This window comes from Chrysoperla carnea, chromosome 1, assembly GCF_905475395.1.
Source record: "Chrysoperla carnea chromosome 1, inChrCarn1.1, whole genome shotgun sequence".
NCBI classification, from domain to species: Eukaryota; Metazoa; Arthropoda; class Insecta; order Neuroptera; family Chrysopidae; genus Chrysoperla; species Chrysoperla carnea.
Genome location: NC_058337.1, coordinates 10,554,441 through 10,698,619, shown reverse-complemented (window position 1 = coordinate 10,698,619; position 144,179 = coordinate 10,554,441). Strand labels below are relative to the sequence as shown.

Sequence of the window (144,179 nt, the reverse complement as noted above, 5' to 3'; positions counted from 1 at the left end):
TCCCCTTATGACCATAAAAAATGTACATCCATTTAATTTTTTCTTATTTTTGTTGCCTAGACAGAAATGTATTCTCTACAATTATTACATCAACGAGTCAAAATCACAGCATGCGGATTATTTGAACTTGATTTTACTGTCCTGTATTCTGTAAGTATCACAACTTAACTCGCACTTGAAACATATCTACGAACACTCTCCATTATATTATCTTTTTCCTTAGAGCCTTCTCCAAACTGAACCGATTTTGAGGATTATCGCCTACTTTTTAAGTTGTACCGAGTACGGAACGCTAAACTCGCACTGGAGACATAGCCAAAAACACTCTCCATTAAATTACCTCTCAGGCAAATCAAAAAAAAGTTAAAATCGGTGCACTCGTTAGGCACTACGAAGCCACAAACATACAGACAAATGCACACTCAAACGACCACCCTTTTTCGGTTCGGGGGTTAAAAAGTTATGCAATAAGTAAGCAATGAGTCAGCAATTATCAACCAGCAAGTCTCTGGGTGAAAAATTGAAAAATCAGAGATGCAATATAATTACACTACGGATGCATACCAATTTAGATTGCCTGTTGCCATTTTGGAATTGCAAATTAGCAATGATATAGCTTTAGTACCTTATGTACATAGTATATCAATACGTTTTGCAAGCTCTGACGCTTTGCACGACGTCACACGAAATTTTCATTTTAAAGCAGGTAAAATTTGCAATAATAGCTAAAACCGGCTTTATAGGACTAATAGTTTCGGAGAGACAGCTTTTCAAAGTTTGTCTATTTTGTCAAATTAAACGATTTTTCGCAAAATTTCATCCTGTAAATTAGAGCAAAAGTATAAATGTTCCTTTTAAAATATTAAACAACTTTAGTTTGAAACATATTTTCCTAGACATCACTATTTACCCTTGAAGGCACAAATTAGGGCTAAATTTTGGTGTCCATTTTCTCCAAAACAATAAAAAATAGGGAGTAGAAAATTTGCAGGTAACTCCAACTAGTAATCTTGTGAAACATCATGGGAAAACGAACAAAATTCGGGGGAATTTTATTATAAGAATCATTTTTTATATCTCAAACTTTTGTTCTATCTCTAACGGTTTACTAAAGGAAATTTTGCGCAAAATCTTGTAACTTGACAAAATAGACAAACTTTGAAAAGCTGTATCTCCAAAACTTTTGGTCCTATAAAAACCCGGTTTTATCTCTCTTTTTTCATTGCAAATTTAACCTGCTACAAAAATGAATATGGCAATTTTCGGTGAAAAGCCAGTCCTTCCGACTCAAAATCGGCAAAAACTGAAATCAGGTCAAAACTTTCGAGGTTTTTCTTATTTTTTTAGCAAGATCCGGTCGTTTTTCGAGGTCGAAAACTTGGATTTAACATTGCCGTTACATTGAAAACAACATACCAAAAAGAAAAAATGTGATTCGTTGCAAGGCCCACCCCCTTTTCATGTATAATTTGACTGCTTTATATGCGATTTATATGTTTAAAAAAATTATTTATTTTCACACTTTTCACAGATAATTGGAGCAATTACTACATACTTGGTAATTCTTTTACAATTCGATCAAGCAATACCAGAAGGAAATGGAAATTCAACAACAGATGGATTTATAGAATTTTCCACACAAATGTATTCAAATTACACAATTCTTTAATCTATCAATATTTTTAAAATGAGTGTGTATTATTTTACTAAGATAATAAATTTACTTAATTTTGTGATGTAATGGATCCCACAGCGTTGGATAATTTCAAGTGTGTTGATCCCATAAAGTATTTTCGATTTTTGTAGAAAAGATTAAAATTAAAATTTAATAATAACCATGGTATTTTGTATTGGTGTTTATATTAAATTTTGGTTTGAGTTAGCTCAGTGTTTGGATGCAAACGATTAGGTATGTTATTTTTCGATCGCACTCTTTGTTTCAGTTTTATGGTAATTTTTCATTGTTCACACCTTCGACTAAAAATTCGAAGTCAGTGGTTTGTCTTAGTCTCTTGCATCGAGAGGATAAAAACCATAAAATTATTCCCGACTCTCTCATACCTTGTTGAGATTAATTATTATATTCAAATTGTCAAACAATTTGACCAACTTTCATTAGACAACTACCTCCTTAAAGTTGAAAAACTTTTTAGAAAAGCTGTACGAATTTTTTTTCGAAAAAATATCTGAGAAAAGAACGCCTGGTATTGCTTCTTAGGACACAAAACTTGCTTCTTAGGACACAGCCTTAATAGTACAAGATCCGATCGTAAATTTAGGTGAGAATAACCGACCCCCTTGAAAATATATGAAAACGATAGACGACAAACCAAAGAATCAATTGATGTTAACTTGCCCTGCAAACCCCGCCCGTAAATTCGGGAAAAATCGTTGAAGTGTAGTTAAAAAAGACACTTTTTCGGTTATTCGCGACCCGAACTTGCCTATGTGCGTTGGATATAATTTTTATTGTACTTGAAGGATTTACCTACTAGAAATTCAAATTTAACACAAAATAGAATAAATATAAATACTGTTTAATTAATAGTGAATTTATTTACAACTCAATTGAATATTGAAAAAAGGATTTTTAACCTTGAGGTTAGCAAGATAATTATGGAATTCTATACTTCCTTGAAAAGATTCAAGGAAAAACAGTACTGGAGGAGACCGCTATATTGCCGCCTCCAAAAACACTGAATGAATTAGATACGATTTGACTGTGAAGGTTGACACCATGTTATCTGTATTACCGACTCTATCGCGCTTTGTTCATTCAATTGAAGGCAGAGAGCAGCAATTACTGCAGCTAATATCGACGATCGCGCTATATATTCATTCAAATGAAGGCAGAGGGCAGCAATTACTGGAACTAATGTAGGTAAGCGCGCTATATAGCGTTAACATTAAAAAATATTTAACATACAATTTTTCACATTTATTCATTTAAACATTCTCATATTTAATTTTCCATAAATACATTTATGGAAAATATTATATGGCGTGTATAAAGTATATTTCATATACCTACTTTAATATCAGATATACCTAGTATTTCTTTCGTCTGTTTTTTGTGGGTCCTTTTTCCGGGTCCAGATTTTCTTAAATTTTTTATCAAATTTCATGATTTCCCCCTCAAGAGCTTATTGTGTCGGCTAACGACGAAAAATGGTTCCACAATTTTTTACATTTAAACTTTTTTTCTATCTCTAACAGTTTTCAAGATGGGTCTTATGGGCCGAAGATCTATGACCTATGCTGCTCACTTACGAGCTCAATCTTCATTTTTACACGCCCTGAGCATGCTATAAAAATTGATATCTCTTTTCCTTTTTCTGTTATCGTGATAACAGACAGACAGACAACCGGAAATGGACTCTTTGGGTGATTCTATGAACACCTACACCAAAAGTTTTTTTAAAGCATTAATATTTTTAAACATTACAAAATTGGGACAAACCTTAGAATACCTTAATATATTTCATATATACATGGTATAAAAAAAAAATAATATCATGAGATTTGAAAACAAAATACTGTATAAATTATTTTTACCAAATAAATATTTTTCCTGTTATTAAATGAAACTTTTTTGCTTCTATTCATCCCTTTACATTTTTTTCTTTCAGATTTCGTGACACACATCGTTCCTGACGAGGATCCACAGCCGCATTTTTTTATAATTTTAAAGGTTTTTGTCTCCAAAATTGCTCAACTTCAAAGATTGACACCGATACTTGAATATGTGACACTTTCAAAGGCTTTTATAAGAACACCCATTAAAATTAAATGCTTAAATAATTTTATTAAATAAATTTAAAAAACACATTCTTATAGGTAACTGCAACTATTTAATATTTAAAATTTTATATTCTTGTAAAAAATATTTTTGCTTCGAGTCCAACTTTATTTGTTGTAAGAGTCTGAAATTAAAAATAATTTTGTGTTTTGAGATACGAAGACTTGATAGAAGAATAACTATTATTTTTTTACTTACAATGGTTAATAAGTTTTCATTAACATTGTAGGATCGAATAAGAAGACCTCCCTCGTGTTTTACACTTTTGCTGTGAACTATTAATGTGTTACCTTCCATTTTGGCTGTACTCTGAATAAAAGCATACAAATATTGCGTATTAAATATTTCAAAATTTTATGACAATTTTTGAATAATTATTTCAAACTATTATTTATTTAATATTGGGCTTACAAAAGAGCAAATCCTTTATTAGAATGTGAGCCATAATAAAGCGAAATTTTTATGATATTTTTGTCTGCTGTTTGGAAAATTGAAAAATTAGGTAAGTTTGATAATAAGAAAAATGAGAAAAGAAATTGACATCTGAAAACTTTTTCGTTTTTACGTATTCTCTTTTTTTATTGTCTGGCATTATATTTTAAATCAAACCTGTTGACGCAAGGGTTGAAAAATGTAGTAAAATTGTAAAAAATAATATCATTTTTCAACTTTTTCGGAAATTGTAAATTTGCTTTTACACATATTATATTGTTAATGGCTAAAAGTGTCTAAATTTCGCAGAAACAATAATACGAAATAACAATTTTCATACGAAAAATCAAGTTTGATTTTTATAAAACTTTTCAGTTTGTTTTTGCCTTAACTGTACGATTTGCGGAAAAATATTTCGAACAAAAAATGTCACCTTTTTGGTAAATAACAACTTTCTCATTTTAAGTTCTCATTTATTGACTACCAGGTATATGGAGTAGAGTGAGCTTTTCATTGAGCTTGAAGAGCTAGGTCAAGTTTAATGTCTGCGTTAGGTGTGAGTTTACTCACCCAACATTTTTCGCTTGAAGCGAAATAAAATTTTTTATCGATAAAAGTTTTTTTCGAGTTTCACGCATATGCCAACTTAAAAAACCGTACTCTTTATACGGCACGTCAATTTAAAATTTGATTTCTTAAATTTGAGCGACACTTAAAAACTCATATTTCCTTATAAACAAAATTATCTTTATCAATCTTCCAGATGGTTATAAAAAAGGATAATACAAATTTTGCTTTATTATGAGTCCACACTATCACGTTGGTATTTTTAGTAGTTTAATTTATTAACAAGAAAAATCCATAAATGAAGCACTTTGTTCAATAATCGAATAGTACTAACCTTAACAGGATAATTATTGATATTTTCATCAACTTCAGTATCCAAAATCAATGGTTGTCCACCATCAAGTGTAATTTTATTACCGTCAACGCTAATTTCTCTTTTTGTTCCAGGTTTTGGTGTAAGTTTTTCAATTAAATTGTCGGGAAGATCTAAATTGATACTCATTATCTATTAAACAGTTTAACAATTTTAATAAATAATAACCGGTACTTACTCCATGACTTGTAAAATTCCACAATTTTTTCGTGAGACTTATATTCGTATTTACCAGCAAGTGCAGAAGCCATTTTTGTGTTTGTATCAGGACTATCACTGTGTTCTTGATGTATTAATTTTAAAGTTTAATCGGGAAAATTATTTATATATAGGTACTACAAAAAAAATCGTGAGTATCTAGCAGAGGTCTATCATTAAGGTTATATTTTCCCCTCATTTGGTACATCTTTTTATAAGATGCTCTTTGTTGCATTGGAGTTTGGATTTTGCATGTTTTTTAAACTTTAAAATAGGGAAGGTTAACCTACAACCCTTTTTCTCAATTTGAGGTGCAGTTAAGGTGCGCAAAGCCGAGAAGCAAAAAACGAGAAATCCAAGAAATTTCGTAAAGAAGGGAGATTGAACTGTTGACAAGGACTTTATTGGCACTAATTCAAATTTTAAACAGATTTTCACCAAACCCTCCAATTTGGAGAAGCCGAAATTAACCCCTGCTTTAATAACATCAATCTGCTTTGTAGAAAACAGTATGCGCCTAATATTCAACTCATTTTATGAAAGGATTCTGCTGGTGCCCTAAATAGTTAGGGGAGGTGAATATATAGAAATATGAACATGTTAGGCATCCCCAAAACCCCTAAAGAATTGTTAAAATTGCTACAAAGCAGAAGAAATAACACGTCCACTCTTCCCCGTTTACCGTCAATGGAGTGCGTAAGTCTATATTTTCATGGAAAATATAGTTAAAAGAAGTACTTCAAATCAAATACTATGCGTCACAGTATGATTAGATAATTCATTAAAAATATAAATAATTTCATAAAAAATTAATTATATCTATGATATAATCCTCTTATGATAATAGATAAAGATTTTATGTAATCACCAGCTGCCGCCCACGGCTTCTCTCGTGACAATTATTCCATTTCAATGTATTCCTCACATGATTCATTTAGAGAACCAATTTTAATGACCCACATTCTATTTTTCAACTTACTTTTCCTCGCTTAGCGCGCCCTCTAAACATAAACTTCACTTACATGCTTTTGGAAAATACCGCTGAAGTTTGCCTTGGAGTTCGCTGTGTCCCTTTAAAAAATGAAAAAACAAAAAATTGTATACACAGTATACTTTTCGCTCATTCGCTTGTGATAATGATTCACCTAGTGATTCATTTAGAGATCCAACCATTACCTCATTTATTCCCTCTGTATACTGCAATATACACAATGTCAGCTTTGAAGGCTGAAATACTACCCTTCAACTCGTTTGTCTTTGCTTAGTCCGCCGCATAAAGACTAACTTTACTTACACCCCTTTGGAAAATAAGGTGGCATTCGGTGATGGAGTTTGCTCCTTTAATGAATGAAATTAAAGAGTCATACAGTATACTTCTGTATCAAACCATGAACATATATATCAATTTGTACATTTCTACCTTAAACAAGTGAAAACAAACAATTGACTGAGTTAATTGTTGAAATTCTTCATAGACATTGTTGATGATTCTATCACATTACACACACATACATAACTGATATTCCCATAATTACATACTATACAATTTACGCCTAATTTGCGCCCTCACGGGTAAACAGTGATATTGACGAAAAAATGTTTCAAACAAAAGTTGGTTATTTTTTTATATATTTTTATATAAGGAATATTTTTTAGATTTTAACTTTTGTTCTATCTCTAACGGTTTACAAGATGAGTCCTACGGACCCAAGACTCAATTGACCTATGTTTCTCATTTACGAACTCGTTTTCACGTTCTAAGCACGCTATAAAATTAGCGCTTGATATCTTTTTTCGTTTTTGAGTAATCGTGATGACAGACGGACAGACAGACAACCGGAAATGGACTAATTAGGTGATTTTATGAACAACTATACCAAAATTTTTTGCTTAGTATCAATATTTTTAAGCGTTACAAACTTGGAACTAAACCTAGTATACCTTGCATATTACATATATGCGTGGTATAAAAATGACAAAATTTTAGCCCTTTGAAAAATGAATTTTTTGAAAATTGGTTTTAATACAGTAAACTTTTGCTTTGAACCATGAGCTCATGTATCATTTTTTGCATTTCTAACTTCTAAATTCATAAAGTTTCATCTACAAGAGACTGTATTTGGTGGATTTTCACCCATCTGATACCCAGATGAGACATATTTTTTATGAATTTTAATTGAATTTTAAACACTCCCATCATAATTTTTCTATCGTAAAGTGTTCATGGATATTTTTAATTAAATTAATTTTAATCAATTTTTTCTATGAACGGTTTTTTTCACGCAAGTCAATTCCAATATTTTCGTAATTAATTATCTTTCTTCTGATATTGGCGTAGATCTGTTGATACCATATAAACAGGTGTAAAGGAATATGGGGTAATGAGAGCAAGTGGGTAATGGTGAGGGTGTGAAATGAAAGATGACGGCAACACTGCAAAGAGATTTAACGAGTTATCTACAATCCATTCTTTCAAATCAATGAGTAAATACAGTATTTCAAGTGCAAAAGATTACCTCTATATTACTACGCGTATCTACAGAAGTAAAAATTGAGATGATTGTTAAATAAAATAATTATTTTTATTGATTTAGATTTATTGCACCTTTGATGGTGGTACTTCCGCTTTACAGTTTCGTTTGTGCTATAGTGTGTGGCATATGTTATATTTTTTCATCTTTTCTAAAATGTATAAGATACAATTACATACTATTCGCTCGCTCTCATATAATGTGTATTCAGTTCCAGGTGTTTTAGACGTTTTAGTGAATTCACTCTCAGTCTCTTTCTTTTTCATCCCATACCATTAACCAACACCAACTGGTTAACACATTTACTACTAAAGCGGCCTCTTAATGCTTTCTATTGTTATAGAATTGTGTTGTATAATATATATAAATATGTATTTGGTAAGAAATGTAGACAAGGCACGCTCTAAATGGTGCTTACTTTAGGTGTCATCAGGGTTGAATTCAAATTATTTTATTTTAACAAATATAATTTAAGACAGTTTTCTATAATATTTTTATACCATGTATATATGAAATATACATAGTATATTAAGTTTAGTCCCAAGTTTGTAACGCTTAAAAATAATGATGCTAGGAAAAAACTTTTGTCATAGGTGTTCATAAAATCACCTAATTAGTCCATTTCCGGTTGTCCGTCCGTCCGCTGAAAATGTTTGTAAATTTTCAGCTTAGCCAACGCCACTTAATATCGTTAAACGAAAAAATTATCTCCACCTAATACCTAACCGACTCCAAACAATAAATTCCGCTAAGACGACTTAGCACAAATTGTAATAGCTATGCTATGTACCTAATATTTCTAAAAGGACTTTCCTAGTCCAGGACTGGTAAATATGTTTTCATATACTTTCCAACATATTATGTTTTAACTAACAGCAGTTTACTCTTGTTTTTCTCTGCATCTCGTTCCTTCCTTTTATATAACGTTACATTATCTTCTGGTTGTACCGAATAGTAGGTATGATGCGGTTGTATATTCATCATATTTTATACACAATAATTTCTTCACCTGATTTCTATATAGAACACTTACAACCACTATTATCGTATTATATAACAAACTAAAATGTGCTTTAAAAGCACCTCTTAAAAGTATCATGAAATTGTTAAAATACTCTAGAATAAAAACATATATCCAGTTTAGATAAATCATATTATGGCAGTGATATCGCGAATTTCGTACATATTTAGTACGTACTAGTTAACCCTAGTGGCTAAGTTGCTTACGGCGTAACCAATTCCATTCGTGGTGTGATAGGGTAGCGGGTTCGATTCCCGCCGTCACAGCAAAAATTAATTTAATTAATAGTTGTGATGGACTGGTGTAATGGATTGTATATGCTTGAAGGAGGTGCACCCAGCCTTTGAAAATAATTGAGGAGCTGATAAAAGAAATAATCAGCGAAAAAGTGGTAAAGACATATATGGTATCATAATGGGCTATATAGCCTAAAAGTGTTCTTCGTGGACAGCCAATATAACCTAACCTAGAAGGCTTATTTACTTACCATTAGGCAAGAAAACGTAAATTTTCTTTGTTATAAAATGATTCCTACTCAATATCATTTAAATTCCCTTTCGAAATGTGTTTTAATAATGTATAATTCAATACAAACTACATCCAATATACAATTAAATTTTATGTTGTGGGTGGAGTCGGTTACTTCTCTCTTTCGATGGTTTTTGGCTCGCTTTTATGTTTTTTTATCGATTTGCCTCTTGTTATTTCATCTGCATAAAACGTGTTGCAAATTTTAAGATGTATACTTATCAAAACCGAATTTGTTTCAATGACGAGATTTTAGTGTCGTGGGATGCTTTGTTAGCGACCGCGTACGGCTTTTCCGAAGCACCTATCTTTGCATTTTCGCAAATTGTATGAAAGTCTTATATTCTTATTTTGCGACGAAAATTTTTTTACAAAAAGATATCATTATAAGCTAGAACAACGAATCCGAGCAATCGATAAATGGCGAAAAGCGTATCGTAAAGCGCCTCTGTATTCCCTTTTCTCACATTTCCTCCTTTCAAGGGTTGTTTTGTACAGGTTGATCCTTCAGTTTTATTAATTTCATATTTAGAAATGTCTAGAACGACTAGATTTCCAGGCAATAAAAAAGACATCTTAAAGCTCAAAGTGACTTCGTACTAAATTTCATCAAAATTGATTTGGGTCGAATCCATTTATAGCAAACAGACAGAGTTACTTTCGCCTTTATAATGTAAGCAAGTGAGGATTTATATTGAATAATATTCATCAAAAAAATACTGGACGGACTATCGTACAATCCATTCAGTAGTTTGATACAAGACATATAGAAAGTCTTCCGATGATACACTTTGGGATAAGTACAATGGGGAAGGTAATCAACTCAATGAAATAATTTCAAATCACAGTTAATTTAATAAAATTATTAAAACACTAGAGTGGTACCTATTCGCTTCGCTGGGTTTAAAAGTAAGGATTGATAAAGATTGCTCTCACTTATCCCCTTTCTATAACACTCGAAATAATGGTAAGAATTGTTTTACACAGGTAAAATATATGTATGGTTTTCTATTTTTTTAATTGTTAATAGTCGTAATTATTCATTGAGTATATCAGAAAAGATGGCACTGAAATATTTTATATTGACTATTTTTACAGAAATCTGTAATTTATGGTAATGTCAAATTAAATTAATTTTTTTATTATTTTTTATTAATACATCTTTATAAATTATATCTCATGTGTTATTCTGAAGGATGAGCTATATTGCTGTACAGTTTCATTAAAAAAAATTCGCTAGTTTTAGCGTGAAAGCGTAACAAACAAACAAACATGCTTAGTTTCGCATTTATAACATATAGAGATTATTAAAGATCATTTTCAAGTTCAAAACTCCAACATTCTTAATAAATTTAAGTCGTACGAAAAATAAGTTCACCTACGTTGGAAAAAACTTGAATTTAACTTCCATGTAAGGCCTCACTTATTTGACCTCCTTGAAATCTTAAAACTTTTACTGAAAACATGATTAGTTATCTTGCTTAGTTCTCGAGATAATGGAGGACGTACGCCATATAACGTATGTACAAAATGTTTGGCAATATAGGAAATCTCAATTTTCGCATGATGGTGATAGAATGTTTTTTTTAACACGGTTTTATGTGCTTCTTACGTATGTTAGTATGTTGGTATGTTAGTTTGATAGTATGTTAGTATGTAACGGAAACTTTGAACATTATTTTGGCACCTTTCAAACAAAGGTATGCTCGAAATTTGGAATAGTTATCAAGGACCGATGACCATAAACTAATTTAATAAGTTTATTTGATTATCCTGGTCAACATTTTCAGGAACAACGATTTTCATATCTGAAAAATATACATTTATTTGCGCTCCCACCATATTTGTACTGAGCTTAAAACTAAAAAAAAACACAAAATAAATAATAGTTTACAAAAACTAAAAAACATGCTTTTGAATCTAGCCTCTTCCTTAAAAGGTAGAAAATAATTGTGTGCTTTCTTTGTGGGGCGCTTTTCAAGATATTTTATAATAAGTTTACTTTTACCAAAATCTATCTATAAAAAATTTACAAAAATTAAAATTTAGCACCACTCGCTTATTTACGATAAAATGATTTTTTTGATTTAATTTGACATTACCATAAATTACAGATTTCTGTAAAAATAGTCAATATAAAATATTTCACGGCCATCTTTTCTGATATACTCAATGAATAATTACGACTATTATCCTTATGCTTACATATAATTATGAATAGCGGCTAAAGATGGGATTTATCCTTATAAGATTGGAAAAAGTGTTTCGCTTAATTGTCATTGAAGTTATCATTTTACTGCGTTTTGGAATGAGCGAAAAAAGGTTTCTTCCAAAATTAATTTTTGATTAAAAACCGATTTATTATTGGCGTATTACTTTTTAACTGGAAAAATGTGTTTCGCTTACTTGATTCTCAACCCGTTACGTAAAGAAGAAAATATTTTTTTTCTTTTAAAGTTAATTTGCGACTTTTAATCGCATTATTATGAACTTTGTTTCACTTTGCTGTCAACTGAGCTATACACCAAATATACCTCCGTTATGGAAATCAGTGGCGGATTTCACCGGGAAGCAAAGGAAGCAATTGCTTGGGGCCCCGCTTGGACAGGGGCCCCAAAAAATGGAAAATTTTGAAAACACATTCGAAAATTTGAAAAAAGAAAATAAATAACACATGAAAAAAAGAAAAAATCCATGTCAACAATATCGATCATTCATTGTCCCCAAACGATTTGAAATTAGTTTAAATCTGTATTTCCCGCGTATAGTTGGCGCTTCGGTCGCTCGTATTTGTGTCTTCGTCTGAACAGCTGTAACTCTAAAAGCATCATCGTCTCTTACACACAGAGTAATAGGTAATTATATTGTACCTCAGATTTCAATAAAACAAAAAAAACTCACTTCAACTTTGAATCAAAACTAGTTCAACGACCAGAATTGTACTATGATTGATTAAAAAATGAAAACACTTTTACTTCATTGTTATCTTGAAAAACTTGACTTTGATGATGTCATTCATCAATTTGCGACTGTGAAAGGTAGAAAAAAGTTGTAATTTAGATAGTAAATTATAAGTTAACTGTAAAATATATTGATTATGCAAAATTAAGTAGTTATTCATTATTTTGAAATATCGGGGGGGGGGGGTATTTTACAATGAGGGCCCCAAAAACCTGAGGTTGCTTGGGGCCCCGTCAGAGGTAAATCCGGCACTGGAGTGAAAACAGGGCATACATAAAAACTTTGAGTTGCTGATCGATCTAGTTTATGTTTAAAATTTTTTTTGATAAACATTATATTTTTGATTGTATGAACAAACAAGAATTGGTATCAAGTGTAAAATGTATAAATAGGCATTTAAAATGTTTCAGCCCAACTTATTGTATACGATATATTTTGATTGGTTAATAGATGTACATGCGCATAATAATAAAACGTTTTGTTTGGTTGATACTAAAAATATTTAACCATTTATTTAAAACATCTCTTTATATAAAATAAATAAAATATTACTTTTTTTTTTTTTGTATACAATAATAATACATTACTCATAGAATAATAATTCTTAATAGTATTATATATGCCCTATATATTTATATCTTCTCAATTTGCATGAGAATTATAGTACACTTATCTTTTTTATATCCTTTTTACTTCTCTAATGTATAAAATTATATTTTTAATTAAATTTTTTAATCAAATATATGAATTAATTCTTTTATATCATAATAATAAATAATCAATCAAAATAAATTTAATTTATAAAAATAAATAATAGTTTAAATAAACTCAAAAACACACTTTGGTAACTAAGTGAACTAAAAGGTAGAGCATAATTTCTTTAAAATTCAAAAAAATCATTTTATCGTAAAAAAGTGTGCGGTGCTAAATTTTAATTATTGTAAATATTTTATAGACAGATAAAATATCCACGACATTTTACGACAAAATGATTTTTTTGAATTGAAATAAATTATTTTCTACCTTTAAGAAGGGTCCATCACCAGTAATAGAAAAACATAAATTAATAGAAAATGATCCAAATTTTTAGTATGTTGTAGTTAACGATACATATTATTAAATCAAAAAAAATTTGGGTATCTTATCGATCAATTAAGAGAGTAATTAATTAATTAAAAATACACTAAATAACATAGCATGATATGAGGATGATTATGTTATTTAGTGTATTTTTAATTAATAAAAACTCTCTTAATTGATCGATAAGATACGCAAATTTTTTTTGGGTTTAAAAATATGTATCGTTAACTACAACATAAAAATTCGGATCCTTATCTACTAATTTATTTTTTTCTATGACTGCGGAGGGAACTTCCTTAAGTTAAGCTAGTTACAAAAGCGTGTTTTTTAGTTTTTTAAACTATTATTTATTTAATTTAAGTTTGAGAGCGTTAATTTGTGGAAGTTATTAACATTAATTAAACACATTTTATTTGCTTAAAATCCACTTTATTTTAAAATTTTGTTTATCAAAATATTTTGTTGATGATCATTTCAACTTGTTAGTCATCTTCAGAACAATAGAATTTAAAACAACAACGTACCTGTATTTATACTAAAATACAAATTTGCAAATTATGTAATAATCAGGTGATATTGAAACCTGTAGATTTGTTAAAAAATAAATAAAAACAATTGTATGATTAAAAAACGTTAAAACTTATTCGTTAACAGAAAACGAAAGCAGTTTTCGCTTGAATAAAATTAAAAATAAATAACAAATAAATAGTTAAAAGATAAATAAATAGATAAAATTTGTTTCTTTTTCAGAAAACCGTTAAAAAGTTAAAAGATTAAAAAAATAAGTTAATAAAACAATTATGCACTAATGTCCATTTGACTAGAAGGAAACTAATTTTTATAAATGCGAAAATAAAGTTGAACCCGTTAGAAACATTTGATCGTTCAAAACTTCGAAACCATCCCTGGTGTGTTTTTGGATTTCCAAAGCCTCTAGTAGATTCATTCTTGTACCTTTTTGGGCAAAATGTAGAATTTCCATCGTGTCTTTAGGTTTATGCCCTGAATCCACTAGGTGCTTTGCAAACGTAGAATCATCAGTATTGTTTCGATACGATCTTAAATGCTCCCTTTTTCTCACTTCAAAATTTCGTCCGGTCTGCCCCAAGTATACTCCCAAACAATCTTCGCAGGTTAACTTGTAGATACCAGATTTCTTCATTTTCTCCACTTTGGACTTATTGTTCAATAAGAAATTAGACAACTTTACAGGAGGTTTAAAAGCTATATTAACTCCATGTGATTTTAAAATTTTTCCAATTTTATAGGATATGTTCCCATAAAAGGAGATGGTTTTATAGCCTTGATGTATTATAGTACCTGGATTGTACAAAGTGCTTTTTGTAAAGTTGTTCAATTTCTTCTTAATGAGAGAATCTATTTTGATCCAAAATTACTTTGAATTCAACAACAAATTCTTCCATCAAAAAAATGGTTTGGCTATGGGTAGTCCTTTGAGTCCCTTACTTGCGGAAATATACATGTCATCGTTAGAAAAAAGGATATTATTGTCACCTCAGTCAAAACAACATGTCATCCTTTGGTTTCGATACGTGGATGATATTTTTCTATGTTTTGACGGATCGGATCGACAAATGAACAATTTTTTGGATCATGTAAATTCTTTTGACTCCAAATTAAAATTCACCTTAGAAAGGGAAGTGAACAAGTCCTTAAACTTTTTGGATCTAAAATTAAGCAGGGTAGATGACCATTTTGAGTTTGATATCTACAGAAAACCCACGTACACAGATACCACCATTCCAGTGGATTCTCTCCACCCACGTGCCCACAAAATGGCTGCTTTTAATTCAATGATCCATAGAGCTTTGAATATCCCACTAAGTGATAAAAATTTGGCAAAGGAATTTACTACTATAAAAAGCATCGCTGCAAGTAATGGATTTGAAGATTATGTAATAGATTCTCTCATTAAGAAGAAATTGAACAACTTTACAAAAAGCACTTTGTACAATCCAGGTACTATAATACATCAAGGCTATAAAACCATCTCCTTTTATGGGAACATATCCTATAAAATTGGAAAAATTTTAAAATCACATGGAGTTAATATAGCTTTTAAACCTCCTGTAAAGTTGTCTAATTTCTTATTGAACAATAAGTCCAAAGTGGAGAAAATGAAGAAATCTGGTATCTACAAGTTAACCTGCGAAGATTGTTTGGGAGTATACTTGGGGCAGACCGGACGAAATTTTGAAGTGAGAAAAAGGGAGCATTTAAGATCGTATCGAAACAATACTGATGATTCTACGTTTGCAAAGCACCTAGTGGATTCAGGGCATAAACCTAAAGACACGATGGAAATTCTACATTTTGCCCAAAAAGGTACAAGAATGAATCTACTAGAGGCTTTGGAAATCCAAAAACACACCAGGGATGGTTTCGAAGTTTTGAACGATCAAATGTTTCTAACGGGTTCAACTTTATTTTCGCATTTATAAAAATTAGTTTCCTTCTAGTCAAATGGACATTAGTGCATAATTGTTTTATTAACTTATTTTTTTAATCTTTTAACTTTTTAACGGTTTTCTGAAAAAGAAACAAATTTTATCTATTTATTTATCTTTTAACTATTTATTTGTTATTTATTTTTAATTTTATTCAAGCGAAAACTGCTTTCGTTTTCTGTTAACGAATAAGTTTTAACGTTTTTTAATCATACAATTGTTTTTATTTATTTTTTAACAAATCTACAGGTTTCAATATCACCTGATTATTACATAATTTGCAAATTTGTATTTTAGTATAAATACAGGTACGTTGTTGTTTTAAATTCTATTGTTCTGAAGATGACTAACAAGTTGAAATGATCATCAACAAAATATTTTGATAAACAAAATTTTAAAATAAAGTGGATTTTAAGCAAATAAAATGTGTTTAATTAATATTATTTATTTTGCGTTTTTTTAGACTATTCTTTATGTATCAAAAATTCAATATAAATATGGTGGAAGCGCAAGTAAATGTGTATTATTTCTGATATGGAAATTGAAAATACTGAAAACCTGATCAGGATTAACAAATGACAAGTATGCCCAATTTCGAGTTAATCTGACGTTTTGAAGGGTTCAAAATCATGTTCAAAGTTTCTGCTACATACTATCATACATACGTATGAAGCAAATAAAACCGTGTTAAAAATAATGCAATAACCTACCTATAAAAAAATACTAATAATTTCATTATGGTATGAGCACCAAATTTTCCACATTTTCCTATTTAATTGAATGAATTGTTCAGTTAAATTTATGATATCTTTTTATTTCCAATTTGTATTTTAAATTTGTATTCAGCAAACAAAATTTTTTAAAGAAAAGGAGTGTAATATAACCGCTTTCTTTATCTTTTTTAAGACATTGACACACAATAACTTTTTTGACATAACCAATGGTGGAATATAAATTTTAATATTAAACGCGAAAACTTTTAATCTAAATTTTAAGTAAGCATGAAATAATAATAGTCTTTTAAAAAAGATGTAACTGATAAAAATTAACGATTTAATTTATCATAAAAACATACGAAAACTGAAAGAAGAAATTATATTTACTTATTCCGTACTAAAATGAATCTGCAGAGATATTTGTGGATACAATGCGGTAGACATTTTTGGGTGATAATTGGATTTGTGAAGCATTTTTAGCAGGTTTTATTAGTACTATTTACTTTACAGCAAAATACAAAAAAAAAATTATAATATTACTTACTGTTTAAATAAATAAATAATGCCTAATATTAATAATAACGAAAATTAACACACTATTGTAAATTTTAGGATAAATATTCCTTTTTTGAAAAAAAAAAATATGTTTTTGTAAAATACTTAAAAAAGATATTTTTCTGCACAATATATAAAATAGTTTCCAATTCAGTAATTTCGAAATAGATGGAAACTAGTATTGGGACGAATATTCGCATTCGCGAATATTCGTGTATTTTTTAACATTCTCATTCGCATGTGCATTCGCAAAGAGCGATGCCAATGTTTAGCAAATGTTTTTGACAAAAAATCATCTTCATTTTGTATCATAAATTGCAAAATAATCCCAAACTTCACTTCATATTTTAAGATCACTTTTTAATCACTTTTAAATTTGAATATTTGACAAATGCAATTTTATACTTACACGGACTCTAACGCTAACGGAAAACAAGTGAAAACAAACACTTGATTGAGTTAATTGTTGAAATACCATGTATAGACATGTCACACATACATAACCGATAATCCCATATAAATACATACTATAAAATTTGCATCTCATGTGTATTCTCGTGAGTAAACAATGATGTTTACAAAAAAATGTTTCAAACAAAAGTTGTTAATTTTTTTATAAGGAACATTTGTTACATTAAAACTTTTGTTCTATCTCTAACGGTTTACATGTTTTAAAATAGTTTCATTTGAAATATCTTTATACAGTAGCTGATTCACTTCTACTTGAATTTAGACTTTCGACTTGCTAATAAACTAGAAATTTTATACTTCTACAATTCTCAAAAAGAAAACCAACTATTTACTACTATTCCTTTTTCCCCCCGTTCATCGCTTGGGCGCTTTTTTCCTAAAAACTTGTCAAAAATGATTTTGTTTAGTTTTTGTACCTTATATAAGAAATATATATACACAAAATATAAAGGTTAATCCCTAGTTTGTAACGCTTACAAATATTGATGCTACAAACAAAATTTTGATATAAAATTAAATAAATTAGTTGATTTCCGTTTGTCTGCCCGTTAACTCAAAAATGAAAAGAGATATCGAGCTGAATTTTTTTTATAGTGCTCCGGACTCCGAAGAGGAAGTTTGAGCTCGTAAACTGGCAACGTGGATCCATTAGATCTTGTATTCCACAAGAGGAAGAAACAAAGTTTAACAGTATAATTGTTTCATATAAAAAAGTAAACAAGTGAGAATCTAAATTAGGGCCAAAATTTAGATTTCTTTTCTAAAAACTATAAAAGTTGGTTAGTTGAAAATTGTAGGTAGCTTGACAGATTCTAGTTTTATAGGTACGAAACTCATCCGATAGCTAAAATTTTGAATTCAGTAGAATTTTACTTTTTAAAAGCAAGTGAGTGCTTTGCACCACTTTTTTTGAATCTCTAGAGGAGGGCAACTGCTTCTAACAACCACCCCTTCTTTGGCGACATTAGATTATTGTTATATCGTCAAAAACGTAAATCAGGCAAAGTACTCTCTCACGCTAAATAATTTTTTTAAGGTATTAAATATTAATTTAAAAATTTTTAAAAATTATGATGTATTCTGAATAGTTCAAAGAATAAAACCTTTGGAAATCTTAATTTTAATTTTTCAACAAGTTAGGCAATTGTTTAGTCAGAAAATTTTCTGGAATTTTCGCCTTCATTGTAAACTAAAAATTTTTTTAAATAATTTACGTAAATTTTTTTTGGCTTCGCGTGGAGTCTTTCTTTATAAGATCACATCAAAAGAGTTTAAACAATTTTATTACTTTGTTTATATAACACAGGTATGCAAAATTGACCTTCTTTAAAATTGTTTTTTTTTTTTTGAAAAGTAGTTTCATTAGGTAGTTATGGGGCGCTGAATTGTAATATGCTTTTGGTTTTTTTTATCACGTACAGTTTTTCAGATATATGAGAAAGATTTTCGTTTTCTCAGTGTCCCTATGTAAAATTCAGCAAAACTCTGCAATCATATTAACATTCCTTCTTCCTTGATAATGTTTCCCCATAGCCTTAATATCTTGGTGAAATCTCTCTCCATGTTCTTCACTAAAGTCTCTGGAAATAAGTCCAGGTGTGATTTTAGGAAATGGATGTTTAAGCTCATGTTGTATCCCAATTTCCTTTTCTTATAGAAAATTTTATGAAAGAACCCCGTGTTTCCTTTTCTTCAAAGTTCATTTTAAGTTCTTCCAAGTAGTTGTATGCTACAGTAGTTGTGCTCGTGAAATGAAGAGTCCGTCTTCAATCCGAGCCACTCAAGGTCACGGCGATATCGTGACAAAATTTTACTTATTATAACCACCAAAAAGTAAAATAACAACCGATAATAAGATTTGCTATCATAGCATATTTGTACTAGGATAGCCTATGAAAATTTCTACAAAACCTTACGTGGTGGAATTTTTTCATTATTTTTCCGTTAATCAGCACCTCAAAATCTATAAAAACCATTATTTAATTTCAGTCAATTTTACCCATGCATACCTATGTAATTTTTAAGACCATTATTTCACCAATTTAAACTGGTTAAGGATGTATGAGCATGACAACAATGTTTGATTTAAAGGCTCAAAATTTGTTTGTAGGTAGTCTTTTACTCAAAGACTATGTGGTTAAAATTTCAGCTTAGGTATCCGTGCAAATTTTTAAGAAAAAAGTCATTAAAAATCGATATAAAATACATTGGCTCTTATGGAGGAATCTCAAAAAACGACATATTTTGGAAGTTTTTGATAATTTTCATTTGGAATGAATGAAAACAAATTTAAAAAAAACTTTTTAATAGAAAGTAAACATATTAGCAATGAATTAGAAAAGAAAAAAACTAAGTGTCACCGTCCATATAAGGGGTGTAAGAGCAGGGTAGATTAAGGGTTGAAATTATTTTTATCTTATTTTCAACTTTGATGATGAATTTTGTCTGAATGTAGAAGAAAAATAAGAATAAAATTTTTCGATATGTGTCTTGGTTTTCGAAATATCGAAAGCTAAATAATTAAACAAAATTTTCAATTTTCGATATTTTGAAAATTAAGCCAGATATCGAAAAATTTTATTCTTACTTTTCGTCTTATATCGTCAAGTAATAATATAAATTTATCATCAAAATTGAAAATATCTATTTTTAAATTTGTGCCCCCACTACCATGCTCATACATCCTTAAAATTTAAAGGCTGAAAAAATCTATCGGTAATTAAAACTTGAACTCCACTGGACAATTAGAATTTATTACAAATTTCAAAAACTGAATGGAAGTAAATAAAAATAAAAAACAAAATACAATTTAAATTAATTGATTTTTAATAGAACAACAACAACACATATAAAGAACAACACGTTATATAATTCATTTAAACTGTCTGATTAGCACACAAGAGAAAAAAATACGTGTAAAAAAATAACCCGCTATTAGGTACATAATTAATAGTTACATATTGAATGATAAATTACATTTAGGGTGGAATATGATATTTATAAATGATTAAAAGTAAACTTGAACAATATTGTGTATTATAATACCACTTAAAATTAGGGATGATATACTTATAAATTAAATCCATATAGGGGAGAGTGTTGTACTTTGGATCACAATTTACATTTATATGTATATATATTAATTAAATCTCTACAACATGTTATTAGTGTTTCACTAGGCGAAGTGAGGTTTCGACATCACCTCGGCTCAAGTTTCTGTTCTATATATCAAAATCACCTCGGCTTCGGCCCCGGTAGAATGTCGAGTCACCTCGGTGGCGGATCTTGAAACAAACAATTTTTAATGCAAAAAGTTTTTTATAGCTGTCTCTAAGGTACTACACCTTACCTTATTATTTTATGTGTAATATTTATAACCAACCCATCTTTATGAATGCATAATTTTATAATAAACAATTGTAAAATTAAATCCTGAAAATAAAATATTTATTATAGGTACTTTATTACATTTACCTGGATACAATATACTTCCTCCATTAGCAAAGGTGTTGGTATCCCGACAAGAAGTTTGGTAGGGGGTACAACTAGGATCCTTACGAGACTGCCTCTCATACTGCCTCCTATGAACCTCATAAGGCTGCCTTTAAATTTTTTGTCGCTATAAAACTAGTGCCTGAACAATAATTGATAAGTGCAAAAATACATATAAATGATAGCGCCTTAGGCATGCAGTTGTTAAACTAGTGGCATGTGCTTGTTGGAGCCAATGATTGTTGGAGTGATCAAATCTTAGACCTCTAGCTAAACCTGCGGTTAATCAATAGTGATAAACAATGCTGTGATCGTAAAATCTGCAGAAGGTATATGGTATATATAGACTGTAAGCATATACATTAGAAAACTAAAGTGTAATATTTTTTAATTTTTAACGAACTCAGGGGATACGTTAATTTCCCAATCCGAACCACAGACGCCCTATATCATTACAGCCCTGGAACGTAGTGTTTCCCTTTAGTCACTTTTAGACGTACAGCCTAAGAAGTCATAAAATTTAAGACAATAGATAAAAATATGAGAGATTCACATTAGAAATTTTCAGGTTGTATGGAATCATCATCTTAACAAGCTTTTATTTAACTTGCAATGCATGAATGTATGTTTGACCGGGCGGAATCTTGAAATTAAATTTTGAAGCAGTTATCGTCAACCGATTGAGCTGAAATTTTGCAAAAACGCTTAGTTGGAATGACATTGCATGGTGGCGTCCTTGTTTTCCCCTCGCTTCCATCATATTTGACATTATTTATTTATTTATTTTTTTTAAATTCAAAATTTTAATAAAAAATACTATTTAAAGGGCAAGCTCTTATTGTACTTAAAAAAAAAGAAAATAATATTTTCTATAGGTCACTCATGCACGACTATTTGTTGCGCTCAATATCAAGAATGATTCGAAAAATAAGAATGTATGTGGAATTGTGGAAGGGATGAGGTACTCTGATTCATTCTTGATATGTTTAATTGAGCAAATCATGGGTTTACAAATAGTCAGGTATAAGTAAGTCATAGAAAAATTTTTTTTCTACTTTTTGGTACAATGAGCGCTTGTCCCTTAAAAAAAATTTTTTTTTAATTTTTATTTGTTTTATGATACCGAGAAATGACTAATTTGATTTACAAAACTTCTTAATGCGACCCTTAAAAACATAAATTTATTAATTTTTAGTGCAATAAAACGTAAAAAACATATTTAATTTTTACTATACCGCTAATATCGTAAAATCAAATCAGTTTCTTCGATTCAGCCATATTTTTATTATTCTTTCTGCCAATTTACACATAAGTTACGACTTAAAGCTCTCTTAAGCTCTCTTCCTTTCATCAAGAAGTCAAGATACTTTCAGACAAACAGACATATAGAACAAGTTAAAATACTGAGTAAAATAATTTTAAAAAAAAAATTGAATTTAAAGAAATTATTTTCTACCTTTCAGTTCAGCTTGTTACAAAAGCGTGTTTTTTAAACTATTATTTATTTTGTGTTTTTTAGTTTTTTAGACTATCATTTAATTTATCAAAAATTGAGTATATATATGGAAATCGTTATTCCTGAAAATCATATATATTTATATAATAATCACATAAACTTATAAATTATTGTATTGTCATCAGTTCTTGATAAGTATGCCAAATTTCGAGTTAATCCGACGTTTTGAAAGAGGTCGAAATCATTTTCAAAGTTTCCGTTACTTACTAACATACTAACATACGAAGGAAGCTAATAAAAGCGTGTTATAAAAAAAGGAAAATTGATGATTTCAATATATGATATTCAGGTGGATTGATGCCCAGATATCATAAACTTATTTACACTTAGCTACATGTTTATTGACATGAAAGTGAGAGTAGGTATACTACTATATTGAAGGAACCACTTACTTAGGTGGTTTTTTTTCCAACCACTACATTATAATTTGAATTATTATTTAATAGGGGTATTTACTATTTTTAAAATATTGCTGATAATAAAATATAGATAGATACTGAGTGTACTATTTGTTACGTAATCTTATTATATCATGTATATATGAATTATACATAGTAGATTCCCAAGTCTGTAACGCTTAAAAATAATGATGCTAGGAAAAAAATTTAATCATAGGTGTTCATAAAATCACCTAATTAGTCCATTCCCGGTTGTCCGTCCGTCCGTTCGTCTGTGGACACGATAACTCAAAAACGAAAAAAGATATCGAGCTGAAATTTTTACAGCGTACTCAGTTCGTAATAAGTGAGGTCAAGTCCGTAAATGAGCATCATAGGTCAATTGGGTCTTGGGTCCGTAGGACCCATCTTGTAAACCGTTAGAGATAGAACAAAAGTTTAAATGTAAAAAATGTTCCTTATCAAAAATTAAACAACTTTTGTTTGAAACATTTTTTCGTAAACATCACTGTTTACCCGTGAGGGCGCCAAGATATCAACTTTCTAATTTAAGTTATTCTATTCTATCTAGCGGGATTCACTAAACGTATCATTTATGGAATCCATTGAAATGAACGATTATCATGAGTGAAGCCGGGGGCTAAAGCTAGCCATATAAATTATAAACTCAAACTTAGCAGATATGATTTTATATTTTCCAGAGGTTATATGTATGTTACACCCTATATAACTGTTAAATTTCACCACAATAAACACTCTTGTTAACACCATCAAATAACAACATACAAACATATGTTTTGTGAAGAGTAACTAACTATGTATAGGGAAAATCAGTTTGTAATGCTTCTAATCAAATAAATATACAAGCTATGTGAGAATTTTATTAAAGTTTAACACATGTGGTGTGAGGGGATCCAATATATGATTTCCATTTAATGCAGTAAACATCTATCAAAGACCAGTGTCTGTACAACTAATATTTATTATTTTCTAGCTGTGAACTACCCGCTTTGCTGGGCAACATCCCACTTGCACCCCTCCCTCCACATTTCCTTGCGTGGGATAACAGTTTTGTAATGTACACGTCATGATCTCCTACAAGAACTACGACAACTAAAACCCTGGCTACTCAGCCAAAATGGTTGTTTTCATTATCGGTTGCTTTGGCAGAATTCGTCCCACTCATGAGACAAATATTTCTCAAATTCCGGTCTGCAGGTCTCATCTACGTCATCTTAACTCTGTCACGGAGAAGGTTGTCATTATAGGCTCCTTTTCTGCATTGAGATTGCATCAGATTAAATCAGTCTTCATGTAACAGCCCTTGAAGTTTCTTTTATTTTTCTTTTGGTATGTTCCCCATCGCTGCAGCACAGAGACAGAACCTGCTCGACTAGGAAAACAGACAGACTAACGTTCACCCGTCTCGGAAAACAGACGGAAACTTTCTACAAAAGTTTATTGGAGACAAAATCGAAAAGATCAAATCACTTTTCTAATTTTTACTACGTTTTACAATAAAATTTGATATCAAATTGTTTGTTTTTTTTAATGTTTTTTAATGCCACTGATATAATGTTATATTAATAACATTGTAGGAAAAAAAATTGGTTGCCGGTAACCGAGGGGAAAACAATTTAGAATTTCCCAAAAAAGAAACTCATCATATATTTATATATGTATATTATACATAAGCGCACACACACACACACTTTAGGTATATATGTATATATTGCTAACATAAAGCATAACTACAATAAAGGTACTTCGACCAATTGAAAACACGCAAAATATCAATCTGCACAAAGGTGTTAGAGCACGTTATGGCTAGAACACTTTGATAATCATAATAATCATAATCGTATTAGACACGAGTAGTAGTATATATATAGCATTTTCTTTAAATGTAATTTCTTTACATAAACAACACACTTTAGACCGTATTAAATCTAAGTGCTGGATATGGCCTTTCGGGATCAGGTTCAGCATTTTCTGTTATTAAAGTAAAATCTATTCTTACAATAGAACTTTCTATTATTCTAACAAACAATGATAATATAATCAAATGTTTGAACCGTCTTAATATTTCCTTTGGTAACATATCATAAGGTAATGTGATCAATGATGACCCGGGTCTTATCATAACCCACTTTTAAAAAAATTATTTATATGACTAATTCATTCTATATTTCGTAGGCACGCGTAAAGACTATCACAGACAAAAAGGCAACGCTATTTAGACACAAATGCGCCGATATTAAAACGTTGGGTTTTAATTTTCAGTGGCATAACAAGTTCCGTGAATTATGACTTATTTTCCTTATCTCCTGTTAGAGCATAGGACATCCAAAAGAGCTTCTTACCCGTCCAGTAAACGCCTTTAGCTCGAACTAAGTCTTGTTCACTTCCTTCGCTTCTCTCTCAATTGTCTTCTTTCATGTTTCTCAGGGTCTTCCTTTTCTTTTGGCTCCTTGCGGATACCAATCTAGGGCTCTCCTTTCTACTGCTGCTTCAGGCTTTCTCAAAGTGTGCCCTAACCCCCTGCATTTACTCTCGCAAATCTGCTGTTTAATTTGTGGTTGACCTGTTTCTCTCCACAAATCTTCATTAGAAATAATGAAGCACCTGTTTTTAAATACTTGCAGCTAAGACGTTATTGAATTTGTTATTTTCCATGTCTCATTAGCATATAGCAACACAGAATTTACGTTACTGTTAAAGATGCGAAGCTTTGTCTTTTTTGAGATATTGTGATTTCTCCAGATGGGGTACAACTGTACAAACGCAACATTGGATTTCTTAATACAAGCTTTTACATCATTCAGCTAAGAGTTGATATAATTCTTCCCAAGTATGTGAAAAAACTACCTCATATATATCTTCACTTCTAAGGTTTAGTGGCTGTCTGTTTTCAGTATTTATCCTCATTACCTTTGGGAACGTAAACATATGCCATTTGCCGGTCCTACAGACGAACATTTATTCCCCATAGAATAACAGGAAGAAGATTGGAGAAAAAATTTATCCCTGACGCTTGCCCCACCTGAGATGGGCCGGTTGAGTTGTCCTTGTTGAAGCATTGAAATCCACCATAAAGATTTCTGATAATATTGATAATTTTTTATGGCATATTATAATCGCCAAGAACATGCCATTTTATAACATGTTAATAATATGAAATATAATCAAACAAAAAAAGCTAAAACAGTTGAAATTTTTTATTATTTCAATTCAGTAATGTTTCGTATGATGACCCGTATTTCGTATGAAGTGGTTTTCTAAGAAGTTTTTCATCTGAAATTATTAGCAGGCTCAGAAAATAAAAAGTGTGGTTGAGTTCGTTAATGACCCACAATAGGTCAAAAAATAATAAATATAGTAAATGTAAATATAAAAATAATAAATATACAATTACTCTTCTGAATTTTGTCAAGGTATGTTCAAAGATGACTAAATGGAATTGGAGCAGCCAACCCAACTTAAATACATACATAACTAAAAACTCTAAATTGTAACTTTTCACCGAATCCTACAGACCAAAATTTCCTTAGTTTGAAAGAAAAGGGTTCTGACTATCTTATTTGAATAATATATAAGTTTATCTCATTTAATGATAACTCTTTTCGGATCCAACAAAACGTATAGCATAAAAAGTCAACAAAGTTTACCTCATGATAACCAGCCACTTAGTCCCAACTATGGGACATTAATTTATCATTTTAGATGACGAAATATCACAACCTGCGCAAAGTCTAAATAGTTCTGAAAATTTTACGGGTGGAGGGGTTGTCCGATTATTTAAATAAATAAATGACTTCAAAATTAGGCATATTTAACATTGGTCTTAAAGTTAAAACCTTAAGAAATTATTGAAAAAAAAAAAAAACCAATTGTGCCCGAGTAATTAAGGATGTATCATCACGATAGTATGGACACAAAATTTTTTCGATACCTAAAGTAATTTTCAAAATATCGAAAATTGAAAATTTGGATTAATTATTTAGCTTTCGATATTTCGAAAATCAAGGCAGATATCGAAAAATTGTATTCTTATTTTTCGTCTACATTCAGTTGTAACAAAATTTATAATGAAAGCTGAAAAAAAGGTACAAATAATTTCAACCACAAGTCTAAACTTGCCTTGGCACTCGTAGGTACTACCTTAATTGGACTCAAAGGTTGTAATTTTTTTTTTCTGAAATGTGTGTACCTCGGTCAATTTTTGCAATTTTTAAATTAAAATTTTCAACAGATTTTTTCAAATGCGACGATTTGAAAAATATTCATGTACAAAAATTATTAGAAAAAAAATCGTCACTTTGACCTTCCTGTTAATTCTACACCCTTGTATTTGTTTATACTATTAAGAATGAAAAATAAACAGCCATTAAGTAAATAACCGCGACAGGACCACCCAAACAAATATGAGTTCTATTTACCTATAAAAGTCATAAATTCGAAAGGATAAGATTGTTTCAAACTTATTGTTAGTAAACTTAATTTGCAAATCTGTTGAATAAACAATTGATAATAAAATTAATACCGCAAAAGGGCACCTGAAACAATGTGTTAGTTCTTTTTGACTTGCAGTTAATAAACGGCATTGTTTTTTAGTATAACATAGTTTTCTGTAATAAAAAAGCCACATCCATTTTGCGTGACAAATTAAGAAGTAATTTGAGTGCAAAAAGATGTACTTGAAACATACCAGCCATTGTGGTACTTTTTTTAACTTTAGTTACTGGTAACACTTTGAATTTGTTGCGAAATTAATTTAAAAATTATCATCGATACCTTTCTTCAGATTTGAAGATTGTTTTCTTAACAAAATATATTTTTTTGTGATGATCGTGGTAAATTCTTTGATTTAAACCATATGACAGGATAGTGGTGAAAATAGAAAATGATTTTGATACAACATCAAATTGTGAATACACGTGCTAAAAAAAGGCCAATGCAGGAATTTTCGTAGGCTTGTAGAAAATGTAATTTCACGCTGACATCCAGATTTCATGGAATAAAGTTTTTTTTCAAAAATACCAACTTTTCCTTTTAAAAATGTAATAAAATGGGTGAAGGTCGAGTTCAGGGTTGGATCATCATTTAGCATTTCGAATATGTTTCTTCTTCTTCGATTTAAAAGGGCCAATTCAATATACTTGTTGATAATATGTTTATTTTCCGAGTTGTAGGAGGTTTATATTGTTGTTTTTTACGTTTTCGTAGAAGGTATAAACAATTACTTTTTCAACGAGTTGTAGCATCAATTCTGCATCAATCCATAATTTTTAGTAAATTCTCGAAAAAAAAAAATTAAAAAAAAAACATACAACTTCTCATAATGGCGGTTATTTGGTTTTCGAAAATTTTCGAAAGTATTTTCTAGAACTTTTTTTTTATTTCAAGAATGTTTCACGAGACCACTAGTTGATGCTACCTGCAAATTTTCAACGCCCCATCTTTAAGAGTTTTGGAGACGGGAGTGATGTTCGCGAAAAAAGGTATCAAACAAGAGTCGTTTATATTTTTATAAGAAACATTTTTTCCATTTAAACTTTTTTTTAATCTGTAACGGTTTACAAGTCCCAATTAAACTAAGTTGCTCATTAATGAACTCAAACTCCCGTTTTACGACCTGAGCACGTTTCAAAAATTTCCGCGTTATATGTCTTTTCGTTTTTAGTTATCGTGATCACGGACAGACGGATCGACCGACGGATGAACAAACGAAAATGTACTTATTAGGTAATTTCATGAAAACATATACTAAAATTTTGTCATCAATATTTCTAAGCGTTACAAACTTGGGACTAAAATTCGTATACCTTAATATTCAGAGTTATATATTCGTTGTGTGCGTAGTAATGGTAGAGACAATAAAATCGATGCCAGCGCTTCCAGTGAAAAAGCGCTGGCATCGCTGGTTTTGGCGTTAAAGGGGACTGTTATTACTAATTTGCAGTTCTTTGCATGTTAATGTTATAGAATTGTCAAATTAAAATTATTGTAAAACACGAATTAATTAAACTTAATGCATTAAAAATTTTGTAAATAAGAAATCATATTGCACAAATATTATCTTTCAAATGTAAATTATCATAATTATTTATTTAATTTGTGAGACAATAATATTAAATTTTCAATGTAAGTCTTAAATGCAATCCATACAATTCTATAATTAAAGTAGTGAATCGTTACCATGGAAACGAAACTCACGCACGGAGCGAATATGTACACTGTATAAAAACTATTAAGTAGGTATTTATTTATAATTTTTTTTTAGCAAAAATTTAAAATACAGGTATTTGCTTAAATCTTGGTATGATGCTTTAAATGAACTTTATCTACGCCCGTGAGAAAAGAAATACTTTTCTCACTCAGTATGCTTGAGAAAAATAGTTCATTACTTTGGTGCCCATTTTGGTGTCATTAGGATAAAACTTTGGTGTCGATTTTCTCCAAAACTATAAAAGAGAGAGAGAGAGAGAATTGAAAATTTGCAAGTATCTTCAACTAGTGGTTTTATGAAACATTTTCTAAAAACGAAAAAAAAGTTCAACAAAATATTTCGAAAATTTTCGAAAACCAAATAAAAGGCGGCCGAAAGGTTTGTGTTTTTTAAACTCTTCTACTTTGCAATCAATACAAGCACTGATATTCAACACTTTCTACACAAGGTATTTCAATAATTAATTCAGTCAATTGTTTGTTTTCACTTGTTTTTTTCATTTTTGGGCGGTGTAAACAACAACCTTGTATCAGTAGCTAAAAAAGGTAAACGTGAGAGATACACACATCGCGTATATGAGAAGAGGGCGTACATATTATCTACTGATATAGGTACCATGAAATGATGCGCTGTTTAAAATATCAACACTTCATACATCACAAGTAATCTTCTCCAATCAAACCGATATCAGGAAACAAATCATCATCATAATAAACATTAGATTTTTAAGTGATGTTTTCTTACTAAATACATTGATTGCAAGATAAGTCGCTCATTTACTAATGACATACTTTAAGTGATTTTTTTTCTCGAAAAATATGGATTTAGCAACACATTCAAATGAATATTTATCATCGTCGAGATCTCCTGGCGGTGTGGCTGATCAACATCAACATACATTATCTATTGGAATTGAAGATTATGATTGTTCCTCGTCATATAATTCAATTGATGATGAGGATAATCGAAGTGTGGATGTTTTAAATGAGGATGACAGTACAAACGAATCAGTAAAAAATTTAAGTAGTGAAATTTGTACACCGAATGTAAATAAATTTTCTATAGATAACATATTAGGTATTAAAAAACAGTGTAGTGATAATAATTCTAATGATTTGATACACATTAAATTAAAAAATAGTGATAAGTTACATGAAACACATGCAAGATTTATTAGACCGACACCGATTCCAGCGATACCTAGGGGAGGTTAGTAAAGTATGCATTTAGTTCTTAAATTATTAGTACATTTTTTAATTTTACAAAATCTCACATTAATCGAATCAATACAAAGTTTGTGCCTTATCTTGAATAATTGAGGAACCAAGATATTTTACCGAAACGATCGAGTCCAACCAAGGCTGCCGCAGTTTTTTTTTTGATACAATGAAATAAATGAATTAAAATGCTTTGTTCTAAAACTTTATTTTTTTAATTATTTAAACTGCAACTTGTTTTTACATTTTTTGGCAAAAATATAATAAATGCTTTTTTCTAACACGCTTTTATTAGCTTGATATGTATCTGTGTAACGTTAATTTTGAACATGATTTCTCCCATTTCCCTAACGTCGGGATGAATAGAAACTCCACACACTTATCAAGGACTCACGACAATAAAATAATTTAATAGGTTTGTGCAATTATTCTGATCAGGATCTTCAGAATTTGCGATAAACTAAAAAAAAATATTTTATGGTGGAAGCGCAGATAACATTACATAAGACTAATAAATAATAGTTTAAAAAAAATTATATTAAAATAAAAAATATGCTTTTGTAGCTACTTGAACTAAAAAGTACGCTTTTGTAACTAGTTACTAAAATGTACAAAATAATTTTTCAGTTAAAAAAAAAAATATTAAGTGATTAAGAAAAAATCATTTCATGGTAAAAAAAAGTGTGGGGTGCATTTTAAGATATTTTATAATGACTTTACTTTTGCCAATATGTATTAAGAAAATATTTACAATAATTGAAATCTACACCCAACATTTTTTTAATATAACGCATAATTTATATATTTCATTATTTGGCCAATTTTGATGCTGGTAAGTCGTGCAAAAAACCAAAATTACACACATTTTTTTGTTTTTATTAGCTATAACTTTTGTTTTTAAACGTGATAGATAAGTTTCAAATAATAGGACCATCTGTCCACCGCTTTGCGCGTTACTGTTATAATATAAAACAAAAAACTTTTGACAGAACATTTTTTCGTAAATATCATTGTTTTCCAATTAGGGAAAAACTTGGAGTCCATTTTCTTCAAACCTATATAATAGATAGAAAATTGAAAATTTGTAGATAGCTTCAACTAGCTTTAACTATGAAAGATGAAGAGTTGAAAATTGTAGGTTCATTCAACTAATGAGTCTTTCGAAAATATTTCGAAATTTTCTAAACTTGATGGCCGAAATACCACCGAAAATGTTTGAGTTTCATAAAATTTTGTAATTTATTAAATGTAACGCAAGCAGTGATGTGCAAATATTTATACAGGGTAATTCATCAATTTTCTCAACTGTTACTTATTATTTTATGTTTGAATAAAACGACAAAGAAAAACCGTAATATTTCGTTAAAAACAAAATTAACGATAAGAGGGGCTATTTTATTAATATAATTTTATTTATTTCCTTTTTTGCCTGCTGGTTACAAAATTCAATTTTTGAAATATCGTATAGAAATGATTATATCTTGGAAAATAATAATAATGAGCGGTAAATATAGTGTCAAATATTAAATGATATTTACGTATTCAATTTCGATACTTACCTATACTAAAAAAATAATTATTCTCTATGGTCAAGGGAAGAAAAAAAGAAATTTATAATTTTTCAAAATTTATAATATAGAGTCCAGATAATACCACCCTATCCGTTGTGTGCGTAATCATGGTAGGGACAATAAAATCGATGCCAGCGTTTCCAGTGAAAAATTTTGGCGTTAAAGGAGGCTGTTATGACTAATTTGCAATTCTTTACATGCTACTGTTATAGAAAATGTCAAATTAAAGTTATTGAAAAACACTTATTAATTAATCTTAATGCATTAAAAATTGTGAAAATAAGAAATCAAATTGAACAAATATTATTTTTCAAATGTAAATTATCATAATTATTTATTTAAATTTGTGAGACAATAATATTAAATTTTCAATGTTAGTCATAAATGCAATCGATACAATTATATATGCATCCATACAATTCTATAATTAAAGTAGTGTATCGTTACTATGGAAACGCCTCCTATAAAACTCACGCACGGTGCGAATAGCTGACAAGCTTATTTGGCAAGAAAGGTTCCGACGAAATTGATTGATTTCAAGGGTTTTGAAATATTCTGTACGTTTTGAAACAGCATAATAACAATTTTATCGTATCAATTCTCAAAACTTACATCCGTATTTCAAACCAAATTTAACTTATATAAATTAGAAGAGTATATTTTTATAAAATATACTCTTCGATTGAGTACAGCCAATAACCCTACACCTATCCCAGAAACAAAACTTTCATCAAATCAACGATTAGACTTAACCGTGCATGTCGAATAACGTGAATAATTCTGTATATTCGAAACATTTAATAAGAATTAAAAGACCGAGTCAGCAATTGATGAAATTGGGCAAAATCTACTTTATCAGCCGGTTATCCCAGTTGTCTTTATTATTAATTTGAGACCCAATCTTTTTATTAGTAATTTGGGAGAAAATTCCGAAGAATTTTTAGAAAGACATTTAGTGTGGTTAAGGGTAGCTGCTTACATAAGCGACCCAAAGTTTAGCCACCATTTAATTTCATAATTTAACGTAGATACTGAATAAAAACGATTATTGTTTTGTATTACAGAATTCAATTCAATTTAATTCTGATTGATATAATAAGTTGTAATTTTATAAATAATAAATTCGTTACTTTTAAAGATTTATTAAAGAAAATTGAAAAAAATACACTCGAACCCGGACTTCTTGGATTAATGTCAAACGCCCTACCAATTAGGCTATTCGAGTTCTAGTCACGAATGCAATTTTTTCAACTCAATGAATTTTTTTAATTTGTTTATCCACTTATTTATTAATATTACTTATTGTTGTTGTTTACTTATAATTATGCATACGATATTTACATCATGGTCCATTCGATTATTTTTGATGTACTATGCTACATACAGGCGTAAACTAAAACTCGTTACTTTTAAAGACTGGCAAAGAAACTTTTTTCAACAAAATTTCAAAATGTACCAAAGTAAAATTAAAGTACTTCTTGTAAATTTGCCAACTGTAGTGCGAACTTATCTGGGCTCCATAAACAAATACTATACAATTTTAAAATTATGGACGGTACCCAAGTAACCCAAGTAATATTTTTATAACTAGGAGACACAAAGAAAATGAATTTTAAGTTTCAAGGAATATATTTTGACTGGACAATGGGAAAAAATATGCTATTAAACTGTTTTAAGTTTAAAAACTGATATTCGTTTTTATATATTAAATAATCAAAGTTTCGTGAAGTAAGAGGTTGGAATTTATTGGAGGAAATACAAACACCAACAATGGCAAATTCCACTTGATAAAGTCGATAGGCGAAAGAAATATATAATAATCTTCTCAAATATTAAGCTTCGAAATATTATGATGGTTTTAAATATGTTTACTGTACTAGTTTTACCAATAATCACTTACGGTAGAGAAATCTCGGCTTTGGATTGTAGCAAAGATCAATTTAAATTGTAAATATATTCGCTTACCTATCATTTCTATAAAGAAAAAAAAATATAAAGAAATATTATGTGTTCCGAAGTCGACTCCTAATTCGATACTCAATATGGAGTTGAGTGTTCAATTGAGGATATGTGCATTCAAAAGGCCCTTTGCTATTATTCACGGTTAATGAATTTAGTCACAAAATTTTTTAACTGGTAGTTTTTGAGCTTCAGGCAATCAACGCTTTTGATCAGAATGATCCGAACAAATTTTGGGCTATTTGAAAAAGTTTCGCAGAAAGCTATTTTTCTCGTCATATAGTTACTATAAATATAATATATGTGTAGCTTTGATCGCCTATAGCTCGAAAACTACTCGTTAAAGAGTTTTGTGGCTGTGAGAGTTTTTGATCAAATCGATCTGATGAAAATCTGGTTTGAAATATTTAAAAGAAAGTCATTTCCCTAGTTATATATTAAATGGTCGATAGAGCTTTTTATTAGAATGATCCAAGAACATTTACGGGCGGGTTAGAAAAAATTTCAAAGGAAAAAGACTGTATTTGGTAAATTTTTTAATTTGGTTTTTTTTTTCAGTTTCATTATATCCAAATTTATTGGGCTACGACCAAAATACCTCAGCAAATATTTTAAGTATACTAACATCATCACCCAATCACACTATAAATAGCGGCAATTCATCCAATACAACCAGCCCCACATCTCCTGGTGTCACATCATCAGTAAGCAGTAACACAACAGCCTATCACCTACAATATCATCATCCAACAAGTGGTACCAGTGGACTAAGTAGCTCAACAATTAGTAATGGTAGTGGACCTACTTCGTCTTCAATAACACCAACCACTGGACATCATATACCTAGTACATTATTGTATGGTGCATGGTTTAGCGGTGGAACATCAGCAACAGACGTGAAAACTAGTCAAATATTTAACTTACAAGGTAAAGTTGTTCATATTTAAAAATATTGTTCTTGCTTAAATCTGTTCCTTAAAGTATTTCCAGCATGAAAGCACTTGCCGACAGATTTGGCCTATTTTTTTTACAGGCTCAGAAAAATAATAATGAGCTTTAACCTCCGTTTCTGAGACCACGTTAATAACAGAGGCCACCCACATCATTACTTTTTTAATATTTATTTATTTGTCAAATTACATCCAAATATACAATTAATTGTTATGATTTGGGTGGAGTCGGTTACTTCGTTCTTATCCAAGCGACGACAGTGTGATCAATTTACTAACCAATTAACTTTTTTGTTCACACTGCCACTGCCTGCAGTCGAACCCAAAACCTCCCAGCCAGTAGTCAAAGCAAGTTGAGACGACTTAACAAGCTCTTCTACTAGCCAGTTGACAGACTGCTGCTGGATTCGAACTCGAAACTGGTATTCACTAAAATAATTACAAAACGCTAGCACCTAAACGACCACAGCCATTTACCACATTTGAAAAATAAATAAAATAAAATATATATTTAACAAAGGTCATTTATTTTTCATAAATTTTTCGCTTTTTTCAAGGTTTAGCAACCGAATTACCGTCTGGCAAATTAATTTTAGGTTTTGGTATACTTAAATAACATAATATTAAAATTACAGACATAATAAAATTCTTTTAAAATTTAGTATTATGACCTGTACATATAGGCTGCGCAGTACTAAACGCAACCGCTTCCGGCAGCCAGACCGCCCAAGTTCTAACAGAAAGAGCAAGGGGAACAACATATCATAAAATCAGCAATAATAAAATTCTCTCTCGAAAACGTTGCGAGCTCCTATACTATTGGGATTTTTTAAATTTCATATGATTTATAATATTTACAAAAGATAATTCCAATTATTATTCTCACAAGCAGTATGTAAGGAATGTCTCTTTATTAAGCGAAAATCTGAAATTATATTTTATCGTTGAAGATAGAAACTTGAATTTTTCAACAGATTTTTAAAGCAAATACAGTATAAAAGATTTTCTTACAAAATGGAATATCATTGAATGAATATTAGATACAGAACTACTAATAGTTCTATAAAATATCTACTAAATTTTTCATGATACTCCTATTCTTAAACAATCGAATATATATATATTTCAAATATACCCAAGTGGTGAGGTACCAAATAATAGGGCATTATGTGTAAATTAAAAAACTGTGATATAAATGAAAGTATTTCAGCCATTTTTAAGTTATGTATCCTTTTATCCGGGATTTATCGAATTTCATAAAATGTACTAGATACTTCTCATCTATTTCCATGCAACCATAATGTCCCACAGCGAAGTATGGCGGGGTACAGCTAATTGATTATAATTTTTGATTGATTGTGTACATTATTATTTATTTATACATGCATTCAATTATAAATTATTGAGCTTAACCCGCATAGAAGTATTTCATATATCACGCAATAAAAACATTATTGAAAATTGAAAATATTCCATCAATAGAAAATTTTTTTTATTATAATATTCCGAAATTTTATATTATTTGAAACGATATTATTTAATTTGAATTGTTATAAAAAAGTAAATCAAAACTTTTGGATGAAACCGTTGTTCGTTTTAGATATTAAATTGTATTTTCTATTAAAACATACAGGGAATTCAATAAATAAGTGTAGGATGAGTCAACGAAATCAAAACTTTATTTTGTGACCCCAGAGAAAAAGTTCGAGAGGTGTTAAGTCTAAAGATCTTGCAGGCCATTCCCTAGCACTCCTCCTATCCTTCCATTTCTCACCTTGGTCTTGAAAACTTCGAACATGCACATCGTAATGTGAAGGAGCTCCAATTTTGTTGGAAATGAAAGTTTTCCTCACTGAGTATCGAGTTTCCGATTACATCTACTTGGTTCCCTAAATATTATGTTATTAAGGGATATATTACATTTTCCAACATATCAAGGCTCACTTCTCCATTCAATGTAAATAGTAGCAATTATTCCGTTTTCAAGAATACCAGCCCATACATTAATTTTGTGAGGAAAATGGGTATGATCTTCGTGGAACAGGTGCGGGTTTTCATTATCGAAGCACCTACAACTATGCCTGTTAACAAGTCAGTTTAAAAAAAGTGCACCTGTCGCTGAAACAGGGATCAGACATAAAACTAGGATTTCCAATGATTCTTTCGAACATTTGTTAGCAAAATTCAATTCTTCGATATTAATCGTCTTTACTGAGTTGCTAATGAATTAGAATTTTGTAAGAAAAGTTATTTTTCAACACTTTATGCACGGAACCAATGGAATATTAATGACGTTGAAGGCTTTTCTGATAAACATTGTAGGATCAGCGGCAAAATGCCAAAGCGCAAGTGAAAATTTCTACTTGTGACCAAAATTCTTGTCTGAGTATCTTTTTGTGCACATCGAATATGTTTCTTCAAATTTTTGAACAAGTTTCATCACACAGCAGTCACATCCTCGTCTGAGTGTTTTGCGATGAAAACTAGAGCAGTTCCTCGAGTAAAACCATTTTAAGCTCCGTAAGCGAAAATGAATACTATTCTTTCTTCTACAGGGTACACTATTTTTGGAAACATATTCTTCTTCCTTATTCAAAAGTCTTTTCCGCAACAAATGCTACTTTTATCAAAATAAGACTCGACAAAGAAGTAAAGAAAACCGTACTGATGTTTGGCAGAATTTTTTGGATTTATTTTTCCATGACTGCCTTTGAAAATGACAAAAATACCAGACCAAGGGCTAAAGTTCGCGAAGAGTTCAAAAATATAATTTATTTTTGCCTAGCATTAACTAATGGTAACCATTTTGAACATGCCATAAAATAATTAACAATCTAATTTAATTCAACGATGTATCCAATCTGCAATATTTTGCTAATAATAATTGATTCCATGCCTTCCATTGAGCACCAATCGATGGATTTCATTTTTTAACATGATTGACTTGAGAATTTTATGTCTCTTCAAATATCAGTCGAACGCCTCTACTAATTCGAAAAAAAGAATTCAGATTTTTTTTTTCAGTGAAACTTGTTAATCATAAACCCATCCAAAATGCATTGATTGATCGCGATCTTTTCCAAAACATGTCTCGGTCAGAAACGATGATTTATAGTCAATTTTGGCATGACATTCTTGAAAGGTTCAATTATACGAGCGAGTATTTGAATTTTCTGAAGTCTTTGAAAATTTTTGTGGAATCTAAAAGAGACTAGCTTAAATAATACAAAACTGCAGACAGGGAATTGTCCGATGAACAATATAAGAAAGCGTGCGTTCTGGATCTGTGAATGTTCGGCTAAGAGCCCTAGATTATGAAAAAGCAAATGAAGTGCGACTGCCACCGAAAGTCTAATTTCGAAATGCATCTTTTCTTCCAGTCATTGACCAACACATCGTTTTGTTAAATTAATGAATTTATGAACAATTCGGTTTCTATGGTTAAATGACCATCACCTTGAATGGCTAAATGGAACTCGATTTAGCTTGCATCTTACCCATTTTACGAAACAGTACGAAAGAAGAAAGGATGATTTAAAACCAAAATTTTCTATATCGAATAATTTTGCAAAATAATGTCCAATCTACTTTCTGCAATGAAGAAATTACAGTACGCACGTATTTAGCGATGGTGGTGGCGAATTCTGATGGCGATACATCTTTCTGAAGATAATTAAAATAGATTGCGAATATCGATGAATCAAGAACGCTTGACGAATCTAATACTTCTTAGTTTGGAAAGCTACAGACTTCTTTGTATGAATTTTAATATGAATACTTTTGCGAACATGAAATCGTGTAGAGTTTGATTAATTGAATTGCAAAGCGCTTGTAAATGAGCAAACCCCTAAGAATAAACGTATGCAATGTATCATGCATGTTGTCCAGCTTGATTATACTTATAGCTAAAAATTTTAAGGGGCATCAACCAAATTTTTACCTAAGGACCTCCAAATTCTATATTCGGTCGCGCACGAACTTTTGAATATATTTTTGGCAAAGGCTATGTCGGAGAACAAACCAGATCACATTTTAAAGAAGCGATTCATATTTAATGTGTGACAGAAATTAAAAACAAAATATAATATAATTGTCAGCCATTTTGTTGGATGACATTGGATACATTTAAAAAAAAAGTTATAAAATGGTTGCTACTTTATTATCAATATTATTTATGTACTTTTTAGAGTAATATCTTTTAAGTAAATAAATAATAAAATATAAGCGAATATTTTTAAGATTTGTCTATAATTTATTAGGTAATAAAAATTATTGAAATTATTATTTAATATTTATCATTATATGAACAACAAAATACCAAAAGGTTTTAAAAAACTGTCCATTGTAAACAGAAAATGTATTACATGCAATGTTATTATTAAAGACAAGGAGTAACTATACTAATGTTGTTATCTTGGTATTGATCATAAAGGTAACATAACATAGAGGCGTAAAAGCATAGGAAATGCAAGAAGTGATATATTGACTGCTAAAAAAGAAACCGAAAAAGGGACTGTCTTTCCTCTTTTTATCGAATTATTGTATAAACACGTGCATACAAAAATCTACCAAACTCAATTTACCGCATATGATTTTCTTGGAAGTCTCAAGCAATTAATTAGAATAACGTTTTTTGAATGTTTTTGTTCTTCCAAACGAGAAAATTTTCAAAATATTAATATACCTAGCCTAAAATATCATAAAGCCGAAATAAATTGACACATAATTTACAACACATATTTTTTTGTGTATACTCAAGACGAAGACAGCTATACCTGTACTTTTTTTAGTTCTCTCTCTATGAGGATCAACCGTTTGGATGACCATTTTACGGCTCTATATTATTACTTCTATGGTATTTATTCAAACGATTAAACCCGCAAAATTTTTATGTAAATTTGGTGCTCCATGGAATACCCATTTCATTTTACCCGCAGAAAAGATATATAACGGGTGCCAAATTAATAGATTTGTGTCGAACAGGTCCAATCTTAATGACGTATTTTTCTTTCAAGAAAATTCATGTAGCTGCAATACAAAGCCGTTGCGCCGTTGATTGTTGATTGCTTGCTATATGAGTATGAAACGCTTTTACAAAGCATAAATATGAATGAAACTTGGATGAAGGAGGTAAAACTTGATTAATTAATCTTGACCAAGCGTTGGCAAACTAAGGCTTGATTTAACAGCCTGGGGCGAAACTTGGACTCGACTTGGCAACCCAATACTCACTCTCGCTTCCACCTTATTGCATGTTAATATTTTATTGGATTTTGAATATGTATATATTTTGAATGTATCTTACTAAATTAGTATACAGTAATGTTGAAAAAGCCTTTTCGAAATTTCGATCTGAGGCATAATTTCCGATATTTATTGCGAAAATTAAAAAATCCATCAATTCACAGAACACTGAAAGTCAGCAGGCTTAATAGCCGTGCATTTATTTATCTACCAACAAACGGTAAAATAATTTAATTAAACCGGAAATCTAAAACTTAAAACATAACTTATTACTCCAATTTGTTTATACCCTACATCCCCACAGAAACAGTTATTGCTTTGAAACTACATAAAGAACTTACATATGTAGAAACTCTAAATTAGTTTTAGAAAAATTGGACTAATTTTTATAGTATTATGATACTTATTTTAAGTCGAAATTTAAACAAATTTTATTTTATAAAAAATTAAAGGCCTTTTGGTATTTTTTGTCCCAGATTCCAGAATATGTAGGATTCCATTCTCATCCCTGGTAAATGGTGAATCAATAATAATAATAATAATAATAATGCCCTTGTATCCTGAATTGCTTTTGATTCTTGGATATATTGTTATAAAAAGTATCTCAATTCTGTGTGCCTTCTGGTAAAGGGTGCCTCTAGCGTATTCCATTGAACTCTGTCACGAACCACTATATTCCAGTGAGTGCCCGCTGTAAACTTTAGTTCGTCTTTCTATCTCTTTACTTTATTCCCCTTTCTCCTTTTCCTATTTCTTGGGTACCCACTTTTGATCTAATTTGCTCATTCATTCTCTTTATTGCTCTTTTGCAATATTGCAGAGTGTTTCTGTGATGTTTAGTGAGTGCTCATGTTTCACGACCAGATGTAATGTAGGACAATATGCTATTCTTGTGTTGATTTCTCTAATTGGTCTTTAGGTGATATTATTTACCCTAGACACATGTATTCATCTACATATTATAATGCTTTTGCATCTACAATAATTGCTATTTTTTTTGAAGCTGGTTAACAGTTTTGTTTTTTCCGTGTTAATGCACAATCCTACAGAGGTACTTTCTTTGCTTAGAGCTTGGATCATGTCTTCCAGTTTACTTGGGTGTTTCTCAAATAGAATTATGCCATACGCAAATCTAAGATGGCTTAAACTAATGGTACAGTAAATCTGGCATTTTGACTGGAAAAAATTACAATGGTGGATCTGAGGTTATAGATCGTTAGGGAGGCATGTAAATAACTTTACATGGAATCTATTGAATTAAGGGAAAAGTTTTTCAAATAAAAAAATGTAGAAGACACTGTCAGCTACATTTTATGTCATTGGAGCAACGTCATACGAGTTAAATTTCAAAAAGTAGGTGGCGTTAAAGTATCAAAAACAGGGTTTTCCACGGTTTTCATTAAGAAAAAATGATTTTTTTGTAAAAGTGTAAATAAAAAAGTTGTTTGACTCAAAATTAGCTTCAACTTTTATTTAAACAATTTTTTTGTAAAACTTACCGCTTTTGAAATACAGCTTGCTAAAAAATCTGAAAGTTAAGTTTTTTAAAATTTTGAAAAGGAGTACTTGATTTCCTTTTTATTTTCTTGGTTTATTTTAAACATACATTGCTTTACTATAGCTCGGAAACGGTAAGTTTTTCATAAAAATTGTTTAAATAAAAGTTGAAGCTAATTTTGAGTCAAACAACTTTCTCATTTACACTTTTACAAAAACATCATTTTTTCTTAATGAAAATCGTGAAAAACCCTTTATTTGATACTTTAACGCCACCTACTTTTTGTAATTTAACTCGTATGACGTTGCTCCAATGACATAAAATGTAGCTGACAATGTCTTCTACATTTTTTATTTGAAAAACTTTTCCCTTAAACCAATAGATTCCGAGAAAAACGCATTCCAAATTTTTTTTCCCCATTTTTTTGGATTTTCTCAAAAACAGCGGAACGAAAAATTCTCTTAATTTTTTTTAAAGTTATTTACATGCCCCCCTAACGATCTATAACCTCAGAGTCACCATTGTAATTTTTTCCAGGTCCGGCCTTTTTTTCGTCTATATTGACTGAAGCCATCTTAGGTGAATCAATAGGTATATATAAAAACCACCCAGTATTGTCCACTACTTGTTATTGCTAATTGTTCACAAAGGGCATATTTTACATGATATTTAAATAAATAATTCTCGCATATAAATATTAATAATAATAATAATAATTATTATTATTATTATATAGGCACTTACAACTACACAGTATATAATATTAATATTATTGGTATTTTAATATTTTTACACATAAAACTTAGATGTTAGATATTTATTTTACCAATTTACACTTAACTGTTACCTTTTACATATGTATTTAAGATTGTTAGTTTTATATTAACACTGAATAAGAAGTATATGACAGCTTTTAAATAATAAATACGTTGACAATATTTTAAATTAGTACTTTAAAGCCGTGTTAGGTCCGATTCTACATTTATTTAGTCCACAGTACATCACGTATTTTTTTAAGTTATTACCACGTACTCCAAACTTTATAAGTAGCTTTGCTTTGTTGAGTCTACCATACTTTTTATTACGTGACGATTCTCAGAAATGCTGCGTAAACGAGATACTAAACATGCCAATTTAGAATATGTTCCGATATATAATGAGACCACTGTAAGATATGACATTTATTCAGTATATTACGAAGCCGTTCTTTTTTAGTTATCTATACTGGTTAGGTACCTACTGGCTAAAATGGAAAGTCAAGTATACTGTAACTCCGTTTTTTGAAACTGTTGTCAAACGAAAATAATTTTCATTACAAGGGTCTCTGTTTGAATATTGTTATAATTAAATATTTGATAAATATTTAATATATTCAAGATTAGCTGTGAACTACCCGCTTTGCTGGGCAACATCCCCACTTGCACCCCTCCCTCCACATTTCCTTGCGTGGGATAACAGTTTTGTAATGTACACGTCATGCTCTTTTATTTGATACCCCACTTAGGTATATTTGTAAATATTCGATAATTCCTTCCCACTTTCTCGCTACACCTTTCTACCCTCCGAAGGTTAAAAGTAGATAAAGACAATAGATCTTTGAAGCTGGTTGTATATCGTGTCAATATTTGAGCTTAATCGATGCACAACTTTTTTAGTTTTTGAAGCATATCCCTTTCAACCCCTATTTCAACCCCTTACTCTACTATAATATGGATGTATTATACATAAAAACCTTCCTCTTGAATCACTCTATCTATTAAAAATCCGTGCATCAAAATCCGTTGCGTAGTTTCAAAGATTTAAGCGTACAAAGGGACATAGGGACATAGGGATATAGGGACAGAAAAAGCGACTTTGTTTTATACTATGTAGTGATTAGTTGAAAAAGTTAAATTTTTTGTACATTATAATAAAAATATATCAACTTTTAATTAGTTAAAATATTATATTTTCATTTAACATGAATGTAATGCCTAAAATTTCTATTAATAAAACAGTTTTATTTAACATTTTATAATTATGATAAATAATTTATTTATATTAATAATTGACGCAAAATATTATAAAACTGGCGCTATTTGAATTTGATCAATTGGCCAAAGCACTGAGAGGATCTTTCCTCCAAAACGCCAATGCTTGCAGTACAAAAACAGCGGCAATTCATGACGTTTCATGAATTGATTTCCTGACAGTACTGCGGCAATGAACTATTATTCCATATCGGAACGATTTTCTCTCTAGTAAGAGCACTGAGCAGTGCTCGCTGTGTATATGATAAAAATTAGTAAAAATGATCTTAATATTTACGCAAAATATTAAGAATTAGCCGTATTTGTCAGTTTGCAGTAGGCTGACTTGTAAGTTTAGATTTTGGTTAAGTATCTTCAACAATGAGAGCCATCGCCCTGTATAACTGTGCAAAATTTCAAATCGATATTCCTATAAATAACGAAAATATGGGGGTCTTTATCTTATATGCGACACACTGTATAAAAACTTTTGGCCCATTACCTAACTTTTTATACCTTGTATATATGAAATATACATAGTATATTAAGTTTAGTCCCAGTTTGTAACGCTTAAAAATAATGATGCTAGGAAAAAAATTTTGTCATAGGTGTTCATAAAATCACCTAATTAGTCCATTTCCGGTTGTCCGTCCGTCCGTCCGTCCGTCCGTCCGTCTGTGGACACGATTACTCAAAAACGAAAAAAAATATTTAGCTGAAATTTTTACAGCGTACTCAGGACGTAAAAAGTGAGGTCAAGTTCGTAAATGAGCATCATAGGTCAATTGGGTCTTGGGTGCGTAGAACCCATCTTGTAAACCGTTAGAGATAGAACAAAAGTTTAAATGTAAAAAATGTTCCTTATCAAAAATTAAACAACTTTTGTTTGAAACATTTTTTCGTAAACATCACTGTTTACCCGTGAGGGCGCCAATTAGGCGGAAATTTTATAATATGTACTATACTTGATTATCAATTATGTATGTGTCACATGTTTGAATGTGTAATGTGATAAAGAAATCAACACTGACTATGCATGGTATTTCAACAATTAACTCAGTCAGTTGTTTGTTTTCACTTGTTTAACATGTATTTGAATTGGTAACCATGCAAATAAAATTAAATAAACATAAAAAATTGAAATAGATAATTCAAAAGAACCACTTTAGATTTACTCTTAGGTAATAATTGACATTAGTACCTACCATTAAACTAAATATCTAACGCATGACTAAAAATTAACGCATCTTTGAAATTTTTCCCAGTTGTTTATTAGGGTGTAAACACTTCGTAACAAAAGTCGATCTCTCAGGGGCGTACCTAACCCCTTTTTTTGGTGGTAGCTAAGAGTTATAATCAATTTTTTACAAATTACCAAAAAACTATGCATCAAATAAAGAAAATTCAATTAAAAGATCTAGCTGAAGTATTTGTGCACATTTTCGTTTATTTTTCGACGAATGGAATTTTTTTACTCATTCAATCAAATCTTGTGAGTAACCAAAATGTAACAGAGATCGAACAAAAGTTTAAATGTAAAAGTTATTCCTTATAAAAAAATAACAACTTTTATTTTGAATCATTCTATTGTAAACATCATTGTTTACCCGTGAGAGCAACTTGGAAAAAAACTTTGGGGTACATTTTCTCCAAAACTATAAAAAAGTGAGTTGATTTTTTCCAGGTTTTTGATTCAACTTCAACTAGTGGTTTTGTGAAACATTCTAGAAAAGCAAAAAAAAAATTCCAACTCTTTACCATCAATAGCTGTTTTAGTACACTCATTGCTACTACCTGTAAATCAGAAATTAACTATATAAATAAAAATTACAGTTTGTTTCCTATTTATAATAAATCTGAAAGTAAGGATGTTTGCTTGTTTGTTTATGTATTTGTTACGCTTTTACGCAAAAACGAACGAATTTGGATGAAACTTAACAATAATATAGCTCATACATAAAAATAACACATGAGTTATAATTTATAAAGATATATTTAAAGAATTAAAAAAATTAAATTTAGTCTGAAATTTAACTGCGCCATCTATTAGCATCATTTTAAATCATAAATTAAATATTTCTGTAAAATTTTAAATGTTAAGATAGTAAAAATTTAATTATGTTTTGATATTCTCAATGAGTTATGACTATTTTACTTCTTTTTTTAAATTGAAAACTGTACATATATTTTACCTGTATAAAACAATCCCTATCGCTATTTCCAGTGTTATGGAAGGGGAATAAATGAGAGCAAAGGACGTGAAGGCTATAAAACGATGGTCTTTACCAGTCTCGACTTTTAACTCCAGCGAAGCGGGCGGGTATTAAGCTATTGGATATAATTTGATAATTTAAAAAATGATAAAAAATATTAACCCTTAATGGTGGTAACCTTTTTATTTTTGTTACTTGCAAATTAAAATGTAAACTTAAAAAAAAAATGAAACAAAAATGTTGTTTTATTTTTAGTTTTATTTAGTGGGCACTATTATTTATTTTATTTAAATATATAGGTATAATGTATTTTGAAAACAAATGTTCGGCCAACTTAGAAAAAAATAACACCATATGTTTCTTAGAAACAGTGGATAAGCGAAATATTAATACCTATACAAATTCTAAAAAAACCTATTAAGTACTTATTCAAACAGTAAAATTGTTTAAATAATATACTATAACTTACTATTGATATTGTGCGTTTCATAATATGAACATTTGAAGAATTTTATGAACATTTATTTTTTAAATATTTGTTAATACGGTGACATAAATATATAAAGTAAATTATTGTACATGGTAATCTTTAACATTGTAGGTGGGAAGGCAGGCCCGCCCATCTTCATTTAGGTGAGACTATGATAAAATCACTGCTGTCAACATGGCCGACATAAGCTGGTCAAAAATTTTTAAGAAATTTTAATGTGAAACGGCAATTTTTGTTCAATTATCTAAACAATAAGAAAACAGAAAGAAGTTCGTAAAAAATTTAGACTCGCAGGGGAAAATGGGGTAATTGCAGCGAGTCCAAAATGGACTTCCCTAATGCCCGTAATTATGTAAATGAAATTCGTGTGTCTTTGTTTATTTTTGATAGAGCGCTAAAGCTAGCCTAAGGCCAGTGACGGATTTATGGCTTGCTGCCGCCCTAGGCCCCGTTCGATGCACCGCCCTTTTTGATAGAATGAATTTCATTAATTTTGATCCAGTTTTTTATTTTAAAGTAGCTTAATTTATTAAAATATAATTTTTTAAATATTACTGATAAACAAGACAGATAAATATATATATATATAAACTTCAGACAGATAAATAATTCATATTTCTTTTAATATTAATCATGCAATTTGAAAATTTCTTGGACTAGTTGGGCTTCAATAGACAGTAATGCAAGTGCATAAAGTCTATCTTGGCCCATGCTTGCGCGTAAATAGGTTTTTACCCTTTTAAGAGTAGAAAAAGATCTTTCTCCTGAATAATTTGTAGCCGAAATACTCAAAAAAATACGGAGAGCAATGTCCACATTCGGATAAACATCTTGAAGATTCCATGAATGATGTTCCTAAAAAATCCCCATTATGAGGATCTCCTATTCGTTCAGAATTTCTTCGAAATGGCAATCCTCTTATTGCTAATGATTTAATAATTGCTCGGTATAAAATTTTTTTTCAATACGCTATTTCCTCGTCGAGCTGTTTTATGTTTTATTAAAGTAAAGAACATTACTCGATAAAGAATATCATTGATCGATTAAAAAATTAACATCTTACCCACACAGATTGAGAAGTAGATTAATGAATTTTTATAATTGATTGTCTTTACTTTTTTGTGAATCTAATCCTTCAAATTCTGCCGCCCTAGGCCCGGGCCTCACGGGCCTAGGCCAAATCCATCACTACCTAAAGCGCACAATGACTTAGTTGCACTTATTCGGTTGTAAGAAACGATTGTTTGTTTTTTGCTGCACTGTTATAAAAAATACAAAAGAATAACGTTTCAGTTCATCATTAAATACATACGTTTAATATTGTATTTACGTTAATTAAATCTCTAAATCTATCTAATTTAAGATATGACTATTGAAATTTTGAAAGTTTACGAGATGTAATTTTGAAATTTTATTTGTTCGATTGAAGGTTAAGCGGGAAATGAGTGTTGTATGGCTCTCATTACCTCATCGCAGGATTTTTTATTCCTCGTACCTATAATAAGAGTGCCCCAGGAATTTTCATCGCATTTCTTTTTATTTTTCCACGCTAACGCCACTCGCCTCAGCTTGAAAAAGATGGACCACCGGGAGCTATCTTCACCTGCTCCCATAATGATTGGACAAACGAGACAATTTTGTCACCAAATGTTCCTTTTGTTATTTAATTCTTTGATATATAAGATTAGATTTATTTGAGACTGACTGAAATCAAAGATGAGATTGCTCTTTTAATAGCTCCCATTCGACTAATGGGACATTTATTAAAAGACACAATCCAGAATTTTTTTAATTTTCGCCAATTGATTTTCTGGTAACCAGGTAATTACAACTAACGTTTATGCCAAATAAAAATTTAAATTATAGAAATTATGAGTTTTATTAACAATATCATCTCAAAAGGGATGATTTTGAAAAATCACGGGTAAATTCATATAAATCAACACATTCGACACCCGTTACATGATGGGAAATCATTTTATCTGTTACTAGCAGATACCCGCCCGCTTTGCAGGACAATTCCTGTTTTAAAAACAAAGACTATCACATTATAGCCCTCACTTATCCTCCCTTTAGTTCACAATTTCATGGATTTTAATTTTTTGCCCATGATACTCGCTGACACTGTAACTTTCTTTAGGTCCAATCATTAAATTATCCTGATTTTTATACTTTTTGTATCAAAATTACCCATTCCACTGAGATTCGTTAAATTCCAAACCTAATTTTTTTTGCTATTTTCTCGATTTTATCAAAGGGGAACCCCTTAAAAAAATTGCAAAAAATCGAGAAATTTTTTGTATCTCGAATTTCGATTAAATTTTACCCAAAAGTACAAAAATCGGGTGCAATAGATGACTGGTCGAATAGTTTTTGAGATACGGACTAAAATCGATCCAAATATTGCGATATCGCAAAAACTCTGCATCCAATCATTAAACTAACCCGATTTTTATACTTTTTACTCGTAAATTAACGACATATTTGAATTTCGTCATAAAAACTAACATTAAAATTTATTAAACGCCTATGAAAATGTGTTATGATATCATTAAAAGTCAACAAAAGCCAAGAGTAAAATAAAAAACTAATACAAACAAGATTAAAAAGCAATTAAGGCATGTTTCCAAACTATTATTAGGTTGTAAACAAAAGAAAACAAACAATTGACTGAGTCAATTGTCGAAATACCATGTATGGACAGTGTTGATTACTCTGTCTGATACTATAACTGATATAACCATAACATACATACTATACAATTTTGTGCTCTCACGTAAACAGTGATGTTTACGAAAAAATGTTGATTAATATTTTATAAGGAACATTTTTTACATTTAAATTTTTGTTCTATCTCTAACGGTTTACCAGATAGGTCCTACGCAGCAAAGACCCAAATGACCTTATGACCCCTTATGAAAAATTCGAAAAAATCGTAAAAAATTATTTGTTTCGGAATTTGATGAAACTCAGTTTATAAGGTAATTTTGACCCAAGAAATTCAAAAATCGAGTTTATTTGGCGATTGGCCGAGTAATTTTCGAAAAAAACGATATTTCGGATCGATTTCCGGTATTATCTCGAGAAGTATTCACCCAATCGTTAAATGAAACCGATTTTTGTATTTTTTGGGTCAAAATTACCTTATATACAGAGTTTTATCGAAATTGGAGACGATAAATTTATATCGATTTTTTGCAATTTTTTCAAGGGGTACCCCTTAGAAAAATTCGAAAAAATCGTAAAAAATTATTTGTTTCGGAATTTGATGAAACTCAGTTTATAAGGTAATTTTGACCCAAGAAATTCAAAAATCGAGTTTATTTGGCGATTGGCCGAGTAATTTTCGAAAAAAACGATATTTCGGATCGATTTCCGGTATTATCTCGAGAATTATTCGCCCAATCGTTAAATGAAACCGATTTTTGTATTTTTTGGGTCAAAATTACCTTATATACGGAGTTTTATCGAAATTGGAGACGATAAATTTGTATCGATTTTTTGCAATTTTTTCAAGGGGTACACCCCTTAGAAAAACTCGAAAAAATCGTAAAAAATTATTAGTTTCGGAATTTGATGAAACTCAGTTTATAAGGTAATTTTGACCCAAGAAATTCAAAAATCGAGTTTATTTGGCGATTGGCCGAGTAATTTTCGAAAAAAAACGATATTTCGGATCGATTTCCGGTATTATCTCGAGTAGTATTCACCCAATCGTTAAATGAAACCGATTTTTGTATTTTTTGGGTCAAAATTACCTTATATACAGAGTTTTATCGAAATTGGAGACGATAAATTTATATCGATTTTTTGCAATTTTTTCAAGGGGCACCCCTTAGAAAAACTCGAAAAAATCGTAAAAAATTATTAGTTTCGGAATTTGATGAAACTCAGTTTATAAGGTAATTTTGACCCAAGAAATTCAAAAATCGAGTTTATTTGGCGATTGGCCGAGTAATTTTCGAAAAAAACGATATTTTAAATCGATTTCCGATCGATTTATCTATACCAAAATTTTTTTCGTAGCATCAGTATTTTTAAGCGTTACAAACTTGGGACTAAACTTAATATACTACGTATATTTCTTATATACATGGTATAAAAAGAAATTTTACGTTGAAATTTAATAAACAGTAAAATTAATATTTTGCTACGAAACACAAATTAACTTCTGATGAATGGCTTTAATGGTTTACTTAATCCTGACGGATCATTATAGACCACTTTCTCCTACATAAATTTTCTTATATAAATAGATTACATAATTTAAAGAATTTAATTACGATTAAAAATTATTTTATAGTTGTTTTCGTAAATAATTGATTAGAGACCAGATGCAAGTTTTATCCCTTCAAAATATAATACCATTCATTTTTACTTACTTTTACATTTATATCTTACTTGTTTCAGGTCCAAAAACTTCAAATCGTCGATCACGAAAACCTGGTTTGGATCGTAAACCACGTCAAGCATACAGTGCCAAACAACTGGAACGATTAGAATCAGAGTTCAAAATCGATAAATACTTGAGTGTTAGCAAACGAATGGAATTATCGAAAGCATTAAATTTAACTGAAGTACAAATTAAAACATGGTTTCAAAATCGACGAACAAAATGGAAGAAACAATTAACAACTCGTCTTAAAATGGCACAACGCCAAGGTTTATTCCCGCCGCCACATTATTTTACAGCGTCAACTGCAGCCGCTGCTGCTGCTCATCAACAATATTCAGCATTATTTGCACCTTATTACACAACAGCGAATCCTTTAAATTGTATATTTAATGCAGCAAACATAGATGACACTGGTGTAGTTGTTACTTCACCACCTGGAGTGTCACCAACTTCAACAACAACCATGAAGATTGAAGGAAACCAATAATAAACTTTTAACTCTGCGTTCATAGATGGAGTTCAAATTGTTGTTTTTTTCGTTCAACAATAGCTTTAAAATTTACCACCTAGATATAAATTATGTTTTTTGTTAGAAACTTCTCTTTTGTAGAAACAATATATATATTAATTAATAAAGACCTGTACCTATTATTATTAGTATTATTAGAATCATTCTTTTTAACTTCCCGCTAAGAAAATAGGGAAGTTATTGTTTTCACCCCGTTTTGCCAAAATCGAGTTTTCATCAGATCTCGACGTTTTAAGGTGTCAGGAAGCTTCCCTGACTACTTCCGCGAGGGTGTCTGTATGGCTGTATGTGTGTGTGTGTGTGTGTGTGTGTGTGTGTGTGTGTGTGTGTGTGTGTGTGTGTGTGTGTGTGTGTGTATGTAAACCTATCATTACTTTTGAACGGCTTGTCCGATTTGATCGCGGTTGGTGCCATTCGAAAGGGCTTGACCAAACTTAGATTTTGAGTCCGATTGAGTTGGACCGATTCGAACCGATAGATTTCGAGAAATCTATCTTGAATTATGTAATTAAAAGTTTTATTTTTGATACTTGTATTTTCTGTCCATCTTCCTTAATTTTCCAAAAAAAGAAAACGGTTAACTGTTCAGCAAAACTTTCTGCTTTTCTTATCACAAAATGGAAGATAAAATAAAAATATTATAAAGGAAGCATTGGCGTGCTTATATAATAAACTAGCTGTTTCCCGCCCGCTTTGCGTGGCGTAAAATATACCCGCTTTGCTGGGCAACATCCCCACTTGCACCCCTCCCTCCACATTTCCTCGCGTTGGATAACATTTTTGTAATGTACACGTCATGCTCTTTTATTTGATACCCCACTTTCTACCCTCCGAAGGTTAAAAAAATTTCTAAATGTAATTTAAAACATTCTGACCAAGTTTTGAACTATTAAAAGCAATAATTTAAAAATATGAATTTTTTATTCATGAACACCCCCGCAACTCCCCTTGTGGGTGGAATTTCGTAAAATCTTCGTTCTTAGCTGACCTCTACTTGGCAAAAGGAATATTCCTGCCAAATTTCAAGTCTCTAGGTCTTATAGTTCCAGAGATATCGTGATGAGTGACTATCTATCTATATAGATCTATAGAAAGTCTCCTATATATTTATAGATAATATAGCGGCTGAAGATATCAAAATTTTTGATTCTACAGGGAATTCTTAGGGAATAAAATTTCCGACCATGTTTGCTTGAAACTATTTTTCATAAAGTTGATGGTCTCCGAGATATTGGCCAAAAATCATTTTTTTATGTAAACATAGCGTTAATTAACGCAACCCTAGCACTTTTGAGACTGCGAGTTAGTAAGGTCTTAAGCTAGATGCCGAAACCTTCCTTTTTTTAGTTCTTTCTTTTTGCCTTTGAATAAATTCTATTTTTCGATCTGACGTAAGTACCCATATAAATGGCTTTGCTAATTTTAATGATTTTAATAAGTAATAGAAGAATACAGGGTATAATCTTTAATGGAGATTCAGAACTGAAAGTATACACAGATTCATTATTATTGACCAGTTTCTATTTCCTGTATGGAATAAAGTTTTTGATTTTACAGATCTAAAACATCTCAGTGAAGTTGGGAAGTGAAAATAAAAATAAAAAAAACAGTAAAATACAATTAATTTTCTTCATAATCTTTATTAATGTGACCTTTATTTTTTTGCAAACCAAATAATTTTCAACAAATTTTTTTTTTTTTTTTGTTATCTAAAGTTGTACATAAAAATTTACATGTGATAGGAAAATTAGAAATACAATTTCCCACCTAATTACAAAGAGAGTCACAAAAATGATATTTGGTTTCTATAAATAATAATAATAAATTCTAAAAAAATATTATTTTTTTAATTAGTAGGTAATCTAATAAAAATTGTGTATCTAAAATATATATATATTTTTTTTTTTTCTAAAATATCTAGTTTGGCCACTAATTTACATCTGAGAAATAACCAGTGCATTCCAAAATGATATCCGTTATAATTTTTGACACAGTGCTTTTTGTTAAGTTTCTAAAGTAAGATTACTCGTCGAATTTTAGTGATACTACCTTTGTATGTATAAAAATAATTTTTTTTTATTTTTGGTCATTCTATCACATGATTAATAAAAGTCTTTTAAGAAAAACTATTTTTCTTCTTAATTTTTTTTTTTTTAATTCAAGCGTTATACTGTGTGTTTATTTCATAAGTATCCACCCTTAATAACACTTGACATGTTGTGATTATTGTTTTAAGTGTAAACACGTCGATATCGAGGGTGAAGTTCAAAAATGTTACCTAGAGAATTTAAGGTTTCACCTCTTCACCACCAGCCACCTTAACTTCGAAATTTCAAATGGCATTCTCTATTTTGTTAAACATCATTTTAAAGGGCACAAAATTTTCTATTCAACCATGATAAAAAAATGAAATCAATCAATCGGTTCTTAAGATAGACTACCCAGAAGTTGGAATTCATACCTCTTATCTTCAGTGCAGTCTATCTTAAGAACCAATCGATCGATTCAATTTTTTTATCATGGCTGATATCAAGATAAGGGATGCTATTTGAAATTCCAAAGAAGGGGTGGGTGAGGGTGAAGGAATGAAAGCTAAAATTTTCTACCTACCATTGTTGAACTTTCGAATTTTATACCAACGAATCTAAGTTAGAGAAGAGGGTGGGTTGTGGGATCTTCTCTGAAAATCCCACTCGATCTACGTCTATTATTACTATAGCGTGTATTAAGCGGAAGTGATGACTACAGGAACATTACAATCTTCACCGACAGTCAAGCAACTCTTAAATACTTAGACTCAGTCTATCTAACGTTAAAGGTAGCACAGGACTGCCGTACGTCCCTAAAGGAGCTGGCAGAACAAATCAATGTATCAATGTAAACCTGGTATGGGTACCGTGACACAGAGACATTCCAGGAAATTGTGAAGCCGACGAGCTAGCCAGAAATGGCACAATGCTGCCGGACATAAGTATCAATAAATATCCGGGAGTTCCATTTGCGAACTGCAAGTTGCTCCTCAAAGAGGATATCTTAAAAAAGACCAATCTTAGATGGAGGGAGGAACGTACTTGTGGTACTCTGTTAGCAAAGTTCTTGCCGCTATTACAGGACACTGGTTAGGCGGCAGGCAAGCTGAATGCCTGGGCCTGGCAGTGTATCACGACTACTGCACGAGCTGTCACAGTGATGAGGAGGAGGAGACTATGTCTCATCTTCTCTGTCAGTTCCCAGCTCTTGCCATGAAGAGATGGACTTACTTGAGCCAACCTCTCTTTGACGACCTCTACGACCTAAAGTCCGTCGACGTCAAAGCACTCCTGCTGTTCTTAAACAGCTCCAAATGGTTCATGAAGTATTGGCCGGGGATGGGTTAACCCTTTTTCGGTATCACAACGGGCCCTATGGTCTAAGTGTGTTTCACCCCAGGATAGCCACTCTAATCTAGCCTATTGTTGAACTACCCCGTCGATATTTACAATAATCACATCAGGTCAAGAGTTATGAAGGGTGGATACGTTCCATCTTTTGAGTAGTCTATCTTAAGAATCAATCGATCAATTTCATTTTTTTATCATGATTGAATAGAGAATTTTATGCTCTTTCAAATGATGTAAAACAAAGTAGGGGGCGTCATTTAAAATTTGATAGTCAGGGTAGCTAGGGGCGAAAGGGTGAAACCTAAAATTCTGTTGGTACCACTTTTGAACTTCGACGTGTTTTCACTCAAAACAATGATAATTTCATGTCCAGACTTATTAAGGGTGGATACTTTAGAAATGAACAGACTGTATAATTTTGTTACAACCATCGTAGATCACCGTATGTAGCTCACTGTCAAAAAAAGTGCCACAGTTAAAACATTCTAAGCGTACTCATCATATGTTATGTTATAATAGTAACACTTAGAATGTTTTAAAACGAGCATTTTTTGTGACATTGAGTATACATTTAAATAAATATTATTGCTAATAATATTGTTTTTTTGTTTGTTTTTTTTTTTTGTAATTCCTACAAACCCTTATTAGATGCTTTTTTAGGAATGCGCAATCTAAACACAAGTTTTTTAATACTATAACTATAACATTTGTTGTAATAATATTTGAGCATTTGTTTCATTTTCAGTGCAAAATTTATCTAGTCAATAAAGCACAAACCTTAATCAAACCTTTCTGTTAGCATGTTCTGCCATTTGAGAAACCTGGCGCAAAAAGTCTGAGTTTTCAGAGCGGTTTCTTTTATGATTTTTGGTTGAAAACTGGTGCAAAAGGCAAAATTTCTGGACACCATAAAAAATTAAACAATATAAGCATTTTTGTCCCGTATAATTTTTGTAAAAGAAATTCTCTATTTCGTAGAATGTGTTGATTTCGCGCAAAAAATTTTAAAATTAAAAAAGGCAAATACGGTTTATTCTTCTTTAACTTCTTCCCTCATTGTTTTACGTGATCTATTTAAGTAATCGTTTAACAAATTTATATGGCAATGTAAAAGCTATTTGGTGTTCCGTAGCCAAAAAACAATTTTGACTGATTATATAACGAATTTCCCGAAAACTCCAGCAGGCGACTTGGATGACGTTAACCCTGGACACCAGGTACCTCGGAGACCAATTGAAGAAACGAAAAACCCCCATGTAACAAGTTTTTTAATCATTTTTATCACCGTTAACCGAATTGTTAATTTAGTATATTTACGGTTAATTTAAAATGCAATTATAAAATGCATATTATTTTTGCAAATTGCATATTTAAAAATTTCTTATAAATCAATTTAGTTCACAAAATTTCCTGACGTACTTTCGAATTGAATGCGGAAAGCCGCATTCAAATCCGACTTACTGTTCCAATTTCCCGAGCTTTGACCGTTTTTAGTAAATAAACAAAAATCAAAAGAATTAACTGCAAAACAAGACCGATTTACTAGTACAATATGTCATTTTATTAGTTATAATGTCCATAAAAATTGAGTCACTAAAAAGTCTCATAAAAATCAGAACATTCTAGCACAAATGTTGTGTTAAAATGCTTTATTGACTAATACATAAAATCAAGTCTACACAAAAATTTCAATTGGATATTTTTAAATAATTTACTAATTAATTCACACCAAAAAACTCTGACATCTAGTTTAGTTTAATGAAAATAACAGTTTTTAGGTAATACTTGGAATATTCGTATATAAATTCTCTTCGGTAAATCAAGCTCATTTTTATATTAGAAAACAAAACATAGGGGACATTAGTGCATCATAGGGGGCATTGTTCAAATTTCGGTAAAGCCTTATTCGAATCTGTTTATTTTGGAGGGAATGAAAATACAGTATTTGATTTTTTATAAAATACCTACGTTTTTTTATTAACTTTTATTTGAAAATTATTTTTCCTAGATCTCAATTGGGATTTGGACGAAAATGGAAAGATCATATATGTATAAGTTTTATAACAAAACTGTTTTTATTTTTAAGTTTTTCATGATAATTTCAAAGTTACAGACAGTTTTAAAAGAACTATTTAGAAGATAAAGGAAAACTCCCGGCAAAAAAAATGTTCGTAAAACATCGTTGTGACGTAATAATGTTAATTGAATAGTATACACTGTATACAATTATTAATTAACATTATGACGTTACACGGTCTTGAAAGAACATTTTTTTGTCGGGCGTTTTCGTTTCTAAATAAAACTGATTAAAATTTTTCCATTTCAAGGTTCCATTTTTGAAACTATTTAGTATTAAATATTAAATAGAAAATAGGTTAAAATTTACTATTCAAAATTTTGGCAACGATTTTAATCAATTGTTAGAAATATGACTTAAACAAATTTTATCATATTCATTTTTCCAATTTTTTAAAATTAATATTAAACGAGATAATTTACTTCAATTCTTAAATTCAAAATATCAGCCATCACTTTGTGATATCCATGGAAGGAAACTTGACTGGAGTGAATTCAACACAAGCTCAACCTTTTTTTGATACTTTATTTATTAATGAATTGTCAGAAAAATATTAAGAGAAAAATGTTGTTAAGCGCAAATGTTATTAAAGAATAGTTGGACACTCTACTAGCTGAGTTATGAACTGTTCTTAGAGTATCGAATAGGTAGTTTAAGAATTGAAACACGTTTAGTGCTATACAGTGGACCCGGATAATCTGAAAAAAGTTTTGCAGAGCAGTGCCGGACTATCGAATTTGCCGGATTATAAAGTACTGTTAAAGAGTATCCTATAGTCTGGAATTTTGTTACAAAAGAGTACCTTGTAATCCGACAAATCCAATAATGAGATTCTATATGTTATATTCAGTAATAGGTATCTATTTACCATCTTTAAATATAAAAAAGTAATACGGAAGAGGCGCCGGATTAGCCAGGGTCCGGATTACCGGGCGTCCACTGTATTTAATTCATATTTTATTGAAACCTTAGTACTACAGGTTAAACTATTTTGATCGATAAGTAAAAAATTTTGTAGGCTTACTAAAATACAGAAAACTTTTGGATAAAAAAACTTTTGGAGAATGTGGGAGGAATATTTCAGTCACTTTGAATTTGACAATTATCTTAGGTTCATCTAAAAGTCACCTTTGAATAAAATATAAGATAATTATTTATTGATAATTATTTTTTCTAATAAAAAACATTTTTTCGTAAATCGAATAGATTTTTCCCGGTAATGCTAAGAGATACAAGAAAGATTTAAATAAGATCAGTGGTGTCTATAAAAAACTAACAGGATGAGCTGAAAATATTTTATCACCTCTGTCTAAATTAATAACTTTTATTTTATCCTAATATTCCTGTAACTATTTGATTCTCTTAAAAAATGTTTCAAATGTTTCGTATTTTTTTATAAGGAACAACTTTTTAATTTAAAGTTTGAAATGTCTTTTAGAATTTTAGATGATTTTGAAAGATAAGGTCATTCGGTCATTCTTTGAACCGAGATTTTTTTTTGAAATTTTTTATCTGTAATTAAGTTATCGTACAATATACTTTAATTTTAATCGATTAAAATAGATCACCCTATAATTATTAACGGCCACCATTAAAATCGTTTTTTTTTATTGATAAAAGCATTTATATGCAAATATTCCTTATCATAATCTGATTTTCATTAGACTAAAAAAACAAAATTTTTGTGTTTTGATATGTTTTCGTTGTCTTTATCGTTAAGTACATTTAAAAAATAATAATAATATAAGTCAATATAATACAGAAAGAATTCATTAAAATATTATATGTATTATAATACATTTTTCACGCTTATAAAAATATATTCTTTTTTTACATTAGCAAAATAATAAAAAGGAAAAACATTTTCTAGTATAAAGCTGGCGTAACATTTTTTTAAAACCATTGGCAACAAGTAAAAAATTCGGGTGTTTCTGTATTGGTGAGATAATTTGATAATTAAATAAAGACAACAAAATATATAGGTTTTTTTTTAGTATTCCCTACCAAATAAAATCAATTTAAAATCAATTATAACTTTATGATAGTCCTCTCTATATTCTTAAGTGGTCTGTGAATGCATAAATCTTTCTATTATTCCCATAGTCACATCTCCCGAATTTAATTAGTCCTCAGATAGAAATTTGGTAATGAGCTTTTCCATTTGTCTTGATAAGCTTAATTTACTAGTATAATTTTCTGCTACCAATAACAGAACACTCTGTATATGATAATCCACTGAAAATGTCATTAACTTCATAATATTTTTTATCTGAATACACAAACCTTTTAAAATAAAAAAGCTATAAAAGCATCTTGCACCGGTGGAGATCTATAAAATCGATTTTGGCTAGTATCAGTGGTTCTAGCTACTGATATCCATGACTAGCTTAAATTTTTTTATTCTTCTGTCTACGATTTTTTATGTAAATTTTTTTCCTGCCATTACCGTTAGTCGTATTAAACGTTTTGTTGTTTTTTTTTTCGATTTTTTTACTTTTTGTGAAGTGTAGGTTTGAAACTTTCATAATTATTATGAAAAAATAAAAAACACTTTTGTGATAAAACTTGTAAACTCTTCCTTTTTTTAAATCAAAAACAAATTTTAAAATGCGAATCTCTTTATAACGTTCTTGTTTAGTGTTGTTAGAATACCAAAGGACAACGTCAACATAGATTTTTAACTTGTTACAAACAATTACAAGAAATATACGTCAGCTTTACATTCATTATCATCACCAGTGTCGTTGCTTTTAAGTTCAGTGAACATTCTCAAAATAATTACATTATATAAATATGTATATATAAACATACGGGGTGATATAATTAATAATAGAAAAATATACTACTCAATTAAGCTTACCAAAACGACCCAAAAAGCTTTTAACCAAATTTCGATCAAATGCTTATTTTCCAAGATAATTAAATAAATCAATTTAAAAAAAAGTCCATAAATTTATCCAATTACGGAGCGTTTAGGTACAAGAGGTAGATCGTATCAATACTTATTTAATTTTAAAAAGTAGCAGAGCCTCTAGAACCAAAATATGAACAAAAAAAATTGACTCTTGAACAAACCTTATCACAATTAAATACTCATATCGATCGCAAAAGTGATCGATCAGTGAACATCTGGTTTTATTACAAATATATTGTTCTTATATGTAAGGTGACAGTGTTGGATTGTTAAGGTTTTTTTAGTTTACTGGTAAGTTTATCATATTTAAATATGTACAAATATTGATTGGAATGATTAAATAAATCGTTTTAAAGCTTTATCAAACTATTTTAATTAATTATTTTCTTTAAATTATGATTCTCCTAACTATGTTCTTAAATCAGTGATAGCGAACCATATTACGGGAGTCTACCGTAATAAGAGAAAATAAGAAGTAATTATTTTTAACTCTTCTTTTAAATTATTGTTATAATTATTAAAATATTTGATACCAATAAAATACTTGCTTTTTATAATGAGTATTGAATGTGTTTTTAACTCCCGGAATAATGCGCAAAGTTTTAATTCATGTATGCAATTCCGAGAGTATCGCATTGTAAATTAGAAAATTGAAACTTGACTTATAATTTGTTATTTGAATTAGTTTTCGGTAATTATTTACGTTAAAATAACTATAATAAGTAGAAAGAAAAAAAAAACTAATAAGTAGAAAGTATTCGGCAATATAATTTGTAATGATTTCTTTTTAAATTTATTTAAAATTTTAATAATTTGTTTTTCAATCAAATTTAAAAATACTCAATAAACTTAGTTACATTAAACAAAACAATCATTTTTAATTTACCTATGTTAATTGTGTATTCCGGAGTTACATACCTCCCTTCCCGGAATTATGTTCAAAACCAAATTTTATCACGGAATTAAAGACAAAGTCGAATATAAATGAAAGAATTAGTCGTGAAAAAATGATCAAAATTAATTCTCAATAAATCATTTTGTACGACAAACTAATATAGTGGAAATATTTATATTTATTTCAATAATCAGCTTCAAAGTGCGGTATGCCTAAACATCCCGTAATATGTTACATTTACCTTAAGTAATGTATCTCCCTGTAATTAGATAAATTCATTGATTTTTTATTGATTGATTTCTTTAACTATCACGGAAAGTACACATCAAATAAAAGTTTGCCAAAATACTTTTTCGCTCTTTCAATAATCAGCTTCAAAGGCTTCAAAGTGCGGTATGCATACCGCACTTTGCCCGCATAATGCCCGTAATATGTTACATTTACCTTAAGTAATGTATCTCACTGTAATTCGATAAATTTATTGATTTTTTATTGATTGATTTCTTTAATTATCTCGGAAAGTACACATCAAATAAAAGTTTGCCAAAATACTTTTTCGCTCTTCTTGATAAGCTTAATTGAGTAGTGAATACCTTTCTACGATCGATTTTAAAACATCCTGTATATATTATATGGAAAAAATTAAAAAAAAAAAAAAAACTACATATCAAAATTGTCAAATCTAATTTTATATTATAATTAACGAAAGAATAATTTTTAAATATAGTATTTACATTTTTTTACTTATCTTAAAAAATATCTCTTATTTAAGGCTTTTTTTTTAATTCTTATTATTAATCTAAAGCTTGATTCCCTGTATTCGGTAACGTAAAACACAACAGTCCACTCACTGAAATAAATAAAATGATGTTAAATAAAGTATATTAAAAATATTAAATTTTAGCAATAAAATAGTTTTTGTAGGACTATAATTTTTGAAGTGTTATATAATTTTTTAAAGTATGAAGTAAGATCTTGTTAAGTTGTTACAAAATTATCGATTGTTACAACAAAACATGTTTTAAATATGTTATGGTATATGGGTTATAAACGGGAAAAATCCGCGAGACTTGGCCAGGTGGAGATTTAAGTACCAGTTAAAGATATGGTCTCATTTTCCGTTTTGCATCAAGAAACGATCTCTTAAGTCCAATAAAAGGAGAGATATAAACCTCCAAAATTTTAATTACTCCGGGAAGATTTTTCCGACATGGATGCATCTCGAATCATGGGCAGTTAAGTAGCGATGGACCTACTGTTTTTCAATAAGTAAATTCTGTAAGGTACAGAAGAAAACTATTCTAAAATTCTGTGTGTATCTACCTCCATAACACGATGTATATTGAACGAGGACTAAGCTGTTCAGCCGATTTTCAGACCATGTCGATCAAAAGTATGTTTTGAAAGGACGCAAGGTTGAAAAGAAGCGTTAATTCGTCGCTGCTGTCACAGACAAAACTACCAGAACGCAAAGAATTTAGTAGACATTCCGAAACGCATCTTTATTGCAAATATAGAGTGCTCCGAGTGAATTTTTGGCACCCCGTCTGACAATGCGTTTTCGCCAAACGTAAATTTCCTTCTACCCAGATGTCACAGGAATAATCGTTCAAAATTGAATATTCTAGTTCAAAAAGTCGAGCAACAGTTTTCATCAAAATTTTTTTTGAGAAAGAGATAAGCTTAATCTGATAAAATATTGCGATGATTCAAAATTCGATCTATAATCTTCAACTGAATCAGACTGTATACTCGAGCGTTGAGTGACGCGAACATTGGCTTCCGTACTTCTATGTCGTATTCATCGCAAATCTCGCTCATGGTTTTAAAAATTTTTATGAACTCTGTTCCAACGTCTCCTCTTCTTTCAAGCAAAATATATTTTGCAGCATCAGTTAGTTCGATAGCCTCGCCAAGATCCAGGTTTTCTGTTTGAAGTACTCGACTCAAAGACAAAGTCAAAGAATGCACCGAGCTCAAAATATGTATGGATATTTGATTCGTCCGTTGAAATGAGTCTCATAAATGGTTCATTTAAAGGACTATATTGTTATTTCAAAATTTATTTGGTCAGATTCTCATTGGGAGAGGGTTTTTGATCCCCAAAGTCCTTCCCTTGCGCACGGGTCAGGGAACTATTAAAGTATAAAAGATATTTAAGGAGAACCTATAAGTGCAAATTGTTCATTCTACTTACCAAACAACAAAAACGAAAATAACACAATTGGAATCACACAATTTAAATCAATAAGGTAACCAAATAATAAATTTCCTAGTAAAGCACCACCTCTACCCCATGTTAATGATAGAGCCGCCGCCATTACCCTAAAGAAATTTAAAAATAGAATTAAGTTGTTTGTACATTTGGGCAAGACGAACAATTCCGATTTGCAAAACGAAACTTTTCCATTTGGTTTTTTTTTTTTGCATTTTGCATAAATAAGGATTAAGCACTTGTCAAGCGAAATTATTTTAAACATATTGTTTTTATAATTTATTTGGCAAATATATTCAACAAGTCCATGCTGAAATTTTTCGGGTGAAGTGACCCACCAGAAAATATGTTGAAAAAGATGCTCCTATATGTAAAAGTAAGTTTAAGCACCATGATGCCAGTATTGCGCGGTACAGATGAGTACAGGTGAGATTATGAATGTCACCCCTTGGCGTCTCACCAGCAAATATATACGGTGTTGCTAGATACTATCTCTGTATAAGTATTCGAAGCGAATTATATAAATGCCGAACAGAAATAAATAGGACAACTTCGGTACCGGAAGTTAAAAAAATTTCCCTGCTTGTTTATTTCTGTACGGCATTTATTTTATTCGCTTAGAATACTTATGCAGAATTAGTATCTAACAACGTCGTACGTATTTGCCGGTGTAGAGGTCGATGCCAAGGGGTCTAACATCCATATTTTCACCTGTGCTGACCTGTGCTCGCCTGTACCACGCAAAACTGACACCATGGTGCTTAAACTTACTTTTTATATAGCAGCGTCTTTTTCAACATGTTTCCTGATGGGTCATCTCATTCGAAAAATTTCAGCATGGGCTTGTGGTCTATATGTTTTTGGTTTCAAATTAAACTCTGATTAAAAAAAGGATATCTATAAGAGAAACGAATTATAAACAGTTTTATTTTTGAAAAAAATACAAAAGAGACCTTTTTAAATTATATCTATTATCAAACTATAAATTTTTCAGATTTTTTCGACATTAAAAAATGTTTTTTTCAAGTTCTTCAGAAATTGTGAGAATTTGTTTTATCACGAGAATAAAGATCCAAGCAAAAAAATATTGACTTCGAAAATTTTCCCTCCTGTTCGTGTACTTTCGTTAGAATAAGTCGTACTCAGTAAATTAAAAAACTTATGATAAAAATATGGGGAAATTAGTTAAAATAGTTAATATTTTGGATAGGATAATATTCTGTCGTAAAATTGACCGGTTCTAATTTATGTTGACAGTTGCAATATTTGCAATAATAGTTTTTAGTCTATTTTTTCGATAACAGTGGCTATTAACGAAATATTCACGAAAAATCGTATTTTGTGACCTTTCACTTCAGATAACATTTGATGGGGACGAAGTCGATGGGGACTTTTGGGATTTTGTTGGGGGCCACAAATCGAAGGTTCATGCAAAAATCCAGCTATCCGGGAGGTGAAACGTCTTTATTCTCTATATTATAATATGAATAACATGACCTAAAAAGCCAAAAAAGCGAATAGGAAAAGTTTGCAATAATACCGAATGAGAAATTTTCGTGTTTCTAACTAAATTAAATACAAACCTGAGATTTGTCGGAAATAGATCTACTAAAATACAATATACAGTACTAATTCCCAAACTTGTAAGCGCTTCAAAGATACATGAAAGTATTAGGTTTTGGGCGGCTGATTTAACAAAATATAAGCCTAAAGTAACTGCAGCAGCAACTAATAAACTGAAAACGAGGAAGAATTTTGTACCAAGACGATGAACACACAATGGTAACCAAAAACTTGTGGGTATGCATGCTAAACCAATAATTAACGTATGTAAGAATACATCATTTTTTATCGGTTCATTATCACAGTAAACATCTTCTGTCGTTGAATTCGTTACAACCACTTGGGATACTTCACATACTGAGGCTGTTTCACCAGGATGTAATTTTTCATATTCTTCAAATCGATAAAATAATTCTGGGAACCATATCATTAACGTGTAATAACTACAATAAAAGAAAAATTAATTTACTAAAACATTTACTCGCTACTCTGGCAAATCAAGTTTTAGTAAGCATTTTACGCTAGGTATTTGAGGCATAGTGACAATTTCTCTATTCGTAATATCTGAATACGAATAATTTATTAGAGTTAATTGTTGAAATACCCTGTATAGAAAGTTTAAAAATTCGCACCTTGTAGTCAAACCAAATTGAATTGTGCAAGTAATAATAGTCCATTTTAAGTGTGGCGGTCGACAAAGTGCTTTTGTTTGTATCCAAATTTCTTGTAAAAGCATTCGTAATTCTTTTGGTTTTCGAATACTTAGACTGCGCACACTTTTAGCGGATTGCTGTGAAATAACACTTAATGCTCTGGCTTTTTCTCTTAAACTACGAACCTAAAACAAATATAAATTATTTTTAAACTTTAAATCTAAGTAACAATGGTACATAACAATGAGCATGACAATCAAATTTTTTTAAATTTATTATAACGTATAAAGACCATTTTTTTGTCTTTAAAATTAATAATCTTTAAAATAAATAAAAATTAAAGTTGAATATTAACATTATCATTACATTGATGACATCGTACACCCATTTGAGCACAAAAAGAAACCTTTTCTTTGGCATTCGGTTGGATAGATGCAGTCTGTCTGAGGAAACTGCTTTACGCTCGGGGTGATCAAAATTAAAATTTCACAAAACGAATATAAGTATTTTAATTTCATCATTTTTATGAATATTTATATGCAGATTGTATGGGGGGCGTATTGATTAGTGGATGTTTGGGGGGGGGGGGTTCTTTTGCGGTGTTTTAATTGTTAGGTGTTCTTAAATGCTCGTTCGCAAACGCTCGATCGTTTGGAGAAGTATTTTTTTGCTCGGGCGCAAAACGAGCAAAGGCCGGTTCGCCCAGGTACTATTTCATTATGCCAAATACCCTTTTTTTCCACCACCGATGGCGGGGCTTTATGCACAAAATGAATAGTTATTAAATTTTTGTGTTCTAAATGTTAGGAAGGCTTTGTCTCGATTATTCAAAAATACTTAAAACGAGACTTTTACCCGACGAAATTCTTTTGCGGCACTCTAGAGATCAAATTCGTGAGCCGATTTTAATGATTCTTACGTCAATCGATGTGTCTTAATCTTGAGAGTGTCACTAAGGAAATAGCAGTAATGAAAAATTAATATGGCAACAACCAGGCAACATATTGTGAAAAAAATGAAAGTCGGCGAACTTAATGTTAATTAGGATATCATTGAATAGGCATTTGAAAGTCCTAACCAAAAATTTTAAAATAAAATAAAAATAAAAAACTCGACTGCGCTAAATAAAAACTGAAAAGAAAAACAAGTCTAGTAGGGTCCTATTTAAATTTAGACCGGCTCAACTTTTTCCAATTATGGGTCCCGACTGTTAAAGTTGCTATGAAAGCTACAGGGCTTGTTTTTTATTTTCAATTTTTATTAACGCAGTCGAGTATTTTGATCTTTTAAATTGAAATACATTTTCCAGATTCACTGCTGCACCATAAAATTATATCTGGGTGTATGATATCATCAGTTTAAAATTATATTTTTAGTAAAAAATAGCCAGTTTTATTTCAATTTTTGTCTTGAACTTTTTTAATTTATCAAACAAACTATTGAAATAAAAAATATTTTTTGGTCAAGCTCAATCATTAAAAAAAAAAGTTCATTACCGGATATGTTCCTCTTGGTTCATTTGTGTTCATTACATAAATGTCTTTTAAAATGTCTAAGGCTGCTTCGGACTCACCACATTCTAATAAAAATTTAGGACTTTCTGGAAATGCGAATAACCAAAAACCAATTGCTAAGCTAGGTAATGCACATATTGCAACAAATAAATTCCAACTTGCAAATGTAAAATTTGGATCTTCGTAACGAAATTCAAGCGGAATAATTGCCCATGCAATTACTAAAATCAAATAAAAATAAAATTACGAATTATGATATTTTACATTGTAAGATAATGATACATTTAAGTGTCTCATATTCTCGCGCCTGCCTCGAAAAAAGTTGCAAAGTATGTAAGTGTTCTCTAAAATGAAGGAAAATTTGCATATAAATCGCGTGGATAATAAATCGAGAAATTAGTTTTTCAATTTTTAGCTTTTAATCTTATTTGGTAACATTCACGTCTATAATTTTCCTATGCCATGTTTTATCATAGAATTTATTAAATAAACTTAGCAGAGCTGTGAAAATCGTAGTTGTTTTGAAAAATGATATTAGTCAAGCAGAAACCTCGCACATTTCCCATCATTCTAGTTAAAACAGATATATTTTTCAATCCCATACCAAAGCGAAACAAGTCGTGGATAGAGTCTGGTGTGACACTTAAGGTCAACAAGAAGAACTTGAAAACTCGACCGATTTGAAACGACTCGATCGAATGCTATTTTTTCGGATCACATTGCCGTTAATACGCTTCGATCTACACCTCAAGGAAGTCGATTTCATTTTTTGTTCGCGCGATATCGACGACAAAAAAATGTCTACGTAGGTACTTTGTACGTATACACAAACATTCTTCTTCTCCAAATTAGTGTTAATAACTTGTCCAAACCATGAAACGTAAAGAAATGTTGAAAATTTCCATTTCGAAAATCGGACCCATTACAATAACTTCCTTTAGTGGAAAGTTAAAAATGGGTCACCTTGGCATGCCGTCATCTTACTTCATCCTTGTAATAATTTAATTTATATACTTACATGGTAAAAGTATTATTCCAACTGTCCAAAACAGTTCCATCCAACATAGTATGGTTTCTCTATATTTGGTTGGTTGAAATTCACCTAAATAAGGAAAACATATTCCCATTGCCCCAGTTATCCTGAAAAGCAGGAAAAATTAAATATATTTATAACTATTTGAAAAATAAACAGTATAATCATCCTTTTTTGGGTGATTTAAAATTTAGGAACGCTGCTCAAAAACAGTAGGGGAGGCTTATTTCCTGTTCGCAACCTTATCTATTAATAGTCGTGTCATTTTTAGCATTTCAAAGAGAATTTTTTAGTGCCTCAACCTATCGAGCCAATTAAAAAAAAAATGTTCAGAAAAATGTTTGATCATTGCTATGGGCCAGGAGGGGGGTATATCTACATGCTAATTTCAGAATCGTGATCAGCAACCCCAAAATCCCCGAGTTTACTTTTGGTCCGTTTTGTTTAATATTTAGAGAATATTGCAATTTTGGACCAGCGGGGCGAATTACCCCAAAAAGGGGAGGGGAGTATATGGAAATTCTAACGTCGGAATAGTGGTCAGCGACCCCGAAAATGACATGAGAAATTTCAACGTGATTATATCAGAAAATGTAGGATTATAAATTCAGTGTCAATTTTGCTAAGAAAAGGAATGTCTTCGTCCAAAAAGCCAGTACGGGAATTTTTTATAGGCCATTTCTAAGAAAAAACAAGCTTTCAAGTGATTTTAACAAATTTTTTGTAAAATAAATTTTAAAATTTTGGTACGCTTCTTTAGAAAATCTAACATAATTTTAAATCAGTTTTTAATTTTGAAAAACTTTTATAACTGATATATATTATAGTATACCACAAATCGTATTAAATATTAACAAAACATTTAAAATTTAATGATTTTAATGGATAGTGTAGGCGCTGAGTGGGTTTCGTATGCATTAACCGGTCCCATCGAACAAAGAGTGTATTTCGACGTATTTTGACCCGATGAATCTGAATTTTCTTGCTCTTCGATCAGAGTCAGGGTAGAGAAATTGTTATAAATAAATTAATTGTTTATACGACCATAGCTCCTAAACTATTGAACATTTTCTAAGCAATTTTGTCCCATTTTACATGAAAAAATAAACATTACTTTTTTTGTTCATCTTGATACGACTAGATAGAACCGGAGATATGGTTAAAATTAAAAAAAACAAAAATGAAATCGGATAAGGTCGGGGTGCAGCGCTTTGTTTGAAACATCCGTAGATTGGCCAATAATTTTTGTATTTTAAGGTACTCATATTAAAAGTATGAGTTTATATTTTAATTTTATGCACATAAAAATACGTTTTACACGATTTAACGCATTTAGGAGCTATGGATGTATAAATAATTAATTTGTTTAGAACAATCCCCCCTGTGATCGATGAGAAAGTTCGAAATACACTCCTTGCTCGGTAGGCCCTTTAAAAGCATACGAAACTCACTCAGCGCCTACACTATGATCATTTTTTGTGTTTTCATTAAAATTGATATAGCCAATGTCACAGTATCAACAAACACAATGTATTTAGGCTATAGATATGGTATATTTTGTGCTTTGTTTTTTAATGAACTTTTTACACGCAAGTTAATGTAACCGAAAAGAAGAGTAATTAAATTAAATTAAAATTATAAATGCGAAAGAACTCTGGCTGTCTGTTACGTTTTCACGCATTTTAACGCCTAAACCTCATTTTGAAGAATGATTTGCATTTGTTTCCGTATAAAGTGCAATTAACACAAAGAATATTGCCGGCAAACCGCCCACGTCGCTTGCAATACTGTCAATCGAACGCACGAATTGGCACTGAACCTGATTTTTTATGAAAAGAGAATGGTAAACGTAGCAAAAGGGGCACATTTTGTTTTGGCCAGTAGAAGCCGGCACTTGAGGGATGTTGTATTACAAAACTCGTATTCGTTATCGTATTCGTTGAGGTGCCGATCGAAGCGTATTAACGGCAAAATGATCCGAGGAGAATTTCAAAGCATTCGATTGAATCGTTTCGAGTAGGTCGAGTTCCGGTATTTTTAACTTCCATTTCTGGATATGGAACCTAAAATTCGCATTTGAAACACATCTAAGAACAAAATCTCTGTATAAATTACCTTTCAAACAAAACCAAAAAAATCAAAATCGGTTCATCCGTTTAGGCGCTACGATGCCACAGACAGACACACATACATAGCGGTCAAACTTAAAACACCCCTTATTTTATTTCGGGGGTTTAAAAACACTTTTAATTAAACAATTTACCAATCGAGCATGTATTATGTAGTTACTCCATTCCAAACTGTCGTAAAAAATATTTGAATTTCAAGGTAAAAACACTTTTTCGTAAATAATTAATTTACATTACTAGTTTATCAATACATTCGAATAGTAGACTTGGATATGAATAAAATTAAAACGTATATAATAGTTACAGGGTTATTGAGTACATGAATCGAAATTTTTCTATTGTAAGTCCCGTGTTGATCAGCCATGGAGTCTAGACAAAATTCCAAATAAACTTTCGTACATAAAAGTACATAGTGCCAGTAGGAAACTTTTTATTGCTAACCTTTCTACTGACCTATTTATTGGAAAACAATAGGGAAAATCATTTTGCCATGCGACAATCGTTGGCTTAGAATATAACTATTATAACAGGTTTAAACTAAGTTTCAGTACCAGGTATTTTTTCCCTGCAATTTATTGCAGAACATTTTCTTTTTTAAAATATTTAGGAGTATCCCCCGAATGTAAAGCCAAGTTGGTGGAATCTCTATATAATTTATCTCCAATATTTTTCAATCTTTGTATAATTTACCAGGCAGTCTATACACAAGTTCGGCCATTTTAATCTCTGATGGCAAATAGCTTTTTTTGTAGTTAATAAATCAAAATTAACTAAAACAAAATTTGCAGAGCTTGACGGAGGACATCATGTTCTGAAATCAGATTGGACCTAGTTCTTCGGATTTCTTTAATTAAATTTAGTCCTAAACGATAAGACATAGAATAACACTTTCTAATACAGAGTTTCGAGTTGTTTAATATTACTTCGAGAACCCTCATCCCGAAGTTGGTCGTTTCATATTGAAATAAAGTAAAAATACTTTCAAACAATTTCCTAATGATTGGAACAATACAGCTAAATAATTGTTTTTACAGTAGAATGGGGTTGAATTTAAAATATGAAATAATTGATTGAAAGAGATTGATTTTAGTTTAAAGTAACGCGTTTTATTGATGGAAAATAATTGTACTTAATTGGAATATATACGAGTAAATAAAGCAAATAGACGAATTAAAAGAACATATCTTTACGTTTGCTTTATATATAGGATTTGGTTACTACGGACACATACCATTCATGTCTAGCTAATGTGGGGTTTCGTCAACTACATAAAGATTGTTACTAATTTAAAGAGAGTTTTAAATAAACTTATTGATCATTTTTATAATATATAGCATATTTTTGTACATATACAACAACCATCAATAAAATCAATAGTAATACAAATGTCTCTGGTTCAAATCCGACTCGAATGAATCTAATTTTTTTAAATTAAACTCTTAAACCTGATTATGTAGTTGTGACAATTACATCAGTATTTTGTTATAATATTTATAAGTGGTAGAACCAATAAAAAAAGATTATTTAAAACTATGTTGCATTTCCAAACAACAATACCTATTTGAAATTTGTGAGACAGTATATTACTTTCATACAAACAACTCATGAGCTTGTGTCAAATTCACAACTCAACCCCGTACGGTAGTTGTTTCACATTCGTGGCCCCAGTGGCCATATTCGCTCTCGCGATGAGGTTGAGACAACCTCATTTTTGTTGGTTATTGCGAATATGAAATCAAACTTTTGTTTCGCATTTTCTAAGAAAACGTCACGCCATTTTTTTTTATGCTTATCTTCGTTCAAATATGGTCACAAGGACGCAAGGCCAGTTGGTCACAAGGACACAAAATAAAAAAAAAAAAACGTGTATAGATAATTAATTTTAACATTGCTAATAAAAAAGAGTAATTTTGACATTAAACTTTTGATTTAATGTTTGTTTTTTATATTTTAAATTACCATTTTTGTAAAAACCTAAGCGATAAAAATAAGTTCTTATCAGAAGTTGAAAATATACAAAAAAACATGTGAAAACAAACAATTGACTGAGGTAGTTGTTGAAATACATTGTATAGATGTTGATTACACAATCGTTTGTTTTAAAGTAAAGAAAGATATAGCCAGTCTTACACACAAAATAATAAGAGTATCTTTCTTCTCACTTCCTCAATGGATATAGTATATGCTATAAATAAACACATACATAATATATGTAACGTATAAATTTAAAATACATACAATACCTGTATACACATTATATAATTTTTTAACCTAATTTGCGCCCTCAGTAAACTGTGATTCAAAAAAGAGCAGTTTATTTTTTTATGAAGAACCTTTTCTATATTAAATTTTTGTTCTATCTCTAACGGTTTACAGTCCAATTGACCTATGTTGTTCATTTTCGAAATTGGCCTCACTTTTTGCGTCCTAAGCACACTATAAAAATTTCAATTTGATATCTCTTTTCGTTTTTGAGTTATCGTGTTCACAGACAGACATTCAGACGGACAACCGGAAATGGATTTTATGAACAAATGTACCAAAACTTTGTTCTTACCATCACTTGGGACTAAACTTAGTATACCTTGATACATTTCATATATACCATCATATATAGGCTATAACAAGAAATAATAAGGCTAAATACAGTATTAATTATATATATGTATTTACTTTTTTTACTCTTTTTTTCTGTCACTTGAAGTTTTATCAACGATGATTCTATCAAATTGTTGCAGCACTAAAATGAAGTACCTGGATGACCGAGATTTGTTCGTTATTTATTTTAAATGAAACCTAACTAGATTGATTTATCACCCCCGAAATCCCCTGCATACTAAATGTCATGCAAATCGTTGGGGCCGTTTCAGAGATCAAAGTTTCCGAGTAAAATCGTTCAACAACGTCATCTTCTGAAATTTATCTTTAATGTTTCAGTGTCGGTAAAGCAGTTAGTTGCTCCAAATAAAATAAAAAAAGTATTACTCGCCAATAGATGGCAGTAATAGTCACATTTTTCAGTGTGTTTCAGTTTTTCCTGAAAACACGGATAAAACGACATATTCTAAAAATGAAACCAAGCTAGTTCGATTTTTCACCCCAAAAACTCCTGAATACTAATTTTCGTGAAAATCATTGGAGCCGTTTCCGAGATCGCTGATTATTTTCATCAAAATTTACGTTATCGACGTTTTGTATCGATAATCGAAGGGCCAATCTTGATCATATGGCACTAATTCTTCATAGAACTTCGAACTTATATTGTAAGCATGATTTTTCGCAACTATCGCAGCAATAATTTTTATTTGGAATTCTTTTCGACATTGAATTTTGTAAATACATCACCCATTACGTGTATTCCATAAATTGTAATGAATTTTTTAAATAATTAAACAGATTATTTTATACTTGTAGTCTATTATAAATGCAAAACGAACAAATAAATACCATTCAATTTGTATTTCGTTCTTCCAATTTTTATGTATAGTTTAATTTTATTTATTATTGATCGAAATGTCGAAATTGGGATTCGATTTGCCTTTAAGAAATTAGATCAATTACTTTCCCACTGAAACATATTCATTTTAATGATACTGAGAAGTAACAAATTTTGCGTTTTAGAATATTAATCTCCTAAGAACACATTTGTTTGGTTGACTGCAGCCCCGTGTCCAGGAATCATCCAAGAGGGGTGGTTGAACTTTTAGTTCATCATGTTAGGTCATAAAGTCAATAAAAACAAGAAACTCTTCTTTCAAGTAAGTGAAGATTTTATTATATCCAAATGTAATGTTCAGTCACTATTTTTCAATCGGTTAATTCTACGAGGTAAAGAAAAAAGCCTTTCCAAAACTCTGTGCTCATCGACCTCTTAACGGCGATTTATATTGAACGAGACTAAGCCATTTAGCCTATCCTCAATGATTGTCGGTCACAGATATGTCTAAAGAAGGCGTAAAGCTGAAAAAACGGCCAGAATGCGAAACGTTTGATAGACGAGATAAATGCAAATATCGAGTGAATTTTGGCGTCCTGCCCGGGAGTGCGTTTTCCCTAAAGTTCAACTTTTTTGACTCAGATGTCACGAAAATTATTTGCAAACTGGAAGAGTATAGTTCAAAGAGTTGAGATGTAGAGTCTTCATTGAAAATTTTGTTAGGAAAGAGACAAGCCCCTGTCTATTTTCACTTAATAGCAATGAAAATGGACTTTAATTTTTGGTGTGGTACCTTTTTTTTTATAAAAGACAGCCCCTGTTATTTGCTGGTAATGTTGATAGAATGCTAAGGTGAAATAAATTTTTAAATCCCTTAATTAGTTAACTTAAAAATGGCGGTTTGTATATATTTTCATACAAACCTTAAATCCCATATTATTCCCTTTCTTAAATGACATCTACAGTATAAAAACAATATCCACTCAAAATTTCAAACTTCTATCATTAGCGATTTTGGCTGATATATCAGTCGGGACATTGCATTTTCCCCCCTCAGATAACTTTCTCCCTCTGAAAGAGTTTTAAATAAAATAAAAAAAGAAAAATTTTTTTTTAAATCATCAAAATCGGAGCTGCTATTGAGGATAATGGCTATTTTATGTATTCCGTGATGCAACTATTTATAATTTAATCAATTCAGAGTACTTAATTAATTAATAAATAATCTATTTCAATCCTAATTTCGATATTATATAATTAGATTAAAAAGCCAATTAAATTTTTTTATTTTATATTATAACTAATGGAAATAATCAATTGGCTGACTTAATTGTTGAAATAACCTGTATAAACACTGCTGGATATTAGTTTAGATAAGTTAAAAATAAAATTGTAGACTAAAATGGCGACCGGAAGTTTCTGTTTGTTTTGTTATTGGGAATCATCATACTTTGGAACGCATTTGTAAATAGTAAAATTTTACTCCGAAAATGAAAACCCTTTAATAATTTCGGGTGGATTTGGTATGAAATTACAACCAATGACTCACTATTTTAAGCTAGCTTAAATTCACTCTCTATGGTTTTGGACCTCGAAGTTAACAACGATAAAATAGAAAGAGTGGCAAAATTCCAATATCTGGGAAGTATAGTTGCGGAAAAGGTCGGCACTGACGAAGATGTGCTAAAAAGAATTAATAAAGCAAAAGCAGCATTTGTCCAGTTACGACCAATATGGAGATCACATCAACTGAGAAGGCACACAAAACTGTGTCCAAATTAATATCAAGGCAACTACAAACATTTACAAACTGACACTGGCTTGAAAGAATCTCCAATGAAGATCTATGGACCGAACATATATCAACAAACACCAGTGAATATCACCATAAAAAACCTTATTTGGCGAAACAACATTGCAAAAAAGCATTGGAATGAAACCCCCAAGGAAAAAGAAAAAAGAGGCCGCAGTCGACACTCCTGGCGAAGAACAATAGATCAGAAAATAGCCGAAGAAAACAAGTCTCGGTTAGAAATCAATTCGATGGCGTTCCTTTGTTGAGGCCCTTCGTCCCCCTTGGGATTTCAGTACATAAGTCAAGTAAGTCAAGTTTAGTCTTATTTGACCCCTCAATATTTTTAAGCGTTACAAACTTGGGACTAAATTTAATATACTCTGATATTTTTCATATATACAAAGTACAAAAACATAGGCGGTCTCCTTGTACTTCTAACTCTATACTTCCGAAAAAATAAATCCTCCCCTATGAATAAATTTTATTAAAATTGATAGAAAGAAATAATAAACTTACCCAAAGCCATTCCAGAATCTAAAAAACATAAATAACCAAAAAAATTGACATATACTTGAAGCTAACCCACACACACCATCCAATAACAATGCACCAATTAATACTGTTTTACGACCTTTTGTATCCGCTAAACATCCCCAAAAATATGATCCAATAACCATACCTAATTAAAAACAATCAATTAATTTTTTTTTTAATTCTTAGATTTAATATTAATAAAATCATGGGGCTAATTAATACTATTCTATCTTCGAGCTATCTATTCTTTAGGTGTTTAAAAATCATCACCCTCAATGGAATTCGTTATCACACGGTAAGAAATTTTTTGTCGATATCTGTATGTAAGTATAGTCGTAAACGCAATACATATTGTATATGGTTTCGATTATTTTGATTTGCTATACAATTTTAAACATAGAGGACTTTACCTTTTAATGTATCGGGACATGAGCAATAGTTAGTATGGATGTCAGGCCCATGCTGACTGGTGGTATCCACAATACTTCTGGCGAATAGTACTATTTAACATTGTAATGTCACTGATGCTACCAATGGCATATTTATTAACATGACAAAATAGGTTAAGAATAATAGTGTGACGAGCAGTGTGGCAACAAACTTAGCGTTTACAACTATATTGAATAGGATCGTAGTTCAATAATGACCAAAAATAATAGGGGGTAAAATAAGTAGCAATGCGGCTACTGCAATGTAGTATGGGGCTCAAGACAATACTATCGAGTTGAACATACTCTTTACTAATATAAGTGGCGCTAAAGTTTATATCATACAGTATTGTAAATAACGTCATGGATTTTAAGCCAATATTTTATTCGGATACTTTTTTAGGATTATATTCAAACGAGTATATTCAAACTGGCATAATTCTTATATACCATTCAGCCAAGATTTTCTCAACTTTTTATGTTGTTCCAAGTCAAAGAACTTAATTATTTCAAAATTTTCAAATATTTTATGAACCAAATCAAGAAACTTATAAGAATAATGTTTTTAAGGTATAGTAATTGTTGTGTATGAACTTTTTAAATCTCCTAGAAATCCTGAGATATTAAACCAATTTAAAAGAAAAGGTGGAAGAAAAAAGATAAAGCTTATTTCCTTCTATTTAGGTAATGTTTTCTCAATTTTGTAAAGAATAAATTATAAAATGATATTTAGGTTCCAAAAAGTCAATATTAAAAATTAGCTCTACACTCTAAAAGTTATATTATTTTGATAACTAGATGCCTAAATCGTACCAGACGATTGTTTAAATCGTACGTGTTAGGTATGTGTATCCTGGCTAAATTCTAAAGAAAAAGATCGGTAAAATAAATAGGCACAAACTGAAACCTAATAATTTGTATTACCGAATGAAAAATTTAAAAGTTTTCCATCGATTAAGCTCAAATTTTTACCCGATACACAACTAGCTTCAAGGCTTGTTTTTATTTATTTGTAACCTTCAGGGAGTGGAAAAGCGGGGATGAATAATCAAATATTATAAAATATATCAAGTGGGGTATCAAATAAAAGAACATGACGCATACATTACAAAACTGTAACCACGACGCAAGGCTATATGAAGGAAGTGGGTGAGAGTGGGGATGAACGATCGAATATTTTCAAATATACCCAAGTCTCATATCAAATAAAAAGGCATAATGTGTAAATTAAAAAACTGTAAGTTACATGAAGTTGTAAGTTACATGAACTCTTTTATCGGGGGAAGAACTTTCATAAAATTTACTAGACACTTCTCATCTATTCTCATGTAACCATAATGTCCCAACGCGAAACGTGATATGGTACAGCTTTGCCGTAAAATTAGGGTTCTACACTAAAATAATAAAATCAACGAAATTTTGAACAAAAAGAGGATAAGTGACGGCTTACGAAGTGAAGGTTATAACACAATAATCATTGTATTTAAAATTGAATTTGGGTGGTTCATAGCTAATAATTATTATATTGCCGTATCCGTACCAAAATCTGTTATAATAAAAATAAATACAAAATCCCTTAATTGTATACTTTTGCAATAATCACAAGAAAACATTAGAGTTAATGGTAATTAATCAATATTAGGAAATTCATTAATGGTCACAAAAGTTAATACCAATGCACATATCAATGGCATCAATTACGTGTGTTTTTGAAAGTAAATAAAATATTAACTAAGTAGACTAATTATTTCACACGAAGAAATTAGGAATTTTTTTGTGCCACAACCTATTGAACCAATTTTTATGTTATGAAAGGTGCATTTTTCAAAATCTCCTTGGTGCCGCTAGAGAGTTTAGTCATTGTTATTGGACAAATAAGCCAAGTATTAGAATCCATTTCTGAGGTGATTCAAAAAAATTTTAAAACTTTGAAAATATTCAACAAAATGTGCCACAAAGGTATATCCAGAATCTTTCAGAGTCGCCGATCACCTTTCCGATGTTAGAATTCCGGTATACCCTCCCTTCTGGGGTAACTTACACTCTGCTGATCTAAACCAACAACATTATGTAAATATTCGATAAGATGGACCAAAAAGGTAAATTTTGAAATAATCCTCTATCCTGGTATAATTCGAATAATGCAGGTCCAAAACAGCAATATTCTATAATATTAAAAAATGGACAAGAAAAGTATATCCAGGGGTTTTTAAGGTCACTGATCACGATTTCAAAGTCAGAATTTTGATATACTTTTCCCTCCTGGAGTAATTCACCCCCTGCTGTCTAAACCAGCAATATTATTTAAATATTCGACAAATGAACCAAAAAGATATACTCGGGGGCTTTCAAGGTCCCTGATCACAATTCCGAAATCAGAATTTCGATATATCTGCTTCTCCTGGGGTAATGAACCCCACGTTAATCCAAAACAACAATATTCTGTAAATATTCAAGAAAAGGAAGCAAAAAAGTATACTTGGCGGGAGTTTTGCGGTAATTAGTCACGATTCAAAATTCTGGTACTGACCTCCCCCTGAAATAATTCATAATTTTGTCAAATATTGATAGCATGTTGTTGTTATGGACCAGCGGGGGAAAATTACCCCACGAGAGGAGGAGAATATCGAAACTCCGATATTCCGATATTTTCAAATGTTTTAAAATTTTCAAAAATTACCTCAGAAATGAATTCCAATAATTAGCCTATTTAGCACCAATTTAAATGTACATTTTGATCTACATTTAAATATATTGATTTTGATCTACATTGCGTTTTCCTGAATATTTAAAAGAAAAATTGGCTCGATAGCTCAAGGTCCAAAAAAATTCCATTTGAAATGCTAAAATGACAGGACTAAAGTATGTACACATAGCATTGCAGTATAATTGTTCATAGTTCGGACGGGTACGATTTCAAAATACTTAATACGATTTAGGCAACTTACCTTAAGGCAATATTATTGAAACAATAAAATAGAAATTAGTCTTTTACTATACACAAAATACCTTTAATAATATTATTGAAATTGCTCAACAAAAAATTTACTTTACTTACACACTTCACTGAAGTGATTTCAGAGGCGTTATAAAAGAGAGCCTAACCCACCCGCTTTGCTAGACGATCTCACTTTCCCTCCATGCATAACAATCAAAATATATGAAACCAAAATATTTTGCTTTTAAAATCGAAATGGTCCAGCGAGGCCGGCGGGTAATTGATATCATAATAGATTATAGTCTATATTTAATTCTGATGTATGAGTTATATTATTTCAAAGTTTAATTAAAATCAAATCAGTAGTTTTCAAAATCGTTAACTGAAGCGGGCAGGTTATAAATTAGCATCTTTATCAATTATATCCTATATTTTCTTATTCTCACGTATGAGCTACATTATTGTAAAGTTTCATTAAAAGCCATTCAGTAGTTTGCGAAATGGGTGGGTGACTGCTAGCGCGTGATGCTTTAATCTTCCTGGATAAATGAATATCCAACACTAAAAGAATTTTTCAATTCCAGTAATTTTTCGTTTTAAGATGTCTCTTATTTTAACGAATGCTGACTATAACAACTAGTTGTTAAATGACATCGCATTGATTCCATTTTAAAAATACGTTCACAGATGGTACTAAGTGTAAAAGTTTAAAAAGAACAAGCGAAACAAATAATTGATTGAATTAATTGTTAAAAAAATCCAGTATAGAAAGTGTTGAATATCAGTGCTTGCATTATTTTTAAACAATTATGGCTGCCGAAAGGCCGTATGTTTTTAGTTCATTTTAGTATTTTATAAAATTTTTTTTTGTTCGTTTTTCGAAAATGATTAAATAAAACTTTTTAAGCGGATCTACTCGTCAAACACTCACAGGTATGACCAAAAATTACCTTGTTTGACGATGAGAGATATCAATCTCACATTATAAATATGTACCTATATTATAATTTTGTTAAGATCATTTTGTTGTCAAAAACTTGAATGCGTAAGATTTAGTTAATTAGATTTGACTCAAAATTTGTCAAGAGTGGGAAAGCAAGACTTTGTTAGAATAGGCCAAGAGTTAGACAAAAAATAGCAAATAAATAATTGGTTCACTAGAATTGGTTAAGGTTTACATATGGATAGAGAACTTAAAGAATTAATTTGTTTACCTTAATCAAGGCTTGGTTGAACTGGAAAACCCGCACATGGTTCGTTAGATTTGGTTGAAGCTTGGGCAATGTTAGGTTATCTAAGACTTAATTTATTGTTCCTTGGCCAAAGCTTTAGGGAAGAGTTGGCCATGAAAGTCAAGCCAAGACTTGGACAACGATTGCTAGAGTTGGGAAGTAATCCTGTATGGATAAATATGTGCGAGGTATCGAAGAACTATCGATAGCAAGTTTGCATAATTTTTGTGATCTTACAACAATGGGCTATTTTCACTAGAGATATGTGACGCTGAAAAACCACAGGCGCTGGAATATTGAAACACAAAATTCAAAGGTTTTTGTTGATTTAAGGCCCCAGCTTCTCGATAAAATGCCAATTTGAGTTCCAGGCTATGCATGATTCAAATCACTTTAGTACTTTTATGTATTATATCCTAACTTATTTGTTCATCAATGAATGTTTTTACTCTTTTAAATATTACTTTTTGTATATCATTTAAAATCAGAAACCTCCCAAAGGGGGGAAATAATCTGGAAGGAAAAAACGCAATATCCCGACTGATACATCGACGTACAGCTTAAATCGCTTATGATAGATGTTTGAAATTTCGAGAGAATATTTTATACAATAGGGTATAGTAAGGAGAGAGGATTTTATACTGTAGGTATCATTTAAGAAAGGATTTTACGAAATGCATCCCCAAAAGGAATGAAATAGAGGTTGAAAATTTGTATGAAAATATATACAAACCGTCATTTTTGAAATTAGGTGTAGTTTGTATGGAAATTACGTTATTTTTAAAGCTAGAAGCTTGAAACTTATTTTTTAGACTTTTGATTAGATAAAAATTAATACGACATTCAATTTTTGTGAAAATTTTATCCTAAAGTGATAAAATTTAGGATAACCTAAAGTGGGTCGAAATAGGGCAAAATAGGGCGGTTCGTTTTTGCCTAATCTGTACGGTTTGCGAAAAAATGTTTCGAACAAAAAATGTTACTTTTTTAAACAATAAATAACAACTTTCTAATTTAAAATGTTAATCTATCGATTACCAATCATGGTAATCGCAACCAATATTTCTAGTTAACAACATTATCGTTGTGTGCGTAGTCATGGTAGGGACAATAAAATCGATGCCAACGCTTCCAGTGAAAAATTTTGGCGTTAAAGGGGGCTGATATTACTAATTTGCAGTTCTTTACATGTTAATGTTATAGAAATGTCAAATTAAAATTATTGTAAAACACGAATTAATTAAACTTAATGCATTAAAAATTGTGAAAATAAGAAATCAAATTGAACAAATATTATTTTTCAAATGTAAATTTGTGAGACAATAATATTAAATTTTAAATGTAAGCCTTAAATGCAATCCATACAATTATATATGCATCCATACAATTCTATAATTAAAGTAGTGTATCGTTACCATGGAAACGAAACTCACGCACGGAGAGAATAGCTTCGCTAAAATACATAGATTCCAATGGTGTTTTCTCATTTATTTTATTTATAAATTATAATGAATTTTTCCATACAATCCTAGTTTTCGGAATATCTCTGGTCCTAATTGAGTCCCGATAGTCAAAATTTCTCTATATCATATTTTAACGATTTGCCGCCCCACATTTTTACCGCTCCGGGTTGCCCGGCTCTCCCCTTCCTGTGGATCGGGTACTGAATACGGTAGGTAGGTATTTTTTTTAGGAAACATACTGTATTGTAAAATATTCATATAAAATTACGAAAGTGAATAAAGGGAGTAATTAATTAAAAAAATCAATAATTCTTAATTATCTAATGTTTTGTTGTTGTTACTATTATTATTATTATTATTATTATAGTATATTAATAATAACAATAATAACATCTTAACATCAACAAACAAGACATCAAGTTATTCTTGATGATTAAAAACCTTTAGGTACAACCTACCTATATCTTCACTTCAAGATTAAAATAATAAAATTTATGATTACCAACAAAATAGATAGATATATCCATTCCTGTTGAATTTTATATATTGTGACAAACATGACATCACAACACAATCGATTCAAGGACATTTTTAGACAGGACAAGGACATTTATTTTTAATTTCAAAAATAACTAACTATTCATGTATATAGATTCGTAACATCCTACAAATGTTTTAAGGGAAATAAATAGCTAGTGGTTAATTTGAGAAATCTATATATATAAAAAGAGAGTGTTTGTTTGTATGTCCCCGATTTTCCCTAAAACTAAACATTGACCTTCGGTAGGGGATTATGTCATTGGGTAGCCCTTAGGCTCCCATTGTGAATAAGGGAGTTTGGTGGGGGTGCATTGTGAATAAGGGAGTTTGGTGGGGGTGCATTGTGAATAAGGGAGTTTGGTGGGGGTGGAATTAAAAATGATCTAGGAATTCACAGAAAATAGATTTTAAAAAATAGTTCTAATAATTTTCAATAGGTGGCGCCACTGTCAATAGTACAATTTTCACTAGATGGCGCTACTGGCGCAAATGTCTTTCGATTTTTCTCGAACATTCTGGAATGTTCTATGGATTTCTATCGAATTTTCTAGAACTTTCTCGAATATTCTCGAATGTTGTATGGATTTTTATTGAATTTTATCAAACTTTCTCGAACAATCTGGAATGTTCCATGGGTTTCTGTCGAATTTTCTAGAATTTTCTCGAACATTCTGGAATGTTCTATGGATTTCTATCGAATTTTCTAGAATTTTCTCGAACATTCTGGAATGTTCCATGGATTTCTATCGAATTTTCTAGAACTTTCTCGAATATTCTGGAATGTTCCATGGGTTTCTATCGATCTTTCCCTTACTTTTCCGTACACACAGAGAGTGTAGACATAATATTGGGATCGGCCAAAAAAATCTTACTGTTCCGTACACACAGAGAGAATTAAAAAAAAAGTCTTTCATTTAACAATTTTGATATTTTAATGTGCAAAAACAACCCAGCGAAGCGGGTTTAACAGCTAGTAACTGTATAATTGTTTTTGGTAACAGAAATAACTGTTTAAACTTAAGAAAATTACAAAAAGTACCACATTTGTATATCGGTGATCGAACTTAAAAGTGTACCGAAATTACCAAAAATAAATAAATAAAGAGAGTAGCACGCTAGAGTAGCATAGCTATTCAAATTTTTTAACCGACTTCAAACAAAAACGGAGGAGGTTATCAATTCGACTGTATTTTTTTTTTATGTTTGTTACTTCAGAACTTTTGACTGGGTGAACCGATTTTGATGATTCTTTATCTGTTTGAAAGCTGATGCTTCCCGTTTGGTTCTCATTTTGGTCCATTTCTGAACAACGACATCCATGAGAAAACCATAAAAGTCTTAAATTTGCCTTAGGTATACCTACACGACAAGAGCACGAATAACTCAATATCACTTCGATGATTTTTTTTTTTAGTGAAAAATTAGTTAGTGTACTTCAGATTCACTAAAAATCACACAATAAAAAAAACTTTTAACAAAAAGAAAACCGACTTCAAAAGAAACACTTTTCCAAAATAAATTAAAATGCAATAAAAAGTAAAAAAAAAAACGATAATATAATGTAGTTAAAATTATTGTTATTTTGGAGTCGGTGTCAGCCAAGGAAACAACTCTGACAGAACAGTTTTCTACATTAGCTTGGCTGACACCGACTCCAAAAATAACAATAATTTTAACTACATTATATTATCGTTATTTCTTTTACTTTTTAGTGCATTTTAATTTATTTTGGAAAGTGTTTCTTTTGAAGTCGGTTTCGTTTTTGTTAAAAGTTTTTTTTATAGATAAATCCGAAATAAAAAGTCTCAAAAATCTGGAGTACTTAATTGGGAAAAGTTCTTACATAGGGTAAAGGCATGTCGAATAAATACTTATAGTAAACAAAATTTTCATGGTTAGTTTTGACTATTTCATAACTTTTGTCTTAAAAACTTTTTATAAAATGTAAAATGAGAAAAATGATTTTTTAAAGAAACGATTGGAATATCAATAAACAGTAAAATTTGGGTCCTCTTATTTTCAGGAAGAATGTATCTAGAGTTTTCTTTTCTGAGAACGCTTTCCTGCGCAAATTTGGTTTTTTTAAATGAACCAATTTTTTGTAACAGATTCTGATTTTGAATTTGTTTTCCTGCCGGAAACTTTTTTTTTAAGATTAAAAATTGAAGGTATAGTGGAAGAGAAAAAATTTGTTAGACGAAAGTTACTTGTTTTCGATAAAAATAAGAAATTGTACAAAACAATAATATTTTAAGAATTTCTTGGTTATTTTATTTTTGTTTGAACATTTTTAACCTGAAATTACTTTAAATCAGATGCCAAAAATTAAGGGGTGACAAAAATTCCTTGTCAAGTAAAAATTGGTTTTTGCGGCAAAGAATCAGAATCCGTTACAACAATAAGTAAAAAATCACAGTTGGCAATCTTTAGACCCAGAAGAGATGGTCAAAAATAAACCTAGATAATTTCTTTTATTCTCCTCGAAAAATAAGAAAATTAGAATTTTTGATATTCCAATCGGTTTTTGAAAAAGTTAGCTGGAAACTTGTAAAGAACTCAGCCAGGAAGTTCATTTTGGCACATCGTAGTTTGAACAATGGTTGGTTTAATCTTAATTCCTCGAAAAACAGACAATTTCACTGTGAATGATGACTTTTCGTCATAAAATTTAAAATTAAATTAAAATTTTCCTTTATTCTCTTATTAATTCCACCGATCGCGATGGACACACTGTATATGCAAGGTATAAACATATACTTTCCAATTATTGTCAATTTGGTAGTAGTTAATTAAATCTTTTATTATTAATAACAAGAAGGTATAATAAATAAGGTCAAGAATGAAAGATGACCTTGAAAAAGGAACACTAAATCCATTTTAAGCAAAACTAATTAACCAAATTAGCTTTATACTTGTGACTTTTTTAAAGGCAATTGGTTGAATGAAAATAAAGTATAAGTAATTGTTCTAATATACAAAATTAAAACAACATAAAAATCAATAGTTTTTATTTAATTTGTTAAAAATTAAAAAAATTTTCCAAGCTATTATTTTTGATATTTAAGTTAAACGAAACAATTAAAATACCTAATTATTAAGGATGTATGAACATGACAACAATGTTTGATTTAAAGGCTCAAAATTTGTTTGTAGGTAGTCTTTTACTCAAAGAATATGTGGTTAAAATTTCAGCTTAGGTATCCGTGCAAATTTTTAAGAAAAAAGTCATTAAAAATCGATATAAAATACATTGGCTCTTATGGAGGAATCTCAAAAAACGACATATTTTGGAAGTTTTTGATAATTTTCATTTGGAATGAATGAAAACAAATTTTAAAAAAAACTTTTTAATAGAAATTAAACATATTAGCAATAAATTAGAAAAGAAAAAAACTAAGTGTCACCGTCCATATAAGGGATGTAAGAGCAGGGTAGATTAAGGGTTGAAATTATTTTTATTTTATTTTCAACTTTGATGATGAATTTTGTTATAACTTCATGAATGTAGACGAAAAATAAGAATAAAATTTTTCGATATGTGTCTTGGTTTTCGAAATATCGAAAGCTAAATAATTAAACAAAATTTTCAATTTTCGATATTTTGAAAATTAAGCCAGATATCGAAAAATTTTATTCTTACTTTTCGTCTTATATCGTCAAGTAATAATATAAATTTATCATCAAAATTGAAAATATCTATTTTTAAATTTGTGCCCCCACTACCATGCTCATACATCCTTAAATCACATGTGAGCTTATTAATTTGGGTTTCTATTTCCTTTTTGCTACATTATAGACTGTTTTTTCCTGTTATGTGGTCTATAACCGCCTCGGGAGTCACGCTTGTGACTCGAAGCGCAGCGGGCTCCATCTGCCTACTGAACTAAGTATGAAAGTAAAGTTGGTTTTAAGCGTGTGGCAGATTAGGCAGGAGCAAGTGGGTAAAAGGTCAGCATGTGGTGTATTTTTCTTATAGTTGACATGTTCTATATTGCGAGTGGTATATAGAAAGGATTAGTTAGAACAAGGTACGTTCTCTGAATGAATCAATGATGCACTAAATGAATCATTTAGTGAATTAATTGAAATTAATTGGACGATTCGTTACCGAATCGACGATTCATTACCGAAATAAGTTGTCGTTTGTTTTATAAGAATAAAATAAAATTTATAAGAATAAGAATTTTTTCCCGCATAATAACAGTAATATTTTCATAGAAAAGACGATTTTATTTTCGCGTTTTCCAGCAATGCTTTGGGTTTCATTGGGTTGCTATCATATTGGGTTGCTTACTTATATTATAAATGCGAAAAAAACGCTGTCTGTCTGTCTGTCTTTTACGCAATCACGCCCAAACTACTGAAGCGATTTAAATGAAATTTGGTATAGAGAAACTTTTTAATGCAAAAAAGGGTTGTAAGGGGATGAATTAGGGGATGCAAATTTGTATGGAAATTACGTCATTTTTAATTGAAGCTAGAAGTTTGAAAATTATATTTTAGGCTTTTGAATATAAATAAATACGATAATTTGTAAAAATTTTACCCTAACAGGAATGAAAGTTTTCAGAGGGGGGGAAACATTTCAGAGGGGGGAAATAATTGATTGATTTTATACTGAAAGTGTTATTTAAGAAAGGAATTTTCGAAATTCATTCTCTAAAAGGGTGAAATTGGAGATGAAAGTTTTTGAGTTCACCAACCGATTTTAAAAATTATTTTACCTATAGAATGCTACATTATCAGCAAATGACATGGTCGTATTTTCTTTCCAAAATAACAAGGAATTCGCACAAAAGTTAAAATCCATTAAATAGAAAATAAAAGGGAAGTAAAGAGAATTGAAGGCTATAACTTGGATAACTGTTAGTTATTTATACTGTTTAAACAATATAATGTGCAACTTATATGAAAAAATCACTCTTGCGTGATTTTTATCCATAATAAATGTATTTTAACTTAATAACAATAAAAATGGATCTTAACTTTTGTTTGAAACCCTAAATTTTTTGAAAATAAAATACAACCCATGCTAATTGGTGATAAAGCAGCCTTCTATAGGTGAAATAATTTTTAAAATCGGTTAAGTGATGAACTCAATAGGTTTGTATATATTTTCATACAAACTTCCACCCTTTTAGGAGATGAATTTCGAAAAATGAATTCGACTTCCCTCCTCTGAAATGTTTCTGATTTTAAATAATATATAAAAAGAATCATTTTGAAAAAAAAAATCATCAAAATCGGGGCAGTTATTGAGGACTTCTTATAAAGAGTCTATTTTATATGTATTACTTTATCCGGCTAATTTAATTTGTTAAAAATTAAAAAAAAACTTTTTCAAACTATTATTTTTGATATTTAAGTTAAATGAAACAATTAAAATACCTAATTATTAAATCACTTGTGAACTTTGGTAATTGTATTGAATAGAGAATAAATAGAACAAAGATATGTTAAAACTTACCTAACATTGGTGCTGCAATTAGTAATCCTTTATCACCTGAGTTCATTTGTAAATCACATTGTGCAGCTGGTAAAACGAACGATATAGCTGTTATTCCAACAGCAGTATTTAAATAAATTAAACCACATATTGTTAATAATAAATAATGAAATCTTCCAAAACCTGACACAAAAATAAATTAATTAATAATTGAATTAATTACATAACAGAGAGCCGTTAGGTATAAATATATTAAAATTTTGGAATCCAGGGCCAGCCAATGAATCTTTATAAAAACTGTTCGACTGCATTGTTCAAAGTTAATTAAGGAAATTAAAAACAAAAATTTGTCCTTGCACAGGGATGAGTGCCATCTCTTCTCGGGGGTGAAAAAATTTATGCTGAAAATGACAACGAGAATCGATAAAAGAATGAATTCGCAGCAAAAAAAGTCAACTAAACATATTTAGAAAATTCAATACTTTTCGAGTTATTGCGATTGAAATTCGAAGTATTTAACGTCAAATAACTGAAAAATGTAAAGTTTATTGAAAGAAGTATATTATACTCTTTTTAAAGTACTATAAAAACGTTGGAAAATGGAAAAGTTTCAAGTCATTTGCATGGAAATTGACGGAGATATAATAACAACAATATTTTTCGTACCTTTCTTTTTATACTTTATTCAGCACAAAACCGATTAATTTACCACGGGAACTAAAATTAACATTTCAAAAAATATATATCCAAAACTGCTAGAACTTTTTGAGCCTGTTGCCAGTACTTAAATAAAGTTAATTGGAAAGCGGCAAGCATTAATTTAAGTTCCCGTGGTAAATTCATTTTGTACTGAATAAAACATAAAAAGAAAGGTCCGAGAAATTTTGCTTTCATTATTAGTCCGTCCGTTTTCATACAAATGACTTGAAACTTTTCCATTTTCATGATTTTTTATAGTACTATTAAAAGTGTTTGACATATTTTCTTTAAGAAACTTCAAATTTTTCAGTTATTTGACGTTAGATACTCCAAATTTCAACCGCCAATAACTCAGAAAGTATTGACTTTTTGAAATATGCCTAAATGACTTTTTTGCTTAGAATAAACCCTTCTTTCGATTTGTTTTGTCATTTTTAACATAAACTTTGGCACCCCCGAGAAGGGGTAGCAACCACCCTCTGGGCAAGATCGCACAAATTTTTGTTTTTACCACCTTTAAGTAAGGTTGAAACAATGCAGTCAAACAAAAATAACGATTCATTGACTGTCCCTGGATTCCGAGGTATAAATCTTACAGCTCTCCACTATACATTAAATTTTCAAATAAACAAAAAAATACCTGCAGCTTCCAAAGCTCGTTCAAAATCAGCATTTTGTCCGTCAACAAAATCCAAACCTTTAACAAATGATCAAAATTTTAATAATTTTGAATAAAAAATAATAAAAAAAAAACTAGAGACAGAAAAAAGTGTTCAAGATGTGATTTTCGATTTCATGAAGAGGTAGCCAATTACATTCGTAAAATGCAAAAAATGTATAGAAATTCATTAAATGTCACTTTTTTTATATAAAAATTTTAAAATTCGTCAAATAAAACAAATTTTTTCACTGACTTTCTACAAAAATCATAAGAATAAAAATTGAGATATGTTTCTTAAAAAAATTAAATTGTAATAATAAAATATAGTCATTGAATTTTTCCCCCGAAAAAAAATGTATATTTCACTCAATTCAGCGTTTTTTAACACTTTTTGTTTTTTTGCAGAAAGTGAGATAAAATTCATTATTCATAACAAATGTCTTAGAAATGTAGAAATATGTAACGGGCAGAGATCGTGGTTTTTTTAGTTATTAACTATTTAAACATTCATTTCATTCTTTTTAAGGTGTTTCGATACCAAAACGAAAGTGTTATACCAAAAAAACTGAAATATTGTGTGTCAGATAATGAGTATTTAATACACCTTCTATATAAGTTTCGATAAAGTCGATTCTCTGTACGGTTTACGATAAATTAATCATTAAAAACAACCCTTTTAATATGGTGGTATATGAAGGAGTCGTAATAAATTTTAGGTTTTTCGCCAATAAGTACTTTTAAAAATGTTTTACCATTTACAAATAAAAAAAAAACATTTTTATCAATACTCCTCCAACTTTAAGCTTTAAAATCATACCAAAATTAAGAACTGTATACATAAAAATGAAAAACTTTTTTGGTAAAAACACTGATTTTGATAGTTAATTACTCCTAAACCGTACAGAGACTGATTAATTGATAAATAAAATTTCAAATTTTTTTTATCATTTTTAATTTACGATATCGAAATACCTTAAAGAGTTTAAATGAAAATGATAACAAAAATTTCAAATTTTATTTATCAGTTAAGGTAGTTCCAGCATGAAATCACTTTTCGACAGATTTGGCCGAATTTTTTTTTCTCGGGTTTATAATAGCTTTATTTATGAATTCCTAAAATTTCATAATTTTTGTCCGTTTATATCGCGAGATATTTAAAGACAAAGTTCGCGATTTTGAGGGTCATGTCCCATTTAAAGCATGTAAAATGTCCGGTCTCTCCAACTATTTTTTATGATATTATTATATATTGAAGAAAAAGTAGAAAAAAATGTTTATACAATAAAATTCTAAAAAAAAAATTTAGAAATTAATTTTCACTTTCGAGATATTAATTTTGACGTAAATTGATCGAAATTGGGACGTTGGCATAATTATTTCCCATTTTAAACGGTCAAAATTTCTGAAACTTTGGGAATTAATAGTAAGCATTATTAAATTCTTAAATTTAATTTTTCGTTAAATTATGTCGAAAAAAATTTTAACCATAGCTTTAGCATAGGAACTGCAGATACCATGCTGGAAATACCTTAATCACTCTTGCATAGGTCTTTTGTGAAAACTGCATATGGATTCTCTGTACGGTTTATGAGAAATGTGCCCTTTTTTGATAAAAAAATTGACTTTGATAGTTATTTTCTTCTAAGCAGTTCAGAGAATCGATATGAATTTAATCAAATAAAAGGATAGTTCTTTGGATAATTTTCATTTTTTTTGGTATCGAAACACCTTCAGCTAAAATACCTTAAACCCGATCCTAAAACCCCCAAATTTGTAATTTTTAAATATACAACCTAAAAGAACACTATAATATTCTCACTGTCCCTTTTTTAATTCTAAAGACTCAAATACTAACCCATATTTGTATTCGATTAAAAAAAAAAATAAGTTAAAAAAAAATTCACAAACACACGCACTATTATTTAAAAAAAAAATAACAACAATTATTGTCTAATAAAAAAAAAAATTGAACAAAATAATTAGAATAACATGCTTTTACAATGATTTTCACTGTTAAAAATTTTATTTGGTACCATAAATTTCTCTAGAAGTAATTAGGAACATTATTCTTGAAACAATTTTATAGATAAAAAAAAGAAAAACTACCACTAAAATCACTATAATGTTTCAATAAAGTCTTTAAATAAAACTCAATAATGAACAACAATTAAATAAGAATATTATTTATAAATAAATAAATAAATACGAGTTAATTTAAATAAAATAAGAATTCACATTGAACGTATATGGACGGTTGATGGTTTATTATAACGCGTATTTAATTATAACAATGTATTATATTAAAATAATGTGTAAATAGTTAACAACAACAACAACAACAAACAGACTTGTTGCGAGTATTAGACTGTTATGTATGTATGATTGATAAGCTTATAACACAAGAGTAGCCTATGTAATATTACAATGTATGGAGACCTTTACCTGACAATAATTATATCAAAACAATGTTTTTTTATTAATAAAAGGTATATCACCAGTATACAGTATGATTCATTTAACATTCAACTACTTAAAATTACACAAAAACTAAAAAAACAAAAAAACAAGTGAAAACAAACAATTGACTGAGTTCATTGTTGAAATACCATGTATAGTCAGTGTTGATTTCTTTATCACATTACACATACAAACATGTGACACATTAATAACTGATAATCAAGTATAGTACATATTATAAAATTTCCGCCTAATTGGCGCCCTCACGGGTAAACAGTGATGTTTACGAAAAAATGTTTCAAACAAAAGTTGTTTAATTTTTGATAAGAAACATTTTTTACTTTTAAACTTTTGTTCTATCTCTAACGGTTTACAAGATGGGTCCTACGGACCCAGGACCCAATTGACCTATGATGCTCATTTACGAACTTGACCTCACTTTTTACGTCCTGAGTACGCTGTAAAAATTTCAGCTTGATATCTTTTTTCGTTTTTGAGTTATCGTGTCCACAGACTTACAGACGGACGGACGGACGGACGGACGGACAACCGGAAATGGACTAATTAGGTGATTTAGTGAACACCTATGACAAAATTTTTTTCCTAGCATCATTATTTTTAAGCGTTACAAACTTGGGACTAAACTTAATATACTATGTATATTTCATATATACATGGTATAATTACAAAAAATCAAAGACTATGTTAAATAAAATTTAAAAAGAAAAGAACAAGTCTAATAGTTTACATAGCGATTTTAGCAATCGGGACCCATTATTGGGTCCCTACTATTGGGAAGATTTGAGTTGGTTTAGACTTTAATGGGTCCCGACTGTTAAAATCGCTACCCAAATTATTGGACTTGTTTCTTTCTTTTCAGATTTTATTTAACACAGTCGGGTTTTTGATTTTTTTAATTATTTATTTTATTTTATACTTTTTAGTGTCCCAGCACTAAAAAAACCCTCTTTTTATACTATATTCAAACATAAAAAGCCAATTTATTCATTAAATTTAAACATATAATTTACATATATTTTTGTTTTCCCCTCAAAATTTACTTTATTTTGATACCCTACTTGAAAGGTTTTGTTAATTTTTTTTATTAACTTTCACTCCAAAAATCCGCCATTTTGCTTTGTCTTTTCAAACACCTATCTAAGAACATTTGGGTTTTTGAGACAAATATAATGATAAGACGAGGTAATAAAAAAAATTACAAACAAATATACATACATACATACATACATACAAGATACGCGCGAAAAACATAACCACTCCTTGAAAGTCGGGTAAAAAGAACTAAAACGGCTCAACTGTACATTTTTTGAGCAGTAAGGCGGATCGGAATGTGGTTTTTTGCATTGGTTTCGCGAGAGAGTCTACAAACATTGTGAACAAAAGTGATAAGGGAGAAATGAAAAACTGGAAAATAAATATCGATGAAAATGAGTCTAATTTTGTTACTTGAGAGTTTTGGGGTCGCTGAACTCGAACATCACAAAAAAAAAATGTCCCCGAGATACCTAATGCCTAGTTCGGGCAGTACACACCGCGTCTCTTGGAGTTTTATGAAATGACATATTTCGTCGTAAATCGGGAACTTTCGTGGTGCGCTGAACACGAATATCACTAAGAAAATGGCCCCCGAAGTCTCTCGTCTCCAGGGAGGGGCGAAAGGGGAATGTTCTGGGACGAAAGGTGTAACATATTTTCGTATAACTCCAAGAGCCTGTATACTGCCAACCCTGGGCACCAGATACCTTGGGGGCCATTTTTGTTGAAATATTCTTGTTCACCGCTCCCGAGTAACAAAATAAAACTCCTTTCCATCGATATTTAGTTTTTCAGTTTTCATAATTTTTCCAGTTTTCATTTCTCCCTCATCACTTCGACTATTATATCTGCTCGCTTTGCCATACTATTGAAAGTGTATTGAAAATTTTTAATCTTTACAGTCCCGCTATTATGATGGGGAATTAATTTCCCGAACTTCAATCTATAGGGAAGTGAATTCTGTTCTACGTGTTACTTTTTTTTATTAAAAACGATTTTAAAATTAAACTTTTCTAGGTGTTAGATGCATGCATATGTTATACCATGTTATACCTGTTATACCATGTATATATGAAATATACATAGTATATTAAGATTAGTCCCAAGTTTGTAACGCTTAAAAATATTGATGCTACTAACAAAATTTTGGTATAGGTGTTCATAGAATCACCTAATTAGTCCATTTCCGATTGTCTGTCGTCTGTCGTCTGTCCATCTGTCATCACGATTACTCAAAAATGAAAAGAGATATCAAGCTGAAATTTTTATAGCGTGCTTAGGTCGTAAAAAGTCAGGTCGAGTTCGTAAATGAGCAACATAGGTCAATTCTGTCTTGGGTCCGTAGGACCCATCTTGTAAACCGTTAGAGATAGAACAAAAGTTTAAATATAAAAAATGTCCCTTATACAAAAATAAACAACTTTTGTTTGAAACTTTTTTCGTAAACATCACTGTTTACCCGTAAGAGCGCAAATTATGCGCAAACTGTATAGTATGTATATTATGGCTATATCAGTTATATGTATATGTGTGACATGTATGTATGTGTAATGTGACAGAGTAATTAACACTATCTATACATGGTATTTCAACAATTAACCCAGTCATTTGTTTGTTTTCACTTGTTTTATAGTAAAAATGAAAGCCTGAGAGGATTTTGCTATAATTTTTTTTTTTTTAATAATTTTATTAGGTACCTCTCAATTATGCTTTTCTCATGATACTGACACTTTCCTAATATCCGTTTACCGTATAATTTAGGCTAGCAATAAGAATAAAAATTTATGATAGAAAAAATCAATAGTTGATCAAGTTTATCAGTATCACGGTATTGGCAAGTAAGTTTATGACATAAACCTTCTTAAAATTCCAAAATTACCTAAACTCTTTGCACTATTTCATCAATTCGATGCTTAGAAACATTATTCAGGTGACGTACTTTCAATACGGCTAAAATCTCGAAATTAATTACTTAATAGATTGATTGACAAAAGAATTGTGTCCATTTTTTAAGTTTGATCATATACATTAAAATTTTTCAGATAATTAATCTAAATCATTGATTGCGACAAAAAATAAATAAACAATTTGTAGGTAAATTTTAGAAATGGGCATGACATGGTACTGACATTAGGGTGGTTTATTGTAAGCATTCTATGAATAGCAAGTTATATAGCGATGCAATCTAATTAACACAAGACCAGTGAGAACAAATAATGCAGGATATAAAAAATAACAGATAGAATGGAATCACCCCTGTATCCAGGCATAGAAAATTAAATTAAATAAATAATACTTTAAAAAAACTAAAAAACATGCTTTTGTAACTAGGTGAACTAAAAGGTAGAAAATAATTTTTTTTGGGGTGATAATTTCAATTATTGTAAATATTTTATTGAAAGATATTGGTAATAGTAAAGTCATTATAAAATATCGTAAAAAACACCCCACGCTTTTTTACATTATATGATTTTTTTGAAATTAAAGAAATTATTTTCTACCTTTCAGCTAGTTACAAAAGCATGTTTTTGATTTTTTTAAAACTATTATTTATTTTGTTTAGACTTTTTTATTTATTTATCAAAAATTCAGTATAAATATGGTGGGAGCGTTTATAAATGTATCTATTTTCAGATATGGAAATCGATAATCCTGATCAAGATAATGAAAGAACTTATTATTAGAAATTTGGGCACAATTTGAGTTAATGCTTATACTTTAAAAAAGGTTCAATAAAATTTTTTTCATTTAAGCCACGATTTTTCTCAAAATTATTTATTATTTTGACTTTATTAATGGACTAAGAACCAGCGCCTGCCAGACATACGTTACATTATAAAAGCTAAAAATTTTTATGCGTATTCTCACTGGTGTAGGGAACAATGTTTGGGGGTTACACTTGACTAACGGTGTCTTCGGTATGTATTATGTAATCTAGGGGCGCAGTACCTGAGCTCTCTCACGTTAAATTATAAAAGCTGAAATTATTATGTCCAAAACTCAAAACTTTAGTACCGTGAGGGATGGAGGATTATTAAATAGTATGTTACAACATCAGGACAGATAGTTGGAGTTCCTGGCGTATGTGATATAAATAAAGGTCAAGTCACATCCAACATTCTGCTTGTGGATTGTGTATTATTTTTCTTGGTCCTCTAAGTAAGAACGGTTGCTGCATTTAACTCGTTGATGAGAAACTTTTGAGCAAAGCCACAAAAGAAGCTTAGCTTTTCCCAGTACTTTCGGCTAGGGGATCAACTTATTCCCTTTCTTTTTATAAATGAACAAATTTTAGTATTAAGCCACTTTGACGGAATAAGGTTGATCTTTACCCATCTGATAACCAAATGAGACATATTTTTTATGAAGTTTTATTGATTTTTAAACAAGACTTTAATAGTTTTTCTATCAAAAAGTGTCCATGGCTATTTTTAATTAAATTAATTTTAATCAACTTTTCTCACTAAACCAGCCCATCACAACTATTAAATAAATTACTTGTTGTTATAACGGCGGGAATCGAAATCACTACCATCTAGGCATACTGCGAATGGAATTGGTTACGCTCTAACCAACTGAGCTACTAGGATTGACTCAGAACCTATTAAAATGATCCATCTTCTGTAAAATTTTTTGAGGATTATTTTTACACATAACCTTAATATGTGAATTAATTATCACTCAACTCTAAAATGTTAGAAATCGTGAACGTTTATTTATGTAATAGAATAGATTCATTACTCATTACCCATCAACATAAATTCTGGCAAGCCCCTGTATATTAAATTTTTTTAATATTTTCTTATTTGAGTTCTAAAATAAATTGCTTTTTATTACTCCAAAACGATAACACGGGGAAAAACTAAATTTTTTCTACAATATTAAATTTGTATTTTTGGTGATAATGTAGGTATGCCTAGAATTTTTGTCAGTAAATGTTCGCTATAAACTATTAGCTATTTAATCATTTTCGTTAAAGATACCTTACTTAATCGCTAATCTGTTAAAAAATCATTTCTATCCAGATTTATTTATCTATTGATTTTTAAAACTTATTATATAGACAAAGATTTAAAGCACTAAAAACGGGTCAAATGTAGATTTTTTTAGCAGTTATGACGGATCGAAATGGTGTTTTTTGCATAAGATTCGTAAGGGCATCTACAAATTTTGTGAACAAAAGTGATGAAGGAGAAATGAAAAACGGGAAAAACAGTAAACTAAATATCCATTTCGTAGGGGCCAATTTTGTAGTGATATTAGTGTTCAGCAATCCGAAAACCCCCCAAAAACGAGTTGCGATGAAATATGTTACACATTCTCGTAAAACTCCAAGATACGACCAGTACTATACCTCGGGGAGCATTTTCGCGATATTCAAGTTCAGCGGACCCAAAAACCCCCGAGTAACAAAATTATACTCATTTCCATCGATAGTTAGTTTCCAGTTTTTCATTTATCCCTCATCACATTTATTCAGTTCTTATGCCATATATGGCTAATTGCTTTTATATTAGAAGATTTTCTTTTCGTTAGTCATTTATTCTGTTTAAACAATTTGACACACCCTGTATTTGATACCCCTTTCTCGTAACTTTAGTGTGTATACAAAATTTTCACAATAATCAATAAAAACTAGGTATATATAGAATCATGAATAAATACTATAATATATACATAATACATATGTAGTATTTACGGCAGTGTGATCACGGTCGTTACTAAAATTATACGCAAAATTTTTCACAAAACTTTACGACGTTAAATACATTAAAATAAACACGACACAAATTATTCCTTAAAATTTATAAAACTTTTTGAACCAATGCACGTTAGACATGCAGATATATATGTCACAGTCAAATAGTTTAACTAGTCGTTCAATTAACAGCTTAGCCTCTTTACTAAACGGCACCCCGTTCTAGCGATCTGAATATATTCAGCAATTTAGACAAACATCTAGGCAAATGACTTGAATCAATAACGTTTAACTACTTGCCTAGCCTAGTTATTTCAATTTAGTTTCAATTTCTGACGCATGACTCTGAAACCCACACACTCGGATATGGCGTCGGTAAGCTAGAATTTTGTTGAGTGTAGTAAATAAATAATATGAATTTAGCTGCGGCTAACTCGAGCAGTTTGGATTTTAAAGAACATTTGTTGAATATGATGAACTGCATCAAGGTTTTCTTTGTTTACAAAACCTAAATTTGTTTGGCATATTTCCACAGACATATTATTTATGTATTCTATAGACACATATTAATTATAGAGTGCTGATTTGTCATTTTCTAAGTTAATATAAAACAAATAATATTTTTTAGTAACAAAAAAGTTAATTACATAATAATACCGATATGCATATTTTATGTACGTTATTTATGTTCGGAATATATCTTTTTTGAATCTCATCGAAAAGCTTGGATAAGATTTTCCCAGCAAGAGTTGCAGTACTACATACTCCATCACATTACACATAAATTGATGTCACACATAATAATTAATATTCCCCTAATTACATACTATACAATTTACGCCTAATTTGCGCCCTCACAGGTAAACAGTGATATTTACGAAAAAAATGTTTCAAACAAAAGTTGATTATTTATTTATAAGGAATATTTTTTACATTTAAACTTTTGTTCTATCTCTAACGGTTTACAAGATGGGACCCAAGACCTAATTGACCTATGTTGCTCATTTACGAACTTGATCTCACTTTTTACGTCCTAAACACGCTATAAAAATTTCAGCTTGATATCTCTTTTCGTTTTTGAGTAATCGTGATGACAGACAGACAGACAGACGACAGACGACAGACGACAGACGGCAGACAGACAGACAGACAATCAGAAATGGACTAATTAGGTGATTTTATGAACACCTATACCAAATTTTTTGCTTAGCATCAATATTTCAAGCGTTACAAACTTGGGACTAAAATTAGTATACCTTGCATATTACATCTATGCATGGTATAAAAATGAATTATAATACCATAAATGAAAATGAAACAGATATCCATTTCGATACAATACTCCGTAAGAAGATTTGTGTGTATACAATCATAAAATAATTGCGAGTACTTAGACATATAACATGTGTATCAATGACTGTTAAATAAAATTAAAAAAAATGTATTATCCCATAAATATTAAAAAGATATAAAGTATTTTGAAAACGAATTATTATTTAATTTTAATAATTTATATAATTATTCAATACATGTGTCATTACTTCATAGCATTAAGTACCTGCGTATTTAAATTATCACTAATATCATATGATTTTAGGTAAGTTGTACAGACATACTCAATTATTATACTAAAACTGTTCATTGATTGATTACACAGGCTTTATTTAATCTATACTGAAGGTATTTAAAAGTCGTCGTAATTTCTATTTTAAGACAGTGAAAGCAACAAAAACTATATTCGATTGTTTTTACTTTCTTTTAAGTACAATGTTAAGTAAGTTTTATGCTGAGTTTTCAACGCAAAACTGATCAATATCTATTTTGAGTAAGTAGTTTCTGGGTGTCGTCAAATTTTGCAAACATAAAGGTGGTCAACAGTGAAAAGCGTGATGTATGATGCTGATATCTGGGCTTATAATAGGGGTAAATCTACAGTATTTTGATAAGCTATTCGGAAAATTTTGGGAGAATACAAATTTTTTTCACTAGGTTTCTTTTGGGACAATTCTTGGATTTCTTTACTTCTATTGATCGGAATGTGGCGAATGAAAAAATAATTGTTTGTTATGAATGTTTGAATCGACCTTGCCATCTGTCGAACCGTGAATATAGCAAAATAACCTCAATATCTGAAAATAACATCATATTTTCTACTTTCTCTGATAACTTTTCGAAAAATGATAAAATTGATTAGAAATTCTGGAAAAAGATGTAATTTATGATCATAAAAAAGTGTGGCATTTTAGTCCGATACATAACCTCAATTTTTAGAAAAATTAATTTTTCTGCAAAATTTCAACAGCTCGTACAATTCAGGCAAATCGGATTTTCACTTTTTTTTTTTAAATTTCATTTTTTTTATGTTGTTTTGGATAATTGTAACGATTTATTTTTTCGAAACTTGATTATGAGCCCAAACATTACAAAAATGAAAATTTCCTTTTTTCAGGTTTTGAAGAAAACCGATTTCAAAACTTGAAAAAATTAGGAAATTTACCGCACTTCTTTATTATCATAGTTGAATCTTTTTCCAGAACTTCAACTCAATTCCTTCATTTTTTATAAAGTTGTCAGAGAAAGTTGAAAATATGAGGTTACTGCAGTTTTCTTGAGATTTTGAGGTTATATGTTCAGGGTTTGATAGCAGGCAAGAGCGATGGGAAAATTCATAAAAAACAATTCTTTTTTATTTGCTTCAATCCGATCAATAGAAGCATAGATATTCAAGAAAATGTCACCAAAGAAAACAATGTAGAGATATTTCCTTCCTGTTTTTTTACGAACGAAACCTATTGAAAAAAATTAGCTCTCATCCAAAATTTTCCAAATTGGTTATCATAATCCGGTAGATTTACCCTATTATTAAGGGTTTAAGTCATCACGTCGCCTAGCAGTAATTTTTACATTTTTTTCTGTCTCCATGACAGGTGATTGCACTAACAGAAACTTTCCTTTCATGCAATGTCCAAAGGTTTTGGTTGAAAATGTGCCTACTGCTTATAATAAAATAATTTTAAATATTTCAGCTATTTTTCTTTCATTATTTCACAATCGCAAGTTATAAATCATATGCATTCATTTAAAACTAAACGTTATGCCCCTGAAAACTCAAACCCAACGTTAAATTACATGGCTTATCATTTACTGGGATAATTTTAATTTTATCATAATTCAAGGAAACAGATAAAACCTTAACAATGAAGTGTCAATTTTGCTTTGACAGTTAATAAATCGCTCGTAAATAAACTCTTTGTACACGGTGTTATCGTTTTAGGATCATATTAAATGGAAAACTTGTTGCCAAAGTTTCAACCCTCGATGTAAATTGTAAAGGATGCTAATAACGTCATATTAGCTACATATTCAAAGTGCACATTTTCAAATAATTTGTACACGGCTAAGACCGGATCATTTTTCGCAATCATCTGAAATTGCGTTAATGTTATTCATTATTCTATCTCGACGTAATTCCGAGCCTCTGAGTGTTTTATTTTAGAATCCATATTTCTAAAAATAGGCATACTTTTATGATAAGCACTTTTTTCCACTTTATTATAAAAATGCTCAAAAATATTTATAGAAAACCTTAAGAACTTATTTTTGACATCAAGTTCATAAAACAAAAAGGTGTTTCTTATTCGAAGCTTCCGCCGTTACAAATTTCGTGGATAATTTGAAACCTGTTAGACTTACGAATAATTGTTGCAATTCTTGTGTTTTAATGGCTAACATTTTCCACCGGGCGATGTTTTGAGTATTTTAAAGAAGCGAAACTCGTTAGGTATTAGATAAAAGAAATTTATTTTCTCAAAACGCTGCAGTTTTTGTTTGTATTCTATTAAAAAAATTTGAAAAAGTTTAAAATTATGACAGCTCTAACATTGTACATTTTCGACATTCGGCTTATCGGTAAAACACATTGCAAATAAGACCTAGTATAACTCTTTCAATCTTATTATCGAATTACCAAACATCCTGTGTATTCTATTAGATTGTCAGGTTGCTCATAGCGCTAAGTTCACTTGAAATGATCTCCAAAACTTCAAAACAGTATTGAATTACTAAAAAAATCTGGGTAAACATAATCAATTTATTATTTTCTGTGTGTTCCGACACTTAAGAATCAATGGTAACGTAGAAGCTTACAAATTAGTTAAATTGGGAGCATATACTCAACAATCTTTTCTTCAGGTATTAAATATCACAATAAATCTAAAAGAGAAGAATGGATGGTACACGGATCCAATATTTCTTAACCAAACATTCATGGCCAAGACCATGCAAACGCTCTTATAAAAAGAATTTCATGGAGAGAGGCTTCAAAGCGTTTGCAGATATTTACTGGTCATTGTAAAATCAAGAAGCATACGCACAAAATCAATCTCACAGAGCACTATCCCTGCAGATTTTGCCATGAATATTTAGAAACTGGAATATACAGAATTTTGCAGCATAGCTAGTCTAAGGCTTTTTTTTTAAGGACGAGTCAAGAGATAACATAAAACTATATTTTTAATAATATATTTCCATTGGAATGTGTAAAAAACAAATTTCATGTTTATACAAGCTCATAATTTTGTTGTCAATAAAATTATTGTATAAATTTAGTATTAAGAAAAAAATAAAAAAAAATAAAAAAACAAAAAAAAAAACATTAAAGAGGAGATAGATATTATTTTATGAGGGTATATATAATTAAAATGATATTATATCCCCCCAAAAGAATGTTATCTATCCTCTCTCTAATCCTTTTTTTTGATACTAAATGTATAAAATTATGAGATTGTATAAACATGAAATTTGTTTTTTACACATTCCAATGTAAATATATTATTAAAAATATAGTTTTATATTTAGTGAATGGGAAACATCATATCAAGATGATCGCAGATTTGAAGTAGCTCTGACAAGACTTCGAATAGGGCACACCAAATAACCCATTCTCACATCTTGAACAAATCTTCTCCACCAATCTGCAGCCATTGCAATACAGAACTCATAGTAGAGCATCTATTCCAATGCATTAAATACAGAGCAATGACAATTTCCAGCAGAATTTCCTCCGACTTGACAATTACACTCGGAAACGACCAACGAGAAATTCAAAAACTCCACAATTTCCTGCGAAACACCAAACTTCTACATCAGCTATAATCAATGAAAAGACCAGTTACTAACCACACCTAAGAGAACAACATCATTCCTGCTGATACTGCGTATTCGCTCCGAGCGTGAATTTCGTTTCCATGACAACGATACACTACTTTAATTATAGAATTAATGGATGCATATATAATTGTGTGGATTGCATTGAAAACTTACATTTAAAATTTAATATTCTTGTTTCACAAATTTAAATAAATAATTACGATAATTAACATTTGAAAAATAATATTTGTACAATTTGATTTCTTATTTTCACAATTTTTAATGCATTAAGTTTAATTAATTAGTGTTTTTCAATCATTTTAATTTGACAGTTTCTATATCATTAACATGTAAATAATTGCAAATTAGTCATAACAGCCCACTTTATCTCCAAAATTTTTCACTTAAAGCGCTGGCATCGATTTTATTATCCCCACCATGACTACGCACACAACGAATATGATCATAGTAGTTAAACACGCAGTATAATATTTATAAAAAAAATATATAGTTTCATTTTATCTTATAATGCCTTAGGCTGCCGGGGCTGAAAAATTCTATGTATTTTGTTGGAATCGATGAATTTTGTTTGATGATCTTTACTCAAGTGAATAAAATCCAGTAATCTCCTGGAGTTGATGAACGTTCTAGGCCCTTTGGAGCACCTTCGAAGCAAAACAAGTACAACAGATCAAACTGTTTGCAGCACAAAAAATCTTGTTAAGAGTAACTCCTTACCCAAATCGAATATAATCTAATCAAATAGTAATTTACTATGGTCTACACGTATGATTTGTATGTCTATGGATCCATACAACTCTACCAATAATTTTTATTGTGAGACATGTCTCACTGCAATGAATGCCTTATTTACATAATTTTGTTTATCTAGTATCCTTGTCTGTTCGTTCAATGTTTTCACTGGACATATTTCACGACCTTGCACGTTTAAACTACTTATATTTTATATGTCAATAACCAAACCTGGTTTCATGTGAAAATATTATGTTACTTAATCATAATAAACATTGAAATTATTGGAGTAAAAAATTGATATATTTTACGAACAAAATTTAAGCTTTCTTTCCATACTAGATTTCGTATTCAACATACCATGCATAATACTGATAATAAAAATTTCCAAAGCAGACCCTGCATAAACTAAGCAAATTATAATTACAACTCTATAATTATAATTAAAAATTCATTTGTTGAGAAATTCTAAAGTCTGAAAATTATCTGAAAAAACATCTGAAATTAAAATTTAAAACACGAAAAAAAAACCTGAACCAAGTAGTCAAAATTACATACACAAATTCCGATAAAAGTGATCAGGCGAACTGTGGTTTTGAAAACTTCTCTTGCTGTACGTTTTTGATACATGATGCTCTCAAAACTCTGAAACTCTCCGGCTATGTGAAAAAAGGATATCCTATAAATTCGAGCTTTGTTTGCATCCGAGAGCAAAAAATTTGTAAGTTGATTATTGCTCTTTAGTGATAAAACCACATTAAAATAGCTTCCTTTGTTTTAATATTTTGAACCCTGGAATTTTAGTCAAATTCATTGTGATGTGAGTTTTGACGTGAAAAATTTATGAATTTCAATAAAAACCATTTTAACTAGATTTCTTTTAGAAAACTTCTTATAATTTTCGTTTCAGAAAATACAATAAATAACTAAATGTAAATATTTTTGAAAAAATAAAAATTTGCATAAAATTTAAATTATGTGTATCTGTTATTCAAAAAATAACTTATAAGAAGATAAGTCAGATAAGGAAGTTATTAGGAGTTATTTTACAAAAATAGTTTAAGAAGATAACATTAATAAAAATATGAGGGACTTATTAGGAGTTATTTAACTAAAATAGTTTATATTCAAGTAATGTTTGCGTTTTGGCGCTTAAAATGAAGTTAGTTGGCTTGAAAATTAACTAAAAATTAGAACTTCACTTCTCAGTTTTTGGTAAATTATTTAATTTTGGGTTTCGATTTCCCGAAAAATCCAATTTTTAAATGATAGGTCTCATTTAATAAGATCAGAATTATCATCATTTGAAATGTGTGTGAATTCGGTACTAAAAATGAATTTTATGGGTGACTTAAAAATTAAAACTTTACTTTAAAATTTTTGGTAAATTTTGAATGTTGGGTCTGAATTAATTTTGAATTCAAATTTTTGACAAATTTTAAAAATTAAATCTCGATTTCAAAAAAAACAAATTAATTTTGTAAAGTTAGTTTCTAAGCCTCAACCCTCTCCCTAATCTCAATATCTATATATAATTTCTAATATGGCGGATGGAATCTGGAGAATTGGTCGAAGCATAACCAAGCCATCCGAATTGTTGTTTGTTATACCGATTTTTCTGAAGTGATGAGAAATACTCTCAAGTATTAATAAATTTTTTGTTTGTTTTATATTGCCTTATATTTGAGTTTTTAAAAAAATTTTATTTACTATCCAGTAGAGCATGAAATTTTGTGAAAGTTAAAATTTCAAGTCGTGATTCCATTTGAAATTTTGAAAAAAAAAAAAACACACACACACACACAAACAAAAAAAAACTTTTTAAAAGAAGCGGGAGCGAATCTCTCTACGCGACAGTTATCATGTGTTACAAAAACTTGTGTAGATTCATTCATTAAAATATTGTTAGAAAATAATTTACTGCAACTATTTAGCTGCAGACCATGGCTCCCACTCAAGAAAAGCTTGCGAGGATGCCATACCAAGAAGGTCTTAACAGATTAGAAGATAATCTGAAAAACCAACAATTAAAGGCATGGACCAGCTACGAGGGAGGGCGAATCGCCAAAAGCCTGTTAGGTGAAGGAAACTCGCTCGGTAACAGAGCCGAGGAGATCTTGAAACTAAACAGAGCTGATATTAGAGTCATCGTAGAGTTACTCACGGGGCATGATAACCTGAACAAGTTCCAACATCAGATTGAAAAAAGACAATCTCCTGCGTGTGACAGATGCGGAAAAAATTCAGAAGAAACATCGATCCACTTTCTCTGTTACTGCCCGGCGCTCATACAGCAGCGAAGGCAATGGTTTGGTCCGGCCATAGTCGAACCAGAAGAAATTAGGAAACTCAGCGCTAGGCAAATCATGGGTTTCAGTACATCAGTTGGTTATAATAGCCACTGAAAAGCGTAGAGGGGATAGAGTACAAGGGTCTATTTGGCTAGGTGCTCTGAACCATTGCTTCGAGGCCCGATGCTCGAGCATGGCCCGCTAACCTCCGTACTCATACTCATACTCATACTCATACTCATACTCAAACTCATACTCATTTAGCTGCAAAATATATTTTAAAAAAAAAAACAGTTGAACATAAATTTTTACGATTCCAAATAACTACTAAAAAATTACTAATAATTGCTACTTGTCAGTATTATCTATGTAAACATTAAGCTTCCAACTGGATGTAAGTACGTAAAATATCTAATCAGAATTAATCTGTAATCGCACCACTTTTACAATGTACCTATTAGAATTAATTTTATTCCAAATTTTTGATGTATTAATAATCAAATTAATTTGTAATAAGTTATTACGTACATAATAATTACAGTTGATTATTTTAATCCAAAATTAATCTTCTTTTCTTTTTTTTTTTTTAATTTTTGAAGGACTCCAAAAGTAAGGAAATTGATTATTTAGAATAAAATGAAAACATTTTTAATTAATAGCGATGGATTTTTATCATAATTATTATTAAATTATGTAAAATGAAAATACTTGAAATTGACACATCAAACACGTGAATAAACATATGTTTCTTTTATCACTTTTTCTTTCATAAATCAAATAGAATTCTTAAATATGAGATAGCAATCCCAAAAGTAAAATCTCGCATCATTTTTTAAGGTAATGGCTTTAGTGTCGGGTAAGTTTTTTAACAGTTGCCGATATTTTGACTGTGAGCCAGATAATTAGGCCAACAAATCATAAGAAAATAAATCAAAATATATTTTTGGTCATTTAACGTTTTGCTCTATCTCTAGCACTTTTCGAAGAATTTGCTCTCTCTCTCTCTCTCGGTCTCTCTCCCACTCCCTCTCTCTCTTTCTCACTCTCGCTCTCCCCACTTTCTCTCTCCCTCTTTAACAGTATTGGTAAATAAAAAATTTACGAAAACTGTTATAGATTAAACAAAACTTAAATGCAACATGTGAAAACAAACAATTAACTGATTTAATTGTTGACATACCAAGTATAGACAGTGTTGATTACACAATTGTTTGTTATTTTACGTTATGTAATGAAAGACATAACACTTAGACAGTCACTCTTAATTAGCCACAGCCGTGTATATATAACACGACTGTGGTGTCACACATACCACAACTTTTATTTCCCTTTAACACCAACTATACATTGTTCTAACCTTATTTGCGCCCCCACGGGTAAACAATGATGTTTACGAAAAAATGTTTCCAACCATTTGGGCCATTTTGTACTTTTAAACTTTTGTTCTATCACTAACCGTTTACAAGATGGGACAAACTCAAGATCCAATTGGCCTATGTTGCTCATTAACGAACTCAACCTCACTCAGCGATATTTCTCTTTGAGTTATCGTGTTTACGGACTAAAACAGAGACAAACAGTCGGACAACCGGAAATGGACTAATTAGGTGATTTAAGAGACACCTGCGTATACCAAAATTTTGTGCGTAGCATCAATATTTTTAAGCGTTACAAACTTGTGACTAAACTCAGAATGCCTTGATATATTTCATATATAAATGGTATAAAAATGTTTCCCTTCATACTTTTTTGTTATTTTTTTTAAACTTAGATGTCAATGAAACATTTTTGTATAACCCTGCATGCCAAGCAACATTATATAACGACATTCCAACATTTTTATTTTTAGGTTACAAAAATTAAATCTTTCTGCCTCATAAGGAGGATTGTCGATTTTTAATTTTCTTAGAAAAAGTCGAGATGGTCAGCTAGTAAAATATAATTACTTATTTTCAATGAATAAGTAAAAATAAAATTTTGATGAAAGTAAAACTAATAAAAAAAATATTTTCATGATAAATACAGAATATAAATAAAAACGAACTTTTTAATTGTCTTTAATTATTTTTAACTAATTAAAAAAAAAAATTATGTTTGTGTTTTACTACAGTCATTGTAGATAATTATAGATATAGGAACAAATTAAGTTGACCATTTAGGTTTTTAACGATGTCTGAGCATGACAACAATGTTTGATTTAAAGGCTCAAAATTTTTTTATTGAGACTTTTACTCAAAGAATATGAGGTTAAAATTTCAGTTTAGGTATCCATGCAAATTTTTAAGAAAAAAATCATTGAAAATCGATATAAAATACAGTGCTCGTATGGAGAAATCTCAAAAAAAAGACATATTTTGAAAGATTTTGATAATTTTCACTTGGAACGAATTAAAACACATAAAGAAAAACTTTTTAAAAGAAATAAACATATTAGCAATGACATATAAAAGAAAAAACCAAATGTCTTCGTTTATATAAAATACGTACGAGCAGGGTAGTATTATGGTTGAAATTATTTTTATCTTGTTTTCAACTTTGATGATAAATTTTGTTATTACTTCATGAATATAAACGAAAATTAAGAATAAAGATTTTCGATATCTGCCTTGGTTTTCGAAATATCATACAGAGAGGGCCATTTTAATCTATGCACCTAAATATCTACTTTTGTAGCCAACCAGAGAATAACTTAAATCAAATATACGGAGTGGAGGACATCATGTTCTGATAACAGATTTGACCTAGCTTTTTGGGTTTCTTTAATAGTCATTTTAAATCATTAACAGTAAATGATAGAATAAAACGTAAAAGTAAACATAAAAGTTTAAATTAGAAAATTGATCTTCAAAAAAAACTAACTATTTTTAATTAAAACATTTTTTCCAAAATCTCTTTAGCTTTCGGAAGAAATGCGACGTTAAAATATGCATCATTGGATTTAATCAAAAGAAAATACGCTTAAAGTTTATCGATAATTGTATAGGTAAAGTCATGGTCGTAGACGCATGTCCTCTATTGCACTACAACTTTTGGTTAAAGCATTTTCGATTAAAATTCCTCCTAAAGCGAACGTTTTTCGAAAAAATCTTTAAACAAAATTTGTCACTTTTTTATGAGGATCAAAATAATCTAAATTTGATATTAAAGCAACCCGAAGAACTAGGTCCCTCATCATCATATGATGTCTCTCATCAAACTCTCCAATTTTCCTTAAGTTATTTTTTGATTGGTTAACTGCAAAACATGGCCCACCCTGTATATATTTTTATGATTTTATACTTATTGGAAACTTCGAGCAAAAATTGGATCAAATTCATGTTTCAGGAGATAGAAAACATAAAAGGAGGGTAATTTTATGCGGTTTCCTGATGTTTCTTTTTAATCAGATTTCTGCTTCCGAATCGGCTACCACCTACGTAAATATCTGTATTTCGTCATTAAAAATTTAGTTAAATCTTTTATTATTCAGGTTGGCTGCAGTATTTAGTACTTCTTGATAAAAATTGTAATACAATAAAAATAAAAATAATATCAAAATATTTTTATGACAAATTATTTTTACCTTGGCAGATAAAACTATTGTATTTTTTTTTAATCAGGTTTAATTTTGAGACTAGAGCGAGTGATAAAAAATAGTAGGTATTTGTGATGTTTTTAATTAATTTTAATCATTGATTAACAATATAATTATTAATATCCTGTCAGCAAAGCATTATTTTCAACCCGAAAAGCGGAATCAAAAATTTTATAATACGATTTAAGAAGTATCAATGCGAAAACAAAGTACTGACCTAAGTGAACACAATAAGCCATGCCAGAGGCCTTCTTTGTATAGTCTACACTTCGGATACGTAAAGAAAGGTCTTTGGGTATACAACTTAATACACGCCGGGTTTAGAATTTTTTAAGATTATTTACTATATTTTTCATACCTATACATATAATAAGTATTATTAAATATTGACTGATGATATCCTTTTTTTTATAGCAAATTCGAATATACTTAGAATTTTTAAAACTTAAAACTTTCATGTTATTTTTTTTAGAAAATAAAATATAAATTTAGAGCCCTTGGAGTTATGTGTAACCTACGTGTAACCGCATAAAATCTTGCTTGCACTCTACAATAAGAACTAAGTCTGACTATTTTGAGTATTCAAAAGAGTGGACTCTATTCTCCCATTCCATTTTCTTATTGTTAAAATCTCCCGATATATAATTATGTTGCAAATATCGATTTTCAGATCCATTACATCAACTTTATTATGTTTAGAATCTCTAGAAAAAATATTTTTCGCTCCTGAAGCACTTTGTATTATTGATTCTTGTCAATATTATGGAAAATGCAAATTTCCATTAACTTGTTTATTGCATGTAAAACTTTCATTAAAAACCAATCAATAAAACCAATAAAATAAAATATTAAAACAAATAAAAATTGAAAAATTAGTAATGTTAATTATTTATTTATAATTGTTCAATATTTTTATGCTAAAAATAACTTATTTGTCACTTTTTTTAATTTCATAAATGATATATTTATAGAATTATTAAATACTTAATCAGTACTTAATCAACTATGCAACTTTTAATTAATTATTGTAGGGAATTATTGGATGACAGACCATAGCTCAGAGGCCAGGCAAAATAAAACATATCAGAGGCCAGGCAAAACGACAATAAGTTCACAAAAACTATGTGATTATCACTTTTAGAAGTTTTCACTTCGAAATAAATATAACTATTTTTCTAAACTTTTAATTGATTCGAATGCTCCTTTTTTATAATGCTGTGAAGCTCGGTTTGTCTGTCTGTAATCATGCTATTTTTTTACCAACCGATCAAGGTTCAAGTTCACACAATATATTTGTGTTGTCTGGTCGATGATTCTGTGCTATAGTTGCTCTATTAGTCCTCAGTGTTAGTAAACTTACGAGTGAAGCGAGCATCTAGTAGGTCAAAGAAAATGCCAGGTCACAGTCCAAAGCCAGGCTTACCAAGGGGAGTTCTTCTGTATTTCACCTTCTTTAACAAAGAGCTGTTAAAAAAAGTGATCAAAGCAAAATCTGCTCTACTCCGTACGGACCATTTCTTAAAAAGTAAGTCCAAGAAAAATTGTTTATTATTTTATTAAGAAAATACTTTCTAATCGAAAATTTTCTTCTATCTCTTGAGGTAAACGTATTACAATAGACCGGTCCTTAGCCCGAAAATGTATTGGGGCTCTGATCCAGATGCAACTCACATCATACGTATCCTTTAAATATTTCGAACCTTCTACGATAATTTATACTCAAGTTTACTTCGAAAAGTAACGATAAAATAATTTTTTTTGGCATTCGTAAATTAAACGTCATCGCCATTTATACTAATGGGAAAGAATAAAAACTGAAAATTCTAGGGCTGGACAGGCTATTAAAGAAAAATCTTTGTAAATAAGAATTCTGGCCTATTATAAAATTTATTTCAAATTGAGAGTAAAGTGACTAACCCACACCCCATTTATAAATCACTACGAAACTTTCGGTTTTGTATCGATATAAATGGCGAAAAAGTTTAAATTGCAAAGTAAAGGTAAATCAAAATTTTCGTAATAGAAATGTCTTTTGAAGGGTTGCTAACAATTGATATGAGTTGCGTCATGAGTTTGACCACTTTTGGGGGAGGAGGGGGCACTCTACAAGAGCTTAATTAATTCAAAATAGACAGACTATAAGTACATTTAAATTAAATTAAATTTGTCTTAATCTATTCAATACCATTGTTTGATGATTTTATCTTCCCGCAAAATTATCTGTTCATTCACTAAAAAAGTGAAATCTATTCTACTAAAATAAATTTGATTTAAATACCACGTGCAGTGAATATACCTCGACAGTTTTATTTGAAACTGCGCTGAATCTATAATTTTGGTAATTTTTACCCGATTGCGCGAAGTGGGAATGTGTTTGTTAGTCTATGAATGTTTGTATATAAGATTTGAGCCGGTTGAGATTGGTTCTGACTCTTAAAATCGCTATATAAACTACTGTAATTTTTTTTCAGTTTTTATTTAATGTCCAGTCGAGATTTTTAATTTTAATTTTTTTTTAGGTTTTAATTCATTTTCAACCTATATGTATGCAAAGCACCCTTTCTGTCCCACGATCATCTAATATAGATCGCATTTTTATTATTATTCATATTTTTATTGATTATACTTTTTAACACAATAGTATTAAACACTGTCTACACTAAACGTAAGTAGAAGAATAGGTCCGAAACATCGGACAAGACTTTATTATATTATAAAATTGATATATTATTCTTATTTGTATATATTATACATCTTAAAAAAGATGTAGTTTGGTAAGGGTGAGGTTAAGCAAGGATTACAAAAGTTACTTAAAAAGACATTTTAAATAATATTTGATCAATTTGGAGTAGGGTTGATTTGACCACTTTTGACGATTTTATCCCCTCTAGCTCCACGGCTCCAGGGGGAGAGGTACTAGAGGGGAGTTATATCAAACCTAGGACCTTGTTGATATAAAACCTGATACGAAGTTTCACTGCTGTCCCCTCAGCCTCTTCCTAGAAAATCCCATTTTCTTTATTTGGAAAGGTTTTCTCTAGCGTGTGGACCTTTCGATTTTTCCCGGATATGCGGCTTTTACCAATCCTAGTAACACCTTAAGGTCTAGCCTTGTGCTAAGTTTAATCGAAATCGTTAGAGCCATTTTTGAGAAAACCCCAAAAATTTTGTTTTGGCCTAGAGGAAAGAACCCTTGAAAAAAGGCCTAGGAAAAAAATGAAAAAATCGTCTGGAATTATGACCAAATTGTACCGAGTTTGAGAAAAATCGGTTGAAAATTGAAGGCTCCAGCTTGGTAACAGACATACCGATATACCGACGGCCCAACATTTTTTAAAACCATTTTTTTGGAATCAGGGACTCTCAAAACGTGTATTTCCGTTGAAACCTCGATATCGATTTTTTTTTTTCGATCTCAATACTTTATTACATTTATAATATAATAAAATAAAAAGATCTTATGAAAATAATATCAATTTATACATACTTCCTTTGTAACAGATCACAATACGGAACTAAAAAAATATAAAAGTGCACGCGAAGTTCAAAGTTCCTTTTAAAAACAACAAGAAAGAAAAAATATCCTAGTCCTTTAGCTATTTCAAAATTGTTGTATAGAGTTCTATCAAAACTAAGTGGCACTGAACAAGAGAGAGTATAGATACGAGTGTACATACATATACATCATACACTCTCTCTTGCTCGGTGCCACTTTGGTTTGATTCAACTCTACTTGAGAGGATTTCATGAAAGTGGTATGAATAAAAATATGTTCTTCAACTTTACTCATAGTATTGAAAATGTTATACAAAATGTTTTTTTAAGTTGACATAATATGTTGGAATCTCGAAAAATAAGTTTTATCGATAAAATTGCAAAAAATGTTAGCCTCGTTAGGTGTATGGGTGCATAAGCGTCCCTAGGTTCAAATTATTGGAGGCACCACTTGTTTTTGTGATGTTAGATATTTCAAAACTTTTTTTATGATGTTAACAAATATGTAAAATTTCACATGTTGTAAATACGTTATTTCCATTTCTTTTATTACGGGTTGAAAGAAGTCTAAAATAGTAAAGAAGTAAATAAATTATGTCCATTTTTATTGTGTTTTCAAAAAATTCAAAAATTATTGGGGGGGGGGGGGGGCACATGCTCATTTACGATCCGACCTCAGTTTTTACGACCTGAGTGCGCTGTAAAAGTTTAGCTTGATATCTTTTTTGGTTTTTTCATTTCTATGAACACCTATACCAAAATTTTTTTCGCAGTATCAATATTTTTAAGCGTTACAAACTTGGAACTAAACTTAATATACTATGTGTATTTCATATATACATGGTATAAAAACAGCTTATACATAGTTATCTTTTGATTACGGCACCTCAGGAGATGCTTCTGCCATAAATCATCACACTACCATTTTTTGCAAATCTGACTTAAAGCTGTGTTAACTTTTTCAAGCATGCGTATTTTTCCAAAATTTTAGGCCAACTAGTATAGGAGTTACAGAAAGGGTAGTCAATTTTGGTAAATGTACTTTTATATCTTTGAAACTATATTTATGCATTAATTTAAGAAATTGTATTTGTATTTCTCACAACGAGCCCATTCCTTTTTTTCAATATTCGTAAATTAAGATCAACGAGACAAGTTATTTGTTTATACATAGTTTACGTAATTCGTTTCATAATAAAAACATCAATTATAATCGAGAGACTTTGACGGTAAATAAGTTTGTATACAATATTTTAGTAATCAAATACAAAAAATAAATTAAAGAGGTTAATGTTGACTAATTATCAAAAATAAAAATTCCTTGAGTTGAAAAACTATGTGCTTTGAGCTCGTATGGCCAAACTTAAGGTAAGGTCTAAGGCGTTTGGCATGAATCGAGTGTATTTTTTTCAATTTTCTTTAATGAAGAGTGATTCGACAAATTATTTGTCTATATATGTTTTACGCTATTTGTACTGTTTGTTTCATAATAAAAACTTAATTATAATCCAAAGACTTTGGAGGTGTATAAATTAGTATACAAGAGTTTAGTAAACAAACACAAATAATAAATAATTCTTTGGTATGTTACTTGAGATGTTGGCAAATTTTTCCATTTTACCCCAAAAGTCTTGAGAGATTTGTTCAGAATAATTTCATAAAATTACACTAAATTATCAGAGAGATTCAGTTTGTGAGGATCCCTTTTACTTTACAGTTGATAATAATTATATCTATAAATAGAAATATAACAATGTTTATTTTATAAAATTTGATTTAATTTCTGTTTTGACTATAACTGAAAGGACGACTGAACTAACCTTAAATGAGCAAATAAAAAAAAAACACAAATAAATATGACAGACAGACTACTTAGGTACAATATCAATGCGGTATCTCAAACGGAGCACGCATTACACCTTTTACACATTACACACTATGTTAATGAAAAAAACCAGATCTGTCTGAAGCTGATCATAACAGTCAACAGTAGTAAACAATGAAGTTGTTCTTGACACATACAAAATTCAAAGTGATTTAAAAAAATTTATCAGATCTCTTAAATCAATCATTTTTTAACATAAATGATACATATAATTATAAAAAAAAAAAACTGATGGTAAAGTAACATACCTCTATATACACAAATGCCTGAAGATACCCTCTTACTTACCGCATATATTAAGAAGGAATAAATAATTTTTTAAAGTTTACGCTTAAGGTATTTTCAAACTATATCAGCCGATCAGGTACCCTTCGTGAAAAGAACTGCATAAAAAATTATATATGTTACAGGAAAAGTGGATTGTTTAATAAGAGTTAAAGTTCCTAGTTTAAGAAGAGTTGACCCTTCCTAAAGTATTTATCTCTGTGCACTTACTAAAAACATCAATAACATTTGATTCAAAATAGTAAAGATGTTTTCCTGTGACGAGTTAACTATGCCTGCTATGGTTTAGTTAAAGTTGATTAAAGTAAACGTTTCTACGTACAAATCTTAAGGAAGGTGGTTATCTTAGGAGTATACGTGGCTATCTTAAGGAACCTGTGTACCAAAAATCAGTTTTGGTCGTGAAAGTGCTGGTTCTTGAGTTTTGTTTTTACTTTTTCAGTTAAGAGTACATAGAAGTATAGACATAAATAAAATAATGTAATTAAATATGCATTCAGATTTATTTGTAGATAGTACTCGTACATATAGCAGCAGGTACATTTATAACAAGGTTTTTTTTGCCATTTTTAAGAAATCATTAATCATATTTGTAAATATTTTTTATCTTAATTCATTCAATTAACTACTAATTTCATATGGACTGTCACTTTATCTTCAATATGACATTTCATTGAAAACAAATAATTAATATGTTTTTATTTATAACAGTTACCTATATTAAATGTATTCCAAAATGCAAAACAAAATAGAAAACGATACGCCTCAAAAATGATAAAAACAAAATGTGATGTATATGGCTTTTATAGGCAAAACCATCAAAATTCAGGCGAAGTAAATTTTGTTATCTAATAATTTATTTTGTAATGCTTTTCTGATGAAAAAAAAATGCCATATTACTAATGAAAGTATTTCCAATTTTATGTTCTCATTATAAAAAATATAACTAACTAGCCTGGAGGACAATGGCGTTTTACCCCCCCCCCCATTCGAAAACCATATAATATTATAGGTAAAATTTACTCGCAAATAAATAAGTAACTAAAGTATAATAAATAAAGTTATAGGCTCGAGCTAGGCTTCAAATTTGAGACAACAAATGTTGTTGAGAAAACAAGCCTAGCTTTTGAAATTTATATGATCATCTAAAATTAGTTCAAAAGATACCTATTATTTATCTCTAGCCAATTCTCCGGGCGTTTTGCGGCGTCTTCTTACACGTATTGTTGTATCAATGTCCCATTTTTCACACAAAGATTTCGCTTTATTGCCTCTCCACAGAGCTTGCCTCGAATTTCGGCTAGTTCAGTCGGTAATGATTCAAGATTATATCTAACATATTATTTTATCAGACAAATCAAGAAAGGAGATATTTTATGTAACCACACAGCGTAGATGCCATAAGGAAGTGCTGACAGACACAGGTCAAGTCAGCGCTGCCAGTAGAAAAGGCGTGCCATTTCTATTATGAATTTATTATTAAAGTTTTGCCCAAAGTTTGCCCAGTCACGGGAAAACAATATTCTTAACGAAAAAATGTTTCAAAGAATATTTTTAAGTAATATTTTTTCATTTAAACTTTTGTTTTATTTGTAACGGTACAGTATGGGTCCTACGCACCCTGGACCAAGTTGCCTTATGTTGCTCATTTACAAACTAACACTCTCTCTTTACATCCTGAGCACTTTACAAAAAATTCAGCTCAATATCTCTTTTCGTTTTTGAGTTATCGTGATCACGAACAGACAGACAGACAAATAGAAATGGACTAATTAAGTGATTTTATGAACACCTACACAAAAATTTTTTTCGTATCATCAATATTTCTAAGCGTTACAAATTTGGGACTAAAATTAGTTTACCTTAGTATATATTTCATATATACAGGGTACAAACCTTTCATCCCCTTAAAATTATCATATGAAGTTGGTAGTGATAGAATGGCTAAACCTGCTATTTGAAATTCCTCACAAATTACCAACATTCCGCCTTTAATAGTTTTGTAGAAAATATCTTCTAAATCTGCAAATTTTTTCGCCTTGAATTGAATTTCTATTGACATTTCCACAGCATATAAATCTATGATGAGGCGAGTATATTTGTCTTTTTTTCAATTCTCTTTTCTAATACCAGTAGTTAATACAATTTTGACACGCTTTTATAAGCTTCATAAAAATAAAGCTTACTTAAAATAAAAATTATTGTACTATCATACTTTTCAAGGACCGATGACAATACAATATTTTAATAAGTTTATTTGATTATCTTGATCAAGATTTTCAGGATTAACGATTTCCATATCAGAAAATATATACATTTATTTGCGCTTCCATCATATTTATACTGAATTTTTGATAAATAAATTATAGTCTAAAACTAAAAATCGCAAAATAAATACTAGTTTAAAAAAATAAACAACACGCTTTTGTATCTAGCTGAACTAAAAGGTAGAAAATAATTTCTTTAAATCCAAAAAAATCATTTTAACGTGAAAAACGTAAAAATTATATTATTTTTTATAATAGATATATGGATTGACAGATTAAAACAATTTTTCAAAGATAATTTGTGTAAAAAATGAAGTTTTACTGTAAATAAAATAGCTAAGTTTGTAATAAATCTTCAAGAACACAAATAGAATCATATGGATTAAAATTGTCATTTACGTAAATAAATAAATGATTAATAATACCTATATATTAAACAACTTTTTTAAATAACAGCAAATTAAACCATTATTATTTTTGTAACATTTTTTTTAAATGATTTATATAAATACAATAACCAATTGATTAAAAAAAATCAAAGTCCAACTAAAAAATCTATTTATAAAACAATGAATATTTAATTAATAACAATTTTTAATCTAATTTAATCTTTTTGTTAATCAATTTTTCCTGTACTTATGGAAAACTTTCCATACCATGTCTGTATAAAATTGAAGAGTTCTCTCAATTGAAAATTGTTTTTGTATATATATTATTTAGTGCAGGCTTTTTAATCGAATATATATATATATATATACTAGCTGATTCCCACCCGCTTCCTGTACACACTAACCATTTCGATGTTAATCTATACTTCTTTTATTAACGAAATGTTTAATTTCGATTTGATATTTTTTGTAAATTTTTCAAATTTTAAATAGAAAAATAGGAAAATATAGTGCCAGTCAGTGAATACACAAATTTCCACAACGAAAATTTTACAAAATTGACCTATTAGGACTTTTTTTTCAGTGTATATTTTTAACGAATTTTTCTGAAAAAAATTCGTTGGGATAGGAATTCCGTAAAATCCGTTCTTAGTGGACGCCTATGTCACGAAAGAGGTAAGTATGCGTAATTTGAAGTTAATCGGACTAATATATAGACATATATATATAAAATGCTAATATTAGTACGTGAAGACAGGGTTTTCTCTATGTCCACCAACTCCAACCAACTTCCCGTTGGGGCGGTATATATATCCTTTGATCTCCTGGTAAAAGTAAGGGAGTTTGGTTGCAGTGGGTAGTTGTGGGTGGCAAAAATGTGAAAAATATATATCTATCCTTTTCTTACTCATGTGAACTTTCGGAAATTTTCAGAACAAATTTCGGGAATGATCTAGAAAGCTCCAAAATGTGTGTAACGATCAAAATCGATTCGAAATTTTCTAGAAAATTCTAGAATGTTCTAGAAATGATCTAGAAAGTTTCTTTAAAACGACAACTATAATCATGATCAACTTTAAATTGAACGCCGAGAGCTGTTAGCACCATATCTCGACGACCAGTAGAACTATCAAGCCAGAACTGGACACGAACTTTCTGGGCCTTCTTCCAAAATTTAAATCTTTTAATTTCAAGTTTAGTCTTTTTCAAGGGTTTTATTGTTAAAAGTAAGTTATTTATAATAACATATTCTGTCTGGATATAAATTTTATTAAATTAAACGATTTTCTAAGAAGAAAAAGGACAATAGAAGCTAATAGAATAGAATAAAACCCTTCTCTCGAACATTTTTTTAACCAGAAGCCTCTAAAACAACCTCAGGGTATAAAAGAAGGCTCTCTCGGCTTCTGCTCTCTCGGATCTTTGTCTAATAAGTCTCTCAATATCTAAGATAGAAATCTATAATATTTACGTTAAAAAATGGATCCTTAATTAAATATTATTTATGCTATTAAACATGCGATGTATTTTAACCCGAGCAAGGTGGGGTTTGGTTGCTAATATTCTTTTAAATTAATTATTAACAACCGTTTAACGATTTTTAGTTATGAAGGAATGTGAAATAAATCTATTTCCCAGCAGTGGAGTTGGAATGTGTTTCTGTTGGGTGAAAAAGGGGTCGAAAAGGATTTTTTCGCCATTTTCTCGGAAATTTTGAAGTTAAAAATGTTAATGTTACAGATGACTTTTATAAAATTTCTAGATTATTGCGTGATCTACAACTCTTCTATTGAACATTTTTCATTTTGACCGTAACTTCAATAGAAAATTCTGCTGCTGAGAAAAATTCGTAATAACCTACTTCACCATTTCCAATCGTTAAACTGCTGTTAACAATTAACTTTTTTCGTTAAAATATCTTTAAAAGGCTGCACTATAATCTTATGTTAATAAAATATCAACTTTTAATCAGTTTCGTTCACATAGACATCATGTGTCATAATGTTTTTAAAAAAATTTGTTTATAAACTTTTCCTGTACCTACTCATTATTCAAAAATTTCCATCTCGTGAATTCATACTTGGACCTCTCAATTGATAATTTTTTTATCAAATTTTTACGTACAAATAAAAGTTTCAAACAAGATTTGTAGAAAATTTTAACTTCTACAATTTTTATAATGAATGTTAATACGATTGAAGGTAAAAGAAACGAGATATTCACAAAAAAACTGATTTTCGAGACCTTTGACTTTAAATATCTAACGACGCGAACACATGATCATATGTGACTTTTGAGACAATCTAGCTTATTCCGTTAGATTCCGAGGTGAAACCCTAAGATGATTGGAGTATATTGTAATATCATTCATTCGAGAAAGATGACTGAATTCTAAATTCATAATTAGCATCACAGCATACATGCAATCTTCTTGATTTTTCTAAATATGCACGCAGACGTAGCCGCGGGTAAAAGATAGTATAATAATAAACTAAAATGTATCAATATGTGAAAACATTTTTGTTACGATAATATACATGTTAGTAAAATAAATCTGATTGTCATTGCCATGGTTAGGGGGTGAGTATGCTATTTAACAGGATTTAAACTTAGCTAGAGCTTCAGTTGTTGTACCATGTCCGTGGGTTCTTATTTTTTTGTAAGCTGAGAAAAGTTTTCATGTTACATACGCTGTGGTTAAAAGTGTTCATGCTACATACGCTGTGGTTACACAACCGCTTTTTTTACACACGGGCGGTATCTTTATAAAACCACCACATTCACGTCCATTAAAAGCGTTTCGATGCCAAAACGAAAGTGTTAATAGAAAACTTAAATTTTGTGTATCAATGAATGAGTATTTAAAACGTCTTCTGTATATAAATATCAAGTTGATTCTGTCGGTTTACGATCAAGTAATTATTAAAAACAACCCTTTTTACATAGTGGCATATGAAGAAATCTTTAACATATCCTTTTGGGGGAAATATTAATATTAAACTTTTTTGAGAATTAAAATACATATTAAGCTATCGACAAAAACAATATGTTTTATTAATATGTAATCAATGGTACCTTAATGTACCATTGATCGCACCCTAATGTACTTTGAATTACCCTTACTGAGGCCGCTCTTTTCGATCATGTAATATTTATTTTCGATCATAAGTTTACTTATGTAGGGGACGTCACCATAGCAGGTGTGTGGTTGAAATATTGAAAACCATACCAGTCTTTTTTTATAATAAAACACCCTCTAAAATTCTAAAATAGGAAATAACATAATTTTATTGAAAATTTAACAAATTTTCCATTCAAATATCTTCATTCCTAATATAAAATACCTAAAATAAACATATGATGTTTAATTTTATGCTTTGGCGCAATAAAAAAATTAACCATATAATCAATTAGAACCAATGTTTTTGAAAAATTGAATTTCACCCTTTCAATCCCTTAATATTTGAGTGCGATTTGGTATTCAATCAAGGACGTTCATTCAGCAACCACGTTTTGCCATACGCGTTCATTCAAACCAAAAACATTTCGACGTTATACATATCTCGAATAGTTTGGCTATAAATTATACTTTTTATTAAGGAGATCATTATAGGACACCTTCCCCTATGGTTCTTACGCCCGCAAATCATCAAAAGGATTGTACTCTTTTACGGCATTCGGCATTCAAGATTATAGATTGCGCTGATATATTTACTTATTTTTTTAGAAATTTTGTATCCCTTTGTTTAAAGCATGCTTTTGAGTTTTGACAGCTGATTCCATTCCACAGTGTTGTGATGCGTTTTAAAAAGACTTCTGATATTACTGTTTTGTGACAAATTTTGTACTTTATCTTGTTGTGTGTTTTTCTTATAAATATTGTACTTAATCGGGTTGTGTGTTTCTTAATACTATATAATATTCTATGTCTATAAAATGACCTATAAAAAAATAATACTCCACTCAGTGGCGATTTCAGAAGAAACTTCCTCAACTGGGAAAGTGACTAATATCGAATTTGCAACATTACCAATAATAAGTGAAAACAAAATTTTGTTCATAGTAGGTATCAATATTTTTAGGCGTTACACACTTGGGACTAAACTTAGTAAGCCTTGGTATATTTCATATACATGGTATAAAATCGATGGATAGAGTCTTCTTTAGTAGTATTGTCCCATAGTATTTTAAATTAAGCCGTTTCGATTTGGATACTCTATTTTTTCTCATTAATTTAGGAGTGAATTGTTTATTCTTATATTGTAATTATCGTAGAATGTATTCAGTAATGATCCTGTAAATTTGTTATTGAATTGAATAATTTATTTTAAATTATATTAAAAGCTATCATTAAAAAGGTGTTGATCAATATATTCAAGAACATATTGTTACTACAAAAATAAATTACTAAAACACACACAAATATTATTTATTTATTAACTTCTTGATGGCCATATTAACTTATTAATATGCAAACGTTTAAATATATAAATGTGTGGCTAACGTGTACTTAATTAAAAATTTATTTAAAGGTATATCCTTTAATCGATACTAATTGTAGTTTTAATTCTTATTGCATTGATGTCTTGACTTGAAATAGATTGCTATTTAATTGTCTAAAACAAGCATTAAATTCATCCGTAGATAATTGTTTTTGTTGATAACCGAGTTATAACAATAAACAACGAACCTCTCGAATACCTGGAAGAGTAAGTATACCTGGGACAGATAGATAATCTCGTTCAAGGATCGGACGGAAAAAGGCAAATGAAAAAGCGAATAGCTGGAAAAAATATTGGCCACTCAAAGGAATCATGAAAGCCAACGACCTTAGCATCGGTACAAAATGGAAAGTCTACAACACTTGCATTCTACCTTCATCACATACGGTTGTGTAATTTGGTCTCTCTCAAAACACCACCGAGATAAGCTGCAATGCTGACAAAGAGCGATGGAGAGAAGCATGATGGGCATCAAGAAACAAGGCAGGAAACGAAACACCTTTATAAGAGCCAACACAAGAGTTATGGATGTACTTACGAAGATGGAAAATAAAATGGAGATGGACAGTTCAAGTCAGGAAAAGTAAAGTAAAATTATGACAGAATGATATCCCAGAGATGGAAAAAAGAAACGGGGAAGACAACTTAAGAGATGGGAAGATGAGTTGTAGCTCACAGCGCGCTCGTATTGGAGAAGAGTTGCTAGAGATAAATCACAATGGAAAATGTTAGAGGAGGTTTTTGGCAAAAGACACACTGAAATCCTCTAAAAGAGGAAAACAAACACTTCAAAACAGACGGAAGTTTAGGACTTATTTTTTGATTGAATTGTTTTTAAAAATATGCCAAATTGGCATATTTGTAAAGATGTTTCAACAGCTTCCCAAAAATATATACATAATTTTTTTTACTCTAAATAATTAATTTCCGAACATTATCCGATGTGGTTGATTTGAAATTAGAATTAATAAACTTATATTTCGACATATTCTAAATATTTGCTCTTTTGTTTGGAAAAGCAAAATAATAAGTGAAAACGTATAAAGACCCAGACATTATCGCATTTTTTAACACATTTTATGAGTAGGAAAGTCTACGTACGTAGAAAGTCTGACGTACGTCAAATTAGGTTACAAAATTTTCTGAGGCTCTAACGTATCGAATGCAGAAAACCGCAACAAAATCGATTTTAATGATACGACTAATACGACACTCTCCCATATTCATTTGTAGATGACAGGTTATTAATTAATATTATTAATATTTAAGTATTTTTGACGATATTCTTTTGGATAGAGAATAAAATTTTTTTGAATGCGATTTTTCGACGAATTAAAATATTTAACTGCCATAAAACTATACGCTAATACGCTATTCTATGTCAGCCCAGTTCATAAAATTCATTGTGAAAACAAATATTGAAAATTTTAAAATATTCATAGCTTTACCAGCTATGCATGCCACCCCCCCCGTTTCCCTTCACTTGCCCCATCCTCTTATTATCACATTTCTGCACAATGTATGTTTAATTAAAAAAAGATTAAATTTAATTAATTAAATTCCGCAATTTTTTTTAATTACCTAACTATTATAATTATAAAATAACTTATCAAATCAAATTTTTTAGCAACTTAAAATAAATCATTTTGTTGATAACTTTATGGACTGTTTGTTACTTTCCATGGAATTTATGGACTGTTACTTTTTCTTCCCGTTGGCAGTTTTTAAGCTGAAAATTATAGGCAAGCGGCCAAGCAATTCCTTAAAAAACTAAACTTTCTCTTTTTTAAGTTAAAATTCGTTATCAGCGTATTTAACAACTTATAAAACTCTTATATTTTACTTAAATTAAGAAAACCAGCGAATTTTCTCCATTTTCCGCTTTCCACGTTAATCTTGTGAAAAACTGACCCAAAAAACACATATGAGCCAATTTTGAGCTCGCTTTACACGAGTTGACGCGACTTTACATGCGTATAATAATGTATCTTTACTCGGAAAAAAACGCTACAGGTATACATGATTTTTCGATGAGTAAAATGTATATTTTCTTATTTAAAAAATAGTCAATTAAAATCTGAGTATTTTGCGTAGGATATTTTTGAATTCGATTAAAACTCGCCAAGATAAAAAATTTTGATATTGGCCATTTTTAACAATTTTTTAACTTTAAAATGACTGTACTCTTTTAAAATGCATTTTTTCAAGAGTAAAATTGTTTTATTTTGTGTTTTACATTTACAAAGCATTTTTGAATATAATAAAGAACTGCTTATTAGTTAACAAATTAATTTGTTTATAACAATTAATAGTTCACTCACACAAATTGGTTTTTTTAAATAAATTGACTCCTTTTGGTCCAAGGTTTATGAAAAGTACAAACATATTTAGTCGAATTCACATTTTCAGTGATTGGTCAGTCATTTTCATTTCTACGTACTTTTTCCGGGGTTTATCGCTTACCTATGTTTTTTTTGGGAAGACCATTTATTTTACATAAATATGAAAAACGTATGTAGGACATTTCTTTAATTGTAATAATCCGTTGTATGATTCCATTCCAACACTTGATATGATACTGCTCCTGTAGGCGATCTCCTGGAGGTCTTCCAAAAGTAGGAGTCCGGTGAGTACTAAATCTCTGCTTTGAATTATTTAATCGATTCTTTGAAAATAATTACTGGATATAACCCATTAAGTTTTTTTAATTAAATTCGAATTCAAAAATTAAAGGTTTTTGATCGTAAAATATCACTTTTAAAATTTTTATTAACATTTGTTTTATTCAATTTATAAAAAATTGTTTGTAATTAATATTCAATGGGCAATATGTATAATTTATTGGTTTTTGTCCACGCTAATGCGTAACAGTGTACAAAATGTGTTTTAATTATATTTATATTGTATGTACATTTCAAAATATTTGTGAAATATACCTAAAATTGTCCATTACACATCGGTACAGTATTACGTCACAATAAAACTATCCAAAAAAAATCTGTAACTTCGAGAAAAATGATGCAATCTTGACCGTATGCATTTTAATCGTGAGTATGCACTTTCAACTCTTGGAAAATGTACCTCAAAAATTATTATCGCCCCCTACTGCTTTGCGCCGAGGGTGGGAAAAAATTGTCAATCCATTTTCTTATATTAAAAATTGTAAAAATTATGCTGAAAACCGATATTATCGTTGGCAAGATTGTACTTTTCTCTAGAAAAAGCGCTATTCAATCTGAAATGATGATCGTACAGAAGTCGATCGGGCACCATTCGAAAACTGAAAGAGTCTTTTGTGACTCTTTGTTCTTAATTTTTTTATGAAAAAATTTTTTTTTCTTATTTTTACCCTGTTAAATTTCCGTTTTAAATAAAACCAAAAACAGTACCTATATATTATTGAGATCAAACAGAAATAATTCGATAATTTACCCACTAGCTAGATTTCGTGTTTATAACAATAATCGAGGAAATGAAACCAAAAAAACCATCTAACTAAAGAATTCTCTCCTCGTCAGTAGATTTTTATGGGAGCTGATGGAAAATGTTTGTCTGAGTGTACTGAAAAATGTTATATAGGTGAGTGCTTGTGCTTTTTTGATTTACGCCCATGCGGCGGGGCAGAAGTTCCCTACTTCCGGGCACCATGTTGTCTTTATTAAACATTTAAAAAAAAACTATTGGATTTGATATTTTGACAATTTTAAACATTTTTTGATTCTTTACATTTTTTACTTAAACTCACCGTTTTTGAGATATAAACATTTGAAAAAAAAAAAAATTGCGGATTTTTTCCGAAAATTCGTTGTTGACGAAAATAAAGATTATTTCGTAGTTTGAGTCAAAAAAATTAATTTGAAAATCCTTAAATATTATAAATTAGACTATTCTAAGCATTTTTGTACTCTTGGCAATTTTCACCAAACCTCATCCTTTTTGATATATAAGCGTTTGAAAAAAAAATAACTTTTTTTTGCCAAAAATTCGTTATTGACGAAAATGAAGATTATTTTGTGGTTTTGGTGAAAAATTTGATTTGAAGACTGTATGACATTTTATTTTGGGTCATTCTAAATACTTTTTGACTCGTGGCATTTTTTGCTAAACCTCACTACGAAAAAAAAAAAAAAGCATATTTTGGCCTCAATTTCAGCTATACATAAAAAATATATGATTTTAAGCTTATTTTTTACATTAATTTTTGAATTTTGATATTAAAATTATTATTAATTATGTTTATCTTTTAGGCTTTTCTAAAAAGTTTATATTTCATTATTTTCCTTTTTTACCTGACCTAAATTTGAAAAATTAGCACTATGAAAATAAAAATTATAATTTTTGAATGAAAAAGTATTTATAAAAAATTTCTTTAAAATGATTGTTTGTCATACAAATTTAAATTTATACTTATTATATTTTGACAAATTTTTGTCAATAATACATTTGGAAAATCAAAACATTCTAAAACTTGTTCTTCAAGAATTTCATCTTGAAGATTTTCGTCTTCAAGGTTTATGTCTTCGCTATTAACTAGAGTGCATTCTAATCGATTGTGCAGGGCAACCGTTGATGCTGCAGTGCTTACATACTTGGTATGGCCAATTCGATATCAGGATTATCGCCTATTGTTTGTGTACTTGTCATCACTACATATTATAAAACAAAGTCACTTTTTCTGTCCTTATGTCCCTATGTCCCTATGTACGCTTAAATCTTTGAAACTACGCAACGGATTTTGATGCGGTTTTTTTTAATAGATAGAGTGATTCAAGAGGAAGGTTTTTATGTATAATACATCCATATTATAGTAGAGAAAAGGGTTGAAATAGGGATTGAAAGGGATATGCTTCAAAAACTAAAAAAGTTGTGCATCGATTAAGCTCAAATATTGACAAGATAAACAACCAGCTTCAAAGATCTATTGTTTTTATCTACTTTTAACCTTCGGAGGGTAGAAAGGTGTAGCGAGAAAGTGGGAAGGAATTATCGAATATTTACAAATATACCTAAGTGGGGTATCAAATAAAAGAGCATGACGTGTACATTACAAAACTGTTATCCCACGCAAGGAAATGTGGAGGGAGGGGTGCAAGTGGGGATGTTGCCCAGCAAAGCGGGTAGTTCACAGCTAGTTATTAATAAAAAATTAAATTTTATAAAAATAAAGAGGTTGTTTTTGTTTACTTTTGTAAACGGATCCATTTAAATTTATTTTAGGTACGCACCAGTCATAATAATAATATGCAAATAACCTTGTTACTCTTTCTAGTATGTATAATGTATATGTATGGTACGTACACTGTACAGTCGAGGTGCACATTTTATATTGTCAATGTCGAACAGTCTTGTGTTTCTACTCATACATGTAATGTTATACAAATATACACATACAAACACATACTTATTTATAAACATGTATATATATATTATTGATTCCTGATTATTCCTTCAGAGTCAATGAAATAACACATCCTAGTAATTTTATACTTTCGACCGACATTTATATATGTACAATTATTGTATATATGTATATACATCTTTCAATGTCTTCGCTTCAAACTATTTTAAATAATAGTAGATATATTTATTCAAATCAATTTCTAAATTTCCATATCTTTCACAATAATTTTTAGTATTTATCTTTTTTTAGTATTTATGTGATTTCTAATCTATTTAAGGATGTATGAGCACGGTAGTGTGGGCACAAATTTATAAAATTAATATTTTCAATTTTGATGATAAATTATGTTATAACTTGACGATATAACACGAAAAGTTAGAATACAATTTTTCGATATCTGGCGTATTTTTCAAAATATTGAAAATTGAAAATTTTCTTTAATTATTAAGCTTTCGATGTTTGGTAAACCAAGGCTGGTATCGAAAAATTTTATTCTTATTTTTCGTCTACATTCATAAAGATAAACTAAAATTCATCATCAAAGTTGAAAATAAGATAAAAATAATTTCAACCCTAAATCTACCCTGCTCTTACATCCCTTTTATGGACGGAGACACTTGGTTTTTTACTTTTCTATGTCATTGCTGATATGTTTACTTTCTATTAAAAAGTTTTTTTTACTTTGTTTTCATTCATTCCAAGTGAAAATTATCAAAAACTCTCAAAATATGTCGTTTTTTGAGATTCCTCCATAAGAGCCAATGTATTTTATATCGATTTTCAAAGACTTTTTTCTTAAAAATTTGCATGGATACCTAAGCTGAAATTTTAACCACATATTCTTTGAGCGAAAGTCTACCTATAAAAAAATTTTGAGCCTTTAAATCAAACATTGTTGTCATGCTCATACATCCTTAATAATCAGTTTTTTACGAATTTCAAAAAAAGTATGCATCAAATACAAAAAGTTCTAGCTGAAGTATTTGTGCACATTTTCATGTTTTTACTGACTTAACAAACAAAAAAGGAGGAGGTTATCAATTCGACTGTACTTTTTTTTATGTGTGTTAACTCAGAACTTTCGACGGAGTGAACCGATTTTGATGATTCTTAATCTATTTGAAAGCTGGTGCTACCCGTGTGGTCCCATTTCATTTTGGTACGGTTCTGACAACGGCATCCATGAGAAAACCACAAAAGTCTTAAATTTGCAATAAGTATGCACGATAAGAGGACGAATAATTCAATATCACGCCAACCGATTTCGATGATTATTTTTTTAGTGACAAATTAGTTAGTGTACTTCAGATTCACTAAAAATCACAAAATAAAAAAAAACTTTTAACAAAAAGAAAACCGACTTCAAAACAAAAACTTTCCCAAAACAAATTAATATGCACTAAAAAGTAAAAAGATAACGATAATATAATGTAGTTAAAATTATTGTTATTTTTGGAGTCGGTGTCAGACAAGCTAATGTATCAAACTGTTCTGTCAGAGTTTCCTTGGCTGACACCGACTCCAAAAATATCAATAATTTTAACTACATTATATAATTATAGTTATTTTTTTTACTTTTTAGTGCATATTAATTTGTTTTGGGAAAGTTTTTCTTTTGAAGTCGGTTTTCTTTTTGTTGTTCCTGAAACTAGTTTTTTTTATTTTTTTTACTTTCAAGCTTCAAAGTTGAATGAGATATGCCAATTTTAAAATGGAATTTCTTTTCTTATTCAATCAAATGAAAAAGTATCCATCTTGCTTTTAAACATCTAACTTTTATTTGAATCATTCTTTCGTAAACATAACTGTTTACCCGAGAGAGCACAAAAAAAGGGTGTTGAAAATTTTCAACTTCAACTAGTGGTTTTGTGAAACATTCTAGAAAAACAACAAAAAAATCCCAGAAAATATAATTTTTCGTTCATTCAATCAAATGAAAATAAAACCATCTATCTTGTAAACTATTAGAGATAGAACAAAATTTGGTCATAGAATCACCTAATTAATCCATTTCCGGTTGTCCATCCGTCCATCCGTCCATCCGTCTGTGGACACGATAACTCAAAAACGAAAAAAGATATCGAGCTGAAATTTTTACAGCGTACTCAGGACGTAAAAAGTGAGGTCAAGTTCGTAAATGAGCATCATAGGTCAATTGGGTCTTGGGTCCGTAGGACCCATCTTGTAAACCGTTAGAGATAGAACAAAAGTTTAAAAGTAATAAATGTTCCTTATAAGAAAATAAAAAACTTTTGTTTGAAACATCACTGTTTACCCACGAGGGCGTTAAATAGGTGCAAATTTTATAGTATGTATTAATATAGGAATATCAGTTGTGCGTGTGTTGTGTATTTAAAAGTGAATATCTTTTGTTATTTACGTGACGTCAAAAAAACAAACGATTGCGCATCAACACTGTCTATACGATTGCGCAACAACACTGTATATACATGGTATTTCAACAATTAACTCAGTCAATTGTTTGTTTTCACTTGTTTACAATTATATTTTGTCCTACACTTTTTAAATTCATCACGAAAAAAGATAATTGTCGAAAATATATTTTAGACAATTACTCTTTTACAAATATAAAACAATTTTTAAAGATTCTTTACAATTTTGTAAACAAAAACGTAAACAATATTCATTTTACGCATCCGTAGATTCACAAATTCGACTATAGACGCCACTAGTCGATTCTTAGTATCGAGGATTGATTCAAGTTAAATGGAGACAATAAAGAATTCATATAAAAGATCGATTTTTTAGACCTCATGGATCGATCTTGACAGAATCGAAACGAAATCGCCCATCCCTACAGTCTTTTAGAATTTATTTTGTTATTATGCTTGTTACTTTGGATTATGATAAAGCGTATATTAAAAAAAAATAAAGCTCTTTCATTTAAAATGATTCAATACGGAACTTAATTAGTTTTCTCCAAAGTATACATACAACTATTATAGAGGAAAAGGGGGCACAGTGAAACAAAAAAGTGTTTTGAGGCTTATAAAAATAAAATTTTATGTGTCAAAAGTCGTGGTTTAAAATTTGAAGTTATTAATTCTTTTAATAAATCACATTATGACCATAATTTGAAAATTTTCAACTGTAAATGACGGTATGATCACTGTTTTGTGTATAATTCGTTCCAAACTTTTCTTGCAATAAAATACAAATATTAAAGTTGTTTCAGTTTACTCCGTGTTTCACTTTGCCCGACCTTCCTCTAAATAAAAAGATAAAAGGACTAAATTGATGTTGATGTAAAAAAACATAAAATTTTATTTGCTGTTGTTGACTCAAGAAAATAGTAAATAAAATTGATTTGGTGTTTAGTAAAATATCTAAACTAGTCAAGAACAAAACAACGTTAACCATTTGAAAATTCATAACAAAGATAAAATTCAAATTAGGAAAACACGTTCTTCTAGAAATTCCTAATTCTTGTTCTACGTGTTCCTTAGACCTTTAGAAACATTCATCGCCAATAGTCTCTCATTTGAATATTGGGGGAGTTACAGCCGCCCCACCCTCCCCCAACCCAAACCAACAAGAAATAGTCACAAAATAAATATTTTGCCTCCGGAATTAGTTTTAGGGTTTTTTGATTTCCGACTACGAATCCAGGATCTACATTCAATAATACTATACTTGAGCACGGGGTTCTTGCCATTTTTGGCCAAAAAACTCTCTTTTTTATGCAAAAATGGAAATAAAAGAATTTTTCGTTAAAATTTTCGGGGTCTATATTCAACTATACTACACTCCAGTACGGGATGTTTTTTTACGAAAAGCTGATGAACACGTAGGAAAACGAATTTGTGAAATCCGTGCTGCCTGACAGGTTTTCATTTGTTTACAGTATTTTCCGGTTTTCCCTAAATATATATTTGTAACGTACTATCTTTTATAGTTTCGTAGAAAAACCTCTAGAAACTTAACTTGAGAAAGTCACCCCTTTTCACCCTATTACTGTTATCTTATAGGTTTAGTACGCAATTAAGCACTATAGACCTGCAACTTAAACCTACATACAAATTGGCAATCTTCTATCTTTCATAGTTTCGGAGAAGACTTTTGCAAAATAAATTACGCAATTTAATGCATTGAAGTTTGCAGTGCTTTTCTACGAAACTATAAGAGATAGAAAGTTATCGTTTGGTATGGTAGTCCAAGTTATTGGTTTATTGTGTCTAATATAATATCAAACAAACAAATTCGATTTGATAACATTAGAAGGATGAAAAGGGGGTAGATGTATCTTTGGGTTAACAAATTTCTTCCTCCTCATAGTATTATCAAATGAGGTTGATATGAAGTTAGGACATATAGGCCAACAGCCCGAATCTACTTAAGTACCAGGTTTCAGCTTTCTATCTCTTACAGTTTCAGAGAAAATATCCAGATATTTTTACAGCATACAGAATTTTTTTTTGCACATATACCCGACTTCCAAGGAGTGGTTATGTTTTCGCGCGTATCTTGTATGTATGTTTGTAATTTTTTTTATTATTTCAACATTGCTAAAATTTAGATCAATATATGTTTAAATTTAATTAGGATCAATAAATTGGCTTTAAAGTATTACTATACAAGTATAAGAGGGTTTTTTTAGTGCTGGGACACTAAAAATTCTACATTCAATCCCACCAAAAACATTCTGTAAAAAACTAGCCAAGTCTCGATGGAGCTGCTGGTTTATCTCTAAAAAGTAATGAAATCTAGACAAAGTCGTGCCAAGTAAGGTTCCTTACTACGATTACTTTATTATTATAGTTAATGTTGTGTGACTTGGCCGTTGAAGGGTACACAAGGGTACAAAACCAGGTGCTCCATGACACCATTGCACCAATCTGAGATCACGTCAACGTCCACGGCCAAGTCACACAACATTAACTATAATAATAAAGATATCGTAGTAAGGAACCTTACTTGGCACGACTTTGTCTAGATTTCATTACTTTTTAGAGATAAACAAGCAGCTCAATCGAGACTTGGCTAGTTTTTTACAGAATGTTTTTGGTGGGATTTCACTTCTTTTTGTAGAAACGTGGGCATACTGATTTATTTTTACAGGGTCACCAGGTATTCCAGATCTTCGATTATCCTCGTTTTTATAGTTTTCCCTTTATGTGGCCATTAAACCCTAACTCTGTACCAAATTTCAGTTCTCTGAGTTTATGAGAAGTACTAGTTCTATTCTGATGATCATGAGTGAGTGAGTGTCATAAATGCGAAACTTTGCTTTCGCTATTTTCGGAACTAAATGACCTACAGACTTGAAACTTTGGATTTTAAGTATGTGATTATAGCTTACTGGATGACGAAAATTTCTGCGTTCTGGTCTTATCCAGAGATTCTCAAATAGGGGCCTGAAAATGCGGCGAAATAGTTCCAGTAAAGGATGATACGGCAGTGTTTAATTCGCGCTCGACTTGGCGAGGGCACTGCCGTGCCCCCTGATTAAATAATTAACAAAATAAAAGACCCGACTATGTTAAATAAAATCTGAAAGGAAAGAAATAAGTCCAGTAGTTTACATAGCGACTTTGACAGTCGGGACCCATTATTAGAAAGATTTGAGTCGATCCAGATTTTATTGGATGTAAATTACTGGACTTGTTCCTTTCTTTTTTTGCACTTACTCAATTGCGATTGCTTCTTTTCTATCATATAAATTTTTAAAATTTAGTAACTCAAAAACCTGTTACTATTTTTTGTTGGGCCAATTATAATTAAGTTAAATCGATATATTTCAAGAAACCATATGTCTCATACTGGACTAAATAGAATGATTATTATCAAACATCAATTCTAATATTGACTTAATCGGATTTAAATGTCTTGGCAATCTTTTATTGCAGTGATTTTTTTTTTTCGTTTATTTTTTTCATCCCCTAATAAAATTGTATTTCTTTTTTTACTTTCTTTAATAAGTAAAACACAATACTGAATGTTTCTTGAGGATTTATTATTTTCATTATTTACAATCACTTCTAACACCGATGTACTATATTTTCCATAATGATCCTTAGTTCACTTTATTCCAGTTTATTCAGGCACCCAGCTTCTCTAGATATAGATGGTGTATCATGACGGGTTGAGGTAACCAAAAAAAACCCCGGTGTTTTGAGAATAAAGTGGGATTTCGTGGGATTTTCGGTTATTGCATTTTTATAATCGTCTATTTCCTTTCTTTACTCATAAAGTCGTAAATTAATTAAATTTTGAGCCTTATTAAAAATATTAACAACTTTTCAATCTTGATTGGATTGTGTTCACACGAGATGAATCAACTAATTGACTCAGTTTTTCCGACAAAAAAACAGTTTTTCCGACAATTAACAATTAACAATCAAGCACTTAAAATGCAACTGGGCCAAAAATTTTTGCAGAATGTTGTTGACTAAGCTTTACGCTACTTTCAGATTTTTTTATACACTTTTTGAGGGATGAAAATCGTAAAAATAGCGTCTTTTAAAATTTATGAAGTTTTTACTCGAAAACTGGAGGGTTTAGCGAATGGTATTGTTAATAATACGGGAATTTTTACAATAAAAAAACACTATTAAGAAGGTTTTTTTCGTTCAGAACCTAAACGTTTTCCATCTTTGAGTCTAGCATCGAAATAAAAATATTTTTTATATTCATTTAGCTGAAATAAAACTTAGAAGTCTCAGCTGTTACATTTCATCGTTATATTCGATACGTTGGATTTTAATATACTTAAATTTTTTATGCAACGTTTTCTATGTCTTTAAAAAATGTATTTAAAATATATGCTAGTATAGCATATATTGACGCATAATTCTGGTAAGGTAGTCCAGGACTGCAAGGGAAACATGACAGCTTTCGAACCTTGTAGAAAGGAAAGCAGAGCTTAATAAAAATAGATTCCCTTGCACAAGCTATACCCACAGCGGTACCTACTGAAAAACTAGGCTCACTTTTAGAGTCTAGTGTCTATTCAAATTGTCCCATTTCTTATTTCTTCTATTTTCAACATCTGAGATTAAATCGTACTGATTAACTTTATTTTAACCCCTGAATTAAATTTGATATGGCACTTACGCCTACGATCCAAACAAATTATCTAGGTTATTTTTTATGTTTTGTACTTTAAAAGTTTACAATTAGTGCATTTCGAACCGTACATTTTATCATTTTTGCCATTATTATATCATTTACATTTTTTGATGTGCAGATTGCATTCAAAAAAGCATATAATACAATTACTCTAATTATTTGGTTCGAAAAAAAGGGGCTACTTGAAAAGTTTTCCGGGTAAAAGTTTCACCTTGCTACATCGTATCTTAGCCCCTCGCACCGTCATATTGAAAAATGGCGTCGAAAAGCAGTTTTTTGACGATATATCCTTTCCGAGTCATTTAACGAGGAAAAAATTTAAACACAGAATTAAACTAGAAAAAATTTCCTACAATTTATATCCAGATCATTTTTTTCATAAATTAAATAGTTTCGGCCTAGGAACGCCGCAAATGGTAGATGTGGGTAGAAAAATAAATATTGAAAATAGCAACGGGAATCGATAGAGTGATGCAATCTTTTATTAAGGAACCTACTGACAACATGCTTAAAATGTTCCAGAAGTTTCAGATATATATTTTTGGAAATATTGGAATTTAAATGCAGAAAATTTGGCCGAAAAAAGCAAAATAAATGTCTTTATCGTTAAATAACTCGGAAAATAATTATAAAGTTATAAAAAAAATTTGGTAGGTAAAATATTTTGCGGAAAAAGAGCTAAATTTTTTCCTTCTAATATTTTTTTGTAACTTTATTATTTTTCGAGTTATTTAACGATAAAGACAATTTTTTCGTTTTTTTCTAAATATTTTTTTTTTGCATTTGAAAAAAATTGTTAAGACATAAATGTAGGCTATTTTTAAGGTTAAATTTTGTACTCATATATTTTCCTCGTAAAACGACTCGAAAAGGAGATATTGTCAATAAAATGCTTTTCGATGCCATTTTTCCAATATAGCGGCGCGAGCTGCAAATTGTAAGGTAGCAGAGTGGAAATTTGAAAAGAGCATCTCACAATCTATAAAATCACCCATTTTCAAAACTCCCGAAAAACTTTTCAGGTAAAATTACCAGATGACTATACTAAATGGCTGCTTTTATCAAAAACTTTTAATATGCACTAAAAAGTAATAAAATAACGATAATATAATGTAGTTATAATATAATAATAATAATAATGGGGTTTAACCTCCGTTTCTCTGACATATACGCCTATAACAGAGGCCACCCACATCATTATTTGTGAATCAATAATGTAGTTAAAATTATTGTTATTTTTCCAGTCGTTGTCAACCAAGGAAACAACTCTGACAGAACAGTTTGCTAAATTAGCTTGGCTGACACCGACTCCAAAAATAACAATAATTTTAACTACATTATATTATCGTTATTTTTTAGTGCATAGTAATTGGTTTTGGAAAAGTTTTTCTTTTGCAGTCGGTTTTCTTTTTGTTAAAATTATTTTTTTGTGTGTTTTTTATCGAATCTGAAGTACACTTACTAATTTGACACTAAAAAAAGGATAATCGAAATCGGTTGGCGTGATATTCAGTTATTCGTCCTCTTGTCGTGCATACTTAATGCAAATTTAAGACTTTTATGGTTTTCTCATGGACGCCGTTGTTAGAAGTGGACCAACATGAAATGGGACCACACGGGAAGCACCAACTTTCAATTAGATGAAGTCAAAATCGGTTCACCCAGTCGAAAGTTCTGAGGTAACAAAAATAAAAAATAAAAATACAGTCGAATTGAGAACCTCCTTTTTGTTTGTTTGAAGTCGGTTAAAAATTAACATGCGTTAATTCAAGAACTTTTGCAATATTTATTCGTTGGATGTAAAACTGAATTAAGCGCGTATTTATACGCTCATGTCTTTGTGCTATTAATAAAAAGTTTCCCTCAATGATTTCACCATTTATGTAAATAACATTGCGTATAATTTTAAGTAAATAACTTCATTATTTAAAACTTTTTTTTATTAAATAATTTTCATAAATTTATGTTTTTATTTCTCAAAAATGCAAACAAAAAACATCTTATGGCGAAACTAAAAAGATAAAGCACCTCCATTTGATTATATAAAGGGATGAAAGGCGTAAAGATGTCTCAAAAAGCATTGATCTCCCTTTTTCCTCCTTAATATTACTAGATCGGGTTGATATAAAATTATGCTCAATAAACTTATTACCTAACCAATCGGGATCTCTTATAATATCGAAGAAACCGTCTGGTAGCCTCAGGGTCCTAAAATTAAATTGTGTAATTTAGTTTAAAAAGATTTTTATTGAGACTATGAAAGATAGACGCGGTTGCAAATTGGTATATAGTTTCGAGTTTTTGGTCTATAGCGCCTAATTTAATATCAAGGAAGATTTTAAATTTTTACTTCTGTCAACCTATTATGTGTGCTTCTGTGTTTGTAAATATGACAATAATCCAAATTTTTGATCAACGACAGCGATAAAAATTGCGGGTGTTTTGGTTACTGGGTTCAACCCTAGAACAATTTTATTCGACTTATATTTTTCGAGAACCATGTGTCAATATGTATTCATCTTTTGATACAATGTAAATTAATAACATAAAACTTAAGAGTCTTTATATACATTTTACAACTGTAATTAATTTTAGAAAAAACTCATGAGCAGCATACCTCCATCGCTAAAGTCATATTTCCTTCTCATTATATATTTTTTAATAAATGATACATTTTTTATTAGTGAGGAGCCGTATGATTTATACCTCGGAACCTAGGGCCAGTCAATGAATCTTTATAAAAACTGTTCGACTGCATTGTTTAAAGCTGACATAAAGAAGTTTAAAAAAAATGAGCGATCTGGCCCAGGGCGTGGGAACCAATCCTTCTCGAAGGTGGAAAAATTTATGCTGAAAATGACAGCGGGAATCAATATAGGAATTAATTCTAAGAAAAAAGTGTCATTGAAACAAATTTAGAAAAGTGAATATACTTTTCGAGTTATTGGCGATTGAAATTCGGAGTATTTACTGTCAAAATAGTAATAGAAAATATATCATACACTTTAAAGCCATAAAAACTTCTCAAAAAGCGCTTTTACTTCTACGAATCCGTTCCCAAATTGCTAAAAACAGCCCCCGCTTATATATGTATAATCGATCCGCCTAGTAAATAGTTAAATAGTCCTACTTACATAATTTCAGCTCATTTTATCTAAACGTAGGTATACCCCACTGCAGCAAGAAAATATACACAAGTATATTTTTTTGCTGCAGTGTTTGGTAACAAAAATTAAAGGAAATTATACTAGGGCTTATTTGCAACATATTTTACCAGTAAACCGAATATACAAAATGTGAAGTATTCGAGCTGGCGAAATTATCAACCTTTTCATCCTTTTTTTACTCAAAACTCGTGTCGTACAGAAATTGAAGTTTTGGGAAAATATATTACTTTTGTCTAATAAGTTTAGTCACTTCTTTAAATGACACTACATGCCTCAAATCATCGCGTTGGAGTAAAATGTTTAGCATTAAATCAGACAAATTGCAAATTGCGTTTTTCTCAAAGTTTAGCATCTTTTTCCAAATTCGAACACAATTCTTTTATTTTTCGAAAAGTTATCAGAGAAATTGAAAATATGAGATTATTGAGGTTTCTTGAGATTTTTTAGTTTACTTTACTATGTTCATGGTTCGATAGCAGGCAAGTTCGATGCAGAAATTCACCTCAATCCGATCAATAGAAGCAGAGATATTTAAAAAACGTCACCAAAGAAAACAATAAAGAGATAAATTGTCCCAAAACTGTGTGTAGAAGGGCGTGCGGTACGTTCCGGAACCGGGAAACTCCCCTTCTCTGGTTTTTACAACGAAAGAAATCTATTTAAGAAAAATTAGCTTTCTCCCAAAATTTTCCAAGTTGATTATCAAACTCCGGTAGATTTACTCCACTATGTATAATTTTATCAAAACTTGGATAATCTGAATCTGTTATAATGGAAAAGGAGGTTTCCATTATAAAATTTCATTTCGTCAGATATTTTGAAAATATTCGACTGTTTTCAAACTTATTAAACAACCCCACCACTCCCCGTTGATATTCGATACATTGCATAAGTCTATGTTTTCGGGGAAAATATTACTAAAACAATCACTTATTTTCTTATATAAATTTATGAATAGTAATAAATTTTCACAAGATTTCATCTTATTGTAAATTACACTCTTGATAAAACCTGAATCAGTGATTCTGCATTGGGAATTATTAAAAATAATACCCGAATGGAATGAAAAATAAAAGTTATTTGGCTAAAACACCTGGAAACAATTAACGCTTAAACAGGCTGTTCAAGACACATACAAACAGAAGAACACCAATAATTCTACACCAAAAATTCTACCTAAAAATTCCTCTCCAAATTTTCGATGTACCATTTACGTACGGAAGCTTGAATGGCTCACAATCAATTTATGAGAAAGTGGCGCTACACTTGCTTATTTTTTAAATGTGTTCTACCCAAAAGTATAAAACCAACTTTTAAAAACTCACTAGTTCACTTCCAACAAATGCACTTGTGACTCGTGGTATTATTGAAACGAACCTTTTTTGAAGATGTCAGTCGGTTATGATCATCCTTTAATTAGACACTACCGAAACTGTCTGGAATTATTAATAATTCTTTGTCCGGATTTAATAATAGTATGATAATGTTTATAATTTGTCTTATGTAGTTAGTTCAAAATTTTCTTTAATATTATTTAAAAAATATAATGCTTTAATTGCTGATGTGTTTCTTTTGCATCTGCACATTTCTAATTTCAAACCTTTAAAAGTATTCTTAAATGTTTATTATGACGTTATAATTAGAAATCTGCACATGACAAAATACCGACATCTTCATATAAGTTCGTTTCTATAATACCACAAATCACAATTGCACTTGTGGAAAGTGAACTAGTGAACACATTTAAAAAATAAGCTAGTGTAGCGCTACTTTCTCATAAATTGATTGTGAGACATTCAGGCTTCCGTATTTACGAGATATGGTAATTTTAAAATTTGTTGATGAATAGTAATCTAATTGAAATTTTTATGAAAAGCACAGTTGTAAAAATTCATATTTACTGTAATCTATCCCTCCAAATTGTTTTCCCTAACATTAACATTTAAGGAGGTATTAGTTTCTAAAAAAACAGAGAATGTGCGACTTTGAAAACGCAGTAAAACAAAAATCCAACTTTTTTTTAAATTATTTGTTTACCATCTTAAAATACGTAAATAATCATTTAATAATAATCACATAAATTAAATTGTCCAGTGTATAAATTGTATTGTTAACCAAATTTAGAAAAATGTATTTTTAACAACTTCAGTTTTAAATTCCATAAAACAAGAAAATCAACGAAATGTATATACCTGAGTTAAAAGAACTTCAGTAAAATGACCAGGAGGCTAAGTAATTGATCACATTCCGTAGGATTTGAAACGTCTGTTGTCAGTTCCAAGCGTTCAGTGGTGATCGATTATCCTTAAACAGTTTCCATACTAGTACAGTAAAAATGAAACTTTTTGTAACGTGTTTATTTGGCCCGAAGGAACTAAAAATCAACTTATCCTAGTTATAAGAAAGCATAGGGCTTGTCCTGCGTTTATGAAAATTTTTATTCTACAGATAAAAAGCTAAAAATTGGCATAGGTGATATTACTGTATCCAAAACCGCAGTTGCACCTAACTTTATAGGACACTAATTAATTCGAATACATTTTCGAACAATTTATAAAATTTACAAATAAAATGTTGAAGGTTGGAACAAAGAATTACCTACTAAGAAATTTAGGTATCAAAATAGATATCGGAAATTCTGATAACTTATTTGACGTTTTATTGTTTACTTAAAACTAAAACATTTTTTCGTATAATGTGAAAATCGAACAATTTTTATTTTCATAAAATTATAATCTTTATATAAAAACAAACTTACTGCAATAACTTCGTTGAACTCGTCTTAAACCCTTAGGTGGTGGTTCGCCAATAAAATTATTGGCAACAACTGTAGGTAATTCACGTTCACACATTTTTTTTTTATTAATCAATGTTTAATTTTAATTATCACACAAATATAGAAAGAAATTGATTGAAAACAATTAAAAAACATATTTAAAGTATATTTTTATTCATAAAATGCACTCATTATTTTTAAAATTCAAACACCTTCTTAATAAAAACAATATTTGTCTATTAAATGAAATTTTATAAAACACGTTTTAACGTATTTTTATTGTTATGTAATAAAATTTTTAAAGACAATGTATCTGGTTAATAGTGTATCAGGTATTTCAAAATCATTGAAAAATAATGTTCAAAGATTTAGAAGTAGTTTTCATAACATTTTTTTTTGTTTTCGACATTTACATCAGTGAAATTTTAAAAAATTTCTAAAACTAGTACAAATGGCGGTTGGAAGCCGAATTTAAGCTGCTTTTTTCAGTAATTGGAACTTCTCGGGGGAGAGTAAAGCTAGGTTTTGAAAAAAAAAATTGTTCTACCTGCGTTTCACTCTCCCCAAAGGGGTTCAATTAACCAAAAAAGCAGCTGTACATTGAGTTTTGCGATTTTAGTTGCTTTTTTGTAAGATTTTACTGGCGTAATGTTTAAATATGTTTGTATTTAAACATTATTTAGTATTTTTCTTGAATAATTACATAAACGCAAAAAATGGGTGTTGTGCCTGAAGATCAAAGTTAAAAAAAGAAAGTTTTCGTTTGCTGAAATTTCTATGTAATATTTAAACATGATGATTCAAGAATTAAACTGAAAAATTTCATTTTTATACCCAGTGAACTGTATACAGGGTTTAACCCATTTTAATCGATGGACAATTCAGATTAAAGGGGAGAAAACAAACAAAACAATTTTTTAAGTGTCATTAATTAATCGACCGTGAGACACCACGGGTTTTTTTAAATGATAAATACATATTTGAAACTTCGTGAGTGGCTTCCTTTTGACGATTCTACTAAACTTTCCTCTACGAATTTGTTTCGAAACGGTTGCGTTTTTAAATGATTATAATGACGTCATATTTGAGTTATCGTTCTGAAAAAACGCAGCAGGGAATTTGTCGGACACTATGACTAATTGACATTACTAGTTAACAAACATTTAGTCCGACAAAAATACTGCAACGATGAGCTATTTAATTCGTATATGGTTCACTTTTGCTGAATTGTTTAATAATTCTAAATATTATCAAGTGGTCATAGTGTCTGACAAATTCCATGTTGCGTTTTTTCAAAACAATAGCTCATATATGATGTCATCATAATCATTTGAAAACGCTACTTTTTAGAAAAAAAATCGTAGAGGAAAGTTTGGTAGACTCAAAGGAAGCCCCACACAAAGTTTCAAATATGTATGTGTCCCACGGTCTATAATTTTCCGTGAGGGCGCAAACTCATCCGAAAGTGATAACGCAGTCAAAAGGGGCATTTTTCGGGAAAATATTTTTGTTTGTATAAAATTTCGTTTCATGGCATGTAGATTCCAAAAAAGTTTTCTCAATATACCTACTTCCAAAAATTTGCGAAATTTTCGAAAACCAAAATCGGGTCATTTTTATACTAAACATAGCAAATTACATACAAAAACACAAAATGCTTTTATTTTCGAAACTAATATGGTTTATCAAAAATAATGCAACATTCAACACTGTTTATACAGAGTATTTCAACAATTAATACAGAAATTGATAATATTTTCACTTGTTAATTTTATCAGCCTTAAAACCTTCTTTTATGGGTTTGTTTTAAACTTTACTTAACTATAACTCAAGCAACACCTTTAAAAATTAATTTCAGCACATTGAAACACAAAAGAAAAACTTTTTTTACAAACATTGGGCCTTCATCGGCTACAAAAATGTTTTTTAAAACTTTTTCAATAACTCTAGAATAGAATTGAATTATTACAGCCAACTGAAATTTATACGTTTCATATTAGAAATAATACGTTATTGTTATACGTTATATATTGGAAATTCAATTGTTATCAACTTTGAATAATTATGTGCTTAATTTTATTCACACCATTAATTATTTATGAATTATTATCACCTTAACGATTTATCAAAAACGTATCACCTTTTTACCCGACTGTCAAGGAGTGGATGTTTTTCGCGCGTATCTTGTATGTATGAACGTATGCTTGTAAATTTCTTTATTATCTCGTTTCCTATAAACAAATGGATTTCGACACTTAACCCTTGCTTAAAACATCTCCCTGGAGTAAACGCTTACCACACCCGGATCTTTTGGACCCGGGCGAGAGAAATCATTATATAAAAGAAACTATGGCATAGATTTACTTCAAATAGATGCGTAGATTTTTTTTGAAACTTCTATAATACTTACTTAAAAAGACTATATAGGTTTAATAGCTTTAAATTAAATTCAAATATGTTTAAAAAATTACCAAAATTAAAAAATTGAGAAAAATGACTCTTTTCATTGAAAACTTCATCCTTTTTTTTATTCTCAATATTAAAGCCCAAAAATTTAACTCAGTTTTCTATTAGTGCATTAGTACAAGAGAAGAAAATGTAGTTTAGTGGATCTTTCAAAAAGTATATTAATTTTGGAAAATTATTGCCGAAAAAAGATGAAAAAATGAAATACTCGTTTTCTATTTCTAATCTACTCGTAATATTTATTCAAAATCTTAATATTATATTACATTTATATGAAATTAATATAAAATGAATGAAGCATCTATAAAAATATTTTTCATTATCACTGATAAAAAAACGGAGTTCAATTGGCTTTAAAATGTCATATTCTTTCGCATTTTGTAATTTTTTATGCAATACAAATTACATATTTGATGTAAAATTGTGTAGAAGTTTGGCACCAATAAACAACTATCGTTATTAAATTGTTATATATTTGTTATATTTATTAAAAAAAATAAACGTTGCTAAACATATATTATACAATCTTTCCTTCAATCTAAAGTCAAAAAACATTTAAAAAAATTTGATAAACGGTTAACCCTGCAGGTCATCCCTGTAACTTCCCGCTAAGTATTGACTCATAACGTGTAAAAAATTTTATCTATTCTGATGTTATAACCACTCGCATTTTATTGTAATTAGATGTGATCTTAGACTAAAATCTGATTAAATATTTTGAGGTTATTCCGAAAAAACGCTTTTTTGGGTTTTCTTTCGTCAACGATAACTCACGAACGAATCAACCGATTTTGAGCGGACTGATGGTGATCGACGTGGTTTTTTGATGTTGAGAGCTGATTAGTTATTGGAATTGATCGATACAGCCGTTTAAAAGTTATTCAAAAAAAAACACTTAAAAAAAATTTTTTTTGCAGTTTTTTGAGATTTCTTGAAATTTATCAGTTCGAATCGGTCCAAATAGGCCGCGGTCCACCAACCGCGATCAAATCGGACAAGCCGTTATGAGAGGTTTACATACATCCACACACACACACACACACTCATACATACATACAGCCATACAGACACCCTCGCGGAAGTAGTCAGGGAAGCTTCCTGACACCTTAAAAAATCGAGATCTGATGAAAACACGATTTTGGCAAAACGGGGTGAAAACAATAACTTCCCTATTTTCTTAGCGGGAAGTTAAAAAATTTATTTCAAAATATCATTTTCTAACGTACTTACTACACTCGGGTCCTTTGGACCCGCAGACCACTTTTTCTACAGCTGCCAAAAGTATAGTAAGAGCTCTAACGTTACGCAAAACCGTCTGAAACGTATTGGAAATGGTGTAGTAGAGACCAGCTATCATTTGCTTTACGTACTTAAAATCGAGTTTCAAAAAAGGTCTGGGTCCTTTATACCTAGTGTAGTAAGCAAAGGTTTAGGTATCTAAACCTACTTAAAACCTACTCTCCTTAAAAATTAAGTGTCCTTAGATAGGTATTTGAAAATAACATATAAAAGACGGCTTTTGG

At 30.1% G+C, this 144,179-nt stretch overlaps 3 protein-coding genes across 4 annotated transcripts; 1 reads left to right on the top strand and 2 right to left on the bottom strand.

Moving 5' to 3' along the window:
* Positions 1 to 3,788: 3,788 nt before the first annotated feature.
* LOC123306008 (fatty acid binding protein 1-B.1-like) lies at positions 3,789 to 5,467 on the bottom strand. The gene is made up of 4 exons (XM_044887869.1): positions 5,350 to 5,467; positions 5,133 to 5,284; positions 3,998 to 4,108; positions 3,789 to 3,923 (listed from the first exon to the last, which is right to left on the bottom strand). The coding sequence occupies exons 1-4, from the start codon at positions 5,420 to 5,422 to the stop codon at positions 3,867 to 3,869; spliced, it is 393 nt and encodes a 130-aa protein (XP_044743804.1). The 5' UTR covers positions 5,423 to 5,467; the 3' UTR covers positions 3,789 to 3,866.
* A 25,035-nt stretch (positions 5,468 to 30,502) lies between these two features.
* LOC123290717 (barH-like 2 homeobox protein) lies at positions 30,503 to 51,369 on the top strand. Its single transcript, XM_044870995.1, has 3 exons — positions 30,503 to 30,544; positions 34,641 to 35,009; positions 50,897 to 51,369. The coding sequence occupies exon 3, from the start codon at positions 51,031 to 51,033 to the stop codon at positions 51,367 to 51,369; it is 339 nt and encodes a 112-aa protein (XP_044726930.1). The 5' UTR covers positions 30,503 to 30,544; positions 34,641 to 35,009; positions 50,897 to 51,030.
* A 10,065-nt stretch (positions 51,370 to 61,434) lies between these two features.
* LOC123290854 (synaptic vesicle glycoprotein 2B-like) lies at positions 61,435 to 140,303 on the bottom strand. Of its 2 annotated transcripts, none has more exons than XM_044871201.1 (10): positions 140,173 to 140,303; positions 88,936 to 88,992; positions 87,618 to 87,779; positions 75,532 to 75,694; positions 67,641 to 67,762; positions 66,605 to 66,843; positions 65,088 to 65,293; positions 64,476 to 64,898; positions 62,875 to 63,002; positions 61,435 to 61,527 (listed from the first exon to the last, which is right to left on the bottom strand). In XM_044871201.1, the coding sequence occupies exons 1-10, from the start codon at positions 140,264 to 140,266 to the stop codon at positions 61,472 to 61,474; spliced, it is 1,650 nt and encodes a 549-aa protein (XP_044727136.1). In that variant the 5' UTR covers positions 140,267 to 140,303; the 3' UTR covers positions 61,435 to 61,471. The 2 variants fall into 2 exon arrangements, with proteins under 2 accessions (XP_044727136.1, XP_044727137.1); XM_044871202.1 differs by lacking the exon at positions 140,173 to 140,303 and adding an exon at positions 90,812 to 90,842.
* Positions 140,304 to 144,179: the final 3,876 nt, after the last annotated feature.

What these genes read in the sequence shown, in the direction of transcription:
- LOC123290854 (XM_044871201.1), bottom strand. Translation starts at nt 140,266, where the DNA reads ATGTGTGAACGTGAATTACCTACAGTTGTTGCCAATAATTTTATTGGC. An exon ending in AGATTCTGGAATGGCTTTGG is followed by an intron (nt 67,763 to 75,531) that starts GTAAGTTTATTA and finishes CCTGCTTTTCAG; the next exon opens with GATAACTGGGGCAATGGGAA. An exon ending in TGGAATAATACTTTTACCAT is followed by an intron (nt 66,844 to 67,640) that starts GTAAGTATATAA and finishes ATTTGATTTTAG; the next exon opens with TAATTGCATGGGCAATTATT.
- LOC123290717 (XM_044870995.1), top strand. Translation starts at nt 51,031, where the DNA reads ATGGAATTATCGAAAGCATTAAATTTAACTGAAGTACAAATTAAAACA.
- LOC123306008 (XM_044887869.1), bottom strand. Translation starts at nt 5,422, where the DNA reads ATGGCTTCTGCACTTGCTGGTAAATACGAATATAAGTCTCACGAAAAA. An exon ending in GGAATTTTACAAGTCATGGA is followed by an intron (nt 5,285 to 5,349) that starts GTAAGTACCGGT and finishes GTATCAATTTAG; the next exon opens with ATCTTCCCGACAATTTAATT. An exon ending in ATGAAAACTTATTAACCATT is followed by an intron (nt 3,924 to 3,997) that starts GTAAGTAAAAAA and finishes TTTTAATTTCAG; the next exon opens with ACTCTTACAACAAATAAAGT.